Genomic DNA, 143,898 nt, shown 5'->3' on the forward strand with positions numbered 1-143,898 from the left:
GCATAACTAAGGACAATTTCTATGGAGTTAATTAAACCTCGTACTTGTATCTAGCCATGAATGTCTTATATTTTATTGGTGTTTTAGCTTATCTTAAACAATCTACGTAGGTGTATATTACAGACTCCAACTCTTCGATCTCAATTTTTGTCTCTATGTGCACTAAAATGAAGATTTTGACGGTTTGTGCGTTTTGCCATGACAAAACCAATATCCTTTCTCGGGTCTTCGTCCATGTGCAGCATACACAGTGTATCATGTGCAGTGTATTGTATTACATGAAAATTAGTCTTTTACTTTGGGTCTACTTTTAAACTTTTCAATGTAAACCAACAACCAAATGTTCTAATATTAGCGAGTGTTGAATGCTGATTAATGATTATTGTCTTACTTTTAAACTCTTAATAATAATAAATATATTTAGGCAACGTAATGTATGCATTTGACTGTCATGTTAATTTTCTAATGTCCAGACACAGACCAGTAAACCTACCGTCAGTGGCCAAATTATTATACTCACTTTTTAAAAGTTCATTTTTGTGTCTAATACGTCTAATAGGTAACATCTTCAAAAAAGTTAATAATTTTCTGGCGTTATAAAAAGGTGTAGGTGTGTAGAGTCCTGCATAACGCAGGTGACGTCTGGCTACTATTCAGCCATCTGGTGATGAAGAGGAGTTTGCATAATTCGCAGGTATTGGTCATAGTAAAAGGAGGGGAAGTAAGTTATCTTCATACAAAGGCACCGCGCGCGGCTTGTATGTGTGCGCCATAGTATCAATGCGTCGCCACACGGCACACAACAAAATCTCGGACAATATTTCGGCATTACCAGTCGGGGCTAACACTTTACGCTGCACGCTCGCGCCGCGCCGCGCCAAAACTGTCCGATCATAATCGCAGGAGTAATAGATATTGCTGTGTGTTTGGGTGTTTTAATAGTAATGCAACAATTCCAGAATTGTCTTTGTTTAAATTACCTGTTGAACAGGAAAGGTCAGTACTACGCAATTATTCTAGCATGATATAATAATTTTTACTTGATGATCAGATACCTACTTACTTCTTTTTTATTGTATTAGTTTTCTATTACACAAAGGAAGTAGGTAGGTAGGCCTAGTTTCCCACTAGAACATAGTATAGACATTATACTATGTTCTATTGCTATACTGTGGTGTTGTAGACCGTATATTAACTAACTACTTACAGTCAATTACTTATTTTAAATCGTAAGTAAAAATAAGCAATTGACTAATTGTAAATCACAATACCAGTCGGGCTCTTGTCTCCATCAACGTTCCGGCTATTTTAGAGCCGAATGGTATTGCCCGTGATGATGGCAAGAGACCCGACGGCTTAACATTAGTTCCATGGAAAAGTGGGAGGTGCTTGGTGTGAGACGCAACATGTGTCGACACACTGGCGGTCTCCTATTTACATGGAACTTCAGTGACGGCTGGTACGGCGGCGTCCGAAGCACAAACGCGTAAGCGGCGAAAATATGTATCTTTAAGCCGTGACTACATATTTTTGCCGCTTGCGTTTGAAACGTTAGGCCCATGGGGGGATGATATGAAAAAGTTTTTCAATCTTATATCATCCCGCCTCATAGATCGCACAGGTGAACAGAGGGCTGGAGCGTATTTTGGCCAGCGATTAAGCCTGACCTTACAGCGGGGCAATGTGGCTAGTATTCTGGGCACTCTCCCTAAGGGCAGCAGTCTGGATGACAACCTTTTTTATATTTAAACTTTTTTTTTTTTTTTACTTATTATTACGCTAGTTTTTATTGTAATTTAGTTTTATTGTATTAGTTTACGGTTTTAATATAATTTTTTGTTTGTAATAAATAATTTCTAATTCCTTGAAATCTGTATGTTTCACATGTTTCACTATTAATTAATAACTCAGTTTGTTCCTAAGGAATAAGAATTAAAACTCAACACTACCGACGCAACATGTTTTTGCTTGGCAACATTACCAGGAGGGGGGGGTTTGCCCCCCAAGTACCGGCCGGATGCAAAGCCTCCCGCATGTTAATCAAACGACACGCAAAATCTGCATGTTTAGTTTTGGTTAGATTAATTTCACTTTTAATAAATAACTTACTTTGATTCTAAAGAAGCAGAAGTAAAACTCAACACTAACGACGCAACACCATTTAGCTTAGCAACATTACCAGGAGGGGGGGGGGGGGGGGGGGTTTGCCCCAGCCGGTACTTGGGGGGGTTGTGCCCCCCCAAATACCGGCTGGGGCAAAGCCTCCCGCATGTTAATCAAACGACACGCAAAATCTGCATGTTTAGTTTTGGTTAGATTAATTTCACTTTTAATAAATAACTTACTTTGATTCTAAAGAAGGAGAAGTAAAACTCAACACTAACGACGCAACACCATTTTGCTTAGCAACATTACCAGGAGGGGAGGGTTTGGGGGGGCCCAGCCCCCCCAAATAAGGGCAGGGGCAAAGATATTAATCAAACGACACGCAAAATCTGCATGTTTAGTTTTGGTTAGATTAATTTCACTTTTAATAAATAACTTACTTTGATTCTAAAGAAGGAGTAAAACTCAACACTAACGACGCAACACCATTTTGCTTAGCAACATTACCAGGAGGGGGGGGTTTGAGGGGGCGCAGCCCAAGTACCGGCCGGGGGCAAAGCCTCCCGCATGTTAATCAAACGACACTCAAAATCTGTATGTTTAGTTTTGGTTAGATTAATTTCACTTTTAATAAATAACTTTGTTTGATCCTAAAGGAGAATTAAAACTCAACACTAACGACGCAACATGTTTTTGCTTGGCAACATTACCAGGTGGGTGGGGGGGGGGGGGGGGGGGATTGGGGCTGCACAGATGCTAAGTTTGAATAAGGCATATATATCTGCAAAAACCGTATTCAAATCGGATCAGTAGTTTTCGTGTTAAAGAAAAAAGTTTTATACAAAATCTTGCCCCCCTCTTTTGTCCCCTTAGAGGGGTGAGGGGCAAAATTTAATACACCAGATATTAAATTGGAAAATACAGTTTATAATATGATGTAAGTTTATTCAAGAAAAAAGTTTGATACAAAATCTGCCCCCTCTTTGGTCCGTTTGAGGGGTGGGGGGGGGGGGGGGGGGAATTTTATACACCAGATATGAAGTTGGAAGAAGACAAATATATCTGCGAAAACCATATTCAAATCGGATCAGTAGTTTTCATGTTAAAAAAAAAGTTTGATACAAAATCTTACCCCCTCTTTTGACCCCTTGGAGAGGTGGGGGAAAAAATTTTTGTACACCAGATGTTAAGTTGGTAGAAGACAAATATATCTGCGAAAACCGCATTCAAATCGGATCAGTAGTTTTCGTGTGATGCTGGAACAAACATACAGACAGAGAGACAGACAAAAAACTAACCACAGTTTTGGCTTCTATAGCGATGTAGTAACAGCCCCCGCTTATTATTTTTTGGATATCTTTAATGTACAGAATTGTCATTTCTACAGTTTTATTATATGTATAGATTACGTCCACATATTATTAGGGAATGCAATCTTGGACCAAGATTGACTATTCAAGATCTTGGCGTCTTTTTTCTGAACCAAGATTGGTCAGTTCGAGATCTTGTTGAGATTCGGGTCGAGATCTTGGTCGCGAATCAAGATTTTCAGGATTTTCAAGATTGAGCAAAATAATTGAAAAAAATGCGTTTTTTTTGCTGCAAATTGATAGTAACCAATATTTTAATATTAAAACATAAAAAACTCAGTTTTTACAAATTCAAGTTTTTTGAAACATAAAAATCGGCGCAGCGCAGACGACAGACTATCCGTGACGCACTTTTTAGTCCGAGGAAATAGAACCTATCTGCAGTAAGTAACGCACACGACGCGCAGCGCAGACATGTGCGTTACCAACTAATATATATTATGTGGCATTACTGCATATAATTTGGCAATTGCATAGGTTCTATTTCCACGGACTAAAAAGTGCGTCACGGATAGCCCGTCGTCTGCGCTTATCTGTCTACTATATTATATACCCTTAAATATGTGGTTCGAACAGGTATGAACAGTCTGAAAATCTCGAAATCTTGTTACAATCTTGGACTATTTTGTCAAGATCGCGAACAGGATTTCGAAATTCAGGATTGATGACTTTCAATATTGAATCTTGGAAAATCACTCAAGATCTTGGTGGAATCTTGATCTTGCAAGATCAAGATTGCATTCCCTACATATTATACACTTCTTTGCTTTTCTTTTTGCCGACTAGTATAATTTGGCCACCCACTGTATATAGTTATTCGCTGTATACACATTTTTATTAGATAGTATTCTGCGTCTATGGACGTAGGATCGATTCTAGCCAGACATCTCAAGAAAGCATCAGGCAGTGGGCTCCCGGCGTGCTGCATACTTATTGCTCGATTTTCCACTAAGCTGTTTCAATTGTGCTCCACCATTAGCGTCGTTCGATTGCCCATTTCGGATCCGATAAAACTTGATATGAAATTCCCTGTTATTGCCAAGCACACTTTGAATACCTACGTTTGTTTTCAATTTAAATAAATTTTATGTGGCGATTGTTATAGAAAAATTAACGTTTCTCCAGTCAAATGCTAGGATTGTTTCTGCTTGATAACAACGACCGTAAACAGTTTGAGTAGTGTTTCTATGTATGTAACAAAATGCGAAAGGCTGTTTTTTACGCTTAAACTACTAAACCTATTTTGATGAAATATTTTATACTAAGAGTCTCAGAAAATGACAGGATAATAATTTTGATCACTATCCAAAATGTACGGTTCCATCAATATAAACCTATTTTAGCGGGTGCAGACAACGATATTTCTAAAGAAATTAGAAAGTTAAAATAAAATGTAACTGTATCTTTTATGAAATAAAAATATGCCCCTTTATCATTGAAAAACCTCTTTATAATGTTAGCGAAGAAACTTACCAGTCTATAAAGTTTCTGAGTGAATGAGTCGTTCTGAATCGGAGCTTATCAACAACATTATGCACGCCATTTAACATCAACTTACACAACAAAAAACAAAATGAAATGTATTTAAATATTTGCTGCTACAGAGCTCTTTTACATTTCTTTTTGTATCAAATAGTTTTGCGACCAACTATTATCTAGAAGTACTAGTCAATAGTTTGCTTTCGACTTTGTTTGCTTATCTTTGACTCATTTTAAGTTAAAAAATTCTGAAAGTTACAACTAATAATAATGCTTCGGACTGAAACATTATTTTAGTTGTATTCTAAAACTTCAATCGGTAGCAGAGCCTATATTGAAAGGAAAATGTTGGAAAAGCCTTCTTTTCTTTGCGCAGGATCTTAGCAAAGAATGTCCGGATTTATGTTTGTGACGTCGACTTATTGTGTTAACTCCGAGCTCCAAGGAATCTCGTTAAAAAGGACCATCTAATTGACAGCAGGAAGTGTTCGCAAAGGAAATTAGAAACGCAAATATTTATTTCAATTAGCGAACCCTTTGGAATCTGCGATTGACGCGAAAAGAACGGTGACATCTGAGAAAAAGGGCTCCTTAGGTATCTCCATTGAGTGCTTCTCAGCCCTAATTATCCCCGTGAGGCCCTTTGATTGCGTGTTTGTACATTATTATGTTTTCAACGACTTATAAATTATAAACGTGTAAATTGCCACGTTCATTAGCCGATGCAGCTTGCTCGTAATTTAAGGCAGCTTTAACTTTGTAAGATTTACGAAAAAAGAGTTTGGCGGAGAAATTTTGTGGAGTGTAAAAATGTTATTCATTAATTTAAAAATAATTTTATTCATAACAAACAAAACAATATTATACAAATTTAAATACGTTAAAGAAGATCAATTTGAATAAAAACATTTTAACCAAGAAAACACAGGTACAGGGAAAATATTGGTGACGATATTTTTTGATCCCTCGGACACTCGCCGTCCCAATGAAATTGATAAAATGATATAAAGTTATGTTATCTGAGGACCGATGTAGAAGGGAGCAATAAGAGATAGGTAATACATTTTCTTTGTAGATTTTATGCTTGACCGCACATGGAATATTTAAAACTGGTTGGCTTCGGCCCTCTCGCTGGAATTGAATAGGCATCCATGTGAATATGGTTTCGTATATTTTTGTATAAATTTATGACAGGGCCCGAGGAGTATTTATTATTTATTAGAACTGTGCTAGGAACTTTATTATGCTTTCTTTGAAATTGTAAGATATCGTTTATGGATTCGTATATTTTAAGGTTCTGAATTTAGTTTTATACATTTATAGATTTTCGTGATGAGTTTTCTGTTATCTTACTCGAACTTATTTATTTCTAAGTAGAGAATAGCTATGTAGTATCTAATATCTATATTATACAAAAGTTGTCTGAATAAATAGCGAACTTTTGTAGTAGAGTGAACGTCTATGACTCGAAAATATAATTGCAAAAACTGTTATAATTTGAGACCGCAAAACATCTTTGAAGAAGAGACGCTTAAGCATTTGTAATTAGTGGCGTCTTAGCAAAAAGCGGTGACATGACTACTGGCCGTTCAGGGATTATTTTCCCTTCGACTTTCACTGAAAGTCAACCTTAAGCTGTATATGTAAGGGTCATATCAGAGGTAAAAAGGCTGTGAATACAGCCTGAAGGGGTTGCGCCGATTACGGATTCAAGAGGTCCTCTCTCCGCCTAATTAACATGCCACTTCCCTCATTTTCAGCCTGTTTACTCGCACTCAGCGCCGAATTACTTTAAGAATCTCTCAGTTAAAGAAAATTCTTTTAAGGCGGGCCTACACTGGGTTTCGTGAGAGCTTAAAAGCAATTATTTTATACGGATTAATTTTGTTTAAAAATAACATTTGGTATAATTTAATGTGAGAAAATTCAGTTGAGAGTTGAGACTTAGAAAATCGTGTTCATTTTAAAACTAAGGTGAATAAGTATTTTAAGCTATTTCTTGAACCGCGCATTGATTTTACAATATTTTTGAACGTTTTACGAGTAACTACGTGTTTGGATGGTCAGTATTTTAAAATAAATATGTTACAATAAGATTTTATTTATGCGTAGAATGTTTATTTCTATACTAAGTTAATTATTATAAGTTATATGCTTAACTAAGTAAACGATTATAATGATTTTGTACAAATTTGATTTTACACGCAGTCTAAAGTAAGAGTTAAACTTTATGAATAATTATGATATGACTAATTTATTCACAGAATTAAACTAACAATCGTCATATTAATGCAAGTTTAGGACTCGGCGTATAGAGATTGTATCGTTAAGTTGGCGTGATGCCAGGTCGCCTCGCGGTTTACTATTTCAGGAGAATTGGCACCCATTTGTACCGTTCACAATTAATTTACCTATCCCAACACCTCTATGATAGAGCTATAAGGTTTATTTTCCCATAAGTAAAATATCTCTGGTTCTCTGCTCGTAAAGGATTCAGGAGCGCTGTAACGTAATTTCGCGCACGTGCTGGGAATGAAGCTCGATACAATTAATACGAATACCAATCATTTCCGACGCTCATTTGCTTCCGGTGCTAAGAAAAATATCTCACGTACTATTGACAGAAGTAATATATTAACACAATTATTACCGAATGTTGATGCGCTGAACGCAAAAAAAGATAGTTGTAACGTAAAAGGTTTCATTGTAAGTTACAAAATTTTAAATAATGAAGAAAGTAAGTTTTCATCCCTTAGGTGTTTATATTAAGGTAGTAAAAATCGCATGGCCTCCAAATGGAAAATAGCAAACAAAATAGAAGATAATGGAAGTTCTGCCTTTCCAAGATACCCCCCTAAAGATGGACCCCTGGAGATGCGCCAAAGATTTCATTGGCGCATCTCTTCATATTACATTGAAGATTTTTTTAATTTAGTTATTTAACATAATATTATGTATTGTACACAAGCCACTTATTCTAAAACCATTTGTATGATAGTAAGTTACAAAATTTTAATTAGTGAAGAAAGTAAGTTTTCATCCCTTAGGTGTTATTAAGGCAGCAAAAAATCGCATGGCCTCCAAATGGAAAATAGCAAACAAATAAGAAGATAATGGAAGTTCTGCCTTTCCAAGAAAAAAACTCGATCTCGATTTTTCCTCCCCTCATGCGACGCCCTAGCTTTTACCTACTTAGCTGCGGCAAAACTTAAAGGAAACGAACTTTAAAAAAAACTAAACACAAAAACAAAATGCCTTCTAGTTATCACATAATTTGTATTCGTGGCTAAAGTTAATAACAATTTAAAGAATACTAGTAACTACATGGTATAAGCTACAACCAATACAATTGCAGATTCAATACTTAAAGTACAATAGAGACACTACTTAATAACATTCAAAGAATAATGTCATAAGATGGTTCTAAATTGGACATCAAAGCAAATACTCTTCGATGCAGAAGTGTTTTTATTTAGCGTTTTATAGCTTGGATTGGGAGAATCGCTTGGCTGTATGTAGGGATGCGCCCAACAGATAAGATCTTTGAGGGTAATTTTACATAGCCAAGTGACAAGACGATGCAATGCAATGCATTTTTAAATGAGCTATTGAAAACCTAACTTTATTTACTACACAAGCACATTATCAATAGTTTTTAACGGTATTATAGCTGCCTATTAAAATTTGGAATTTCTCATCAAATGCATCGCATCACCTCGTCACGTTGCAATGTGGAATGACCGTAAGATTTCTTTGGCGCATCTCTACATAATATTATTACATTGACGATTTTTTAATTTATTTATTTAACATTTATTGTACACATAAGACACTTATTCTAAAACAATTTACATGGATAGTCGACACAAAGGACGATATACCAACGATCTCCTTGATCGAATCGATTTCCTGAATTTTAGACTGATGCTGATACCATCTTCGATTACTGATCTATATTACGAATTACGATCCATTATGTTATTTAAAATCGCATCTATAACAAACCGATAGCCCATCCCTAGGGTTGTCGATGATTATTGTCCAATATCCTTGCATGTATCGCCGATTTCATTACACGGAATGTCCTTTATTGGAAATTTATATCGCGGGATTTTCTGTTCGCAATATATGGTTCAGTTTAAACTTAAACGATTTCATAACGTCCCGACGAAGTTATTCGATTGCGTTTTATGTTTCCGAGATTATTTTCTGTTGTAGATAACGTTGAAAGTCCTAATCTTCCATTAAATCACACTTTTATCTTTGTAAATTTTAAACGAAGTGTTTAGCCTATCTTTAAAGAAATATAACAGTCACGTGGGCTTCGGCCTGACCGAATATAACACCTCTCTCGTTCGGAAGATCTTCGTTTGCGGCCACCGCATATTTTCCTACAATAATAATTATAAGGTTCCCAAAAGATGCTCTAAAGTATAAAATCTTAACCAAAACCTAAGTTCAGCAATTGAAATACTTTTCTATAAAGCTGAAGCTTCGTAAATAAAGCATTCTTCCGCCATTAAAACAATATTTTTATTCCAACATATATCTGTGTACCTTTACTATATTCCACCTCTATCTCTATGTACACTGTGGACAACGTGCGCTGGGTCCAAATTAATTTTATTGGTACTCTAACAAGAAGGGTAGAGTGACCCTTGCGGCGGTCAAGAGACCTCAAGTCAGTTCCGGGACGTCTTGGGAACAATCGTTCTGCGGTCACCGGACCACCCGATATTAATTAGTTTGCTCTTCATTATTCATTTCCCCGATATAGGGGCTAGTGTGCTTCTGATGAATTTAATTAAGCGCTTATTGAAGCGTCCGATTCTAAGAATTTCATTCGGTTTAAATAACATCTATAGTCCTTAGGAATATAGCTGTCGCCGACATGGTGTGGCATGCCTACGATCTATGATAAATCATAAAAAATAGATATCCAAAGCCGAACCAGAGAATTCTTTATTTTTTTAAAGTTGGTTAAAATGTTGGTGGAATAAACACCAGGAACATTACTGAAGTTTTTAGGGTTCTCTAACCAAAGGGTAAAAACGGGACCTTATTACTGAGTCTTCTATGTATGTCTGTCTCCAGGTTACACTGTATCTATATAAGTATATTAATATGATATATTTCCAATATAAAAATAATATATTATGCTCCTGAGATTTTTCAATAAAATGTTTAGTAGCAATAGCTAGTTAAAATGCGAAATAGTCGAACTTAGCTTTTTGTGAGTTTGACTATCAGCTCCTTAATCAGATTAAAGACATTCAACTGAAACGTTTGCATGTCTTCTGAATTTATAAACGAAGCGCATTTCCTTTTTAATTAATAATTAAAATAAGTTTAATCTAAGTGGAAGCAGATCCATTCATTAGCGCATTTACATAAGCGCCGAGGGCTGATTAAATTTGTACTAATTGTAAAATCGTTGCTCACCTCCCAACAAACAGTAAGAAACATGATTTACATTAATTATAACGCATAAATTAAACTTTATTATTGTTTATTTTCTTTTTATTCTCCTTAGCGTGTTTAATTTATTGCGACTTTGATGTTTAATACAATTTTTGTTTGCTGAACGTTTTTTCTTCACTTTATTAATGTTGACTTCTCAACAACATTAATAAACTGAAAATTGATTTACTGACCATCTAATGGCGTTTTTTGTTTGTTTTCTTCAAAAGTAGTCGATAAGGCTTATAAAATACTAGCTGTCCCGGCAACGCTGTTTTGCCATAAAATGATTTTCCCTTTTTTCCTGCTTTCCTCTTAAAGTTTTTTCTGATTTTTTTCTATAGACCTCACGAAGCCCGAGACCTTTCCAACGAATGCAAAACCGTGGAAATCGGTTCATGCTAGGGTTGTTGAGGAAGTGATTATGAGGAAGAGGAGGAGGAAGAGGAATTTTCACGCGCAAATTTAGAGGATGCGGATGAGGAAGAGGATATTTTTTGAGGAAGAGGATGCGGATGAGGAAGCGGAAGAGGAAGCGGATGAGGAAGAGGATGATAGTAAATTATAAATACTAGCGGACCCAACCCAAAAGTCTTTGTCCTGTCTGTACATAACTAGGTACATACATTACACAAAAAATAATTAAAAGGGCATTTTCCAGTGGACCAAACTATGAATATAAACCATTCTCAAAACACACACAATAATCATCAAAATCGGTCCAGCAATTGAGTATTTCAACAAAAAATTTTTTTTGATAAATGGAAAGATCATAATATTATTATATAAGTTTTATAACAAAACATTTTTGTTTTATTTTTTTTTCGCAATAATTCAAAAGTTATTTATATAAAATAAAAATTGGAAAACAAGGGCGTCGCCAGCCGATGGCGCAGGGAGGGGGGGGCAAGTTGATTTTACCTACTACAATTCATACTTTTCTCATTCTCTACGAATGAGAAAAGTAGGTACCGTATGAATTGTAGGTAAAGTCGACAGCACATGAAGGTTTTCACTTGTACTCCGAGCCTTACATCTACAGCGATTGTAAAAACAGTATCTTAGTACTAGATAAATATTCTGTGACAGTACAGAGTCCAATGTGTAAAGCTACGAGCACGAGCTCGAGACCGAGAGGGTCCGAGACAGGCGAGACGAGGCGAGCGCACCCATTTACACTCTCGCACTCGGGCCGCCTCGCTGTGTCTCGGCGAGAGTGTACAGCCGACATTAGCTTAATGTACTGATTGGTTACGCGACGCGCATGCGCAGTGAAATTCCTCCTAAATTCCTCTTAAATTTTGAGGAAGCGATAGCGGAAGAGGATTTTTTTATTTTTATTTATGAGGATGCGGTAACGGTTGAGGAACCCGAAATATTGCGGAACTTCCTCATTATGAGGAAGCGGAAGAGGAATCCTCAGCAACCCTAGTTCATGCGTTCTGAAGTTATAGCGCCAGGAACTCAGGAAGGAAAACCCGACTTATTTTTATATATTAGATGTATATTTTAAATATGATTTTAAATGTAAGATATTTCAATAATTAAACACCTACTTTTCCTTTATTTAATGAAAAATAAATAAATAACATACAACATACGCTTTCTTAAGTCTGGACAATATTGACCGAATAACCACAAAGCCCCAAACCATTATTATATAGAAAATACATTTATTTACAGTTTATTGTGCACTGCGATACGTAAGAAAACACATAAAACTGTAGTTAACGAAAGTTCGATTGTAAATTAACATTTTACAATGAAAACACTATTAATAGAATATGGTAAACAGTATCGGGCGATCTACTATCGGATAACTTTTTATTAGCCATCTATAAAATGGAAAAGTTGATGCAAGGTAAGCGAAGTATGGAAACTTCACCGTCATAATATCCCGAGGAAACTCGATTTACTTGCAAACTCGTTTTAAATCGTAACTCGCTCGTTCTGTATTCCATTGGTCAGATTGTTATTGTAATTTTTCGATACGGTTGAATAATTATTCGCAAGCAGTTTATTGTTTTAATAAAGGTAAAGTTCTTTGAAGAATAATTTTGTGCACACAACTTAGCTTTGAACCGATACGATGCGAATAATACTGTTTAATTAATGGACCAATCCATACTAATATTATAAATGCGAAAGTATCTCTGTCTGTCTGTCTGTCTGTCTGTCTGTCTGTCTGTCTGTCTTGCTTTCACGCCAAAACTACTGAACCGATTGCAATGAAATTTTGTACACAGTTATTCTAGAGTCTGAGAAAGGACATAGGCTACATTTTGATGTGGGAAAATATCTTATTTCCATGAAAATATCGATGAAAATTTATTCGCATTGCGCAGGCCAGCGCTCATCCCGGGGGTCCTGGGTTCGAGTCCCGCAGGCGGAACAAGTTTTCAATGTTCCTGGGTCTTGGATGTGTATTAAAATAATATTTCAAAAATCTTAAATATATTTTATGTATAATATTATAAAAAATCCAGAAATATATCGATGCAATTTAGTTCTAATACGATTCAACAGATGGCGTTTTATTTTATTTTAGTTCTAATACAATTCAACAGATGGCGTTTTATTTTTTACTTAAATATATTTTATGTATCTATACTTCTATACTAATCCATACTAATATTATAAATGCGAAAGTATCTCTGTCTGTCTGTCTGTCTCACTTTCACGCCAAAAACTAATATTATAAATGCGAAAGTATCTCTGTCTGTCTGTCTGTCTGTCTGTCTTGCTTTCACGCCAAAACTACTGAACCGATTGCAATGAAATTTCGTACACAGTTATTCTAGAGTCTGAGAAAGGACATAGGCTACATTTTGATGTGGGAAAATATCTTATTTCCATGAAAATATCGATGAAAATTTATTCGCATTGCGCAGGCCAGCGCTCATCCCGGGGGTCCTGGGTTCGAGTCCCGCAGGCGGAACAAGTTTTCAATGTTCCTGGGTCTTGGATGTGTATTAAAATAATATTTCAAAAATCTTAAATATATTTTATGTATAATATTATAAAAAATCCAGAAATATATTGATGCAATTTAGTTCTAATACGATTCAACAGATGGCGTTTTATTTTATTTTAGTTCTAATACAATTCAACAGATGGCGTTTTATTTTTTACTTAAATATATTTTATGTATCTATACTTCTATACTAATCCATACTAATATTATAAATGCGAAAGTATCTCTGTCTGTCTGTCTGTCTCACTTTCACGCCAAAAACTAATATTATAAATGCGAAAGTATCTCTGTCTGTCTGTCTGTCTGTCTGTCTTGCTTTCACGCCAAAACTACTGAACCGATTGCAATGAAATTTTGTACACAGTTATTCTAGAGTCTGAGAAAGGACATAGGCTACATTTTGATGTGGGAAAATATCTTATTTCCATGAAAATATCGATGAAAATTTATTCGCATTGCGCAGGCCAGCGCTCATCCCGGGGGTCCTGGGTTCGAGTCCCGCAGGCGGAACAAGTTTTCAATGTTCCTGGGTCTTGGATGTGTATTAAAATAATATTTCAAAAATCTTAAATATATTTTATGTATAATATTATAAAAAATCCAGAAATATATCGATGCAATTTAGTTCTAATACCATTCAACAGATGGCGTTTTATTTTATTTTAGTTCTAATACGATTCAACAGATGGCGTTTTATTTTTTACTTAAATATATTCTATGTATCTATCCTTCTATACTAATCCATACTAATATTATAAATGCGAAAGTATCTCTGTCTGTCTGTCTGTCTGTCTGTCTGTCTGTCTGTCTGTCTCACTTTCACGCCAAAAACTAATATTATAAATGCGAAAGTATCTCTGTCTGTCTGTCTGTCTCACTTTCACGCCAAAAACTAATATTATAAATGCGAAAGTATCTCTGTCTGTCTGTCTGTCTCGCTTTCACGCCAAAGCTACTGAACCGATTGTAATGAAATTTTGTACACAGATAGTCTAAAGCCTGAGAAAGGACATAGGCTACATTTTGATGAGGGAAAATATCTCATTTCCATGAAAATAACGATAAAATGAATTCCTACTGCTGTTTCAAAATATGAAACCAGATGGCGTTCTAAAATAAAGGAGTACGTGTACCATGTTGGCCTATTATTCCATGCAGAAATATAATTTATCGATGCAATGAACATTTTAGTTCTGATATATGACAACAGATGGCGTTTTATGTTTTACTTCATTGTAATATAGAATTAATCATACTTAATGTTTTTTTTTATAATTTTTAATACGTTAGAATATTATGTTTAATAATATTATCACTTGGTATAATCTATCTTATCTATTCCTACTGCATTTCCAGATAACGCGGAGCGTACCGTGTTAGCCTATATTTCATTCAGAAATATCAATGCAATGAACATTTTAGTTCTAATATAGGAAAACAGATGGCGTTTTATATTTCACTTTATTGTAACAGAACTAATCATACTTTATTATAATATGTTTTTATTCATAACTAGCTGTTGCCCGCGACTTCGTTCGCGTGGACTTCAGTTTAATAGCGCGCGGTGTCAACAAAATTGGTGTCAAATTAAAAAAAAATTAAAACCCTGGTGAGTGGTAACCCCTTAATAATTATTCAAAATACCCAAAAATAGCTGTGCAGGGTGCACATAATATTTCATTATTTTAAATTAAACTTTATTTATGCCAAATGAGTAGTGAGTTATTAATAAACGTGTATAACAATCGAAAGAATCGAAAAAAATACATTCAGATGGTACCATCTCATATAGAAACACGCTTGAGTAGCGCTATCTAGCGCGATGTAGGGTCTCTTAGCGCCATCTCATTATGAATTTTTGAAATTTTCGATCGCGGAAAAACGAGACACAATAATAGCTTATCTTCATGAATTAAATAAATGTACGCATAAACAACCCCTTTTTTCAGTTAAAAAGTCTATGTCCTATGTCCTTTCTCAGGCTTTGGACTATCTGTGTACAAAATTTCATTACAATCGGTTCAGTAGTTTTGGCGTGAAAGCGAGACTGACAGACAGACAGAGATACTTTCTATATATTATCCCTTGGTATATTTTGACCCTGGTTATAACGAAATTTTGTCAAAGGTTTTATGAAGCTTTGAAATGGACACCAACTTTGTTTATTTAAATTTTAAAGTTGGTGTCCAATTTTCATTGTTTTAAATTTCACGTAAGTATATATATGTATCATTGTTTTAATTTTAAAACAAACAATTTAGCGTGCCGCGGGATTACCTTCGCTTTTACGCGAAAGCTACCAAACCGAAAATGTTTGGTCTGCGAGTTACGACTTGCGACCTCCTCCGTGGACCGTGAGTAATATTTTGTATTCTGTGGTTGCGAGTTGCGACTCGCCGGCCGCCGCGCCGCGTGCTTTAGGTGGGGGAAACATGTCCAAGTGTGTCTACCCGAACGGGCAGACACGTGAGGGCAGACTATTGTGACACACGTATGCGAAATTGAATTTTTTCCGATAGAAATTCATTGGTATTTGCTTCAAATTGATTACAAAATTGTGCATTAAGTTTTTTTTCGTTTTTGGTTTTCTTTAGTTAGGTCATCGCATTGTATTTTATTCGTCATTGTTATATTTTGTTGGTACATTTATACTATAATTTCTTCGTTTTGTTTCTTTAATTGTTATTATAATACTTAATTTAATTGTTAAGTATTTAAATTAATAATTTTAATATGTTTAAGTTGTATTATTAACATTTAGTTTTTATGAAAAAATAAAGAATTTAATTTTTATTTAATTGTTTTGCGTGTATAATAATGTAAAACAATACGTATTTTTTCGTGTTATTATTGCTCTTAAAAAACCAATTTAAGTTATTTGTAAGTAATTTGAGTATTTAAACGTAAAATATAAGTCGTAATCATAATAGGAAGTTTTTCTTTGTACCTATTTAATTACGTTGTTTTTATTCTAATATGCCTAGGAGACGCAAATCTGATCTAGGGCGAAGTTCTAGCGGAGCTCGCGCTAAGAGAATCGCTAGAAGCCAAGAGTCTGAAGAGCACACTCAAACCCGTTTGACTTTAGATGCCGAGCGCCACGCATCTCATAGAGCTGCTGAGACTGAAGAGCAAAGCCAAGCCCGGCGGTTTTTAGATGCTCAACGTCACGTAGCTCAAAGGGCTGCTGAGACCTTGGTTCAAACTCAAGCACGACGGCTTTTAGATGCTGATCGTCACGCGGTTCTGAGAGATGCTGAGACCTTGGATCAAAGTCAAGTGAGGCGGCTTTTAGATGCTGATCGTCACGCTGCTCTGAGAGATGCTGAGACTTTAGAACAAAGTCAAGCACGCCGACGAATAGATGCTGATCGTCACGCGGCTCTGAGAGATGCTGAGACCTTGGATCAAAGTCAAGTGAGGCGGCTTTTAGATGCTGATCGTCACGCTGCTCTGAGAGATGCTGAGACTTTAGAACAAAGTCAAGCACGCCGACGAATAGATGCTGATCGTCACGCGGCTCTGAGAGATGCTGAGACCTTGGATCAAAGTCAAGTGAGGCGGCTTTTAGATGCTGATCGTCACGCTGCTCTGAGAGATGCTGAGACTTTAGAACAAAGTCAAGCACGCCGACGATTAGATGCTGATCGTCACGCGGCTCTGAGAGATGCTGAGACCTTGGATCAAAGTCAAGTGAGGCGGCTTTTAGATGCTGATCGTCACGCTGCTCTGAGAGATGCTGAGACTTTAGAACAAAGTCAAGCACGCCGACGATTAGATGCTGATCGTCACGCGGCTCTGAGAGATGCTGAGACCTTGGATCAAACTCAAGCCCGGCGACGGTTAGATGCCGATCGTCACGCATCTCAAAGGGCTGCTGAAACATTAGAGCAAACACAGGTGCGAAGGGTTTTAGATGCTGAGCGTCATGCATCATTATTTGCTGTAGAGTCCTTTGAAGAATCGCAAAGACGACGTCTTATAAATGCTGAACGGGTGTCGCAGAGGAGACGCGCTTTTACACGCAATACATGGGATGCGTTTCATGAGGCTGCTTTTTATTATGACCCTTTGATCGATTATATTAATCACCGATTAATTCTTATAGGACGTATGGATAAAAAGTGTACACACTGTCAGGCATTGAAATGGAAAGAGGAAACTCCGGGTATGTGTTGTTCTGGCGGCAAAATATCACTTCCATCCCTTGGTGAGCCAGAGGAACCTCTAAAATCTTTACTTTTGTGCGCCAGCAACGAATCACGCCGTTTTTTGAACGAAATAAGAAAATACAATTGCTGTTTTCAAATGACGTCGTTTGGAGTAGATAATGAAGTTGTTATGCCCGGATTTTCCACTACGTTTACAGTCCAAGGACAGATCTATCATAGGATTGGTTCCTTGCTGCCAACAGGCGAACAGCCTAAATTTTTGCAAATTTACTTCATGGGAGACGAAAATAGTGAAGTTGATCGCAGGTGTCAAACTATCCAAGGAGTTGAAAGAGATATCGTTTTAAAAATTCAAAGAATGTTACATGAGCATAACAGCCTCATTAATACTTTCAAAACTGCGTTGGAAAGAATGCCGGGAGAAGAATACAAGTTGGTCATGCACCCTGACCGTACACCAAGTGGGGAACACGAAAGACGGTACAACGCTCCATTAATCAATGAAGTCGCAGCCGTGATATCTGGCGAACAGTTTGCTTCCCGTGATATTATTTTACACACCCGCAGTGACACATTAACGAGAGTACCTGACACACACAAATTTTACGACGCGCTGCAATATCCGCTTATATTCAGCAAGGGGCAAGAGGGGTATTACTTTCAAATACCTCAAGTAAGTCCTGCGACTGGCTTGCAATTGCCCAATAAAAAAATATCTTGCATGGATTTTTATGCGTATCGTATCATGATTCGAGAAAATGATTTCAATATAGTATCACGATGCAGACAACTGGCTAATCAGTTTTATGTAGACATGTACGTAAAAGTTGAAAGCGAAAGATTACGTTACATATCATTAAATCAAACCAAATTAAGAGCTGAGAACTACATTCATCTTCAAGATGCTGTGGCAAATGACGGTAACGTGAATCCTAATAATTTAGGTAGAATGGTTATCTTACCGTCTTCATTTGTAAATAGCCCCAGGTACTTGCACGAATACACTCAAGATGCTTTTGCTTATGTACGTACTTATGGTCGCCCTGATTTATTTATCACTTTCACCTGTAACCCCAAATGGCCTGAAATAGCTGATGAGTTGCTGCCGGGACAACGTGCGATAGATAGGCATGATATAGTTGCGAGAGTTTTTAGACTGAAAGTTAAAAAGCTAATGACTGTATTTAACAAAGGAAAAATATTCGGAGAAGTATTATGTTTTATGTATTCGATAGAATGGCAAAAGCGCGGCCTACCACACGTGCATATTTTATTGTGGTTAAAAGAGAAGTTAAGGCCTGATCAAATAGATAATATAATCAACGCTGAAATACCGGATCCAAATAATGACAAGTCACTGCATGACATAATTGTTACAAATATGATTCATGGCCCGTGCGGACATGAAAATCCCCAATGTTCTTGCATGAAAGATGGCAGGTGTACCAAAAAATATCCTCGCGAGCTTATTAAAGAGACTGTTCACAATGATAACGGATATCCACTGTATCGTAGAAGGGCGCCAGCAGACGGAGGTCTCACAGCATCTGTAAAACTCAGAAATGGTAGTTATGTTACTGTAGATAACGGTTGGGTGGTTCCTTATACCCCTATATTGTCCAAAATGTTTAACGCCCACATAAATGTCGAAGCTTGCAGTTCAGTTCGCGCTATAAAATATATCTGTAAGTATATTAATAAAGGTAGTGACCAAGCAATTTTTAATTTCAGGAATACAGAGGCCGCTAATCCGATCGACGAAGTACGTACATTTCAGTCTGGGCGTTATATCAGTAGCAACGAATCTGTGTGGCGGCTTTTAGGATTCCCGTTACACGAGAGGCACCCAACCGTCACACACCTCAACGTGCACCTAGAAAATGGTGAACGTATCTACTTTACTGAAAATAATTTTCAAGAACGATTATCTTCACCTCCAAAAACGACACTTACGGCTTTTTTTGACCTCTGTTCCAAAGATGAATTTGCACGGACTCTTCTCTACGTTGAGGTACCGAGATATTACACTTGGAACAGTACAAGGAGAGAATGGAAACGCCGAATTCAGGGGGTACCTGTTCCAAATTGGCCTGGTGTCAAGTCTGGAGATGCCTTAGGTCGTGTATACACTGTCCATGTTAGTAATATGGAATGCTTTTGTTTAAGAATGCTTTTACACCATGTGCGTGGGCCAACATCTTTCAAAGATCTTAAAATGATCAATAATCGAGAACTTCCGAATTTTCGCGCGGCATGTGAGGAAAGAGGTCTATTGGAGAATGACAATCATTGGGATATAACTCTAGAAGAGGCTGTACAATGCAAACTTGCGCCCAAGGTAAGAGAGCTTTTTGCTATATTAATAGCGACATGTGGACTTTCAAATCCTCAAGAATTGTGGGAAAAATATAAAAATTATATGGCAGATGATATTTTACACAGACTGCAAGAACATGATCAAAATGCTGCATACAATGATTTAATTTACAACGATGCCTTAACAAAAGTTGAAGATCGAGTGATGGCAATTACTGGAAAAGATTTATCTGACTTTGGACTGAGCAGACCACACAGAATTGGGGAAGTTAGTAGTGATTTAATGCGAGAACTAGATTATGATACTGATTTATTAATGCAACAAGTAGCAGAAGCCCTTCCTCTTTTAAATTTTGAACAAAAAATTATTTATGACACGATAATGCAAAAAGTTGCCAGTGGCCGTGGTGGTTTGTTCTTTTTGGATGCTCCAGGGGGTACAGGCAAAACGTTTATTTTAAACTTATTATTAGCTCAAATCCGCAAAGAAAAAGGAGTCGCTGTTGCAGTTGCATCATCTGGAATAGCTGCTACACTGCTAAGTGGAGGACGAACAGCGCACTCAGTTCTAAAGTTACCATTGAACTTAGCTCATGAGGAAATGCCGGTATGCAACATAAGTAAAAGCAGTGGGCGTGGAAGAATGTTACAGCAGTGTAAGTTGTTGGTTTGGGATGAGTGTACGATGTCCCATAAAAGGGCAATTGAAGCACTTGATCGCACAATGAGGGATATCAAAGGCAATCAGGATATCATGGGAGGGATGGTCGTACTTTTAGCTGGTGACTTCAGACAGACCCTTCCGGTAATTACTAGGGGTACACCGGCAGACGAAATAAATGCCTGTCTCAAAGCATCTGCATTATGGGTTCACGTGAAAAAGTATTGTCTCACCACGAATATGCGAGTACAACTTCACCATGATTCCCAAGCCGGGCAATATGCTGCTACTCTTCTAAAAATCGGAGAAGATCGTATGCCAACTGACTTTAACGACATGATCACACTGAGTCGTGAGTTCTGTCAAATTGTCGATAGCTCAGATGACCTATTAAATAACGTTTATCCGGATCTTCAAACAAATATGACCAATCGAGAATGGCTATGTGAAAGGGCAATTTTGGCGCCCACTAATGAAATAGTTAATAAAATAAATGAACAAATCATGTTAAACGTTCAAGGAAATGTTGTCGAATACCTATCAGTGGACAATGTTATGGACACTGAACAAGTTACATCATACCCTACAGAATTCCTCAACTCCTTAGAATTATCAGGAGTGCCATCCCATAAGTTGATACTCAAAGTTGGTGTTCCAGTCCTATTAATGAGGAATCTTGACGCTCCAAGGCTGTGTAATGGTACTCGGCTACAAATAACACATCTGGGGCACAATATTATAAAGGCTACAATCATGACTGGAATGGCAAAAGGACAAAATGTCTTGATTCCCCGTATTCCAATCATACCTACTGATTTGCCATTTCAATTTAAAAGAGTACAGTTCCCTCTCAAAGCAGCATTTGCTATAACAATTAACAAAGCCCAAGGTCAGACGCTTAAAGTTGCAGGAATTCATTTAGAAAAAAAATGTTTTTCTCATGGACAACTCTATGTGGCATGCTCACGTGTATCGAATCCAGGAAATCTTTATGTTTTGGCAAAAGATGGCAAAACAAAAAACGTTGTTTATAAAAACGTACTTACTTAAATGTGCTCACTGCTCATATTTTATTAAGCCTAATTATACTATTTCCATAACATCCTAAGCATACCCAAAACACCAACCAATTCAAAATTATTCAAATTATTTTTAAATTAATAAATGTACCACCATACCTGGAGCATCCCAAAAAGAATAAACCACCTCGGCCACTATGGCAACTTTGTTAATTAAAATATAAATTATATAATTAAATGAATATTAAGTATATATATATATATATATATATCACATGTCTGGCGCCCGCATATGAAAAGTCGTAAAAATAGTCTAATAAATCCGAATTGCTTTTCTGTCAAATAGCAGAATCATCAAATGTTACTATAAACGTCATCTTTGATCTTAGAACTATTCTTATGTCGTAATACATTATAGAAATTGTTTAACTAAAGAAATTTAGAATTAAAGTGGGTTTCAAAACTTTGAAGTTTGTATACAAACATGACTAAAGTAAAAAATGTTGCCAACATTTTTTACTTTAGTTGGCAACATTTTTTACTTTAGTCATGTTCGTATACAAACTTCAAAGTTTTGAAACCCACTTTAATTCTAAATTTCTTTAGTTAAACAATTTCTATAATGTATTACGACATAAGAATAGTTCTAAGATCAAAGATGACGAATGTTTGTGAGGATGTTTGTCACGCTAATGTAATCATTGCAATTTTCCATCTTTTTAGTAAAAGATGGCCCCGTGCAAGTTTCTTACGCCGGTTCATCTCACCGTGTTAGTTCCCGAACCGGTGGTAGGCACCGTAGATTATACGTTCTTCTGACTTTCAAAAAGTGTATTCATGATACCTATTTTGAATAAAAAGATATTATTTTATTTTATCCCGGCATTCCCACGGAAACAGGGACCACCGCGCGCTGTAAAATGAAATCCACGCGGACGGAGTCGCGGGCAACAGCTAGTCTCTATAATATTTTCTTATTACAAATTCCCAAAATTCTATTAGTTGAAGTGACGCAAACGGTTAAAGTTTGATTTTACATTGAAAATCATAAGCGATAGCGATGTATTATTAATTTATTATTATTGTAAAATAAATAGTAAAATAGATGGTATTATACCTCCGACTTCAATACAGACCTCGTGAAATGTATATGACTACTGTTTTGAGTTCTTTGCTAGATCTCTATGTAGAAACAATTCATCACAGTATAAAGTAGAATATTAGTATAATGGAGATTTAATTGTTGTTGTATATTGTGATGAATAATTAGTGATTATCGCTAAAAGAGATGATGATGCCTAAAACGCCTCAGTCTATAATTTGAACTACTCACGTGTCAGTAGCAACACTTCTTCCAAAAGGCTCGCCTCGCCCGCGCCGGGGGCGAACTACGTTGTGGTCAGTCCGTGATACGGGGGTGTCACTCTGACTGACAGCCGCACTACTTACTGACCCTCGAGATAAGACCCTCTTAATTAACACCAGCGTATTACTCGAATAGTTTAAGTAGCTTTACAACTTATTATTAATTTCGGTGCGTGGTGGGCTTGACTTTGAGTAGGTGTTTGGTTTTATGCGAATGATGAACAACATGCAATTTATCTTCTGCTTTCATAGAGTTTAGTACCTACTAGTACCTAGTTAACTTATGTGTGTATATAGGTGTTAAGCTCTGCATCTAATACAATTTATAGGGATTGGATAGGGAAAGAACGTTTTTATGTGAATATTATGTTTTAGAACGTTTTTCATTTTTAGTTTCGTAACTCTGTGTAACTATCGGAATTTTGCAAAATACCGAAAGAAATTCCCGCAACGTACGTTTTTCCGAGTCGTGGAAAACGTTATCCGTGGATTTGAGTATATCCGAGTTAATGGTTATCTCGGGCGATAGTTTAAGCTGCATCTTCGGCAAAGCGGATTATTCTAACAAGTAATTATCATAAGTTAGCTCTACACTCTTGATTCCGCATTTCTGCCGGGGTTCTGCATCGCTCGCCCCGAGGACTAAACATTTGCTTTCATGAATACCTTACCATAATAGACGCGAACGTACGCTGTAAAAGCAACAATGTAAATTTAATCTCGATTCGCATTCTAAGTAACGCGACTCTTGCGTTGAAATTTCGTTTTTATTTTCGGACGCGACGAAAATCGAATTAATTACAACTACTGTACTTGAATGGTAAGTAAGGCAGTTCTCAAATGTTGTATCAATACACATAAGCATACAAAATTCTCAAATAATTAATATTATGCTCGTATTTATCCACGTTCTAATCTCAATTTCGGCTGAGAGCGTCGCGCGTCGCATCGAAAAATCTTTAACACAGGTATTCCCATGTAAATTGGATAATTTTGTTTTTGATTAAGGTTCGTGGGGGACAAAAAGTTCATATTGTGTCAATTTAAGTTCTAATCACTTTTTAAATGCGTTAGCAGCGAGACTCGACGCGATCGGCGAATAAATTTGAATTTATTAACGAACTGATTTGCCTCCGCCCAGTTTGCTGACAATCCAAGGGGAACCTAATTGATTTTTTCGTCCTTTTCGGGTCTTAAAGCTATTACGATACATTATATTAAGGATATTTCATTATGCTCCCAAATTACTCCTGTAATTTGTAAAGCTTTGTGTTGCGTATTTTTCTGCTACAAACATCTATTATTGTTTATTTTTGGACGTATTATACTTGATTGAGGAAAACTTTACTGACTTAAATTATTATAAATATCATCAAACGTAAAGAGTTACTTGCAAAAATTGTGTCTATAAATAATACACCTCATTATCTGGAAACAACAACTACGAGATTTCATTGGACTAGTTTTAGGACGAGATTGATGCTCTAGAGTCTAGCTTAAGCTTCAATTATACTCCGAAGAAACACCTTTTTACACAAAATAAAGGTGCAAACGAGCAAACGGGTCACCTGATGGAAAGCAACTACCGTAGCCCATGGACACTCGCAACATTAGAAGAGCTGCAAGTGCGTTGTCGGCCTTTCAAGATACGCTCTCTTCTTGAAAGTTTTCAGGTCGTATTGGTCCGGAAATACTGCTGATTGAGTTCGTTCCAGAGTTTTACAATGCGGCAGAAAGTTACGCGGAAAACGCACGGTGGAAGATTGCCACTCAAGAAGGTGATAAGCATGGTATATTTTTCGCGCGAAGCGACTTTTCCTCGCATCAATACAAGGAGGCAGTCATACGCAACATCCAATTTATAATTTAAACAAAAGTAGCGGCAAATGGAGGAGGTTTGCTCGCATTCCTCCGTTATTAAAGCCGACCCGCCGAACAAAGGACGCAGTGGAGCGTCGATTGATAATTAATATTGTTTTATTATAAGCCGCGTATCTCGACGAGGCACGGAATACGCCGAATTCCCGCGCAGCCATGCAGCATAATACAATAACAGCATTATGTTTAGCTAAATTTTAATTATAATTTCGTTACAATACGTTCACGAGAGTAAATATTTTGGGATTACCCTAGGTAGGATGCATAGTAGCAGAATAAGTGCACATTCCATCTTTTGGAACGATACAAATTACAAATCCATTTATTTCAAATATTAAGTAACGTTCTAATTTCGAATACCTACTCATTGCCAAACAGCATTGCCATTATTGTCATATCAAAATGGACGGCCCAGATGGACTCGCTGTTAGCTCATCTATACAACCTTGAGACGAGCAATACGAGCTAGGATCTAAAAAATATCTGTTCAGTTTCGAATACTAGGCAAAATCACTATTAATTAGCTAAAACGCAGTTCTTAGAGGTTGATTCTTCGGTGTTTATAATGAGTACTATTCAGCTCTACAATATCGTAGTCGAAATAAATATGAAGTCAATAATTACACTGGTTATCTCTTGTGAACTTTGTAAAGGTTTACAGATAGAGTTGTTTTGTACATACAAACATGTTTGAAAAGGTGTAGATGATATCTATACATCCATTAGACTCTCGACATTTCAGACGGGTTCAGATGTAGATGTGCCATTACTAATCCATTATGCGGTGGGGACGACGAACTGTAAAATAAATTTAATATTCTATTCTATAGCGAAAACATCATGAAACCTGAAAGTTTCGTCAAGAGTCATTTAGATATTTCGGCTGTGAAGTTCGAGTACAAAATGTATGAGTAATTTGACATGTTGCTTGTGCCATGCGGACACAAAGGTTCCCGGTTATAATGTACGTGAAAACTGGACCCAAAAAATCAGAGAATATACGATTACGACGGGTAGCTTTTTGCGTTATAACAAAAATAATACACGCAAGTATCTGGTGCGTATATTTTCTTTTATTTGGTCTGACCAGTATAACATGCCTTTAAAGTATCGAAATGAGCAAATTAACATAGAATATTTACGTCAACATAATGGATATAAACAAAGTTATATTGATGTAAATTTACGATACTTAATCGAATTTAGCTAAACTGGAGTGTTAAGATTCATACAATATGAAGCGAAGTGGTCCCCGGGCTGAAGTTTGGGCTCGCTCCGACGCCTTCGGGGTTGGATTGTGGCGAGCGGCGGTCAGACCACATTGTTCTTGTTTAAATCATTAATAATATGTAATTTCTAGTCTAGTTGTAGTCATGACTCATAATTGATATAAAATACATGATTACTAAACTCCGTTGCGTCAAAATCCATTTATCGCGCGAGAATCGCATATTTTCCGGGATAAAAAGTATCCTATTCCTTTCCCGGGACTCAAAGACCAAAGTATCTCCATGCCTTTCAGCAAAATCGTTTCAGTGGTTTGGGCGTGGAGTGGTAACAGACAGACAGACACACTTTCGCATTTATATTATTAGTATGGATAACTAGTTAATATACTTTTTAAAATTTAAACTTAAATATCCTGTGATTAATAAGAATGGAAATAAATGGTAAATAATAATGGACACATTTAGCCGTCGCCACTGTGTGTAAAAAACGGTATTATTGGAGTAACGAATAACGATGCATTGGAGATTTCACATTAAATAATGCGTGTTTTCACCAACGGTCTCCTAACGCTAAGTGTTCCCTAGCGATCTTTGCGGGTCAAATATCTCCTAAAACAAACACATTTAAAAAAAGTAATGTTTTGCAAAAGTTCTTACGCCCTAGGCACGAACGTGACACACAAAAATTCGTGAAATCTTGAAGGATATGTACCCATAATAATTATCCGCTAGGGGACCACTTAGCGTTAGGAGGCGGTTGGTGAAAACAGGCATCAGTCTCGCAAAAGACGTAGGCGGTGGGCCGTAGGACATGTTTTTATCCCGGAAAATGTGCGCAGCTATTGGTAGTAAGTAAGTATATATACAAGGTGTAAAAAAACTAAGTGATAATACTTTAGGGAGTGTATGAGTCCCCTGTATTAGATCACTGTGAAAGTAGCAGCGCTGAAAAAGCATTTTTTTTAAACTTTTGTATGGGAAGATTCCTGGCGCTTGCCCATATAAATCACATAAAAAGCATTGTTCTTTTAAAGCTGCAACTTTCGCTGTGAACTCTATATTATAAAGGCCACATACACAGTACACACCCTAAACTATTATCACTTAGTTTTGTTACACCCTGTTTATGTTGCGGGCTAAATCTAGTAATTCGTTAAGCACATTCGACAAGGGAGACAAAAAGTTAGACAGTTTAAAATAATCGTGGAATTTAACTTCAGTAATCGTTGATCTTATTATAATGAGCCACCACAAACTTTCAATTGCAAATTGCTTTAGCAACATGCAAACTCTACTAGCTGTGTTTTTGTATACAAACACTGTTTTTGTATAACAAACAAAGGAAATTAGCATAGCGATACATTAATGGTTTTCCAAATTGACTACACTGGCGTGATCCAAAACAAATTTAGCGCGTATGTAACTTTAAATACTCGCTTTGAATAGTCGTGCCAGCAACTTGCTAGAGTTAGTAGGGGTGGTACTTGGTAGTTGGTACTTGGTATAAGCTTATCGTTACGCATGAGTTAAGCGTTAAGCGTTTTTAGACGTGGGAGAGCCATGCTTCGGCACGAATGGGCCGGCTCTCACATATAACCGGCGTGAAACAGCGCTTGCGCTGTGTTTCGCAGAGTGAGTGAGTTAACCGGAGGCCCAATCCCCTACCCTATTTCCTTCCCTACCCTCCCCTATTCCCTTCCCTTCTCATCCCTATCCTCCTCTATTACCCTATTCCCCCTTAAAAGGCGGCAACGCACCTGCAGCTCTTCTGATGCTGCGAGTGTCCATGGGCGACGGAAGTTGCTTTCCATCAGGTGACCCGTTTGCTCGTTTGCCCTCTTATTTCATTAAAAAACGCACTACGAAGTAGTCATTGCGCTCGTTACATAGTGTCGCATAAGATTTGTATAAAAAAATAAATTGTAGTGAGACGTGCAAGAGAGAAAATTGTTGTATTAAATTCAATATTAGTTTCCATATAAAGTAACTATACACTGTAGTACGATTTAATTATTTATTTATTCCACAATTGCCTGCATTTTGTAGAGACCAGAAAATGGTGACATTAAATAAATAAAAGTACTTCGATTTTTGTTCGCATTCTTCGATTGTATCTCTTTGAATATAGTTTGCGTAAAATGTAAAGGAATAAACAGGATTTTTCTTAAATATTGTGTTATTATTACATAGGTAATAATAACATAATATGCGTTACGCAAGTTACTAGCACGTTTAATAGCAGCACAACGCTAACGACCAAATGATATAAGTCAAATGTTCCTGATATTTTTTAAAGGGTGAACTACATTAATCTCAAGTACCGGGTGCGTCGACACAATTAGATGAAAAAATTGAATATTAAGCTGCAACCATTAGCAAGATAAATGACCCCAACCCCTTGATGTATCATTCTTCACGTCAAAATATATGAAAATATCGGCATGGCGGCTGCTATCGCTTAGATAAGGCCCGGATAAAAGTAACAAAATGTTTTGCATACCTAAATAATTTCTGGCGAAATATATTTTAGCTTTTTTTTTTAAGAAATAAGGGGGCAAACGAGCAAACGGGTCACCTGATGGAAAGCAACATCCGTCGCCCATGGACACTCGCAGCATCAGAACAGCTGCAAGTGCGTTGCCGGCCCTTTAAGAGGGGAGGGTAGGGAAAGGAAGGGAATAGGGGAAGGTAGGGAAGGGAATAGGGGAAGGCAGGGAAGGGAATAGGGGATTAGGCCTCTGGTAAACTCACTCACTCGGCGAAACACAGCGCAAGCGCTGTTTCACGCCGGTTTTCTGTGAGAACGTGGTATTTCTCCGGTCGAGCCGGCCCATTCGTGCCGAAGCATGGCTCTCCCACGTCTAAAAGGTAAATAAGGGTTTAATTTTGGCATTTTATAAATTATTATTGTTTATGATATTAGTCTACCAAGAAATTAATTTAACTATATTTTAGTCGAGTCGCTTGCCGGGCTTGGGTCTAGCCAACAAATCACTACTATGTCAACATAACCCGACTTTATTAAATAGATTCATAGATGATCAATATGTTAATAATAATAATTCATATCTTATAGGTATCCACCTAACCACTTTCTACCACCGCGAAGTGTAATTTAAAGTAAGGCTTATCTAAGCACGAGCAAGAAAATTTTGCGTAAGTAGAAAAGTCATTACGAGTATAACACGTATCGAATGAATTATAAACTGTAATAAAACAGCAATTTCAGTAAGACAGGTGGCAAATGGCAATGCACTGTTCGCTTACGGATTGTGATCTTCTTTAATTTGTCTGTAATGGGTTTGGAACGATGTGCGCCGATTACGCCAACCCCTTGGGGTGGAACATGTTTCTTAATATCATATTATACATTATAATATAATTAACTATCAATCTCATGTTATAAATTGCTGTTTAATTTCATTGCGGTTTTTGTTTTACTGCCGCAATTTTTTCAATTAGCAAAAACAGATTTTTAAAACGAAAATGGCTAAGCTCATTAAATATTAGAAGTTGCATAATAATTATAATATTGTGTTCCATATAGCATTATTGTGTTTCAATTCAATTAAGATAATAAGGGGCGTAATAGTATTGCGATTTTTTAAAGAAACTCATACTGTAATTTTGCACTGCTCGTTAGCCTTGTTTATAAGCGAAAAATTCTACATTGCGTTTACTTTAAGTACCTGTAAAGTAGTAGTAGCAAAAATATCACATAGATTCTACGTAAAAAGACGTTGGACATTTTACTAGCGTCTAGTATAAAACAGGTAAAGCTAACGAGGTTCCTCGGATCGCTATCACTAGACGTCATCCCGCCCGTATCCCGGGAAGTCGTTGGGAGTCCCGGGGAGTCGCGGGAAGTCGCGGGGAGTCGCGGGAAGTCCCGGGGGTTTCGGAAAACAACGTAAAATGCAAATTCTCATGTATTTGCAATTAGCGCCTCCCGCCCCACCGCCTCGCGCTATATAATAAGGTGTAGTCTAGAAAAGATATTACTTACTTACCTAGCGTTTATACATCTTTTTTTATGAAAGAAGGGGGCAAACGAGCAAAGGGGTCACCTGATGGAAAGCAACTTCTGTCGCCCATGGACACTCGCAGCATCAGAAGAGCCGCAGGTGCGTTGCCGGCCTTTTAAGAGGGAATAGGGTAATAGGGGAGGGTAGGGATGGGAAGGGAAGGGAATAGGGGAGGATAGGGAAGGGAATTGGGCCTCCGGTAAACTCACTCACTCGGCGAAACACAGCGCAAGCGCTGTTTCACGCCGGTTTTCTGTGAGAACGTGGTATTTATCCGGTCGAGCAGGCCCATTCGTGCCGAAGCATGGCTCTCCCACGTATAGAGTCATCTACTGTCACGAGTGCCAAGTGCTAAACATAGTTAATCGTGATATGTTACTTTTATTTAAGAAAATGGTGTTTATATCTCCGATATAAACCGCTGTAATACATAAACGGAAACAGATAATTCTCAAAAAGTTTGAATACAAGAACGACCAACGATTAGGCACTACTCACTAGTCAGTCGTAGCTTAAATCGTGTAACTTAAATGAGTCCTAAATTTTAGCTGCCTATTCCATAAATCATAGAGCAAGGTGAATTTTCATTTTCATCTCAAGATTATAATTTGCCACAATTTTGTACATAAGTAATTAAAGTAGTCATACACTTGTATTACCGACTTTATTTAAAATAAAATCTTGCAGAAAGATTTCATAAAAAATAAAGAGCAAAAGTACGATACTTTCATGATCGCAATAATTGACACAAAGGCTCTACATTCGAATACTAAAATTAATTAACAGTACAAGTACTGAATTAAAGATTTAATTCTATAAAGAGGCTATAGTAGCCTATGTCTCGACTTGTAATGTTTATAAATAATACATTTTGATCCTCTAAGTCTCAGGTTTCTGCAGACGCGGTGCAGCGCGTCTTGATACTTTAATGTCACTTAAAAGCTTCTTAAAACTTAAGCAAGTGTATTTTAATATTCAAATTATTAACGTCGCATTGGATGCTTAGTGCTCTTAAGGTATCGCTTTAACAGCTAGTGTTTTAGTATATAAATAACACCTTTATTTTAAAACTAAAGATATTTTAAGTTTATTATAATATGCTCTACTGGGGCAACAGTATTCAGAATAAAAATAATTTTTGTCACAAATTAAATGGTTTAGTGAAAAAGTTATTCCACTTTAAAGAATAAACATCATGTCGACGGTAATGCAAGTTGTAAATCCACCCGCAGACTCCAAAATGTCTGTTATTTCAACCACTCCGCCACTAAGTTCGGTATAAATCTCGTTTATGTACTGCGAATTGCGATTGACGTATGTTATCGTCGTAAGTACTGGTTATGCGTACCCTTAATATGTCTCATATAGTACATTTTTCGTGAGTAGCTTTATTTTGATAAGACGAACAACAATTATTTCCTCTGCGAAAAATCTCGATAGTATTAGTATTTCCATTTGATGGTCCTAAACTATGGATTGTTTTATTTGTAGAACAATGTTACTCTTAAATTATATAACCTATCAATATACAAAATATTAGCTGGTTAGGGTTCCGTTTTAGGGTTCTGTAATCAACAGGTCCTCGTTGATTAAGTATCGTTAAGTACGTATGCTTCCTTTGTGTCCCAATTTTACCACAACCTCTGCGATATGCAAATACTAGCTTATTATAAAATCTACACGAAGAAAAAATCTCAAATTAGAATTAGACATAAAGGGTCATAGGGACAAGACCATAGCGGAATGTCACTTTTAGGATCAAGTAACACCAAAACGAATTAAGAGGATTCCACACCGCCATTTTTCCCATACAAACGCTGTCCCCTGTTTCCTCCCTGGATAATGCTAGTAGAGTTATAATTTTTTTCCTGAATATCTACGGCCACTAATACAATGTCCCTATGTTTTCCTTTTTTTCATAATTTAATTATTAAATAAGATATGAACGTTCAAAAACCCAAAAAAATGGTCAGATTTTCCACTGTGTTCAAACGTCCAGAAAACAGATTTGGATAGATTATACAAAAAAAGCAAAACATAGGAACACAGCTCAAGCCTTTTTTTAATCTTTAATGAAAAAAGTACTTAAATCGGTTAAGTTTTGGAGAAGGAATCAGGGGACAACGAATCGTTGATTTTCTGGATTTTCTGCAGTTGTCTCTATCGCGTTCTGCGGTATAGGCTTGAGGTAAGGGAGACAGCTATAGATATTACACGTACTTTTTTTTCATTTCTCTAGCTGCTGTGGTATCCTCTTAATTTTTGTATCGATATATTATTAATATGTGCCGCCGCTTCTCTAATCGCGCCTCGTCCTTTGTTTCACTTCGATATTATGAAGTAGGTAATCCTTGGTTTTACAAAGACAGTTTATGCATACAGTTAGTCAGAAGTCCTGACCCACCCTTATTTCCGAAAGCATTATTTGCAGTACATACGTTTGGACGCAAATACGCGACGGACAAAACACTTAACCTGATTGACCCTTGGATGGTATTTTTATTGCTCGTAGTTGCCCGTGGTTCGGCGTCTACGTGCATCGTCTTATTCAAATTAGCGGGGATACTTTTGCAAATAAAAAACAAAAAAGGGGGAGAAAAAATCGACGTGAACAATGATTACGCAATGTTTGGTGTGTTACAGCATATTCTACTTCTTTAAATTGGTATACATTGTTACCTTAAAACTAATGTAAAAATTTAGTGTAATAGCTAACAACTTATAAATATAAGTAAGTACCATTTTAACGGACTTCCAAAAAGGATAAGCTAATAATATGTTCGTCTGTATATATTTTCATGTAAAGTGTTATTTTTTAAGTTATTCTATTTTAAGTTATGCCACTTTAAAATCTTACTCGCAGGTTTCTATCAAATAGTATCTAAGTATTGACATTTGACGTGGACTGATTGTTTAAGTTTGTACAAAGGACGCTCCTGAGGTTGAATTCTATTTTAAGCTGGCAATCTATCACTCGGAAAATCACAATACTCATTCACTTTTATTGCAGACTTCAGCTAAAGAAGTTGTATGGATATTTAACTAAATAAGAAATTTGTTTTAAGGGGGAAAATAAATTGTGTGTACTTTTTCAAAAGAATTAGATATTACCTGCATATTTTACCAATACCTACTTATTATAGTATCTGCCGAAAACAGTGTACTTTTCGGGGAAAACCTATGTGTTAATCCATCACCTAAACAATTATCACTCCAAATATAGACTACATCTGTTTAGGAGTTACCTCCCCAGTTTAGGAATTACCTATGTTACAAACTTTCGCTAACTAAATGTGATCATCACAAGAAGTTTTGATGATTATTGTTACATAATATCACAATTCACAATACAAAGCAATTGCACTCAAAGAAAAATACAGATAACGGTAATATTTATCAAAATAGAAGATGAAAATATTATAACATATTTTGCCCTGTATTATTTTAATTGTTACAAGAACAAACAAGGTAATTACATTGTTTCACAGGCGACATCTTTACATGTGTACACAAACAGTAATTTGAATACGCGTATGTCATTTACGAGACAAATTGTTTTTGTTATTAGGAACAATATTTGCTTAGGCCGTAACGTGTAGCGTGAGATTTGCATATTGGTAGCTGCAAGCTGTCTTAATTTGGCCGTAATGTGACGGGGCGCGATTGCCACAGGGTGTTGCACCCACATGGGATTGTCGTTAGGGTTGCCAAAAACGAGAAAATTAGAGAACTTAAAACAGTCAGGTAAGTTTATGTTTCCGTAAAAGACGATAGAATTATGCTAAAACTTGGTAAAAATCCACTGGCTAATACTTACTCTTTTATTGGTTTGTGTAGCTTTCCTTTTCTTCTACTTTGGTATATTATTTATTGCGTTTTGTTTATAAATATGGCTTCCTTTTTCGTTATATTGATCAATTTATATAGGTAAAAATGTGTACGAATCTTTATTTTGTTCACTTTTCTTTAAATTTGGGCGTCAAATGTGAACATGCATTAAACTTCATCCATATACGCCAGCTCCTATAATACTCCGTATCCCAGAAGTTTCTAGTGTCAACCCTAGCTGACCTAGGCAATTTATTGTCTCAATCTGTGCATATTACAATTTCCAACGCGATGAATATATGAACGAGACTTTATTGATTCTGGGAGTATTGAAAATGTGTGAGGTCGTATCGAAATATTTCAAGAACATAAGTCCCTCTCAACCTCGGGAGACTTAGGTGGCATTACAGGTTCTCTCAGAGTTCTAGTTTTTATCTTTGAAATAAATTTATGTTTTCTTTTAGAATAAATAAGAAATATATAAGTTCTATTTCAAAAGTATCTGAAGTTGCGAACTTTTGTATTTTTATACTCAGCAAAAATTACTTTGAAAATTATTTGAAATTTGAGAAATGTATTAATATGAATACATAATATAATATTGCCTACGTCTACATTACACACAATAGAGGCCTCAATCACTGCGTAGGATGTTACCCCAAAGGAAGCATAATAAATAAGAAAGGATCGAGAACTTTAATGATATCGATTTCTTCGGCAATATCTCGTAAGACCATGTAGTTATTTATTGGGGCCGAGCACACCTACACCCTTTGTTCGAGTATTCCTTTGAATCGCTTCGGCAAAGGCGGTTAGCATTTCCGCAACGCATTTGTTCACTTATCCAAACAAACAATCCCTAAAGTTCCTCTCGGTTTGTGATAAAATATCACAAGGCGTGCATTCTTTCGACTCCCCGTCCGAACCAGCGGCACGGAAAACATCTTTTGTGTTTAACGATACCGCGGTATTTACTCAAAAACAAGTGAAATTGCGTATATATTAAGGATAAGTGCAAGCTCTTTACATAATCTAGGTAGAAGATTATCGAGATAATCTAAAATTATCTAAACTATGTTGGGAAGAACTAGTTTATTTTGCTGATACCCAGTTTTTGAGATATTTGACTGAAGTTTATTTTATACACTTTAATCTTTTGACTCGGCTTTGGCGGTTCTCGAGCGGCTTTCCAGTCACGTGTGGACAGAGGTGTCCATCTCACTAAAGTTGTTTAACTACCTGAAGATTATCATCATTTATTATTGTGTTCCGATCAACGCAGAACGCACTACAGTATCTTGAAGCCGCGGTGTTTTACATAATATTATACTCTTTTGGTTTTTTTTTGCTCGGCGACAAATAACGGAAGTTATTAAAATTTTAAACATAATATGGTGTAAAGTACACTTTCTTAAGCAGTTATACCGCCCCGTACTACCGGCGTAAAGTAGGTACACTTTCATAAGCAGTTATTTCAAAAATGTTAACTAAGCATCCAAGCCAATTTTCTAAGCTCTATCGCACACGAATCGAGGGCCAAGCTTGTTTATGTTTATACTGTCACTACTCACTATACAGTTTTAATAAAAATCAACTCCCCTGCGATTTCCACGTACCGGAGCAATTTCCAATACAGCCATCATGGTCCGTAGTCATCTTACAAGCTGAATTGATACTTCAGACACGCTATTCTCTTGAAAGCTTTTATATTATATTATCTAAGACCTTTCAACACGTGGAGCGTCTGTCGTATGAATCGATTCACTTTCTTGCATCTCCTGGGTAAAGACCAATCGGTGGCGGAATGTCTACATCGTTCGAGGGAAAATAGGAACTTTGACGGCGAAAGTAACTACAAGTTTTTGTGATAATTAAACACAGATATTTTATTAGGGTTTGCTTATTGATAAGTATCTTGTATCTTTAGAGCTTGTTCACATTAAACGTATATGCAGCTAATGTAAGCTAAGTAACCTGTCACTAAAAGGTAAGAACGAATTATAAAAAAAGTGAATACGTAATTATTTTTAACAAAAAATTAAAACCGACTTCCAGGGTAAAAACAATAATAATTTATAATGAACAAAAAAGTATTAAATAATTTAATAATTCTTACTCTTTGAAGTGCCTTAGGCATAATTCTCCTAAACCTCAACTATTTCTGTACACAATCTTCATTATTTTGAAGACGGTACAAGCTAATTTATATTGAGTTCTATGACAAAATATTTTTTATATTCAAAACTGGTACCGACTTCAAAATAATGAAGATATTCAAATCACTATATGTTTCCATATAAATTTTGAGGAGTTCCCTCGATTACTCATGGATGTATGGTGGAATAGTGGTGATGATCATGATGATTAATTGAATTTGCATAGTAGTAAATGCTTTCAGTTCTTAAGACAACGCCGAAACCCCCAAATATGTATCTATAAGTGTTCACCACCTTCGAACCATGGCGTATTCTGGTGCAAAATCTTACTTTTTGGTAACATATGCCTAAAATACTTCATATGAAACCAAAAAAACCATATGTTTCCATTTGAATTCATCATCAGGTCACCACTTTTGTGAGAATGGGACCAAATTGGACTGAAACCTAATATAACAAAACAAAAATCTCCATTTCAAACGAAGTTTTAATGGATACTAACATCGATACTCGATAGCCATCTAGGAACATGGATCAAGATTATCAAACGCTAACTTTAGTTAATCCGTATAACTTATAATTTAAACGACATTTAGTACGACGTGTTTATTATCGCCAGCACATTAAGTTCACTCTAATATGACTGTTATCTGGCTAAATGCTAGACCTAGGCATTATTATCTGACTGTTAGACCTACTTGTTGTATGTACGACGTTATAATGGCTCCGCAAAATACTGATATTTATCTCTTCCATAAATCCTATGTAATGTTCTATAGAGGAATAAACTTTATTATGGGCACCTAAGTAGAATTTACCTTAGCATTTTCTGAACCTCCAACATTCATTAATTTAAACAGGTATTAATCTTTTTAACAGAATCATAAGACAATCTGTACAATTTTAATTAAAATTATTGCTTTAGAGTTTAGTAGATTATTTAATGTTAGTGAAATTACACATAATTCATATACGGTTTTGCTCGATAGTTTTACTCCAAATCGAGTAATAATTACTGTGTGGACCGCAAAACTCACAGCTCGAAGGCTCGCATCGAGCCAGTTTGAAGGCTCGCATCCGCTTGATGGAATTAAATATATCGATTTAGGCGCTTTGCAGACGACGGGGCGGGGCGGGCCGGTCAATTTCGTAGCGAACGATAGCACAAAGGGAATCCTATATGACCAACGCACACAGCGGGCAAAAAGACCGCGCCGCTGGTGCCCGGCGGGCACTGGCAGCGCATGTCCGCGGCTGGCGGCTGCCCGCCGTGGATCACACAAACCAGTTTACATGCAGTAACGCAGACGGCGGCGTGTGCTTTGTGTACGCGGCGCGGGCAGCCGCAGACATCGACGGGCGTACTCGGCGAAATTGACCGGCCCGCCCCGCCCCGTCGTCTGCGGAGCGCCTTAGAGTAAAACTATCGAGCAATGCTGAATGTGTGGACTAAAGCCCGAGCCGCGGGTTTTACTCGACGTTATTGGCTCGATCGAGCAAAACCGTATGTGAGTACTTAGCATAAAATATTACTTAGATCTGTCTGATATAATATACTAACGAGAATGCACTTTCAAGTTTCAACACCTATACCTACGCGATGATTTCTCATTTTTACTCGACTACACCTAAACAAGGATTATGTTCGTAATAAGTACATACACAAATCCGACATAAGCCACAACTAACGCATAATCAAAATCCCTAATATTAATATTGACTTTAAACAGATCTTATTGGTCGATAATCTTAACAGGTCGTTTGAGGTTAGAGTTGATCTTGTGTAAACGGCTCAGGGCTCGGGGCTCAGACGGCGGGGTTCCGCTCCGACGGCCTCGCGCCTCATATAAATCCACATTATGCAAGTTACAACGTTTTGGTTCACTGCCAGTGCTCACTCTGTCTAATACATAGTATTAAGGATGCTTGGGTATTGTTTGAATTCTGTTGTGGCAAGTAGTGTAGAGTACAGAATATAGACTCTACGCTACTTTACATACTAATTACTATGTAATATAAACCACCAGTCACCATATTATAAATAAAATTTGGTCAACACAGAGACAAGTTTTACAAACGTGTTACATGATGATCTGGGTGCACGGTAGTGTCGCCGAGACGAGCCAAGCGAAGCGAAGAAGGGTAAACCTTATGTGGTCATCTCGGCAACATTTTACAAGAAATGATTTTGGTGGGATACAATATTCTGCTGCAAGTAATACCTGAAATCACGTTAATGTGTGCGTTCAAGTCAGGAGATTTCACAAGTGCGTTATCCAAATATTTTACTATATAATAATATGAATGCCTATATCGAATACTATAATAGATTTTTTCGTTTAAAACGGCGCAGATATCGAGCTATAGACATCTAATAGTAGTAACCGGAGAGGATCGTCTGTAAAATTCAGTATAATGAGATCAGAGCTTGATTTACATGAGAAAGCCTTCGGGCGAGTCTAATAAAATTAACAGTTCTTTCTGTCTGACGCAGGTTTGGGCTCGATTGAAATTCAAATTCGAATTCTGTGGCATATCTAATATAATTAAGACGTAATGGAGTAGCTTGGTGTCCACCCCTCGATTCTTTTGCTGATTTCGTCAACAAAAGATTTGAAACTTATCTGTTTATCGTTAGCGGCCATACTCAGAGAGCCATTATAATGACTTATTTTGCCTTAAAGTCCATACATTTTGATCAAACTTTCCATTATATTAAAGTTATTAAATGTCTCTCAGTGCGGGCGTAAGGTAGGTAGGCAGTAGCCAGGATTATACCTAAATATTAATGATAGTAAGTAACATTAATTTCATCATTCTTTTTCAAGTAAGGTTTGTTTGGATGAAAATAAATTGACCTTAAAACAAGAATATTATAAGTGATTTATACATAAAATTAAGATCTATCGCCTTTATAACATAGTAACGGTAGCGTTTCCTTAACTTTCACATATCTTTGTAATTTATTACATACATAAAGCTACCTAAATCTGTCGCATTATCTCTGATCATGTAATGGGTCAAATATTCCACTTAATGATCGTCGGCAGCCTTTAAAGTCTTTGTGACACTACATAGTAGAGTTAAATTCTCTAAAAATAATATAACTATTCTCATAAAAAACACGCTAAAAAATAAAACAAAGGAATTTTAAAGACCTACTGTGTATTGCTTTTTGACAGGAGAGATATTAATCGGTAGCGGTTTCCCTTTGAACGTAATTTATTAACGCTTTGGCAGCCCTACGTCAACGGTGAATGGTCGTCCTCAGTCTTCAGATATTTAATTTTTAGGGTTCCGTACCCAAAGGGTAAAAACGGGACCCTATTCCTGACACTTCGATGTCTGTCCGTCTGTCCGTCTGCCTCCAGGCTGTATCTCAACAACCGCTATAGCTAGACTTCTGAAATTTTCACAGATTGTGTATTTCTGTTGCCGCTATAACAACAAATACTAAAAATAAAATAAAGTTAATATTTAAGGGGGGGGCTCCCATACAACAAACGTGATTTTTTGGCCTTTTTTGCTCGTAATCAATATTTGATAAGAGGTAGGCACTTGAAATTTTCACAAACGCCTTAAATATATGTGTACTTTGATAATTAATAATAATTTTCAAATAAAATAGATAATTAAGGGGGGCTTCCATACAAAAAAAAAACAAATTTTTTGCTAACTTTCGCTCTATAGCGGTACGGAACCCTTCGTGCGCGAGTCCGAATCGCACTTGGCCAATTATTTATGTTCCTCACATGACACATCTTAACTGCCTTTTAATATTTTTAGATGTTTTATGGTTAAAAACTACTGTACTTTTAAACTCCCATAGTTCCGCGTACTTTCATTTAATTTTTCTTTTGAATATACCTAATATCAGAAAGAGACAATGAAAAAAGTGTATTTACTAATATTTGCGCGAGTATTAGGGCCTTTTTCCTCTCATGCGTATTATCGCCCGCGAGCGGATCTAGTCCGCATGCGGGTGACAACTGGCTCCCGGCCGCTTGCGTATTGTCCGCACTCCGCTGGCCGCAGCCCGCATGACAGAAAAAACATATAAGTAGTATGAATAAATTTTGGATGCTTGCACCATGCATGCGGATCCGCACGCGGGCAATAGCACGCATGAGTGGAAAAGGGCCGTCATGGCTCATACTGTATAATAAAGTAAGTACCTACATAATATTATTATGTCTCAAATCTCGGTCGCTTACGGATTTTGTCGCCGAGCACTTTTCTTATTCCCGCCGTTTGGACTGCTTTCCAGCGGCCGTGGTCATGGGTAAAACACAAAAACAGTAGTCTGCCTAACTAAAACGCGACGTTAGGCAATGCCCGGCAACGCACGAGAGGGGGGGGTGTTAGGTTTATTTTCACTAGCACGATACGATGATACCAAGGTCCTAAGTGTCAGAAAACTTTATCTAGTAAGAGTGTTTAGTGTTTGAAGCAGTCCATAAATATATAGTTAAATGTCAACATACTTACGACGAAATGCTTAAAAAAAGATTTTTTAAAGTACCTAATGTCCCTGTATCCACTTCTTTCGCCTCCCACTTTGGATTTTTTCTGTTTCCATATATCTATAATAGACTTGTAAACCTGTTAGATTTGAAACTATACTCTGTACATGAAGGTAAAAAAGTTCTTACCCAATCACTGCTGTCCTGGTCATACGCCGAAGCCGAAAACCTAATAAAAGTGTACAATTAATAACCACTCGCATACACAGTATAAAATAAATGTGTAAAATGTGTGTGTGTGTGTGCGAGTGGATATATATATATATATATATATATATATATATATATATATATATATATATATATATATATATATATATATATATATATATATATATATATATATATATACATATATAATATAAAAAATTTTTAAGAATAAGGATGATTTGTTGTTAAGGCTGTTTTTTTGTTTGTTTTCTAAGACTTTTGTATTTGTATTTTCGTTACGGACGTTATTTCTTGATGCGGTCGCCGCGCTCAAAGCCAGCGATAAGAGAAATGCAATAGCCAATACTTACCTTAAAATTTACTTATTATGGGAGCTGAAACTTACTAAAAATGATTAGCCTAAGACTTACTAAATTCAAGCTTTCATTTATCTTTGCCGTAGTCAGTTACAACTCTTCCCTATCTATCAACTTCAACAAAACTTTATATACTTAATTAAAAGGCAGCAAAACCAATTACAAGTACGTGTAACACAAGTTAATACGTAGATGTAAATTACCAGTTACCCTGCAAACACGGAGCCTACGTCGCGCCCTGGGGGAGACAACTTAAATTGTAACAATATCGGCTTCGCTACCCTTACTTATTTAAATTAAATTACCTCAGTAGGATTTAAATAAGTAATCTGTGTTTAGGCGTATAGCCGTGTCTCAAGCTATAATTATGCAGTTGAGCGTGTGCTTGGTGGGCTGCATTTGCAGAAATAACAATTTTTGACAGATTACACCATGCAAAACAAACTGATCAAACTCGAATCGGACTGAAGGAAAGAAGGGCAACGTACTGTAATCGAGTAAAAATTACCGGGTGCACCAAAAAACTCACAACTCAAGGCTCGATAAATCTTTTCCTTCGAACTTATTCGACGCGAGCCGTCGAGCTTTACTCAAGCCACACTCAAGCGTGTGAGTTTTGCGATCCACACGATGATTTTTACTCGATTTGGAGTACAACTATCGAGTAATACCGATAGTGAGTACTGACCAATAAGTTAGTTTTGAGTATATTTCGTTGTCGTCGTAGATGCTCGATTTCGCGCCTATAATAGCGGCAGAAATACAGCATCAGTGATTTTTTTTTATTCATGAGATGTGAGACTGGTGAATGGTGACACTTATGATTCAGGGTCTCGTTTTTACTCAACGCTGCTTGCAAATGGCGATGGTACGAGGAACTCAAAATTACTTCGTCACCATAATATTAGTATATTATCTACTCCGTTTTAAAATATTTTGATTTCAATATAAACAAAGCTCAGCCTGCCAATTTAAATAACACTTTCAACTAAGTTTCAATTTTTTATTAAATTTAAAAGAAAATCTATATTTCGGAAAATCTATAGTCAAAACCACGAGGCGAGCGAACTGAAATTTTGTGGTTTGGTATCTTGTGGTTTCAACTATAGGGTTTATAATAAAATGAATAAAAAAACAATACAATTATTTATATCAAGATATATTTTGTACTTTTAGACATTATTGAGTATTGTTAGAATAGTGCTTAGCGCTAAATTCTAAACGTAATTGAACATTATCGCGTGTATTACTACAGCTACTTTACAAACATTACAAAATATGTCAGATTTAAATTCTGCGCAATTATTAATTTTATACAATAACGCCTTTAATCCACCGACGCTGCGTACTGCGAAACAGCGGCGAACTGATTTTCTGTCTCATCCGCCACACGACAGTGCGTTATTTTGCATCTCGCTCTATTTCTGTTTCGCAGAGTTTTCGAAGTTCGCAGCGTCGGTGGACTAGAGGCGTAAGAAAACAATAATTTTATTGTCATAAAATTCTGTCAGCTTTAGCCCTAATTTCACCAACGAATTAGTATCACGTTACCTCTTTCATTTTTCTTGTGAATGAAAGAGAAGACATGACATTTTAACAAGCTGTTAACACTAACATACGTTGGTGAAATTGGGGCTTAACAAAACTAAGGCCTAGTTTGTTCTTTGCAATTCTTTATGACTTTATTGGTACTGTTTTAACTTGAATAAATTCTATATTATAAAACAACGTATCTTTTCTTTGTATAAACATTTTATATTCTTATTCTTATATTATGAAAGGCACTAAATATTGTAAGGCGTTGCGTTTTACAGTACACTTACTTGGTGAAAACATTTTGTTATATGGCACAATGTATAGTTATAAATTATAATATTACGAAAATAAATAAAATAATCTATGTATCACTTTCAGCTGAAATAATATAATGCGGTTGTAAACAATATGGAAGCTGCCAATGTTTTAAGTGTAACAATTTTCACAAACAAAATTTATATTTTGTAACATGGACGTAAGTGTAGCTAACAGTTTCATAAAAATATGTTTACTCTCGTAACTTAAATAGACTGTGTCTAAACACACCATGCCGAAGTTCCGCGGCGGAAGTTCGGCATGATTACGTCAGCAATGTCAAATGCATACTTAATATAACGCGACGGAATTTCGTCATAGTGTGTGTGTGGTGATTTTAAATACATTGCAGGCGGAATCATGCCGAACTTCGGCATGTTGTGTTTAGACATAATAAGCTCGGTGAAATAGATATATTTTTGGCGTGATATAAGTTTCTCTGAGATTGAAAGGCACGTCGGTCATAAGCCTCACAAGTCACAAATTTTAGCACCAATAATAAGATTATTATATTATAATGAACTTCGTGCTTAACAAAAACTATTTTAAATACGTTTTCTCTGACACATTAAAATATGCAAGTATTTCATGTATACATGAAATACGTAAGACAATAATATAAATCCAAAAAGAATTACATGTTTTGCTACAATTACTTTAATAAACAATTGACTTGCAAATATATTAACAAGAAATACTTAATAAGAGAACAGTTATTTCTTATATTATAATATTAACAATTATGCTTCATTAAAAAAAAAATAGGAAAGAAATGTCACTGAGATAAATAACTGCTTATAAATTTTAATCGCAAAAAAACCTTTGTTACTAATTATTTGCTTTTTTTGCATGTTATTAATTTGCATGCAGCACGTGAAAAAACATAAATCTACTGAAGACAATGTTTGTTCATTGTCAACGTACACAATAATTAATAATAATTATTAATTGCAATAATTATTTTTCGTTAGATATGCACAAGCGATTATTGCTTAACGAATATAACATATTTACATAAGACTAGTAGTCGTTTACGCTTCGATCATAGATAAGAAAGATTTTGTCCTGAATTTAGCTCACGCGTAGATATAACTTGCTCGAGAAAAATATATCTCGATTTTTGTTGTCGTAAATAATAAGTTCCCACACCGATTTCATCGTTAACAAGCTAGCTTTTTTTTTAATGAAATAAGGGAGCAAGCGAGCAAACGGGTCATCTGATGGAAAGCAACTTCCGTCGCCTATTGACACTCGCAGCATCAGAGGAGCTGCAAGTGCGTTGCCGGCCTTTTAAGAGGGAATAGAGTAATAGGGGAGGGAATAAGGGAGGGTAGGGAAAGGAATAGGGTAGGGAAAGGAATAGGGTAGGGGATTGGGCCTCTTAACTCACTCACTCGGCGAAACACAGCGCAAGCGCTGTTTCACGCCGGTTTTCTGTGAGAACGTGGTATTTCTCCGGTCGAGCCGGCCCATTCATACCGAAGCATGGCTCTTCCACGTATAGCTACATAAAAAATACTTTTAATTGTGCCCAATCGTATGCGCAATACAAAAATATTCTCCTTTGCTCTCATTACGCAATAGGACGGATAAACCGATACGACGAACGACAGATCGAACGCAGAATCCAACTTAAAAAATATAGATCCATGACCTTTTCATTCTAGTCTACGACTGAAGCATACAATTAATATATACAAACATATTAGGGCGGCACACAACTTTAAGTGTTTATGTATAGCGACAAGCTGCTTCAAACATTAATGTGGTTATTTTAATTAGAACTTAATAATTGTTTATTTAGAAATCCAATTCTACAGTAAATTAGAAAGCCAATGATATATTCTATTGCAAATTATTGTTAAGTTTAGGCTTTGTACAGCTTTAGATTGTATTAAGTATGTAGACCGTTATTTATATGCTGCTATTCCAAATCGAACCTTCAAGAACATTTTACACCATGTTTAAAAGAATAACACGAAGACTGCGTTTTGACGAACAATGCATTTTGATTCGATCCAGAAAGTCACACTTCTAATGTATCAGTTTATCGGAATAGCAGCTATATATCTTATATCATTGTAGAGTGCACCACCCGCGCAATAGTCAGAGGTTGACCTCGCTGTCAGTACAATCCCCGTTCGATACCAGCTCGCCCTGCGCCTCATCTCTTATGACTATAGTCGGCTGGGAAGTGGTACGGGACTTGCACTTCTGACATTCCACCACCACCATGGAGTTTGTATCCATGTCGGTCTCTGTGCTACTAGCCCGACGAAGATGGTTCTCATTGGTCTGCATTCGATGCTCTACTATTGCGCGCCACAAGCGAAGCTCTATACCGCCTCTGGAATTGAAATAATGAAATGTAAAACTTTGCGTTAAATAAAATATTACACATTGGGGGTGGAGGCAAATGTGAGCAGTAAGCACGTATTCAACAGACACTTACCATCAGAAAAGTTGATACATAGACAGAGAGCGGACTAAGTAGTTTGGTCGCGTTATGTCAAACCCAGCCAACAGATTTTGACTAGCATTAAATTGACATAATCGGACCAAACGACTATGAATCAACGATGGCACATACACGAGCGCACACAACACGAAGCAGTCCATACTTGAAGTACAGGCGTGCTTATACCATTCAGCGCGTGCGCGAGCAAGCCTATTCGCCCGCAAGCCACGCCTACAGACGAGTTAAACACGCGGACAGAAATATGCATGTAAGTATTTGTAAAGTTACATTGCGCGCACATGCACAAATTTATACTTAATATTATTAAGCCGAAGAGTCTGTTATATTGCAAGGTTCAAACACTTACGGATTCTTTCGCGGAGCACTTTTATTCATCCCGACGTTTCGACTACTTTACAGCGGCCGTGGTCACGGGTAGACTGAGGTGAAAAATTGATGAATCTTCGGGTAGTTGAAGAACTTCAATAAATTGGACGCCTGTCACCTCAGTCCACCCGTGACCACGGCCGCTGTAAAGTAGCCGAAACGTCGGGATGAATTAAAGTGCTCCGCGACAGAATCCGTAAGTGTTTGAACCTTGCAATATAATGAGTGATACTCGCGTAAACCTAAGAAATAATTATCCGAAGAGTCTGTTTGTTTGTACGCCTTTATCTCAGGAACTACTGGTCCGATTTGAAAAATGATTTCAGTGTTAGATAGCTCATTTATCGAGGAAGGCTATAGGCTATATATTATCATGCTAAGCCCCAATTTCACCAACGACTGTTAAAGTTAACGCTCGAATTAGTATCACGTTACCTCTTTCGTTTTTCTTATGAATGAATGAGAAGACTTGACATTTTAACAAGCTGTTAGCACTAACAGACGTTGGTGAAATTGGGGCTAAGACTAGTAGGAGCGAAGAAACAGATGAAAATGTGGAACAAAAGGGGAAAATTATTTGAAAGGGAAAATTACTTATCTCACGAAGTACTGGAGCAATTTATATGTTATTTGGCACATATAAAAAGTAGACGGCGTGATGGATCGTAGGCTATGTTTTGTGGGATAATTTGTCTGTGAAATTCCTTATTTACGCGCGCGAAGCCGCGTGGAACGTCTAATTAAGAAATATTAATTATACAAGATAACAACAATACATACTTGAATTGCAGCCGCGTGATGTCATCTCTCTGCGCGTGCGCGAGTAGATCTGTGAGCGTATACCGCTGCGCTGCGAGCGTGCGGCCCACAGACGGCGGGAGCCCGCGCGCCGCCACCCACGACGTTAACGCGACGTCCTCTTCGCCGTCATCATCTGAATCCACTGATCGAGACCTGGAGAATGTTTGTTGAAATGACAATAAGGGCTCCCACAAAAAACTCATACTAAAAATGACATTGCGATGCGAATTTGCACATATTCGCAGTTGTGTTCCCACCACACATAACTAAATCCCTAATGGATGCTAAAGTGGAGATGGTTTCATGCCATGTATTCTAGATTTTATGTTAATACAGTGTTGATCCGGAGCCGAAATCATATTGCTAATGCGCAAAGTACTGGCGTTTACTAAAGTAATAAAGTTTAGAAAAAATAAATAAATTTGGCGAAACTTAATTTATGAATTTTAAGGTCACAGCACACATTCAACTCGGAAAGAGATCGGCACTCTCGAGCCATTCAATATTGTTTGTATGAAACTCCCTACTGCAACGCACACTAAGCGGAACCGTCGTAATCGCCTCGCCTCGGCACAGGCTCCGAACCGGTAGGCCTACAACGAAACGTGAAATGACGTTGTTAGAGCAGGACGCGGCATTCTCGTCCGATTGTTTGAGTCTCAAAACAGTTTCATGGTACAAGGCCTGGATGCGACGCGTGGTCAACTAGCAGTCCCCGCGCTTACTCAAGCTTACGTTTCTTCGTCCACCTTTGCCCCTTTTCCTCTTCATCACACATCACATTCATCACAAACATAGCACTTCTATGGCTATGATAGCCATCTCACGTATTGTAAACCGTGACATAACCGTGCGCTACATTTAACGTTTGGATTCAAACTGATCTGGGGACAGCGGTCGGCGAGCCGTCGCCTAGCGTAGCCGAGTTGACGTACAGGCGATACTGATACGCTTCGGTTACGTGCACACGTTAGGTTGACGCCTAGTTGACGTCGAGGCGAAAGGCGATACGGTGACGATCCCTTTCCGAGTTGATATGTGTGCCGTTACCCTTAACATGCTATTCGAGTAGTTGTAATAATTTTATGTTAAAAATAGTAAATCATGAACTAACCGTGGTCTCTTTTCCGAAATGATATCTTTCAACAATTGTGTCTGTATCCTTTGTTCTTCCAGCATCAACTTCAACAGCGACTGATATTGATGGTAGCTCTCGATTAGTTCCTGTTGAAGCCTGAAACAAAACCAAGTTACCTATTTTAATTTGATTAGATCAGATCCTATTCTCAGATCCTACTCAATCTTTAACACATTTTTTTGCTATTTTTCAACTGTCACGAGTTCTCCGCCGAGTGCCGACTAAAAGTAATTCTTCATATAATATAAAATATGTGAAAGTTTATGAGGATGGATGGAAAACTGAACGTAACGTAATGCAATTTGGCATGATTTTAGTTGAAGTTTTGTATTGAAAGATATTATGTTCTTTATTTGCCGACGAGCTGTTCCTGTAGAACACTGAACGTATCTTTACTTCCATCCATTTAAAAGTTGTTAGACAGCAGATATTTAAAAAAAAAATCTTGTTGCATTGCTGACACAAGATTGAATGGCTTATGATGCATCATGCAATAGATATTAATTCATGAAGCCCTAAGCGGCCGCATCCGGCCGCGATAACAATAGATAAGCTATTGTGTCTCGTTATTCCACGATCGATGGGTTTTAGTTTGTCTTTTAAATTGATTCTAGGAGGCCTACCACGAAACCGTTTTGAGACTCAAACAATCAAACGAGAATGCCACGTCCTGCTCTAACAAACGTGAAATGGCGCTGTTAGAGTAGGACTCAGCATTATTTTTCGATTGTTTGAATCTCAAAACGGTTTCGTTGTACGACCCCAGTTTCGCCTACGACGCATTATTTACTAACTTGTGATTATCCTGTCGCAGCGAGTGCATCTGCAGCTGGTCGCGGTCCCGCGAGGTGGCGGTGGACAGCGCGGACGGGGACGGATCCGCTGCGCGACGCTCTGGCGCTTCGCCCGCCAGATTCGCACCCAACTCTGACAGAGTATTATAAGAGCGTTAAAAGAATCTTGCGTATTTCATTTTGCGTTTTAAGAGGGTTAAAAGAGTCATGTGAGTTTTTTTGCACATTGACTGAAATGATACGAGATATATTAGATTATATTTTTAAGCTTCGTCCAAAACTACGCGTCAGTGACGCGGGATGTGAGCGGGACGCGGGAGTCTGCAACGCTAAACTAGTGTGCACACCTGCGCGACTACGGTGCGAAAGAGTAGATTATTCCCGCTCTGCCGACGCGAGCGTCCCGCGCGGTAGACGCTCCCGCTTTGCACTCGCTTTGGTCGCGTAGGTTTGGCCGAAGACTTAAGGCCGTGTTCAGACGTGCGCGTCTCCTGCGCGCGAGGTTTCAGCCCGTGTGTGGTTTTAATACGTGGGAGAGCCATGCTTCGGCTCGAATGGGCCGGCTCGACTGGAGAAATACCACGTTCTCACAGAAAACCAGCGTGAAACAGCGCTTGCGCTGTGTTTCGCCGAGTGAGTGAGTTTACCGGAGGCCCAATCCCCTACCCTATTCGTTTCTCTACCCTCCCTTATTCCCTTCCCTTCCCTACCCTCCCCTATTACCCTATTCTCTCTTAAAAGGCCGGCAACGCACCTGCAGCTCTTCTGATACTGCGAGTGTCCATGGGCGACGGAAGTTGCTTTCCATCAGGTAACCCGTTTGTTCGTTTGCCCCCTTATTTTCATTAAAAAAAAAATGTGTTTTTCCAAACACTACAGCAGAAAACGCCCAGAAAACGCGCCTCAACACTAAAAGACCTAAAATTGCATATTATGCAAAACGATGCGTTATCACGTCGCATCCGCATTAAAATTATCTCTTTGTTGAGGCAGTTTGTTCGGAGGACAAGTTAATATACCCATTTTACTGTGCGTTCATATCTCTATTCGATACTGTGGTGTAAAAAACTTACCGGGAGATAATACTGTGATGGCCGCTTGTACGGCGTTCCGAACTAAGTTGTCCAACGCGAACATCCAATGAGGTTTTATGCTGTGCATCCTCAGAACTACATTTACAGCCTCTTGAAACATGTATATCGCTGAGTGCAGTTCGTTTATCGCGATCGAATCAAAGTCTAGTTCTTCCTTTAATGACGTTATAGCTCGCTCTATGACGCTGCGATTTGGATCCATGATGTAGTCTTTCAACGCACATCGGAGAGTTTCTAGGTGATTCTGAAAATCATTTTTAGAATATAAAAAGGTACTTTTTAGAATTTTAAGATAAACAGGTATAAAATAAAAGGCAAGTACCACTAGTAAAATTGATTCTAATATAATCTTAGACGATTATACAAAGTGTTTAATTTTTTATCTGTTTGGGCTCAATTGTTTTTTTTTTTTTTTTATAGTATAGTGCATAACAACAAGTACACTTTATTGCAATTTTAGTTATAGTCTTAGTAAAAGGGGGTAAAAATTAAGTCAACAGCTTACCATAGTCAAGACGGTATTGCCGAAGTCTTGTTGTATACTCAGCATCCATTTTGAGCAAATCTTCTCGCTGTCCTGCTCTAATACTCGAGAGAGAGTGAGACGTCGTTGTGAATCTTTCTTCAGCAAATAGAAACCGTCGTGCTCTATATCTATCGACGATCGTGGTACGTTGATCATATCGACCTGAAAATATTAAAAAATTACAAAATTTCATTTATTAGTTTCTAAATCTAAGTCAATTTAATAATAATTTTACTACGACGTACAGTGCTCCCAAAGTGATAATGCGCATAGAAATTTTCGTAATTTTTAGGCAACGGTCTTCCCGAGCGTCAGAAGACGTGGATGCAAAGCGCTGTTTTTAAATTTAACTTTAAGAAAAACACCGCTTTGCGGCGACGTAGAGGCTTGGACGTTACCATGGTGACGTCACTGGCCACGTCGCGGTGGCTTCCCGGTGAGTTATAGCACTTATTGACAGACCGGTGACGGCGGACAGCCACCAGCAATATGATATTTACTTCTATTTCCTTTAAACAAGGTGCAAAATGCAAGTTCACTGTTTGGTGCTCTTACGTTTCATAGATTCGGGTGTTTTTATGAAATTATTCGGGCGTGATTACGAAAATTAGCGAAGATTTTCATGCGCATTATTTATTTGGAAGTACAGTATTAAGATATTTTTAGTATAGTCCGGTCACAGAAAGAGAAAAGTAGCGATGGCTCAAGGTACGGTATGACCCATCGCTCAGTCACACGGCTCACACCATCATACTTTATGTGACTGAATTTGTAGTCTATATCTCTTATATCTTTGTCATATTGAATACTATTATTCTTACGTACCTCAGGAGAAAGCAAACCGCCGGAAGAGCTTCTCCTATTTAGTATCGTATCAGAATTTTCCATGTCATCTGTAGACGGTGTATTCGGCATTGTACTGAAAAATATAGTTGTAATGTAGTTCTACATCAAACATTTTGATTTGAATATCGCAATGTGCTAAAAGGTCAGTATTTTTTTATTAGTATAAAAAATGTTTACTGAGACAACTGGTTATAAATATCTAATCATCGGGATCAATATTGTGCAGAATGATTTTTGGGAAAGTAATTTATTAGCATTTAATATAATACAATAACAAGTTAGTACATAATTCATAAGTTAGTAGATTAATAGTTAGGAATAAAATAAATTAGTTAATTAATTAACATTAGTAATATGAAGTACGGAAGCATGTGCGAAGTGACGTTGCGTGCCTTTTTCGACGTAGTACAGTGAATATGACTGTGAAATTTTGTGCAAAAAGTTTGTGATACTTTGAACTTTGTAACCAAACATAAAAATATTCGCATTTTCGAAATTAAGTAAATTGAGCAAAATTTAAAACTGTTAAATCTCTCTAAGAGAGTAATATTTATTTCTACTCTAATTATATCTCTAATCTCTACAGAGTCTCTTTGGTGTCCCTCTATAAAAGATGACGTCACATTTTTTTCTTTCTAGCTTTGACGTTGAAGACTGTAGTGAAAGTTAAACATGGTAGTGTCTTTACTAAACAAATGGAGTGCTAAAATCCCCGTATGAAAAAAATATTGAGAAATGTACAAAGCAAACTACCCGATGTAATCGTAGCCTATCTTTACTTTTACCACCTCTAAAAATATTTTTAAATTTGGAAAGGAATTTTGCGAATTTTATGAATGGTCTAACGGTGCAGTGTAATGTGATAATATGTAATGATTACCTGCTGTTGGACAGTTCCGGTGGGTATATCAATATCGGCGATAGCATCGAGGAGGCCGTCCTAGTGATTGTCGGGTTAGACCGGACCGTTTTAACCCTTGAGGGCGAAAACACAAGTCTTAGCAACAACGCAAACGGCAGCAATGATATTGTTATGCTATAAATATATTTGATTGTATGCCAAAGATTATCGATGTTTAATTACCATTGCTATGTTTAGATGTTATATTCTCACTTCGCTATTAATTTCTACTATTAATATATTTTATAATTAAAATAAGCTTCGTTGTTATTATTTTAACGAAATATTTTTTAAATGTTAAGAAGCCAAAATATCTACCAAATCCAAATCTATAGGAACAGTATTGTCTTTTAATACTCGTAAAGAAATGTATCAATCTGATATAGCTCTTATGTAAGCCCGTCCACCGAATATGTTTGATGGTATGACGTGAAACATCACACAAGGCACATAAAACAAAAAGGTTTAACATCCATGTGTTGGCGCAAAAAAGCATGAATACATATAACTCACAATGAAACACTCTCCTAGCTTGTCAAGGCAATAAAACCAAAAATATGACGAGGAAGATGTACATATGGTAAGGTAACACTTAATTCGAAATTTAAAATTAGTGACATTGAAATTACAGTAAGTGCCATATTCAATTGTGGTTATTTTACATACATATTTTGTATTTTGCGACAGTCAGCATCTGTATGGTTTTTATAATAATTATTACTCTTTCAGTTATTGACCAGATTTTTTTGCTGTTTGAACAGTGTTATTAATTATTAATTTAATTTAATTATTAATGTATTTTTTTAAATACAAATCTTTTTTTCGCCACAGCATGGAGTGGATAAAACTACTTATTGAGAGTTCATCATGCATAACTTAAATATAACTTGTAACAGACAGCCAAAAACTACTTGGTAAAGTTCACTAAACAAATTGTATAGGTGTCGTTCTAGTCAATATAATTTTAATAGGTGGCATGCTTTAAATTAATGGAAATTAGACGTAGAAATAGTTTGATCGTTCTCGTAATTCACAAGCGTGTGTATACGTACTTTTGCGTATACGTACGCACGTACGTACTTAGCGTTTACATACGCGCGTACGTACTTTGCGTATACGTACGCAAGTACGTACTTTGCGTATACGTAAGCACGTACGTACTTTTGTGTATACATACGGATTACATACGTAAATACACACTCACGTGAATAGCAAGAGCTAGGTGTAGTTATTACTTACTCAATTTCAGGCGAGCTAGGTAAGTTGCCAGGTAGACTTGGCTCTGAGATTTTCTTCTGAGCTAGAGGCGGTCTGGCTTTATCGGCCGGAACGGATATACTTCGGCTATAGTCCAGACTGTTAGCAAGACGAGTAGTGGACTTCTTTTTTCTGAAATTAAATATAGTACTGTAGAAAACAATAACTCTTACATAAAATACACACTTATAACTTATACAAGTTTGGTCTCTTCATCTCCTAAATAAATTTTCCAACGCAGTGTAATAATTTTATTTAGGAAGTAGTTATATAAGCATTATGGTAATTTGCATAATCACATAGTTTAATTTTGTTACATAGTAAAATTTACCAATTAATTGTAGATAATGAACTTACTCGCATAAGAATGGATCTTCTAATAATTCTGCAGCCGTGGCTCGTTTCTCAGGATCGGGAATAAAGCATCGTAGTATGAAATTCTTTGCTTTAATAGATAGTTCACTTGGCAGCTCAGGGTGCATTTTGTAGTAGCCAACCTACAAATAAACAATTTGTTATCATTTTTGGATCAGAAAAGTAATAAACAAATATCAATATTTAGTAACATTTAAATATATATACCTTGAATAGAGCAGCTTGCGGTGATCCCAGTTCCATGAATGGTGGATTTCCTGTAGCCATTTCTACCACAGTACAACCTAACGACCAAATGTCAGCCTAAAACAATAACATATTCATTAACCTATTTAAAATATAAATACAATAAATTGAATTTTCATATTCTTCTAATTTCATATTTGTTTATAATTTAAAGAACGTCCAGAAGTTTAACAATATGTTTTGATTTATTTCAATACAGTAACACTAAATTTGACGCAGGATAAGCATACATGTAAACATTTTCAATAAAAAGTCTAGTAAAAGTGTCTAACACCTGCAACTGTTCTAATATAAATAAATTTTCAATTTTTGTTTCGGTTTTACAAATTTTAACAATAATAATATGAACTTACAGGCGCCCCATATCCTCTCTGCCCTTTGTCTATAACCTCCGGAGCCATGTACTGTAACGTGCCCGCAAACGTCTCCGTAGACGGACACAAGCCCGCCAGACGCTTGGACGTACCGAAGTCGGATATTTTGACAACACCGCTGTACGTGTTCACTAGCACGTTGTCGCCTTTGATGTCCCGATGAACTATTTTCTGATCGTGAAGGTATTTCAAACCTGGAATATTAAAGCTTTCATGATGATTAAAGTTTAACTTTAGTTTTCTGTTCGTTAGACACTTTCGTTTAAAAAAATCATTTATCGACTATCAGTGCTTGCACGCATAGGAAAAAATATATTTTCTAAATTTAATTGGAAAAGAAATACAAATTTAAGCTCAGCAACCAACAAAATGTTAACATCATACCTTCTAATATTTGTTTTGTGTAATACGATATGGTTGCTTCGTTTTCCTTTAGAGGTCCCCATTTAGATCTGAGCAGAGCGGATAGGGAACCTCCCGGAACTTGCTCCATGAAAATTTTGAAGTAGTTATCTTCGGATATTGAGCCCAAATACTGAAAGGAAGAACAAAAGATGTTTAAATAAAAAATTCGTGCGGCAGCCCGCGGTAAAGTTATTGCATAGTATTTTTATCGACTCCAATGCAATTATAATTCGCTATAGCTTAAAATCACGAATAAGTCTTGACTCTGTCACCAGTCACCACATTATGTCTTGTTATATTTAAATTCACTTATTCCTTCAGACTTCAGACTATTGACTATGTTCCAATATACTGCCACTGTACGGCTCACCTCTTCTGAATAGAGGCTGTGACTCCAAGGCTCCCACACATTGAGCCCCAACTCACACTAACCTGCACAATATTCCTGTGCCGCAGCTGCGAGTGGAGCAATATCTCCTCGTGCAGCGGCTGGACGTCGCCGAGGTTCCGCTCCGGTATCTCCTTGACCGCGATCCGTACTTGCGTGTTGAGGTCGCGCGCCGCGTACACAACGCCGTACGTGCCCTTACCGAGCACAACGCGCTTATTGCAGTCGTCTAACTCGTACTCGAACTGAAAACAGCCCGGAGATTAATGTCTAAAAAGTTGCGTTAATTTAAAATAAAATTAAAGCACATGCATTTGTGAAGATCGCGTCAGATACCGTTTTGGGCAAAAACAAGGCGTTTACGTCTCAAAAATATGTGACAATAATTTATTTGCATAATCGAAATAGTCAGCATTACGGCTGGCCGACGCTTACAAGCATGTAAAAACATCTGATTTTATGACGCCATTACGGAATATGGGGGCAGCGTATCACATAGCTGGGTCTACATATATTTTGACCAAGTCGTACTGCTGAAAGCTCTAAACGTTTAGAACTGATGAATAGTTCGAAAGTTACTCTTTTACATAACGGTGTACCGTCATAAAATTATTTAATTAATAGACCGCAGTTTGGGTACAGGAAATCGAATTTAAAGTGCAATATTGCAGTGAAATTGCAATAACCTACAACTTGCTCTGAATAAACCTCAAACTTCTCTCACCTTGAGTTGATCCTGCATAACACTGGTATCGAGGTCAGCGACCTTCTCGTGATCGGCTGTCAACTCTCCCAGCAAGTCATACAGGTGTTGACGGAACGCGGCCGAGGGAAGAAAAATTTGGAAGTCATCCGAGTTCTCGCTCACGTATAAAAACAGGCATCGCTCGTCGCGCTTGTATAAACTGGAAATAAAGATACGAGCTAATAATATACATAATATTATTTTTATTATATACGCTAGATGGAGGAGACTAGTAGTAGTAAAGTGGAGACCACGCTTAGGCAAACGTAGTGTAGGGCGTCCACGTAGCACGGTGGACCGACGATTTGAAGAAAGTGGCTGGCAGCGGATGGATGAGGGCTGCCCATGATCGGGATGGTTGACGCTCATTGGGGGAGGCCTACATTCAGCAGTGGATGACAATACGCTGATGATGATGAGTGATGAGTAATAATATAAATGCGAAAGTGTCTGTCTGTCCGTCTTTCTGTATATCTGTCTGTATGTTACCTCTTCCCGCCCAAACCGCTGAACCGATTTTGCTGGACATGCGCGCATGGAGATACTTTGAGTCCCGGGAAAGGACATAGGATACTTTTTGTCCTGGAAAAATGTACGGTTCCCGCGAGATAAACTAAGGCGCAACGGAGTTGCGGGCGTCATCTAGTACTACAATAAAGCTGTAAGCTACAATCCATATACAAAACTATCAGTCTGTCTACCGTCTCACGCTTAAGCTTTTGGTGGCATTCAGTGGGGGAGATAAAAATTATATCGAGTGTGGAAACTATACATTTCAAAATGATAGTTAAAGCGGATTGCACTTAGTAAAATATGAAAAACAACTACACCTAAAACAGCAAATAGATCAAAATAATATTATTACTTACCTGTAAGTCCGTATCATGTCAGAGGTGAACAACCATCGGTGCACCTGCCGACATTCCCCGCGCATCGAGTCCAGGCAAAGGTTGAATATCTCTATGGACTTCTGTTCCGCGCCCATGTTCACGTTTAAATACGACGGCACGTACACTTTCGTCGTTTCTAATATTACTACCTAAAAACAAAAATGTATTTATAACTACAATTATAGAAGTGATTATCTCTAAAGTGAGATATTTATAGTATGTACCATCAAAGAAATTGATTCATAGGCAGATGGTGTAGCTATCTAGTTTGGTTGGGTTAAATTTTGTGTAAAACCTGAAAGTTCACGAACGCTACTAATTTGAATAACCAACTAAATAACGTAGGCCCATCATCCACCTACGAATCAACTTACAATTTTATATTATTTGGTCTAATAAATTTAAGTTTTTTTAGTTGTATAATGAGAACAAATTAAATTACTTACAGGAAAGCGTATAATATTTTCACAGGTGCTCTTGGTCGCTTCGACAAAGAATTCCATCCAAAATGAAAACACCTGTTGTTCGGGGGATGTTTCCTCGCTTTTCTTTCGAAATCTGTAAAGTTAACCAAATAAAAATGTCATTATATAAATGCCTCGGACCTCGCCTGCGAGCTTAGTTGTTGATAATTGCCAAACAAACCAGAGGCCGTAGCCAAAGTCCGTTTCGTTAAAAATGATGAGGAAATTCGTTATCAAAATGTATGGGATTTGACATTAGTCTTCGCAAGCGAATTGTCATTTAGCGATGACTTATGTAAAACCGCATACATTTTGATAACGAATTTTGTCATCTTTTTTAACGAAATATACTTTGTCTAAGGGGCCAGGTAGGCTTGTGCCACACAGATTCTCCAATTAATGCAACACATTTCGCTATTTACACTTATGACGTCACTGCATACTTTAATCAAGTGGACTAAAGTAACTAATAATTAAGCATTCTTATGAAGCCTTACCTATCAATCAATTCGATGTTCCCAATCGTAGACTTGAGGTACCAATTCGGCGGTTTCAACTTGAACATACACTCGGCCGCTTGTATCGCCTTGACATAATCTTGAGCTAGCACTGAAATCTCGAAGAATGTCGCCACATCCCAGTAGTCTTTGAGAGACGACAAGCTGCCCTTTTTGCCTATTAGATGATTTAGAACTATACCTGGAATAGAGAAGAGATACACATCTTGTAAATAATATAGAATGGAATAAAGAAAATAACTTAACGGCTAACATAATCTGATGTTAGACGATATTAAAGAAACATTATCGGCCCGATATTAGCCGTCTGATCCGAAAACAATTTCAGTGTAAAATTACTTCACCAAATATCAAGAAATCTTCTATTGATTTTTTAATCTTTAAAATATAACAATGAGATGTGTTAGAATTATGGTATTAAACAAAACATACCTATGTGTTGCAGTTCTTGTGAATCTTTGAAGTCATTGCCAGCAATAACTAACAGTGTTGCCAGATTAATACCCGCATATTCATTTGGTTGTACTTCGAAGCCTTGTCTGTACCTTGAAATACATAAAGCACAAATGGATATTATTTATTAACTAGACGTTCGGAGCGGCTTCGCCCGCGTAAATTAGATATTTCACAGACAAATTAGTCCACAAAAAATCCAAGTGCTCTACTTCTTATCTGTGCCAAATAAACAAACTCTTCCGCTTTAGAATATTAAATATAGATCTTATTTAAAAATGGTTTAACTTACCAGTGTATAGCATTAGTTAAGCTCTCTAAATCAGAGTGTTGAGATTCTACGAATTTGTCTTTGTATATCCGACCGCATAGACACAGCATGTCTGGAAATCTGTTCTCTTTCTTCTCTAGCGCCTTGACGCAGACCCGCAGTGCGTTATCCCTGTCGCCCTCCTTGTTCCTCCTAGAAAATAACATATTAAGGAAATATAAATACAGGTGTAGTAAACATTTCAAATAGTTATTTTGTAAAAAAAAAACTAATCGTTAAGTGCATTTAGCACTTAACGATTACTTAGTTTTTTTTATTGTGCCGTATAATATTTGTTATAATACAATGTAAATCAATTGTTTAGATTATTTTTCGAATTTAAAAGCCCAAATAAAAAAAAATATACTTACATACAAAGAAATAGAGTTTAATTACAGCTCTTTTACCATAAGACATCTAATCTAAGTAGACGTTGGCATAATATTATCCTATCAAATAATAATTCTGAATGAACTGTATATTAAATTCTCACCTGTTCATAGCGAACGCGTACATGAACCTAATAATCGGCATATTGATATAGTTCTTCCTGTTCATTATAGTCTTCAAATCATCAACGACTTGGACTATTGCGTCGTAGTCCTGAATCTCTCGGTACGATATCAGCAAGTTCAATATCGTGTCGCCGGATAATACGGCTGGATCGTCGAGGCGGCGCCGCATTGCGTGCAGTACGCTCGCAAGCTCCGCCCCCGTGTACGTTTCGCGCGCTTTGCGGAGATCCGACAGGAACTTCTCTTGGAGGTGGGCTCTGAAAAGGCGCGACAACGTCATGAGTAAGTTTTCAATGGAAACTATTCTATGTTGATATTTTTAAAACACAGAAATGTGTTTTTAGAATTTCGCGAAAGTCCCACCAACGACGCATATTAAAGTTGTACTCGTAACGATTGACGTCATAACGCACAAGTCACAAGTCATGACTTAGGCTGTTTACACACACGCCGCAGCGGCAGCATCACCACCACCGCGGCGGCGCCGCGGCGGTGCCGCTGCAATACTCATCCTTGTATTTCTATGGGCCCTTACACACGGCGCCACAGCGCTGATGCCGCGCGTGTGTGTTAACAGCCTAAAGAAGCATGAATGTAGGGCCCCGGCCACCGTAAAATATACTATAAATGTTCATATTCACAACACAACCATGACATTTGAAGAAGGAAAAGCTCAACAATACAAATGTGTCAATGTATCTTACGTGCTCCACCGTCCACAACCATTCAATATTTTCAGTAGTAGTAGACGCCTCTGTGGTCTAGTGCCGCTATAGAGCGCGGCTCTTGACTCGGAGGTCGTGGGTTCGATTCCCGCGTTGGAAACATGACTGATTGTCTGACAAGTAAGATGATCCATGCGTGGGATGGGCATGTAAAAAGTCGGTCCTGCGCCTGATCTCTCGCCAGTCGTGTCGGTCTTCCGTCCCACTGGGTTATGAGAGTACTCTTGTGTACTGCGCACACACTTATGCACTATAAAATTACTCCTGCGTACCTGGCCTGGTTTAAATGAAACCGGCCACCGTCACCGAAACCGGTGTGGGGGCTATTATAATGTTGTTCTTATATACTCTTGTTAACTTATAAGCAGTGGCGGCCTTAGAGGGTGAAAAGGGCATTCACTGCTCAGCTTAGCAAAAGGGTAGGGCGCCACTGCTTATAAGTTAAATGATCATTCTATTTTTATTGGGTTTCGCCCTCAGCTAAAGAAGAAAGTAATAAATTAATTAAAAATCAAAAAACCCGACTGCAAAAAATGTTAACTAAAAAGAACGAAACAAGACCTAATTCTGCCGGAGGCATCGAATCCATGTTTTAATTGATACGACTCTTGCGACGAGTTTCATGCCAGGATAAATAGAAGGTTACATAGAAAAATTAAGAAGAAGAAAGTGGATTATAAAATGCAGTCGGAGGCATGTCGCACCAAGTTTAACATTAATTCATAAATCATAAAATATTATGCCTCCGACTGCATTTTATGACAGTAACTGTGACACAACACTAACTGTATCTGATACAGTTAGTGTTGTATGTCGCAGTGAACCTACTGACTTTCAGTGTATTGGAACACAAATATTGGACAACTCGAGGGTAGTCGTAGAACCGACCGCCCGGTGCAAACGAAGACGTCGCGCTCCTGCAGTCCCCTCGTGACCACGGCCGTTGCAACACGGCCGAAACGTTGAGAAAAAGTATGTACTCATAGTAGCAATACTACTTAAATAAGTCGCGTTAAGTCCCGATTAAAAAGTTTAATTTTAATTAATTTATTTTATTTTCGACTTTTTAGTTGTAGCCATATAACCATTTCGATATTCAATCTAATACAAAATTGAAAAACTACAGTGCTGATATTTCTAAGTGTACCTACAATACGTTATAAATTATAATAGGTACATAGGTTTGGTACTGTTTCAATGTATGTTTCTAGTTTTAAGTACCAAATCATTGTTTTTTTTAATACTTTGCCATTGAATTTTCATCTTGTTTCAGTAATGTCAGTTAATTTTTAATTATGTAAATTTATCCATGCAGGCAGAATTTTTTCTTATATTATTTACTAGCGGTAGCCGCGGCTCCGCCCGCGTGGATGTCGGTGAGCGCTGCAAAAAGCATACCCAGGAAAGACTCGGTCAGCAAAGTGATTCCCAGGTCAATTCACAGACTCCAACACTTAAGTCACTAACATCGACGACGCAGGCTGCACCCTGCACAGATTGTTTTCCACCCGCACGCGCACTATCGTAATATTTTAATTTCGCCATAATTTCAAAACCAAATGTCCAATTTTATTTATTCAAAGACCAAATATTATCTACATAAACTGTACTTAGTGATGGAATAATTTATTTTGATAAGAATTAAAAGAATGAGTAAAATAAACGCGTTTAAATGTAGTTCAAAAAAATTCCAGATTTTTAAATAAAAAAATGGTTATTGTGCCTCACTCGACATAGATACGTATAGTGTGTCGCGGACTTTTTTGTAGATATTTATAAGTTCTACAAATACTTAGAACATTTTATGGTTCTATCTTTTATAGTTTAGGCAGCGTACGTAAAATAAGTAACTTTTCTGGTTGATTTTTTACACCTTGCGTCCGAAGAACCCAAATATCTTACGGAACCCTATTTTTTTTAAATAAAATTCAGCCTATGTTCAGCAAAAATAATGTAGAATTCCAATGGTAAAAGAATTTTTCAAATCGGTCCAGTAGTTTCGGAGCCAAACAAAAAAAAATCAAATCTTTCCACTTTATAATATTAGTGTAGATTTATCGTTCCATTTAATATTAAAACTGCAAGTTATATACATATTTAGAATCAGTGTTTAAAATCCTTTATTTTGATACCCCTATTTGATATGCTTGGTAGAATTTTTATTTTTTTTACCTCACAATATGGCGTCAACATCTGCCATTTTGTTTTTTTTTTAAATGTCACCTATCTAAGAACACTTGCGTCATTAAGACAAATCTAAAGATACCTCAATTGTGAAAATCCGTTTAGCGGTTCTGGAGATACAAGGTAATAAAGAATATTACAAACATACAAGATACGCGCCAAACACATAACCCTCCTAGCAGTCGGGTAAAAACTCACTTTGTCTGCACTTCGACATCCTGTAGGATGTTCTTCAGTCGCAGTGTTAGATGTTGTTTAGGATCCGAGGACTCCTCCCCCTTGAATTTAGCTGCGGCCGGATTCGTCGTCACACACGTCCCCAAGTCTGTCAGTTTGTATGACACGAAGAGGAAATTCGGTAGAGATATCTGAAAAAAAAAACTTCTAATTAAAATATATTATGTTGGGACACATCCCGTTTTACTGTGGTATTATTGCACACAATGCCACAGTAAAAGGAGAAATATAGTTTCTCTACGCTTCCACTACATATCTACATCCAATACATGCCTATTGCCTGTACAAAATTCCATCTGAATCGATTGATCTAGCTTGTTAGATTCTACAGTGTCAAAAATTCAATCTAATGGCTTGATGGCAGGGATCGGAACCGGTTTTGCAAAACCTGTTAATTTCGTTCGATAAACCGATATAATTTCGTTCCTCCATAAAACCGGTAAATTGATAGAACAAAATTTTTAAGCTCTCACAAACCGAAATAAACCGGTTTGAGCGGCGTGCGGCTCGCACCTTTGCATCGCCGCGCTGTTGCCGCTCCGCGCTATCTCTCATCTCGTCGCACGCGCACCTTTCTTCTCTATCTCGATTCTCGCATGCGCGGGGTTTGTTTACTATTACTTCGTTCGTCCTTCGCTGCGAGTGTTGGTTTCTTCTTTTTGTAAATTATCAATAATTATGGGAAGAAAAAAGGAAAACAAAATATATTCGATGTTTGCATTTGACGAAAACACAAAAAAGTCCAAATGTTTAGTGGAAGGGTGTAGTCCATATTTAACCATATTTATATAATCTGACAAAAGTTGGTTTAGCTATTCCACCAACAAGTGTCAGCGTCGAGAGGCTTTTTTTCTCATTAAAATTTGTACTCAACAATTTAAGAATGCGTTTGCAAGACTCCATAATAGATGATGTAATTATTGTTAGAAATAATTGTTTGTATTCCAAATAATTTCCTTAAATTTATGCCCCAGTCGGATCATTGTTGCCATTTAATAACGAGTAGTTGGGCTATTAGTCCCCAAAAATTTTGGTCCCAATGGGACGAATGACCTGAGATAATTAAAGTATTTAAACTAACGTTAATAACTGTTAAAGTCTCGTAAAACATTACATATGGTTATAATTTTATAAATAGTTTTAACGAATGTAACTACACTGATTTCAGGCATTTTTAAATTTTAATATTTGATTTATTATATAAAAAATGTAAAATAATATATTTTGATATAAATTATAACCACAGCAATTACTTAATGTAACATAGGATTATTTTTGTTAAAAAATTGTAATATTATTGAAAATAAGAAAAAATAATGTATGAAGAGTATTACTCATACTTCAATAATTATAATAATATTATTTGAGTTACCTACTGGCAATTCTAATATTTTCAAACTGTATTATGAACTATAAGTTCACAATTACAAGGTACACCTAAGATGTTTTATAATAAAACCTGTGAATTTATTTTATAGAAATAATCGGCCAAGTGCGAGTAGGACTCGCGCACGTAGGGTTCCGTACCGTTAAAGAGGAAAAAAATGCCAATTTTTTTTATATGAGAGACCCCCTTAATTTTTTATTTTATTTAAATATTATTATTAATTATTGAAGTACACATAATATAATTAAGGCATTTATGTAAATTTCAAGTTACTAGCTGTTACCATTATTGATTACGAGCAAAAAAGGCAAAAAAAATAACGTTTGTTGTATCCTTAAATATTATTTTTTTTGTTTTTAGTATTTGTTGTTATAGCGGCAATAGAAATACACAATCTGTGAAAATTTCAGAAGTCTAGCTATAGCGGTTCTTGAGATACAGCCTGATGACATACAGACGGACAGACAATGAAGTCTTAGTAATAGGGTCCCGACTCCCGTTTTTACCCTTTAAACTCAAACTCAAACTCAAAATTTTTTATTCAGAATAAATTTTTTCAAATATTCTCTGAACGTCGGGGCTACACAGATGCCTACCACCGGTTCGGGAACTAACCCGGCGAGAAGAACCGGCGTAAGAAACTCGCACGGGGCCATCTTTTTCTAAAAAGATGGAAAATTACAAAAAATATATTATAAAATAACAGTGTCATTATGACTAAATAAAATACAACGAGTGTACAATTATTATACATATTATAATGACACAGCTCTGCAGGGGGCGACCTTATTCCCATGGTGTACTATCATTCATGAAATCAGTAACTTTATAGTACGCTTTGGTACACAAACGTTCTTTAACAACTTTTTTAAATCTATTAATTGAGAGATTTTGAACGATTTCTGGGATCTTATTATAAAGGCGTATACTTACATTGACCTTTAAAAGAATTTTTGACTTTAGTAAGTCTAGTCACCGGAATTTCAAGCTTATGTTTATTACGAGTATTTCTCCCATGGGTATCACACTTTTTCGTGAATTGATATATATTATTTTTAACATATAATACATTTGATAGGACATATTGAGAAGCAACAGTTAAGATTCCAGTTTCCTTAAATTTTTCTCTAAGTGAAGTATTACGGGCCAACTTGTAGATTGCCCGCACAGCTCGCTTCTGCAGCACAAAAATTGTATTTATATCTGCAGCATTGCCCCACAGCAAAATGCCGTAGGACATAATACTATGAAAGTAACTAAAATACACTAGACGTGCTGTTGTTTCATCTGAAAATTGTCTAATCTTACTTACTGCATATGCTGCTGAACTGAGTCTGTCGGCCAACCCAGCAATATGAGGGCCCCACTGAAGCTTGGAGTCTAGTGTAATACCTAAAAATACAGCTGTATCCACTAGCTCCATAACATCACCATTTAAAAGCACATTGGTTTCCGTTTGCCTTACATTGGGCAATTTGAATTTAATACATTTTGTTTTTTTACTATTAAGTAAAAGATTATTAACACTAAACCAATGTACAATCTTTGAGAGAGCATTATTTACTTCGTCATAACACGCATTAAGGCGTTTGATATTGAATGTAAGAGATGTATCATCAGCAAATAATACTATCCCATGTTTATCTTTAATTAAGAATGGCAGGTCATTTATATAAATAAGAAACAGGAAGGGTCCTAATATAGACCCCTGTGGGACCCCCATTTCAATTTTTGCACCAGCAGATTTTTTACCATTTATCTCAACCCTCTGAGTTCTATTTGACAAGTACGATTTTAGGAGGGCGAGTGCTGTGCCTTTTATGCCATAGTGACAGAGTTTCCTGACCAATGTTTTGTGTTGCACGCAATCAAAGGCCTTTGAGAGATCGCAAAAAACTCCTAGAGCATCCTGCGACGTCTCCCAGGCATTAAAAATACTACTGATCAATTCAACGCCTGCGTCTGTAGTAGACCGTCCCTTTGTAAATCCAAATTGTTTATTGTGTAAAATCTTATTTATATTAAAGTGCGTTAGTAATTGATTCAGTATTATCTTTTCATAAATTTTACTCAATGTCGGTAAAATAGATATAGGTCGGAAATTAGACGGGTCCAACTTACTACCAGATTTAAAAAGAGGTAAAACTTTACTGTGTTTCATTAGATCAGGAAATACGCCACTTTTTATACAATCATTAAATATAGTCGCTAAGTAGGGCGCGATAACATCGATTATAGATTTAATAACTTTCATTGATAGGCCCCACAAATCAGTAGTGTTCTTAATATTTAGTAAATTGAAAGTTTTTAAAATGTCTTCAGGACCTACTTCTTTAAATCTGAAGTCGATATCACATTCATTTACATTTTCTTTAAGTAACAATATAGCATCATCAGGAGAGTCCTTTAGGTTACTTGTAATTGAAATTGAAACTGGAATGTCAGCGAAAAATTTCTCAAAAGCAGTCGCAACATCATTGTCGGAAGTTATATTTTTGTTATCTATATTTAATTTGAAATCTGAGTTGTGACTGGCGACTCTTCCAGTTTCACTTGCTATTATTTGCCACGTTGTCTTTACTTTATTTTTTGAATTCTTAATTTTATTTCTAATGTGAATAGATTTCTAATGTGAAAATATTTTTTTTTTTTTTTTTTATGAAATAAGGGGGCAAACGAGCAAACGGGTCACCTGATGGAAAGTAACTTCCGTCGCCCATGGACACTCGCAGCATCAGAAGAGCTGCAAGTGCGTTGCCGGCCTTTTAAGAGGGAACAGGGTAAGGGGAGGGTAAGGATGGGAAGGGAATAGGGGAGAGTAGGGAAGGGAATAGGGGAGAGTAGGGAAGGGAATAGGGTAGGGGATTGGGCCTCCGGTAAACTCACTTACTCGGCGAAACACAGCGCAAGCGCTGTTTCACGCCGGTTTTCTGTGAGAACGTGGTATTTCTCCGGTCGAGCCGGCCCATTCGTGCCGAAGCATGGCTCTCCCACGTAATTTTTTAAGCAGCCAAATTTAAGCAGCCCTGCAGACTTGCTTAAATATTTTTGAATATAATCTTACATAGTTTATAAAGTGTTCACTTTGATTTATAGTTCTTTCATTATAAAGGTCATACAGTTTTAATCTGCTTTTCATAATACCTGGTGTAGCCCATTCACTAAATTTACTCTTATTGTTTTTTCCAACTGTCTTAGAGGTGAAGGTAGTATCAAAATGGTTTTTAATTAATTTGAAAAGATTACCAAATGTCATATCTGGACTACTATGATATTCTAAATTTCCAATCTTAGATATAATTTCACCCCTAAACTTCTCAATACGTTTATCATTAATTGGAATACAAGTACTTTTGTTTTTACATACTTTTTTGAAATTCTTGTTCATGGGGAAAATAGCTCGTTGTCCACAGTGATCAGAGCTTAGTATGTTTAAGACTTCTTTCTTTAAGGAGTCTATATTGGTAAAAATATTATCAATGCATGGAAATTTTAAGGCCAAACTCTACGGATTTAATCTGGTAGCATCACCCATGTGCGAGTGCTCGACCGAAGGCAACATGTTTAAACAAACAGCTCATCATGTTCTCTGGGAGTGCAGTCTCTGGCAGGACGAAAGAACTACAATGCTAAACAACCTACTCTGCACATCTGGTGTCGCATACTACGGTGATATCGTGGACAGCGCTAGGAACTTCCGTGCCTTCAAGCGTTTTTGTCACAATTACTATTGGCAACAGTCTAACACAATAAATTAGTTTAGCTCTAGCATAGTAGTCACTATTATTATTAACGTTAATTCCCGTGGTGCTTCTCCCCTTCAGTTCTTTGACTTTCGGTCACTGCAACTTTGTGCTGTCTCCCGCTTTATATTGGGGAGGGAATCTGGAATTCTTCCTTCTCCTCCTATTTTCTTCTGATTAATTTCGTTGCGGGTCCCAAGACAGCTTTAGCATGTCCCTCGGGCTCCCTGAGATCATATCAAAGGGTTTTCGTGGTTGGATGCCGCTGCCGATCCTGGCGACACAGGAGATACAGTGGTGGGAATGTGTGGTGGGCCAAAGCCCGTTTAAAAAAAAAAAAATCAATGCATGTAGCAGAGTTGCCACTGATCCTTGTGGGTTCATAAAACAAATTTGTCAAATTATATGATCTTAACAAAGAAGTGAATCTAACAGTGGTTGAATTATTGTCTAAAATATTTATATTAAAATCACCACAAAGTAAAATGTGTTTGTTAGATGCACTTATTTTTGTTAATAAAATCTCCATGTCCTTTTCAAATATATCATATAATCCTAGTGGAGGCCTGTATACACATATAATAATAAAGTTTCCCACCTCTACGCAGGCTATTTCAGTTGTTCGTTCTGTAGAGAGGCTCACTAAGTCCTTACGTTCTTTATATTTTAAATTCTTGTTAATTAGTATGAGTGAACCACCTCTTATGGCTTTTTCTCTGCAGAAAGAACTTGCCAGCTGGTGCACACTATAATTTAACATTTTACATTTGGGTACGGAACCCTAAAAATGATCACTTACCTCCGATACACATGAGTTATTATTGCGTGAAATTGAAGAACACAACAACACACATTATTGATTAGGAGTCAACACAACAAAAACAAATCTAGGATTCTATTTGTCAATTGACAGATTTGCATGACGCCTCACGCAATTTAAATCTGTCAAATCCATACAAATTAAGAAATGCATCTACGCGTCGCGTTGCGGTCTGAATTGACCCAAATGGGACGAAACGGCATCGACATTTAAAAAATTCCCGGCTTGTTCTAAATGCGGCGTAATCACGTAGGACGAATCGGGAACGACTCATTTAATTATTTATTTATTTTATTTATTTATTTAGATCAGGCACCATTAAGTACCGTGATAAACTGATCTTATAAGGGTTGAGTTTTACTTTTTTTAAGGTACTTACAGGTAAAGATATACACCCTAAAGATAATAATAATATCATAATATTAATACGCGAACGAAAAACTTTGTAACCCTTTTTACGAAAAATGGGGAAACAAAATTTCATGCACCTAGCATGAAATTTTGCACAGTTATAGTTTATATGGTGAAGGAATGCATCGAGCTAATATTATTTTGAAATTATGCTCTTATCATACATTTTTTTAACAAATAAAACATTACACACACTACAACACACACAGATGAGAAATAACAGATTTTTGAGTGACAAGCCTATACATTCGAATTATAATCTTTTATTTATGGTTGAATTCTGTTGACAATAACTTGACAAATTGAAAATGGATTATAATTTTTATATTGAATCTAAGATACTATTAGACAATGCTTACACGGCCAGTCTGAGATCAGCTAAGTCCCGGAGACAAGAGTTGAAAAAAAATGATAAAGTTAATATTTTTTACAAAATATAAGTAGGTAGTAGTCCTAATGTCGTTGAAACTTAGGTCAAATTTCGACCATAGGGCGATCTCTAGTAAAGATAATTATGTAGACAAAGCTTAGACACAGAGCGTGGACAAAAATTACGATGCGAATTACAAAATAGATAATAATATGACACTTACCTTTCTAATTAACCGGTTAATTTCGTTCTACCAAACCGGTTTTACAGAAAACCGGTTTCATTCGATTGAAACGGTTTTAACCGGTAACCTAAACCTAAAACCGGAATTCAATCGGTTTCGGTCATTGACCCCAAACCGGTTTGAAACATAAACCGGTTTCCGATCCCTGCTTGATGGACCAAAAAAGCTTAAGTTGCAAATATGAAAGTAATAATAATAGTAATAAGTATAACAATACTTACTACTTAGTAAAATATCAAATAAAAAATGTGCCAAAAATTGTAATATGGGCGGAAAGTCACTAATGCTAAGTACTCACATACGGTTTTGCTCGATAGTTTTACCCCAAATCGAGTAATAATTACTGTGTGGACCGCAAAACTGACAGCTCCTGACAGCTCGAAGGCTCGCCTCGAGCCGCTCGAAGGATTGATGGAACCGGATCGAGCCAGATTGATGGAATGAAATATATCGATTTAGAATAAAACTATCGAGCAATGCTGAATGTGTGGACGAAAGCCCGAGCCGCGGGTTTTGCTCGACGTTATTGCTCAATCGAGCAAAACCGTATGTGAGTACTTAGCATATGACTAATAACAATAAGAAAATATCGGTACCTATCCTAAATCCTGATGCTAGCAAGCGATTTTCTATTTGTATAACATTAGTAAATAACATTTTAATAATGTTAACAGCAATTATAATCAACAAAAAATTGGCCAAGTGCGAGTTGGACTCGCGCAGGAAGGGTTCCGTACCAATTTAGAGCGAAAGTAGGCAAACAATTGTATGGGAGCCCTGGGAACCTTAAACTTACTTAGTTTAAATTTTAATTCTAATTATTAAGGTTCAAATAAAATAAAGGATTTTGTGAGTATTTCAAGTGGCAACGGGGAGGCCGTTGCCATTATTGATTACGAACAAAAAAGGTAAAAAAATACTATGTATGGGAGCTACACTTCAATATAAATTTTTTCGGCAATAAAAATACACAATCTGTCAGAAATTCAGAAGTCTAGCCAAAGTAGTTCTTGAGATGTAGCCTGGAAACATACAGATAGACAGAAAGACGTTGAAGTCTTAGTAATAGGGTCCCGTTTGGGTACGGAACCCTAAAAATTATTTCTTCCTATGGGCCTGTTGCATAACTCTGTAGTGGGGCTGCCGAAAACAATGTTGCCTGCCTGAATTTAAAGTTTGCAATTATTATTTCGATGAGTGATAAAAACCTGGAAAGCCCCAATCGACAATGTTTATAAATAAGTTCACTGCAGTTGATAAAATAACTATTGTTTGTGGTCAGTCCAGTATTGAGACTTTACCACAAAACAAATTAATAAATAGCAGTAATAATGCTACTACATTAAATTCAGCATTGTAATGATTTTATGTGGTATAAATAAATGTTAAGCATGATGCAAAGTTATTGAAGTACAAGCTTAGCAAAACTTTGTTTTAAATACATAATATTATTTATTTATTTATTTATATAACATGGAAAACTTACAGCTAATATAATATTATGTTATAATATAATATTACTGTACACTAAACCTTTACTGTATGAGAAACTGAAAATTTTACATAGAAAATATAGGGACAGCATAAAAAGTAATATTTACAATCTTATAAAATACATATTATCATATTTTTTAACAAAACATGTGGAAAAAAACAATTTAATATGTAATTGTCAAGCCCACATCCTGCTTTACTCTCAGAAATACTAAACCAATTGTTAATCTGTGAAGACGACCATTCAATATGAATAAAGATGACCGTTATTTAAGATTAAATTTAATAGAGCCACAGGTACATGCATTTTCACATTGTTTGGATGATCACAACAGACAAATCAAAATGATGTGACGTCTAAGGAGTTTTAAAGTTACCAAACATGTCTCTTTATATTTGAAGTATCTCTAAATCAAAACAATTAAACAACAAATTAAGTTAGCTAACATATTAAAAACAAGTGTTTTCATAAACATTTTAATTTTTACTACAGTACACTTAGTTTTGTTACACCTGTAGATAACAGGTGTAACAAAACTAAGTGATAATACCTTAGGGTGTGTATGTGTTCTTTGTAGAGAGTTCATTGTCAAAGTAGCAGTGCTGAAAGACCAAAATTTTTTTTTCACTTTCGTATGGGCAAGCACCCCAGCATCACAAGTTTCCCCATAGTGAGAAAAAGAATTGGTCTTTCAGCGCTGCTACTTTCACAGTGAACTCTTTACAAGGAATACATACACACTCTAAAGTATTATCACTTAATAGCTCCATAAAAAACAACAACGCTCTACCCAGTCTTTGTGAAACAGGTCTTCATTGTAACATTGTACCCGAGCAATTGTGAAATTGAGAGTAACAACTATTGAGGCACCATTATTCAAGGCCCTGATAACTATGCATATGCTAGCCACACTCAGTGCAACGGAATATGCAAACATATACATTTTGTAATTTGCATTTTAAAAGAAGGTGGATTACAAATTATAATATGTATTATTATAAAAAGATACAGTATCTAATGTTCAGTAAATTCCAGACAATTGATAGAATCAGATAATCTAAATATAATATAACTCAAATGTGACTGACTGACTGACTAACTGACATAGTGATCTATCAACTCACAGCCCACTACAGCCCAAACCACTGGATGGATCGGGCTAAAATTTGGCATGCAGGTAGATGTTATGACATAGGCATCGGCTAAGAAAGGATTTTGGGCAATTGTACCCCCAAGGGGATAAGATAGGGGATGAAAGTTTGTATGAAATTTTGTCAACTTTAAACCGATCGGGCTGAGACTTTGACACCTAATTAATATTAATTTATAATAAATACTTCTTAACATGAGCAAAGCTGCAGGCAAAAGCTAGTTCTCTATAAAAAAAATTAATGCTAAAACTATACTTAAAATTTTGTTTACACTTATAACATGCTTGTTTAAGTTGAAAAGTCAATATTATATTGTAATTTTTTTTAACTCCTTTCCTATAAATAAATTACCTTTAGTCTCAAAGTGGCGTCTGGATCTACATCATTATAAAGCAGCACATTCTCCTTCATGTCAAAGCTCTCCCGCACTCCGAGGTGGTACAGCAGGGATCTCTGCTGAAGCTGAACGCTGAGGTCCACGAGGGCGACGTCTGCATTGTAGAATGTGTCCAACACGCTTGTTTCACCAAAGTCTAACTTCTCAAACTGAAAAATTTATAATGTTAGTATCCTTAGATTAGCAGAAACACAAATTATTATGATTTGTTTTGATTTTACAATATTGATCTAGGTTTCAAAGACATTTGAGAAAAGATTATAAGAAATATGTCCTAGTGGAATTTATTTTAGGATGGACTTAAATTGAACTCCTCACTACCGAGATTGAGATTTCATAATAATATTGAATAATAAAATATCAGTCTCACACTGATATTTAATTTTAATTCACAATTCCATTCAACTTGGAGAAATTTACTGTGTGGTTTTGTGGTCTACACATACTCACAAGTCAATGTTGACTGAACAGTAAGTATTCAAATCAAAGTCAATTGGGAATTGCAAATCAATCAGGAATTAATTTGAAGATGATACATTTTGTCCGCAGCTGAAATAACATTATTATGTCATAAGTAACCAAAATGGTCTCTGTTATCTTGTTGACAAGATTATCATTCATGTTTTATAGCGGGGAATTCGTAAAAACTCCACAAATAATCTCAACAGAGAATATGCAAGACACTTAAATAGTTTATGATGGTATTGTATTTCATGCTCAAAACAATATTGGCCTGTATATTGTTACTTGTTATAATGTGAACCAGAAATTGCTTGCTGCAAAGCAGGTACAATATTTTCAGATCTACTATAAGTATAATTAAAGAAAAAATTAATGAGCAATTTTCATTGAGTTTCGTTGGCTATTTTATATGAAGCTCGAAGGCATGGCGCATGGTTGTTTCGTAATCTTTTAAAGTGATCTTAAAGCACCTTTGGTGCTTGCAAGCCCACATCTAAATGAGTGGGAAGAGTAGTGATTTATTGTATTTATTTAAAAAATACTCACATGGATATGATATAAATTAGCATTAACGAGTTCAGCGGCTAAGCGCACTTCTTCTAATGCTCTTTTTCTGTGAGCAAGATTCTGTGTTTGGTTCACGTCCAGGACGCAGGCGATGTCCATCCGTGGCCTCTGGTTCGAAGACCCGGCCTGCACCGTAGCATTAGATCCATCGCTGCACACACTTTCGCAAATACTTTTTACGTCTCCTAAAAATAAAATCCTAATAAAAACTCTTCACAATGTCGTCAAAGTTCAAACTCACATTTGACCACAATAAAACCGTACCACTTTCCTCCAGCGCCGAAGAAGCATTTGCAGAACTAAAAGTTATCATTTTCCAATCACTAATTTACATATTTGGTGGAAACACACAATATAAATTTTGAAAATAAATATTGAAGAGAACTCATTCACAACAAGTCCTCATGCAGCTTGTTATTTAACCGTAGTGATGTGAGATTCACACACTACCGGAAAGTATCGATAGTATGTCGATAGTCGATATATACTTAAACTGCAAATTTATTTTTCACGTATAAATATAAAAATGTTATACTTAATAGAAATAGTCTATAAATTACCATACCAACGAATACTTATCATGTTCACAACTCACCAAAGAGAATACAACTCACAAGGAGTAGTATGTTACGTAGTATATTATGACATTCTCTTTGGAGTAGTAGCCATACACAATATTTAATAAAAAGAGCTTTTCATAAAATCTGCTGTAGATTTTATGAAAAGCTCTTTTTATTAAATATTGTGTATCCTTTTCTTAAAATTTTTCCTCAATATACAATGTTTGTACTTATGTATGGCTTTATCTGTAAATTGGTTCACAATAATATTTTTTCTTTCTCTCACGGTTAAAAAATAGCAGCCAATTTAGTTTTTTTCGAGCTCTAATTTTAAGCTGACCAATACTTCTCATGTAAATATCTAACGTAATAGGTAACTCTCATTTAATACAAACAGAGTACAGACGCTTCGCGACCCCCTAGGGGCTAGCGATCCACAGATTGAGAAACACTGGGCTACAGTATTTGAAGCCCTCTGATGTTTATAAATAATCGACCAAGTGCGAATTGAACTCGCGCATGAAGGGTTCCGTACCAACTACTATTATAGAACAAAAAAAAAGCAAAAAATTGTGTTTTTAGGGTTCCGTAGCCAAATGGAAAAAACGGAACCCTTATAGATTCGTCATGTCTGTCTGTCTATCTGTCCGTCCGTATGTCACAGCCACTTTTCTCTAAAACTATAGGAGCTATACTATTGAAACTTGGTAAATAGATACAATAGTCTGTGAACCGCATTTAGATTTTAATACAAAAATGGAAAAAATATTAAAAAATTTAGGGGTCCCCATAGGAACAACTGAAACAAAAAAAAATTTTTCATCTAACCTATGCGTGTGACTTGTGAGGTTTCAAAAATCCTAATGAGGTTTCTAACATCATTTTTTTCTAATATGAATAGTTTGCGAGAGCCCTCCTTAATTATTAATTTTATTTTAATTTTACTATCAATTATTGAAGTATAAATTTAATACTTAACGGAGTATTTTGTAAACATTTTAAGTGCCTTCCTGTTTCCACTATTGATATAGAGCAAAAAATAGCAAAAAAATCACTTTTGTTTTATTAGAGCCCCCATTAAATATTAAATTTATTTAGTTTTTAGTAATAATTGTTACAGCGATAACAGATACAGAGAACACAAACTGTAAACATTTCAGAAATCTAGCGATTCTTAAGATCAAGTCTGGACACAGAAATACAGACAGACAGACATCGAATTCTTAGTAATAGGGTCCCGTTTTTACCTTTTCGGTACGGAATACTGAAAAGTTGCAAAAGATAAATGCTACACTATTTAAAGCAACATTTTGCCCATCGTCATTTTATTCATGTTACCTTCCATGCATGACGTATCTCCTCATACTTGTGACTGGCAGGTAGGTAAGATTACTGAAAAGTTTATTAAGGTTGGGTTGCACTTACTAACTTTTAACTATAACTTTAACTACAATGCAAAATGTCAAATCTTTGGTTAAAGTTAAAAATGGACGCCATCAAGACGCCACATTTAACCATAACCATAGAGCTCGACAAGGTTTTAAATGCGCGTGGCGAAAAACGCCGTCATCACACGAAAAAAAAACATTTTTGACAGTTCTCAATCAGATTTTTCATAAGCTAGGTGTTTATAAAGAATAAAAAATTAATAATTTTTAGTTGTAAAAATATTGTATTGCGAACAAATGGCAAAAATTCGTTCTTAATTTTTTATTTTTATAGATAAAAGTACTAGATAATATACTTAGTAGGGACGTCAACATGATCCAGGGGGGGGGGCAGCTGCCCCCCCCCCCTCGGTACGCCCATGTACAAATTAATAATGTATTTTGGTAATAAATGCCGAACTTACGTTCCAAACGTTGATTGATTGACATGTTTAAATAATAAAATCTGGGTTATAATATGAACATATTTAATTATACTTGTATTAAATTCCATATACTTTAATTTAGGTACAAATTTGAAACATTATCATTTTAAATTCATAATAATTCTTGTAAATGAAACAAATTTCAAAGTTATGTTGTAAATATTTAAACGAATCGTAATGGGCAGCTGTCGATAAAGGCAGATAATATTGGACATCACTATGACCTTGACGTTTACAACGTTCAACAAAAATAGAGCGCCATCTATCCGTAAATATTTGAACTAGTCAATGTAGACACTAGACTGTATTTTGTTAGTAGTTGTCAACAACAGATGTCACTAATTTAGAAAAAAATAATTACAAACTCCGTTGCGCCAAAATAAATGCCAAAGTGGAAGTGCCAACGGGTTTTTTCCAATCTAAAAGTTAAATATTAATTTTGAGAACTCATGAAGGGATAATAATATTATGTCCCTTCTGGGGGATTTTATTATTATATAAATTAAACGCCATTTAATTACTACAAAAATTATATTCATTTTTCAGATTGCCTCTTTGGTTTAATAGGGTCTATTTTTCATGATTTTTATAAATGTTTATTTTTAAATTTTAAGTTCTTGCAGCAAGTTTACTGCGACAACAGCGCCACAAGCGGTAATAAAATAAACTATTCATAATATAAAAATTACATGATAAAATAATATAAGTACAATAAACGTTCGATTATTTTTCATTTTTAACATAAAATATAGTTACATTTAACATTACAATAAACTATAACAGTAGTCTATCTTCCGAGTATAATTTTGCGTGACGCGCCGAAGTTCTGTCCGGACTGCGAGGCGAGCTTGTTGGTGCCGGCCTGCAGGCCGATGACGGTCTCGCCGGCTCGGAGCACGTCCTCGCTGAACTCGCGCCGGTTCTCCTCCGCCGGTCGGGGGCCGAGGTGGGGGCCGCGCCACTCGGGATGCTTGTAGGCCTGTGAGGAAAATGGAGATGTTAAGCAGAATCGGGGTGCAATAGTTTTTAGGGCGCTGGCTGCGTTGAGCGTGTGCCCGTGGCGGGCGCGGCGATAGTAATCGTGCGACGGACCACGGCTGACCCGCTCAATCAACGCAGCGCTGCTCTATGGGATGACATAAAACAAGCACGCCTCGCGGTTGGCTGCACCCACATTGTTGATAAAAACGTCGATGAGCGAAGATTTCGCAAAGCTATTACGCTCAATCCGCTCCGTGTCATAATCAACAGGAAGTTTATATCATTGAACGAACATCTCAAAGTGTTATGTAAAAATAGAAGCTATCCACTGACCATGGGCTAGATAATAAATTTTAATACGACCCTGGAGAACATAAATTGATTCACAGGCATGGCAGACATGGCAAACCTAAGTATGTAGCACAAGTAGATGTACGTAGTTTCTAACTACGTACATCTACTACTACTAGTTTGGTCTGGTTATATCAAGCCTAGTGGCTCTACCATGAGTTTAAAGCTATAGTTTTTATCGATACTCGATACCGACTACGTAAATTTTGAGTATGGCAAATTTTACAGCGACTCCAGCGGTCACATGCGGAACTAAAATTTGCCAATATATTTACGTGGTCGGTATCGAGTATCGATAAAAACTATTTTAAACTCACGGTAGAGCAACAGACGACAAACGGACATTGGCAGTAAGTTAATGCCCAAATAAGTGCCACTAACATACACAGATTTTGGTCGCTTTTATAATTTGCCGTACGCTTTTGCTGTGACGGTAAAATAGAAAAGCTTAATGTATGGAAGCGTTGGTAGAAGCTTTTAACGGCAATAGCAAGCCGTGAATAGTAAAATTTGTAAAAGACTATAAAACTTGAGATGTCCACGATAATATTATTAGGGCTGCCTTTTTTCTGCCTCTTTTGACTGCCGGAAAGAGCAGAACTCTACTTATAGAGAGAGTTGATTTTTTGTTAATTCTGTTCATGAGTGTATTTAATAACGAGCTTTTGCCCGCGGCTTCGCTTGCGTTAAGAAGTATCATTTTATACAAACTTTCATCCCCTATTTTAACCCCTTGGAGGTGGAATTTATCAAAATCCTTTCTTAGCGGATGCCTTCGTCATAAACTCTACCTGCATGCAAAATTTCAGCCCGATCGGTCCAGTGGTTTTGGCTGTGCATTGACAGATCACCATGTCAGTCAGTCACCTTTGAGTATTATATATATAGATTAATATGAGTACCGTTCTGCCAATGGCGAAGATGGTCTGTGTGACGAGGGCGATGTTCTTCTGGTCCCACAGGTCTGTGGTCTGGAACAGGTCCGTGTCCGGCACGCCGTACTTCACACACGCCTTCTGGAACCTGGAATTGATCAAAATAATTATTGAATTCATAAAAATAATGGAATTCATAAAAATGTTTGCCATAGGTCTAATTTCTCCAACGTCTGTTAGTATTAAATGGTATTAATGGCTTGTTAAAATGTCATGTCTTCTCTTTCATTCAGATACTAATTCGGACATTAACTTTAACAGACATTGGTGAAATTGTCTCTTATGCTGTATTTACACATGCCGCCGGCTTGCACCGGCGGCACGGTCGGCGGCCTGGCCGCCGGCTAAGCACACATGCTGCCGGCTTCGGTGGCAAGGTAATCTGAAAGCCGTCGGCAAATCCGGCGGTATAAGCCGGCGGCATGTGTGGATGCGCCATTAGGAATAATCGGGCATTTGGTCTAAAGCAGAGGTTCCCAAACTTATTTTGTCTACTGACTGTCCACTTTGAGAAAAATTATGTCTTAGCGCCCCCATTGTCTAAATTAAAAATGCATCCAGATGAAATAAATCACGCCCCAAGCCTTTACACAACGCCCCCATTTTTTCTGGGTCCTTTTAGACCTTCAGCGCCCACAAGGCCACATTATCACCCACTTTGGGAAAGGCTGGTCTAAAGGTACAGTGGAGACCGGTGAGAAAGATATAGGGTAAGTACGTTCGTTGCAGGAAATTCTATGGTTTCTGTGGGATTTTCAAGTCATGGGGTATCTGCTAGCATATTTTCATATGTGATAAGAATACCGTTTCAAATTAAAGATTACCACGACGCATCAAGTCAACTGCAGCAGTCACTTCTTTTACTATATCTGATCTTAAGTAAAAGACTAATACTTAACTATTTTAAAGCTCGACATTTAACTGTGAGGTAAAAACAATTAGAATTTAGATTTCCATTTTAACGACTGCACAAAAATGTTGTTGAGAAACAAGGTTAAACCATACATACTACAGAATAGAACTACGTACTTAGTACGTACATTGTTATACAATACATGGTAACTATAAAACGGCTAAACAATATTATAGTCACATTGTTAGCCTACTTAATAAAGTACAAGTAAGTCTACACTAATAAGTGTAGACTGTAGAGTGTAGAATATTTATAATATAGCCACCTATTGTGCTATTATAATATAGCCACCTATTGTGCTATTAAATTCCGACAAGCTTCGATTTGGTTTTAATCAGTGGCAGATTTATAAATTTGCCGCCTGTAGGCTATTCAATTTTTGCCGCCCCTATAACTTATAATAGTAGACAGACTAGGAACTAGGCCCTTATTTAGTGTAGACTCTACACTGTAGAGTCAAAACTTGAATCGGATGATTACTCGGAACAAATATTAGCTATTTCCTTTCCTTATCTTCTCTTATCTGTTATGTAATAGATAATAATAATTATGTACCTACTTAGGAACACTGTATTTACTATTTACAGAGTACAGAAACCTCTACACATTTTTTTGTCAAATTCTTAATTAAATTAAAGCTATCAATAAACCTCAGGGTGCCGTTAAATTTGTCTTTTTCATTGGAAAAGAACTGAAATTATTAGATTCATCTTGATCAGATATAATTTTATATCTGTGCCAAATTGCCTACTCAGTGCGTTCCATGGAGGATGACAGACAATTTTTATTTCAGAAAAACGTATCTCGTGGAATTTATTTATTATGTTATTACATAGCTAGCTGTTTAACTTTATGAATTAAATATTGATATACAGTGTGTAACAAAAATAAGTCATAATACTTTAGGGTGTGTACGTGTTCCTGTGAAAGGGGCAGCGCTGAAAGAGGAAACATTTTTTTCACTTTTGTATGGGCAAGGGCCCGAGCGTCACGAGTTTCCCCATACAAAAGTGAAAAAAAAATTTGGTCTTTCAGCGTTGCTACTTTCACAGTGAACTCTCTACAAGGAACACGTACACACCCTAAAGTATTATCACTTATTTTTGTTACACCCTGTATAATTGACTGATCTCTATAACAGTTTTATACCATTGAAATTAAAAAGACATAAAACTATATCTATATACTTATAGGAATGATGTTATCGTGCTCAAGTAGTTGGTCAGTTTAGTTAGTGGTAGTAGTATCTAATACATACATACATACACTATAATGTACAGCTACAAAATCATTTAGACCGCCCTTCCTTAGCCAGGAATAAGCCTGGACCAATGATTTCTCATAACTGCATAAACGGTAGTATACAAGCCATGTAGAACTTCAAAACAATACTCACTGACTGATATTGTCCATGAATTTGTAATCACCACCTGACACGTTGACCTTGGTGATGATGCCGGGCTGGAGGCGGTTCATCAGCTTGCAGAGAATGATGCCGTCACGGAGGGCCAGCTCGTACGGCAGGTTGGGGAACTTCTCCCCGATGACAGCTTCTATCCATCTCTGGGCTTCAACCTCCTTCTCTGGCTCGCGTTTGCCCGCGCACTGGAAGTAATGTATGATAAGTAAGTATATGTCTTCGTTGAATAGACGCGATTATGCTTTTTCAATACAACATTAATAATTCAATATCCATATTATCCATATCCATAGTCCATACTAATATAATTATAAATGCGAAAGGTTGTTTGTCGGTTGCCTCTTCACGCTCTATTCGCTGAACCGATTTTACTGAAATTTGGCATGAAGATACTTTGAGTCTCGGGAAAGGACATAGGATAGCTTTTATTCTCTTATCCCTTTTTTTTCACGCAGAGAAATGCATTTACGCATTCGACGCAGGGGAAGGTTACTCCCGCTGCGGATATGTGAGGCTCATCGCGCCGAAGATGGTATGTCCCGCGACCAGGGCTCGGAAACCTGCTCGTGAGAAGCGCCATACATTTTCAAAAGAGCGTTTTCATTTCGATTCCGCTCTGAACGGACCGAAATTATTTCTGGTTTTGTTCTAAGAGCAAAATAAAATCGCTCACTGCTCAAAATACCGGTTAGAACCGTTCGCGATATCGCTCGCCCCGCCCACTCACACACACCACAATCCTCACCCATTCCTTTTAAAAACTAGCTTTTTAGTTGAATTTATTCTTTCCTAACTGCCAAGACCCTACCCACTAAAACTCTGCGACGCTCCTCTCGCCACCCAAGACGAAGCCACTGGCACGACACACCCGTCGCAACTCCGTCAGTGGCCGTCCGACCTTTGTCAGACCACGCTCATTTGGGGGCGCTTCTCGCCACGCAGGCCGACAGAGGCCCCACTTGGGGCTTGCTTGGGCCCGCCTCCTCTGGTGTCACGATGCACGGAGCGTTTTGTGCATCGTGACCCACTCTGGGATTCTCTTATTCCTGAATGTACGGTTCCCACGCGGTTAACGAATTTTGGCGCAACGGAGTTGCGGACGTGATAATATTGATGTGGTCTTGACAAGGTAATGAAACACAATCGTATTCTGAGAATGTCAAACCATCGTCGATGGCATTCTAACACAAACTTTGAGGCTTACTAGATCTTGCAGTTTGATAGGATTGGTCGTTACTGTTGGATCAAAATAGCAAAATCGAGGTATTAATTAAATTATTTCAATAAAAAACATAACCCAGTAGCATTATGCCTAGACGAGATTACTAGCTAGTTTACAAGCATTTTTTACAAGTAAATCCAGTTGGCTATTATATTCTACAAAATATTGCAAAATTCTTAATAAGTACATAATCGTGTATCGTTAAATTGTATACTAACAGGCAAGTCTATTAATATTATCATTATTATTATTATTATAGCTGCGTTTGAAAATATTTGTGGAATATTCAATTTTATCTTTCAACTAGACGTTCCGCACGGCTTCGTCTGAGTAAATCAGGAATTTTATGGAAACCGCACATTTTCCCACAAAAATAGCCAATCCTTTACTTGGTCTTTACTTCAGTAGTTCCTGAGATTAGCGCGTTTAAGCAAACAAATAAATATAGATGACTTATTTTTAACCCCCGACAAAAAAGAGAGGTGTTATAAGTTTGACGTGTCTGCTGTCTGTCTGTCTGTTTGTCTGTGTGTGTATCTGTCCGTGGCATCGTAGCATCCAAACGGGTAAACCGATTTTGATCTAGTTTTTTTAAATTAAAGCTGACATGATCGAGAGTGTTCTTAGCTATAATTCATCATCATCAGCTGTTCAGTGCTGAACAATCAGGGTTTGTCTGGTTCATGAAAAGCCGTTAGCAACTTGTAGTCGTTTGATGGGTTTTATATTTCATTCTAGTTTGTGATATTTGTGAATATACAATATACGTATACACATAATAATGGAAAGTTGACCTGGTGCTGCAGCATCACTTGGTAATCAATAGGATATCCAATTCCTCGCCAACTTAGAGCAGAGGTTTGGTGTTTGGGCTCATTTTAATTGCGACAACCAGTAAGAAGTAGATAAACAGTAAATATGTACATGCTGCTGCTGCAGCATCACCTGGATTCTCTAGGAACCGAGCTTCGTATGAACCCAAAGTGGAGGTTTCATGTTTGGTATCATATTAACGGCCTTATCGAAAAGGAATGGATAGATGGTAATCATGAGAATATGACTCTGTTGATAGGAATTATTCTGCACTATTTAAAGCAATACAAGTTTTAAAAGTATGAAATAAAATAAAATTAAGAAATTTAAAAAAAACCCCGCCAAACAACTTTAAAAAGTAATGAAATAACTGCCTTTAAGTTCAAATAATTCCTAACTTGTGTAAAGTAATATTTTAGTCCATCATTGTTGCCAAGGTGTGTCGGGGGACAGATAATGTAGATGTTTGTGATATCACAAGTTTAGGGATCAATAATTTACAGCGAACTGAATCGAGATAATCAGCGACTTGGCGGTTGTAGGTTGTAGTTTACTTAGCGGTCCCCCGACACACCGTGACAACAATTATGGACTAAAATATTACTTTACACAAGTTAGGAATTATTTGAACTTAAAGGCAGTTATTTAATTACTTTTTACAGTTGTTTTTGAATAAAGAAGTTGACTCCTGACTATATAGGTATTTAGTATTTACCTCAGTCCTAAACGAGGTTCGCACTGCAATCTTCATAAATTAATGTAATAATTATAAATAATTATTTAAATTAAATATAATGACGGTCTTCCAATTCCGATCTTTTGATTAAAATAACTTAAAATTCAAAACGCGCTACTAAGTCATACCTAATACTAAGTAAATTTTAACCGTAGTTTGTATTGTATTGTGTTGTAGAGCACTCCTCAATGTGTCACTCTTAAGTATGTTAATATACTCGTGTATTCTGTTTTACATAATACTAAATACTAGGCCAATAATTTTACTTGTGACTGGGTTATATGTGTACCAAAGTTATTTGTTGTCAAGGCAAGAGACGAGGCAAGAGAAAGTAAGAGATTTTGAATATTTAGCTAGACAGGAAGTTTAGTCACTGTTGCTCTGTAATTGATTTATTACTATACTTAATACGATACATAATTACGTGTTAATAGTTTGCTACTGGTCATTTTGTTCTGTATATTGGATATAGAGGTAAATCCTAGTTTTTCCATTTCTGTGTAAAGTCCTGAATCCTGAAAAGAATGAAAAACTTTTAACAGTACTTACTTACAGATTACTAAATACTAAATAGTTACAGGTGCTACTGCAACTTTATTATTAAATAGAGATTTACATAGTACTAAGAAAAATATAGCTTTTCCAACGTATAAGACCGACGTAGCTTAGTTAGTCCTACCTGACTTAAACATCGTTTAATAAAACGTTCTGCCGCTAAAGTTTTAGACTAATCTTTGGTAGAGTTCTATGCCTCATCAGGAGAAATGTGTTAATTCATAGATCCATACTAATATTATAAATTATGCAAAAGTGTGTCTGTTTGTCTGTTACCTCTTCACGCCCAAACCGCTTTACCAATTTTGCTGAAATTTGGTATAGAAATACTTAGAGTCCCAGGAAAGGACAACCATGTATGATACTTTTTATTCGGGAAAAATGTATGATTCCCGCGCGATAAACGAATTTCAGTGCAATTAACACCTCCATCGTGGGTATCGCAGACACAATAGATTTTCAATTGTTATTTGTTATACGGCAACCAGCTGCCGCTTGGGGATTGATGGGTTAATTTGCGGACGTCATCTAGTAATTATATTTATGAGTATAACGATTAAACGCTGATAGTGATTAACATCAATCTAGTTATGAATAGAGTCCGACGCAAGATGTAAAATACGATGTCTTTAAGTGATTTACGGCTGTTTATTTTCACGGGCATACATCCGGATGGATTTTTGCGTGGTTGTTGTAATCACTATAATTACGTATATTTTGAAACATTAAAACAACTGGCGATGTACGCGCGCCGCCCACGCCTGGTGCTGGGCGGGCGGCGTCCACGCCAGTCCACTTGTTGATATCGCCCAGAAAACTTGTTTCACCAGTGTCCGAGTGATATATCCGACATGGCTGTAAGTGTCTTACAAGACAGAAATTTGGTTCAGTGTTAATTTCAATTCTATTTAGACATTAAACTAATTTCGTCCGATTATAACGAAAATAGCCTCGTTTCGTAACGTTCCGGGAAATCCTTTAATCTCGAAGCTTTTCGTATAAAACGTTATTTCGGGCGGTGATGCTGGAATTGGCACTGGAAGCGGTTTCGTAACTATTTGCGTCTTTACAGCCTAGGAACAAGGAACAGGAGCAGGAGGTCCTGACCTGGATATCTGCCGTGATCGGGGAGCCGCTGCCGAAGGGAGAGTACGAGGATATCCTCAAGGATGGAGTCCTCCTGTGCAAGCTCGCCAACAAACTGTCCCCGGGATCGGTGAAGAAAATCCAGGAGAGGGGCACCAATTTCCAGTTGATGGAGAATATCCAGAGGTAATTGTCCTACTGCGCTATAATAATTGTCCTACCAGTGTATAGGTACTTGTGCTACGAAGCTACAATGTCCTATGAAGATACAACTGTCCTACAATTTTGATGAACTTTTTTTAGATTCCAAGCTGCGATTAAGAAATACGGAGTGCCGGAGGAGGAGATTTTCCAGACTGCTGATTTATTCGAAAGACGCAACATTCCCCAAGTGACCTTATGTTTATACGCTCTAGGCAGAATTGTGAGTACAACATAGTTTTAATCAGACGCTTAGCAGTTTGATCTATTTAATTGGGTTTAAGTGACTGAGTAACGAAGTATTGGTACTTTTGATAATTTCGTTTACAAAATATTTACATTCAGTTTCATAACCTTCACAGAGTTTTAACGAGATTAGTATTTGGCAAGCATTTTTAACGACTTTTTGGCAAACTACTAGTTATTTTTGTCGATTGCCGAGTAGTTGAACTTCCTCAAAAATTAAAATGCAGATTCTGTATGAAGAATTGTTAAATTCTTCTAAGACAAAATTTTCCGCAAATTATTATTTATTTACGTCATATCATTTAAGTTTTTGATAGAATATCAATCCTCAAATTTTGCTGGTTATACTTTGTTGACTTTAATTTTCGTAGGACAAATAATAAAGGCGTCTTTACACTTGTAGACACAAAAGCACCCTGAATGGACCGGTCCACAATTGGGCCCCAAGATGGCGGACAAGAACGAGAGGACGTTCACTGAGGAGCAGCTGAGGGCGCACAATGCCGAGCTGAACCTCCAGATGGGATTCAACAAGGGTGCCTCTCAGTCTGGCCATGGAGGTTTTGGCAACACTCGCCATATGTAAAAAAAAAACTGAAAAAAAGCAACGCGCAAGAAGAAACGCACTCTATCTCTCTCAATATCTAATTTTTTTCTTAAATATAAAATGTTATTATATTAAAGTTTGCATAACCCAGCGCAATTATGTTCAATTTAGATTTAATTTCAAATTGTTAATTCACACATAAAATTTAAACTTAGCATGAGAATTATCTAATTTATTGCAACGTTTTCCGACAGCTATACATTTTATACGAATTATTTTTGTAGAGGATAAAATGTAAAAGTGATTTTATACATATTTTGTAATATAATAAATGTATGATTAAGACATTTCATCTCTTGATTCAGTGATTCCCACAAACAGTTAAAAATAACTTAATGAGGACTTGGCTTTTAGGGGTAATATAAGTACAACAATAACAATATAATTTTCTTGATAAAAAGGAAAATATATAATATTTAATTATATATTTACGGAGTTCCAAGTTTTAACATTTTAAATCGTACTCAAATGAAACTCACTGAAGTTTAGACTCTACCTATTGACTATATCTACAATATGGATATATGGGCAATAAATACTAGGAAAATTAAGCGCATTTTCATTAATCGTTTTACATTAGTAGAAATTTATAAGCTATCTCAATTCAGAAGAAAATCTAGAAACCCTACGTGGGACATCAACATATCTGTTGATGTCTTTATCAAGTAGAAAAATATTTTTCAGAGTGTAAAAATATTGGGTTTAATAGTAGGTGGAAACTGGAAGGTGGGACTTTGCAAAAGACGAATTAAAATAGCAAGGTGCATTGCAAGATGAAATACCCAATAAATATTCGCCTACACATTTGTATGTGTGAAGCGAGCTTAATAAATATATTTATTGCACTATTCATAATTCTGGAACGTCCATACTTTAAAATGGAATATTCCTTGACCTATAACGTGAGGCGTGCGTTTGCCAAGAGTAATAATGCAAGTGTAATAATTCAGGGCTGTAACATTAGTCAATTAATTGATAAATCCGTATTTATTATGTAAATGCGAAAGTCTGTCTTTCTGTCCTCTTGACGCTTCAATATTAGCTGAACCGATAATACGGAGGTAACTACTTTGAATCGCGGGACAGGACCTAAGACACTGTTTATTCCAGAAAAATGTACAGTTCCCATACAAACGAATGTATATAGCAATATCTAGTTTGTAACAAGTCTGTGTAAAATGTAAATTTTTTTTTGTTTCTCGACAACAGCTGTTAGTGCGTCAATAAAATTCATTATTTAGGTTTTGGGGATAAAAAAAGATTTGGTTACTTTTACAAAAATGCGTATTTGTTTAAATTAGGAATATCTACGTAGGGTGTCACAGGTATTGTATAATATGCAGAATTTAAAAAAAGCACCTGCTTACACAGCTATTATTGTAATTTTCCACCTTTTTGGTAAAAGGTGGCCGCGTGCGAGTTTCTTACGCCAGTTCTTCTCGACGGGGTAGTTCCCGAACCGGTGGTAGACCTCATGTAGACGACGTTCCAAAAGTGTTAACTTTGTTAACCTATTTAGAAATACATATTTTCATTTCATTTCATTTCATAGAGTATGCTTGGACCAAGGTACCTATATAATTTCTACGTGTTATAATTATTAGTTTAAATATATTTCTTCTAATATAATATATAAAATTCTCGTGTCACAGTGTGCGTGAACTCCTCCAAAACGGCTCAACCGATTTTAATGAAATTATGTAATAAATTACATTCGTTAGGCCTGAGAATAGGTTTTTATCTACTTTTTGATACTATAAATAATTTAAATGGCAAAACAACGTTTGCCGGGTCAGCTAGTTATGTTATATAAGCACATCGCGAGCTCTATGAAGAAAGTTTAATATTTTTGTCACTTTCGTAACTGGTGCAAGGCTGTATTTGAATTACTCCGCATAACTAGCAAAATAAAACCTAGGTCACTGATTACTGAATGTTTAATATTTCCGTAAATAGCTTCCTATTATAATACAGCTACTCATAAGCGTTCGATAATATTATAATAATATTATGAAATAGACATTGGACTCATGTCATGTCAATTACATACATTTTGATCGGCGTAAAGAAAATGTGTTGGTTAGGGACTCAGGCTCTTAATTTTTTCCGTTAGTTGAGACGATCTAAAACTACAGACGATCATTAGTCAAATACATTTATATGGTTCAGTTTCAAAACTAAAAAAAAGTTAAAGGCACAACCCTAAAGTTTATTTCGTCGAACTTCTCGATATCGGATCAACTATCATCATAAATTAACAGGCGTCTGTTGTGAGTTTGAACCTACATGCTGAATCTGCTTTCAGTACATATTCGATTATTATGGTTTTGATTAACCATCGTAATTCGTGAAAATAAAATATAACTGAGGCTCAGGCAGAGTAGACATTACTTTTTTCCTATTTTTTACTACCTTTGAAGTTTGAGTACCAACCTTTTTGGATGGTTAGAAAATAAAGGCTTAACATTAATCTGGAGAAAACGAGGTGTCTCTACGACTCTACATATCCTTTAAGGAATAGGACAACTCTGACCATACTTAATGAAGAGTGTATTATGGGGTCCTTCAGTGGTCAATAAAAATGTAACACTAGCATTTTACGACTTTACTGATATCAAATTTATTAAAATCAGATCAGAAAATTGAATGCCATTGTGGATAGAGGAGTAAACATTGAAACGGAAAATTACTGTTCTTCTAGGCTTAATACTAAATTTAAGTGTCGACTAAATAATGAGCAAGACGTCGAATCTCGTGTGGTTTCCTAAGAGTGGTATATTTAGAATGTGGAGTGCACGCATCTGTTGACATGATCTGTGGTTTTCCTGTCTCAAATATTTTAACCAGCCGTGACGGTTTTAGTCAATCTTACGCGTAAAAACAAGAAAATATACAAAGATAAATCTACTTTTCACAGCTTTTTCGGACGTTGTTAGATATATCCAAGATTTTACAGTTTGGGCTCTAAAGTCAAAACTGCCTATCGTGGCACTTAGCTTTATGTAAAATCTATATATATAAAACTCAAAGGTGTCTGACTGACTGATTGACATAGTGATCTATCAACGCACAGCCCAAACTACTGGACGGATCAGGCTGAAATTTGGCATGAAGGTAGATGTTATGACGTAGGCATCCGCTAAGAAAGGATTTTGATAAATTCCAACCCCAAGGGGTTCAAATAGGGGATGGAAGTTTGTATATAATGATACTTCTTAACGCGAGCGAAGCCGCGGGCAAAAGCTCGTGTCATTATGAAATTGTATTCCCACTGATCAGTTTCGTCATTTTGAGGTACTGTATATAATTCTAAATATCTATATATATAAAACTCAAAGGTGACTGACTGACTGATTGACATAGTGATCTATCAACGCACAGCCCAAACCACTGGACGGATAGGGCTGAAATTTGGTATGCAGGTAGATGTTATGACGCAGGCATCCGCTAAGAAAGGATTTTGATCAATGCTACCCCCAAGGGAATAAAATAGGGGATGAAAGTTTGTATTATTATAGTTAATAATACTTCTTAACGCGAGCGAAGCCGCGGGCAAAAGCTCGTCTAATATATAAAAATAAGTCGGGTTTTTTTTCCTCACGCTATAACTCCAGAACGCACGAACCGATTTCCACGGTTTTGCATTCGTTGGAAAGGTCTTGGGCTCCGTGAGGTCTATAGAAAAAAAATCAGAAAAAACTTCAAGAGAAAAGCAGGAAAATAGGAAAAGTCATTTTATGGCAAAACCACGTTTGCCGGGACAGCTAGTTTAAAATAATTCTAAAGATAGAAATCCGCAAATTCCGTAGAGTTTTTCCGCGACAAAAAGTTGCATTTTATACATTTTCCGTGGTTCCCTCATCATCAGTACCTATCATAAAAATCGTTAATACTCTTTCAGATCCTTTTCGATGCAAATGAACAAACATTACATCTTTACAGCTTAGCGTTACTCAGGATGGTTTTGTAATAAGAGTTCAAAGTCACAACAACTTCTGTTTACAACCATATAGTTTCTACGTCAGTTTCGTATGTGATTTTTTGCACATACTAACATATTCTGACCCTAAACATTAGGTAAGCATCCTGCACTGCGATTGGCTAGTATCATCGTATGACGCGAGTTGCAAGGAATTGTGTAATTATACATTTCATCAGGCTAAAATTATCCTCGATCAAACGCAACCCAAATAATCTGTTATGACGGACTCCGTAATCGACCGAACGAAAATAAATATTACAGCTTGAATAGCGCTTTATTTATAATTTATAATATTTTATAGCCTAATTAATAATATTTTGTTCCTGTCTGCTGCTTCGTTGGACTAAACATTCCTGTATCGCAGGGACCGTATATTTATCCGGGATAAACATGATCGTAGTTCGTACCTATGTCCGTCTCTGACACAAGGTATTTCAGTTACTGAAATACCAACTGTTGTATTGTGCATTTTACTCGAAAGTATGATACCAATTTGTATGAAAATCAGATGTGGTTAAGCTGTTTAGGCTTTAAGAGAAACAGACACAAAGAGAACGCGACGTACTTTACGAATTTATTTATATGAATTTTTAACCAACTTTATGAAAAAGCAGGCGGTAGAATAGTATGGATTTCCGGGATTCTTTGACAAGTGTGTATATAATTACTAAAATAAGCAAAGAAAATTAAAGTGGCACTCTACGTAGAGAATATACTACTGTATATTCTCTTACGTGCCACTTTAATTTTCTTTGCATTTCCGAAGATTCCGAAAATTCCGAATTTTCGGAAACTTCTCGCACTTTCGATTTCGAACTCGCGTATACACTAACATCGCATGAACTAGTAGGAGTTCCTAATTACTGCCTACAAGGCGATGCAGAGCCGGCGTGGGCAGAATGTTTGTCTTGATCTCTCGCCAAGAGACGGCGATTAGCTTCTTAATTATATTCGTTTATGACAAACCTTGACATAGGCGCGATAATTACAAGGGGATGAGTGATATACTATATACAAGGTTGGACGTAAAATGCTTGTCCGCCTGAATTTGGCTGCAATCAATATTCATAGGTTGTAGAGAATTATGTTAGGTAGAGTAAGGATACATATACTCCTCTATCTTTCCCTGTAGACCTACAGATACAAGAAGTTAGTATTATATAGAGAATACTCTATTCTCTACAATCTACATAATAACTTGTTGTAAGAAATGTGCACTTTCACACACACAGTTGCAACTTACACCTATTTCTTAGTCATTCCTAACATTCATCTCATTTGGTTTCTAGTGAAATTTGTATCAGTCAGACCTAAAATTAGTTGTTGGTCTATTTTATGTGACAACAATGTTCAATGTTCATCCATCCATTTAGTATCGAAAATGTAGAGTACAAGATTTTTTGTAGAGATTAATTTGTTTTGGCACCTTACGAATTTATATCTATACATATATATTTTTTTATGAAATAAGGGGGCAAACGAGCAAACGGGTCACCTGATGGAAAGCAACTTTCGTCACCCATGGACACTCGCAGCATCAGAAGAGCTGCAGGTGCGTTGCCGGCCTTTTAAGAGGGAATATGGTAATAGGGGAGGGTAGGAAAGGGAAAAGGGTAGGGGATTGGCCCTCCGGTAAACTCACTCACTGGGCGAAACACAGCGCAAGCGCTGTTTCACGCTGGTTTTCTGTGAGCCCGTGGTATTTCTCCGGTCGAGTCGGTCAATTCGTGCCGAAGCATGGCTCTCCCACGTCAAGTCTATAATATAATATCTATTTATTCTGAATCATAATTAGTTTGTGTGTACATCAGATATTAAGCATTTGGTCGAAGATTAGCATACACAATTTACGAAATTCGCAGATTCACCTGAATCCACACGGAATGGAAGTCGAGCCGCTTTCTTTACGATGTTTTCCTTCACCGCGATTGTGATTACCAAATTGTCTCAGACTACTGATACGGAACGTTTGTAACACTTCCAAGTGTAATAGTTTCAAGTGTAACAATTATAAAATGTAATAGTACCGAGTGTAATGGCCGTAATTGTAATTGGGTGCGATAATTCTATGACCTTATTTGGCAACTTATCATGAGTAAATTGCGTGGTCGTCTAACCTTTTATTATTCTATTGATCATAAGGTCGATGAACTAAGCAATATTTATAACGATTAGGTCATGTTTATTGATATGTAAGTAATATTATGTAGTATATAATAATTTTTTCTTCGAACGAAAATAATAGGGACTCTACATTGTCGGGGATGGTGACCTATTTGAAGAGTAAGTACTAATAAGATACTGACTAGTGTCATAATATTATTATGCTGCATCTTTTGCTAGCTGTCTATAACAGACCTATTTGACAAAATATTATTTTTCTGTTATGTTAAATGGGATAATAGAGACATATTTCGGTTTTCTAGATAAAGATAAACATCATAATTTGGAATGGTGCTGGCTGGTAAAGACTAGTCGGTAGTAAAATCGGCCAAGTGCGAGTCAAACTCGCACACGAAAGGGTCCGTACCGAATTAATAACACCGAAAGAATTAATCAACGTATACAATCTCTGGCCTATTTAAGCAAACATAGACCAAAAATTGTGTTTTTAGGGTACGCTAAAGGGTAAAAAGTCTGTTCGTCTGTCTGTCTGTCCATCTGTCTGTCTCTAGGCTGTATCATAAGAACGGTGATAGCTAGAGTGTTGAAATTTTCACAGATTATGCGCATTATTATTACGCACTTGTTTTCGGGCGCGGTCGCAGCCTGAAATTTTGGGGGGGTCACTCAATAGTCACTACACAATTTTTTTATCTGCGCCCTCGGACGGTTCTGGGTTGACAGCTGTCTAAGGTCGGACGCAGTGGTTTAGGGGATAGATAGAAATTTCCTTTTATTGGCAAGATTTTGAGATTTTTCAATTTGACCTTAGATTGGGGGGGGGGGGTCATGTTTATTTTGTAAAAATATCAAGTCCCTACTTGTTGCCATTGTTATTGATATCAAGCAAAAAAGACCAAATAATCACGTTTATTTTATTTTATGTATTAAATATTAATTAATGTTATTTTTAGAGATGTGCCGACTAGTCGGTAAAGCCGACTATCCGGCCACTTTTGTAGTCGGCGAATAGTCGGCAAAAAGCGCCGACTAATCGGCTTTTTGTTTTTTGCTATTATTGAAATTATATTAAAGAAAAACCTTGATTATTATTTAAAATGTGTTCAGATCACACTCAATCAGTGTTACACATCTTAAAATTAAATGATGTGTTTCTGAAATTACTTGCTAGTAAAGAAATTATTTTTGTAAATATAATTTTAACAACAAATTAAGTATGTACTTAATATTATTAAATCGAGATTTCATGTACATGAAATATTTACTGAAAACCATCAACTGTATCATACCTAAACAAAATAAGGTAACGTACGCGAAGTACTCGTAAAACTCGTAAACATACTTAAGAGGATTCCACACCGCCATTTTTTCCATACAAACGTTGTCCCCTGTTTCCTCCCTGGATAATGCTAGTAGAGTTATAATTTTTTTCCTGAATATCTACGGCCACTAATACAATGTCCCTATGTTTTCTTTTTTTTCATAATTTAATTATTAAATAAGATATGAACGTTCAAAAACCCAAAAAAATGGCCAGATTTTCCACTGTGTTCAAACGTCCAGAAAACAGATTTGGATAGATTATACAAAAAAAGCAAAACATAGGAACACAGCTCAAGCCTTTTTTTAATCTTTAATGAAAAAAGTACTTAAATCGGTTAAGTTTTGGAGAAGGAATCAGGGGACAACGAATCGTTGATTTTCTGGATTTTCTGCAGTTGTCTCTATCGCGTTCTGCGGTATAGGCTTGAGGTAAGGGAGACAGCTATAGATATTACACGTACTTTTTTTTCATTTCTCTAGCCGCTGTGGTATCCTCTTAACACGATTCGACACGTTTGCAGGCGGCGTGTGCGACGCGAAACAGCAGTAAAAAAGCGTTACGGAAATTTCCGAAACCATGATCGGTTGGCCAAGTCGGCTTCTTTGCAGCCGACTAATCGGCTAGTCGGCTAGTCGGCCAAAGTCATGATCGGCACATCTCTAGTTATTTTGTTATTAGTATATTTTTTTGTTATAGCGGCGGCATCTGTGAAAATTTCAGAGGTCTGGCTATAGCGGTTCTCGAGATACAGCCTGGAGACAGAGAGACAGACAACGAAATGTTAGTAGTAGGGTCCCGTTTTCACCCTTTGAGTACGGAACCCTAAAAAACGACACCATTTATGAAGTCTATGTGTATGTTTTTATAAAAGTTTGCTGTTTGGACTTTAGAGTTTGAACAACTGAATGATAGTAGTAGGGTCCCGTTTTCAGCCTTTGAGTACGGAACCCTAAAAAACGAGAACATTTATGAAGTCTATGTGTGTGTTTTTATAAAAGTTTGCTGTTTGGACTTTAGAGTTTGAACAACAAAATTCGCGAGCGTACCAACGCGGAATTTCGGAGTTTAGCAAGCATCGCGCAATGGCGATTACAAAAATGAATGCGGGGGCTGCAGGCGTGTGCTTGGGAAGGACACAGCTTATTTACCTATTGCGTCGGCCTCCCCTCTACACCAGAGCTGGCCGGCGGCCGGAGCGACTCGGCTTAGTGTGGGACCAGACTTAGTGGACCACCACAGAGGTCCGCGAGCAACAACATGGAGAAATTGTTTATAGTGGGCCTTATCCTACACGGGTGTGTGGCGGACCATTACACTACCAAACGTAAGTACTGACCTAAAATCTTCTTTACGCCATAGAAGTAATGCTATGTATGGAAATAAAATTCGTTCGAGGTAAACTTTAAGTGAACTGGTGTCATTTTGAAACTAAATACTTTAAAGTTTAATTATTTGTGTTCCCTTGCAATAATTCTCGATTGTATTCTTATTCTCAATTACATTCATGTATGCTCTAATACCGCGATACTTAAATGTGAGTTGCATACCTACTCGTCAAATCATAATGGTTACGTTTGAAGTAGTTCGATAACATAAGTTTTTACATTTTTCAATTCTAGTTATAATATTATGTTAGAAATTAAAATGTTTTATTTTTAAATTTGTGAAAAATACCTTTTTCCAAAGGACAGCGGAAAAGAGAGCATTTTTTGTGAATGAATATTGTAAATATAGTTATATAATCTGCTATTGAGTACAGATTACTTTGACTATTCTAGTCTCTTGGTCTGAGACAAATTAAGACTAGGTTAGCCAAGAATGTCGGTATGGCTAGGACTTGTTCTATTTCGTAACACGATTGTTAGGTCTTAAGTGGACACTGCACATAATCTAGATAGAACAATGCAAACATTGAAGTTTGTGACTTGGCTCTTATAATTTTTAACAAATAACAAGTAAGAATTAAATGAAAATACGTAATTATACTTCTAAGTGTCTAAACACACTATGCCGAATTTCCGCGGCGGAAGTTCGGCTTGATTCCGCCTGCAATGTATTTTAAATTACCGATGACACACCATGCCGAAATTCCGTCGCGTTATAATATTATGCGTTTGACATTGCTGATGTAATCATGCGGAGTTTCCGCCGCGGAACTTCGGCATAGTGTATTTAGACACTAACTCATAATACAGCACTTATAAGTTTGCAGATACGTTGAATTGACATTTCTTCAACAATTTCTTCAAAAGTTACATAAGCAGAAATATAGAAATATTTGTAAACATAGAATGTGGTTAACTTATTGGCAAATTACGCAGTTCAGTCGGTCAATGTCAATGGTAAACATAACGTAATTGTTGCAGCCGACTTCATCAAAACCTGTTTAAAGAGTGACCCGAATTTCGACGATTGCTCCAAAGAGTCTGTGCAGCGGCTGTTCAACGCTCTGGGACCAGGTAAATATGCAGCCTGTTCGCGTTGCCCTATGATGGACTATAGTGTAGTGTAGATTGTAGAGTCTATGTAAAATACCATAGAGAAATAGTATAACTGATCTGTGAAACTCATCTATGATTGCCCATTTGTTGATGTCGATTGTGCATGTGTCAGCTTCGTTAATATTGACAATCATTGTTATTCATCAGGACCAAACGTAGAGCCTGAATACAGTCATGCTGAGTCTTTTGTTTAAAGTTTTACTGCCACACTCAGAGGCGAATAGTAATCAAATGGAGTTTTTGACATAAGTCCAATTTTTTGAATGAAATAAGGGGGCACACTAGCAAACGGATCACCTGATGGAAAGCAACTTCCGTCGCCCATGGACACTCGCAGCATCAGAAGAGCTGCAGGTGCGTTGCCGGCCTTTTAAGAGGGAATAAGGTAATCGGGGAAGATAGGGAAGGGAAGGGAAGGAAATATGGGAGGGAAGGGAACAGGATAGGGGATTGGGCCTCCGGTAATTTTTTTAAATTCTTCATCCAATCGCATCATTAAATGATTCTGAGTACGGCCGTTAGAGTTTCGTATTCGGCGTCTTCTTCAGTAAAATAACTCCGACCAGCCTGTCGAAGTGTTTACCAGGTTTACATAACGCGAATGTAATGGGTGTACAGAATTATGGTAATCCAAACGAGTAATTCGCAGTAACCATATCGGTGCGCCATTGCCTACCAGTTATTACTCAACGCTGCAACTTGCACCGGTACTCTTTAACTGTGCTGCACTCCTGTTACTTATTGCTTCACAGCTGTTTCATTAAATAACTAAGCTTAGTTAAACCATTTGTTAACTATACCATCGAACATACTTCTCGATGGTAGAGTTTTTATCTCTCGGTGGTAGAGACTAGAGACGATCTCAAAACACAGTCTTTGATATAAATTATTGAATATAGAGGATATTTACTTTTTGACCGACCTCCAAAACTTAGAAGCCCTCAAATTACCCAATTCGAGGGTTTGATAAACACTTCGCCTTGAATCATGCTTCTCGTACTTCAGGCTACATCGCAGGCCCCTAACTGCATGGCGGAAGAGCAGGAACACTGTTGGAGTTTTAGTGGGTATGCCCCGGGCGCGGCATTTCGCCCCCAGGAAGTCCCTTGTAGCCCTTATCAGACTGCCAGGGATGCGTAAACGCTTTCCCCCAACGCAAAAAATGGCCCCTAACTGCAGGAAATTTAGTACTTCTAGATATCTGTTGCTAGATCAGCTCTGTATTCAAATAAAAATAGTATGTGCAGCACTTCTGAATTTAACAAGTTTCAATATTGTCCATCATAGATTTTTTTATGAAATAAGGGGGCAAACGAGCAAACGGGTCACCTGATGGAAAGCAACTTCCGTCGCCCATGGACACTCGCAGCATCATAAGAGCTGCAGGTGCGTTGCCGGCGTTTTAAGAGAGAATAGAGAAGGGTAGGGATGGGAAGGGAAGGGAATAGGAGAGGGTAGGGAAGGGAATAAGGTAGGGGATTGGGTCTCCGGTAAACTCACTCACTCGGCGAAATACAGCGCAAGCGCTGTTTTCTGTGAGAACGTGGTATTTCTCCGGTCGAGCCGGCCCATTCGTGCCGAAGCATGGCTCTCCCACGTATAGATGCTCCTGTATCAATGTGTCAAGAGATAAATGTGAGGTTGTATGTTACGACAGTACGGTACACCGTCATAGCCTCAATTACGACACGCGTATGTTCATAACTCGTGGAAAGCGAAAGTGCTATTTCTTCACGATGCGCCTCTCCTACTTTATAAAGCCATATATCGATTTTGCAACTGCAATTATTATTTTCACGCTATTTAACGCGATATTTATTGGAAACGCCAGAAAACAATAGCGTTTTGCTGCAAAAACTCTCGTTTTTATCCCGTCTGACGAAAACCAAAGACATTTTTCACTACGCATCAAAAATATAACACCCCCTGTTATATTTTTGGCCTGTCCGTGTGTCTGCGGTGAAGCTGCGGCTTGAAGAAAAACCGCAAAACTAACAAAGTGCTTAAATTTACAGGTCTTCCGGATATCAATTTGCCCCCAATAGACCCGTTGAATATCCCCAAAATCAGAATACTACAGGGCGAGGGTCCCGTCAACGTGAATGCGGCTCTCGAGAACGTCGTTGTGACCGGATTCGGCAAAACAGAAGTTATCTCCAGCCAGTGAGTTCATGTTCTCCTAGTACATTAACTCAGAAACATCCAGTTAGCTAAGTTCAGTTTAACTGTAGTAGTTAAACACACAGAGTACTTTATTATAATATACGGAAACTTAAACGAGTTAACGCTCAGAGTTAGCGTAATTTTGCCTATAATATGACAGGCGTGTTCACTGTTCTGAAAAAATCATAAAAAAAAAATGTTTCAATTTGTGTTCTTAAAAAATCATAGAAAATAGTTTCAATTAAAAGTTTGTTAATAAAATTACTTTTCTTCGTTAAAATTATTCGTAAATCGTAATTATACAGTGTGTAACAAAAATAAGTGATAATACTTTAAGGTGTGTACGCCTTAAAGTATTATCACTTTTGTATGGGCAAGGACCCGAGCGTCACAAGTTTCCCCATACAAAAGTGAAAAAAAATTTTGGTCTTTTAGCCCTGCTACTTTCACAGAGAACTCTCTACAAGGAACACGTACACACCCTAAAGTATTATCACTTATTTTTGTTACACCCTGTATTTTAGTAGTAGTTATTAAAGTAAAACGCATTTATTTACTTGTTTATTTCAGAGTGGACTCAAAAAATTATGCCTTCTTCACTAGAGTGAGAGTGCCGAAAATGAGAATTGAAGGAACTTACGATTTGAAGGGACGAATTTTACTTATACCTCTAGTGGGGAACGGTCTGTGTTGGTTTGAACCTAGTAAGTACTTTGTCTTGCTTTTTTATCCTAAAAACTGATTGATGATTGAATTTGAACTGATCTAAAATCTATACATATGAATAAAATTGGAGTGTCTGTTTGTAATATTGAAAGAACCGTTTTTTACTAAATACATATGAATGTATATAGGGTACATATACCCAAATAGCAATTTTTACAATTTTTGTCTGTCTGTATGTCTGTCTGTTTGTTCCGGCTAATCTTTGAAATGGCTGGAGCGCTTTCGACGGGACTTTTTTAGGCAGATAGCTGATGTAGTAAGCAATAACTTAGGCTACTTTTTAACCGACTTCCGAAAAGGAGGAGGATATATTTCACTTTTTTTATAAAGGAACCTTAAAAAGGGGTTTTTTTCTCTCTTTTATTATCTTTGTTATCACAATTTGCTGACGCGGACGAAGTCGCGGGCAACAGCTAGTTTAAAATAATTTTACTCAATACAGTTTAGTCAAAAGTTATTTGAATTGACTCATGATCCGGGAGGATCAAATTTTAAACCAAATGAAGTGGACGATGTGCTTAAAAGAAGTTTTATTTCGTTAAGAAACTATTAAATTGATAACAATATTCATTTAAAAAGAAGATTTTATTAAAAGTTAAACGAAAAATACAGATATAATATATATACGATTTTGGAGATAATATTTTTTTTAAATACTTACATAAAGTTTTAAGTTATAAAGTTTTGCAGAAATCTTTTTTTTTTCGCCGTTATGAAGAGCCACGATAGATGATTATTTTGTCGATTCTACTAATTTAGTTTACTGATAAGAACTTTAATTTATAAAGTAATAATTCCTTTTTTTATTAAAGTTAATGTTGTTTTCATTGTATAATGTTGTTTTTTTCCAACAGGTAACATGTCGATTGATATCATAAGCGACGTGAAGTTATATGAGAAAGATGGATTTTCGTTCTTCAACGTTACTAAGGTCCATGTTAAGTATAATATTGGTGGAATGAAGTTACATATGAGTAATTTGTTTGATGGTATTTCGTCATTGGGTAAGATATTATTTAAAAATTATTTCAAAAAGTATTGGTAAATTTTAAAGCGCCATCTTGCGTTGAGTGGCAAAACTTCGTAGCTAAGTTGGTGTCTACGTTGACATGTAGTTTGAGAATTCGCTAAGAGATGTCGCACATACTATAGTCAGAATGACTTCTGTTAGTTCATGATACCCTGGTACACTTTAAGCACAAATTGCAACGTTGAAAAGATCGTGATCCAACTTCTTCTTTTTATTAAATTTTTGCAATGTTTTTGACAGCTTTGATTTTTAGTGGCCTTCTAAATTATTAAAGTAGTGACAAGACATCGTTTATTGTAAGTTGTAACTACAGACTGTAAGCGTTAATATAATGATATTTTTTTGTTCCATTAACGTATGTATTTACCATATTTATTGTAATTGCTAATTTTTTATTCATTTTTCAGAGGATGGCACTAATGCATATTTAAATTCAAATTGGCGGCCAGTGTCTGAATCACTTCGACCAATATTGTCAAAAACTATAGAAGATATTTTACTTGATTTTATGCAGCAAATATTCCACAACCTGCCAGCAAATTTCATGATCGAAGACTTGAAAACGCATTTTACTAATAATAAAAAGCCAAGGAAGGGGAGTGATTAGTATTACAGTTATGAATTAAGACTATTTAATAATTTAAGGTGTATATAAAATATTATTATTTAATCTTCTTATTATGTGATACTGATAACTTTAAGTGTTTATTATTTTTTCGAAAATTTACTGATTAATAATATTTTGTATCTAGCTGTTGCCAAAATAATATTTTGTAATTCTTAAGCGATAAAGATAACATAAAATTAACGTGTTTGTTTAATTTTTCTGATATCATAAGATAATAATATTATTACTAAACTTATCACTACACCTACCAAAGATAGAACACATTTTTTTGTTATCCAGGTGACTCTAAATAATACTCAAAAACAAACATTATGAGTCTGAAGATTTGCAAAATACAATAGAAACATTTAAAAACTTCTACAGAAGCTGTTGGTATTCTCGTACCTGTTATTTTCAGGTGAATAATATGTCAAGGCTATTCTTACAATATGTGATTTTCGTTTTCTTTCTTAAATTTAGGACGATATTAAACAATAATATACAATAACTTATTAATGTTATCGTAAATATTTTACTTTCTATCATCTGAAATTCCAATTTCTTTTCCTTCTTAGACAACAAAAATATGCAGTTTCTAATTTATTTTTAATAAGTTATTTTTGTTATACTACAATTTTCAGTGACATGGTTGATTTTTAGTTCCGTAGGTAAAGCAAGCCTTAGTTTCTCCCTTAATTTATGCAATAAACAATACTACATAGAAAATATTAATAGTAAATCTATCTTTAAGCTATTTTTTGTAGAAATTAATATTGTAAATAAAAATTAAATCATATGTTTACATTACCTGCCAAATTGGACGTCCAGGCATTTTTCTTTATAAAAAATCAATATCAAATCACTAAAAACACTGAGCACTGGGCTTGTTTCGCACGAGTGTCACTAGATGGCTCTCTCGCAAAAGCGCACAACTAAATAAGCTTTACTGAGTCATCGGTCGTGTTATATACGGGGCAAAAGCTGTAGGTTAAAATATCAGTGAGGAGTTGTGAACGAACACTACGCAGAACATCCGATGTACGAAAATATCTCTTACCATAGACAATACTAATAATTAAGATACTTTATGATGAAAAATATAAATCAGTCATCACTATGTAGGTTTTTTATTACCTATAGTCATCTATGATCTATAGTCTAGCCTCTACATAAAGAAAATATTACAGCAAAAAGATTAGCATTATTTGATGAACACAATAATAAACTAAATAAGCAATGCTAATGAAGTGTCCATGTAGTCTTAAATAAACAAATTAACAATAAATATAAACTTACTTATATAATATAATAATTATATTTTTACATGTATATCAAAGGTATTTAAGAATATTGCCAGAAAATATTAATGTGCCTGAAAATTTATACAATGTGTCCCGACACCGGTGTCCGATCCTTTAATGCCATAGAGTATGGCCTATTTTATCGACAAATTGGCTCTCAAATTTTTTCTCTCTCTCACGGTTGTAAAATGGCAGCCATTTTAGTTTTTCTCGGGCTTTCACGATAATCTGACCAATACTTCTCATGTAAAATATTATATCCTATGAAGATAAAAAGATCACATTTGTTAGCTAAGCTTGTGGACTACGCTTTAAACAGGGACGATATTATATGTTATGAATTTCGTGAAATAAAACATAGAAAAACCAAAGTAAAAGGAAGAAAGTTGTGTATTTTTTAATTAATGGCTTTTTGTAAAAAATCTAGCGCATTAAGCTGGTTCTTTTTTAATTTAAAAAGAATATAGAGGAGGTTTTTACCTTAAATGAATTTATTTACTTCTTAGTTTAAAGGGCCCATTCACGGCAGGCCGCCTTGCCGTTCGCCGGCTTATGCAGGATAGTGAATGGTGTCGCAGGCCTGCATGGCCGGCCGGCAACACCGAGCAGGATGCGACCTGAGTCCTGCACAAAGTGTGCAAGCTCCGCCCACCGCTTGCAGTCTGCCGCAAAGGACCGTCAGTGGCTCGGCGTCCTGCGTGGCGGACTGCCGTGTAGAGAGCAGGAGCATGAATGTTGTTGCAGGACTGCATTGTGACATTTTGTTGACACTTGACAGCAAAGAGAATAATATTATTAATTTACTAGCGACCCGCCCTGGCTTCGCACGGGTATAAAATATATAGCTACTGAAAAAATAATTAAAATCAATTTAGCAGTTTTAATTTAAGTTTATATTGATTATTACTACCCGTGGCCCGCATTGGTCAGTACCACCGCAAAAGCTACGTCTCGCAATTTTTAATTACAGTTCAACAAGGCTTTATATGAACGTGGCGAGAAAAGGAACTAAACGCCTCTATCATACAAAAACCTTGCAACGTGCGGATGACACGGCAGCCGTGTCATAATATATGTTTTTAACGTGTGGCGTATGACAAGTAAGCCGTGTTATTTAAAAAAAACTATTTTATCCCTCAAATTACACTTTAGAAGGTTCTACTCTGAACAAAACCATCTTAATTTTCCACGTAGAGCATGCCTATATGCTTCGTTTTGTTACGTATTCGAACTTAGAAGCCCTTATATTGAATTTTGCAAGTATATCACATGCCTAGATGGACGGTAAAGCAGGATAATGTGTGAGCTATGTCCATTTTGCGGTCCTTCACGGCGGACTGCAATGCAGGATAGTGAATGGGCTACTTTAGAAGTTGTAACAAATGTTTTTTTTTTTCAAAATCTAGAGAAAAAAGAGCGTGTGTACCGAGCACATGTATCAGAAGTGAAAATTAGTCAAAATCGTTGCCTTAGTCCGTGACGGTATCGCCTTGACGCGATCTTGAAATTTTACTCTCAACTCGCCTAAAGAAGTTTCACTTCAAAAAATTGAGAGCCAATTTGTCAATAAAATATACCATACTTTATGACATTAAAGGATCGGACACCGGTGTTGGGACACATTGTATATCAATTTCCTTAAGATATTATGTTTTCAAACTGTAATAAATGCTGACAGTCATAACCTAAATATTTTACACGGTCCATAATTTTCCAGACTCTCTTTGGAAAAGAGGCTAAGGTTGCATACGACACGTGTAAACACCGCATAAAGATATTTCGGTGTACTGCTGATGTACAGTATGAGTACATTTCATGACGTGATGATGTTAAGCAATAATAATTTACGGGCTATAAATATATTTGGCAAGTATTTTAACAATGCTTTCATCAAAATATTTCTATACCTAACTGAATCTACTTTAGGCATATCGTTCAACCAGATTAACATATCTAATATATAAAAATAAGTCGGGTTTTCCTTCCTGACGCTATAACTCCAGAACGCACGAACCGATTTCCGTGGTTTTGCTTTCGTTGGAAAGATCTCGGACTCCGTGAGGTTTATAGAAAAAAAAAATCAGAAAAAACTTCAAGAGAAAAGCAGGAAAACAGGGAAAATCATTTTAAGCCAAGACAACATTGCCGGGACAGCCAGTATTTTTTAATTTTTTAAACCTGTTTTATTTTTTACTATAATTTAGAAACTTATTTCATCTCAGGTGTGCTCTTATTACTTCTGAAAACCTTATAATGTAAGATCCTGGTGAGAATAAAAATGTATTTTGTTGGTTTGCTCATCGTACGTCACCAGCTAGTAAAAAGATATTTAGGTAAAACGACTATTATAATTATCAAACAAAAGGAAATGTGATATTGTTATTATAGCTGATCAACTAAGAAAAATATTTGAATGTATAGATTAATCTTATCTAAACATTATTATTGGATAAAAAAACATATCTCAAAGTTTTAATATGCGCCACTGAGCAACTGAGCTTGAAATTCGCACAGAGACAATGCTAGTAAATGATGCTGAATAACATTTAATTAAAATAAATTATGTATCATAATCATGCAAAATATTAGTACATTTGTTGCCAAGTGAGTCAATGTTAACATTAATAAAATAATAAGCTCCGGTCACTGACCTTCGAAGCCCGAGTGACGAGCGATGACCCAGAGAAGGGTGCCCAAAGGGGATAGGGCCCCTTTGGTGTCTCTTACAAAAGGAACGATAACTAGGACGGCATAAACGCGCAGAGATTAAGGTGCATACATGCACTTTGCACCGAATGCATTTGACGTAATTTATTCGTATTGCATTGTGTACGTTGCGCTAATAATAAACACAATTCAAATTAACGCGATTTCATTTGATCGGGTGACGGTTGCGTTATGCGTATTGTTCAGTACAATTAAGATGATTATATCAATTCCAAAATACAAATATTATTAGAAACAGATTTAGAAACAGATAGTTAATAATAATAAAAATATGATGTTTCATTTCAGAAGGAAAATCTAAAAACAACCACTCTTAGTTTCGAATGAAATGTCCTTTGCGTCATAAAAAGTAAATACAAGAGATTTGCAACAAAAATCAACAATTATAGCAAACTTACATAAATTGTCCTGGATAAACAATTAAATCAATTAAAATTTACACCGAAACATCATAATTTCACTTTTGCACGTGTATTCAGATTTGAGATGAGAAATTTGTAGACAACTACACTCTAAATATTACCTAGGCCCTTTTTTACATGGGGGAAATGCTTTGCGTAGGGATCGAAAAATATAATGAAAAAAAAACATTATAAAAATATTTTGAACTATTTTGGACTTAATAAAAACAGTAACTTCGTACAGGTTGGTACAAGTTATAGCTTAACTCTTTTATAATATAATAACATAATTCCAATTATTACGAAATACGAATCACTGTATTTTTAATCGTAAAATGAAACCGGTTAAGTTATTTCAATTTCATATCAGTTATTAAGAGGATACACCAGGGGCTAGAGAAATGAAAAAAAGTACGTGTAATATCTATAGCTGTCTCCCTTACCTCAAGCCTATACCGCAGAACGCGATAGAGACAACTGCAGAAAATCCAGAAAATCAACGATTCGTTGTCCCCTGATTCCTTTTCCAAAACTTAACCGATTTAAGTACTTTTTTCATTAAAGATTAAAAAAGGGCTTGGGCTGTGTTCCTATGTTTTGCTTTTTTTTGTATAATCTATTCAAATCTGTTTTCTGGACGTTTGAACACAGCGGAAAATCTGGCCATTTTTTTGGGTTTTTGAATGTTCATATCTTATTTAATAATTAAATTATGAAAAAAAGAAAACATAGGGACATTGTATTAGTGGGCGTAGATATTCAGGAAAAAAATTATAACTCTACTAGCATTATCCAGGGAGGAAACAGGGGACAACGTTTGTATGAAAAAAAGGGCGGTGTGGAATCCTCTTAAAGTTATTTCATAACTAAAAACTTCCAATTCAACTTTAAAAAACGTCACTGCATTGGAATAGTACAATTAATACCACATTTTTAATATTTCAAGAACGAAAATAGATAATACTAATTGAAATACTATATAATTGAAATACTATATTGCAATATAATAAATAGATAATACTGATTAAAAATACAACATTTTGGGCAAATTTTTCGTTCTTTAAATAAATAGATACATTTTTACTTTTAAAAACATTATTGTCACATATTCTTGATTTTGTTTACTCGAAATACTGAAATGAAATGAAAAATATTTATTTCCAAGTAAGTTAACAAAATTAACACTTTTAGAACGTCACGTCTACATGAGGCCTACCACCGGTTCGGGAACTAACCCGGCGAGAAGAACCGGCGTAAGAAACTTCTTGCATATAATAATAAGCAAGAAGTATTTTGAGTTAACAACTCAGTACTTCTATCTATACTCCATTAAACTATCTATACTCCATTAAACTATCTATACTCCATTAAACTATCTATACTCCACTTAAGTCTTGAAAAATTCTGATTTCATCTGTGATATTTTTTTATTATTAAAATACACAAATAACATTTAAAGTAGAAGCAAGAATAATCGAGACGGTAGGTAAGTTTAAAAATATTTGTGATCTGTGACTAAGACAGAAGGCGTTAGGCGAAATAGCTTAGACACCTACGAGTTCTTAATCCAGCCCGAGACTGGCACTGATCCTAATGATTCAGCGCAGGTTTTTAAATTTTTAATAATAATATTTTCTTTGTTCCAGAAAATTCGTCATCGAACTTAAATAGGTTGTTTGATGCCGGTTCAAGGCAGAACCGTTCCATTAATAGCTGAGTGAGTGAGAAGCTAGAAATAGCACCGCGTGCCCCATGTTTATTCCGCTAATGTTGCGTTGGAGGAGAAATACCTGATGTTTTTTGTGTTTTTAGTTACGAAAGCTCTAATGCCAATATATTTTTTTTTATATAAAAAGTTTTCCATCGGTTTTAGTTAAAATGCTATTGCAACTAAAAACTGCAAAAGGCAATCATAAATTAAACGTTTTGGAGTAATTAATTATATAATAAAATATATTATATAACTGAATTCATGTTACAATAATCAGGGCGAGCAAAGCGAGCCCCTAGTATATCCCACAATGTTAACATATTTTTGTAATACACTTTACGGAAAAACTATCACTATTGCTTTTTGCTTTTGATTTTTGTTTTAATATAGTAATTTTTATTTATAGGTATAGAGATGTGTTATCAATTATCATCAGTCAGTCAAGGTGTGACGACGCGAGCCCTCACAAAGCTCGGCTTTTAGCTAGTGATAATATTAATTAGCTTTACTATAACAATATCAATGATGTCGTAAGATTCTACTAATAATATTATTATTATATTGCTCATAAATATTGTTCCTTAAATTGAGTCAAGGCAAAAACTACGATTTGTTTTTACTATGCAGCATTATAATTAAATTCACCGAGTCACCATACTTTGACGAAAAACAGTCATGATATTGTAAACGTAAAAAGGTAAAAAAAAAAAATAATAATAATAACGTCTTCTTTTTTAGAGCAGCCTGTGCGGAAGTTTGGACATTGCGTTCTGTACTTTCTCTACTTTTAAATATCAGTTAACTAATTATGTAAATGTTTTAAGCTATAAAAAAGAGGATAACAATAATTAAATATTTAAAATATAAAATCAGGTTTAAGCTCCTGTCAAGTAACTTCACGAAACAAAGATCTTATGATTCCACAAGGATTCCACGCAAAAATTTCTCTCGTGGCTATTCGCCGCGCGCCGCTGTACTTTGAGGCAGTTCACGTATGTCAGTGGAACGCTAGGAACGTTTGTGTCCGCTCGTGGAGAATCTGGAGCAGGCACCTACAATCGCCAAGTACCAGGAGAACATATTACATGCAGAGTAGATTGATTTATAAAGCGCCATCTAGTGATAGGAGTGCGTACAAAGTATGTTGGAGTTGTTTTGGTATTGCTACTAAGCAAAAGATGGCGCTAATATTGGCCTTGATTTCATTGTGATTTGGTTGATATAAAATAACATACTGATCAATAGATGGCACTGTGCACATTAAATTCTGTTTAAAAATTACTTTTTACTTTGATAATAAAATCTGTGTGCACGGTAGTGCCAAGACGAGTTATTCTTTATTTTTTTAGAACAAAGCAGTATTCGTTTCATAGTGTTATTTGGCATAATATGTTATATGGCCATTGGTAGAACTTATTAATACCAATCCATGTAATGATAAGATGTAATTTTATATATTGTACACTTTGATTATATACTATTGTACACATAAAAGCGACAATATAAAGCATAAAAATATATTTTTCAGACTATGTATTTTTAATGATAATAATTAAACATATTGATGACACTGGTAAAAAAAAAGTCTTGGATTTAGTTTGTAACCAAATCTTAGTAACCAAATCCAAGATAATAATTTAAAAAAATATGATAAATATTTGATGTCCACTACCTACTTCTTCACAACTTCAGCGATAATCTTTTCTGGTCTCTACCTTTCTTTAACGAAATAAGGGCAATAGAGATAACTTCCACCCATGGACATCCGCGACATCAGACTAGTCGTAATCGGTTTACAGGCTTTTTAAAAAAGATGAGTTTTGAAGCTAAGCTATAATATATCTGACTATAGGATCAGGAACACAAAAATAAAACTATATAATAATTTATATGAATAATTGGTTTATTTCTACTCTTCGATGAAATATTTACAGACACAAATAGTATGGTTTAAGATAAAATTGTACAATGTACGCTCATCAAAAATTATGTTCAAGTGAAAATTTCAAACCATTCATAATAGTAAATATTATGTCTGAAACAAAATATTTTTGGAAAACATTTGATTTGACAAATAAAAGCGTAAAATCTTACACTTCTAAAAGTTTTAAACAATAAAATGCAATATTCATAATACATAATAGTATTAAACAGACATTAAAAGAAAATGACTAGCATAACTTTAACAATACCTACCTAATATACATACTTAATTTTAGTCATTATTTTAATATTTACAGGTGCACTGCCCTGTTACGCACAAGTATGCTATTTTAAAGTAGACGAGTTACGCCTAACCACTGCAAAATAGTCTTAATCAGTACAGTCTATATGGCACTATAGACAATTTCAAAAAATTATTTATCAGTGAGTCAGAATCTCTTATGACAAATTCGTTTAACTTTATTTTTTATTGTATCAGTTAGGCATTACTCATTCAATTTAAGTTAATACAGATGGGCAGAATGTATCAATAAATTCTGTAACTCAAACTAAGTCTGTTATCTTATAGTTGAAATAGTTACGCGTGGCCACTCGCTGAAACAGTGAGCGCGGCCGGCCGGGCCGCACCGACGTGAAGACACCTTTGCAGTGTAATGGCGGCCATTGGGCGCTGTCGGAAAAGTATGGCAAGGTGATTTTCGTGAATGGCTACTCGACGATGATTAGCTATGCAAAAATTAGCCTGGTACAAAAATTTTTTGCCTTTACGTAATTATACCCCTGTAAAACCGCTATACTGGTACAAATGACCAAGAATTTTGTGTCAGTATCTCCAGGCCTAATTGGCTCGAATGATGTTCTCTATAATTTCATAATTATTCAGCATAGATCATCTATCTGTCGCTCTGTCGCGGCGACACTTAACCGATTCAGTGCGGATGACACGGGAGCCGTGTCATACATATTTCTAACGTGTGGCGTATGACACGTGAGCCGTGTCATTTAAAAAACGCTTGTATCTCCCTCAAATTTCACTTTAGAAGGTTCTACTCTGAACAAAAACATTTTCATTTTCCACGTAGAACAAGCCTATAGGCTTCGCCTCTGAATATTCTGTGAATTGAAAAAAAATAGGGGCCGTCAACATTTTTTAAAAGCTGCATTCATTGTGGATTACATGGCAGCCGCGTCTAATGGGTTTTTAACGTGTGGCGTATGACACGTGAGCCGTGTCATTTAGAAAGCGATTGTATCTCCCTCAAATTACACTTTAGAAGGTTCTACTCCGAACAAAACCGTTTTAATTTTCCACGTAAAACAAGCCTATAGGGTTTGTTTCTGAATATTCTGTGAATTGAAAAAAGTGGGGGCTGTCTTCTTTTTTAGCCCCGTCATACGCCCGCCGGACCCCCGCCGGAACGCACTCTGTTCATACATTTTGTTGTGGACCCCGCATGTTATCAGAATTCTGACGTGTCAAAATGTATTTTTTGATCATAAATTCGGATAATTTGCGGCCGGGCTTTTTAGTAGTAAACTTTTAGGATTTTTTTTTATCTCCTTTATGTCCTGCGATCTGTCTTTATGACATTGAGCTGGATTTTATGTGTTTCATTCTTGGCGTGTATGGACCATATCCAGTGATATGTCCATTTCGGTGCTAGCTCTGTTTATATTAACATGTCTTGAGGAGCTCGTCTTTTGAGCCTTTTGAATGTTGCATTAGGCTCTTCGCTCATTAGGTTTTTAGCCAGGAGGTTGGGATGATTTTGCATTCTTTTGGAGTATTTTTGTAGGGCGCTTTTTATTTCCTCTTTAATAGTTTCTACCTTCAGGTCCTTGTGGAGGTGAGTGTTTGAGATGTACCAGGGGGCACCAGTTATCATACGCAGCGTTTTTGACTGGAACCTCTGCAGGATGGCAATGTTCGATGGTGATGCTGTACCCCACAGCTGGATGCCGTAGGTCCAGATAGGTTTTAAGATACTATTAAAGAGTAGAAGTTTATTTTCAAGACGGAGTTGTGACTTTTTGCCCATTAACCATTGAAGTTTTAGCAGTTGGAGGTCGAGTGCCTTTCTTTTTGTTTGGATGTGCTTTTTCCACGTCAGTCTACGGTCTAGATATACGCCCAGGTATCGAACGTCATCGGATTGTGGGATTTTGATTTCATTTAGCTCAACTTCGGGACATGTTTCGTGTCGTAGGCTAAATGTAACATGGACCGATTTTGTTTCGTTGGCCTTTATTTTCCAGTATTTTAACCAGCGAGATAGTTCGTCTAAATTTTTTTGAAGTTTGGCAGAAGCTCCAGCAGCTGTACCGTCTGTTGCTACAATTGCGGACCTGCTTTAGGAATATAAAGAAGTAATATTGGTAGCCCATATTATTCTATATTATTTTAGACTTTCAAGTTCTCGCAATTTTTTTAAACAATAATGTAGAAAAATACTTGCGTTGTCATCAAAGTATTACTAATCCACTAACGATTTTTGTTTTAATCTAAGTTGTTTCTTTCGAAAATATTTCTAACTAGCTGTTTTCGCAAACTTCCTTATCCATAGGAATAAAACGTTTCCCTGCAGTTAAAAGTAGTCCTATAAGCTTTATAACTGAAACCCAATTATCGTGCTTTTCAGCTTTCGTTCAACCCAATTTATCGAAAATCTATATAATATTATATCGAGAAAACTTAGTTTTTATGTATGGAATTGGCTAGTTCATATATTTTTTTTATTTCCTCATGGTTCCCATCATCAGACCACCACTTTTGTGAACATGGTACCAACTCGGAACCGGATTAATCGGAACAAATACCCCATACAACAAAAGAAAAATTTTGGAAATCGGTTCACAAACAGCGGAGTAATCGTTGAACACACATAAAAAATATCCACAGCCGAACGTATAACCTCCTCCTTTTTGAAGTTAAAAAAACTTAACAACGAACTTCTTTAAATTTATCTACGAGCGTATAATTTACATCGGAAACCCAGATCTAGTTAATATACTCATTTTTCTAACTTTGAAACCTACAAAAGGTTTGCAACACCTGAATAAAAAAATCGCTTACCTTCCATTTTCAGGTTAAAACTTACTCGAAATCAACTCAAAACAACGTAGCCTTCCGTTAACATCAATGGTTTGGGTTCAATTAAATAAATTAAGCTAATAAACACGTAAAAACCAAGAAAAACAATAAACCTTTTTGAACGTGGCGGGTGACACGGTAGCCGTGTCATCTACTTCTATGGCGTCTGACACGGCTCACGTGTCACGAGAAAATTGTATGCCGCCATGACTGAAAGTCTTCAAAAACGTGCGCCGCATTGAATCGGTTGCGGTGTCACTGACGCTTTATAGTCTCAGATCGAAAGCCTAACTTTCGAACTGAGCGTCTGTGACATTTGTAAGGGTCAATTCAGACCGCAACGCGACGCATAGATGCATTTCTAAATTTATACTGATTTGACAGACCTCAATTACGTGAGACGTCTTTGAAATTGTCAAATCCATACAAATTTGACAAAGACGCTCACATCTGGCGACATAACGCCGCGTCGAACTGCAGAGGTTTTTACCACCTTTCGGTAGCACTCGTCAAACACATCTAATACAACTATTAGATAACATAGATAAGTTTTCCACCCATCGCATGCTGCTGATTGCACGCAACTCTTCTAACTTAAATTATCACACGACGCGTAACCACGTTTGTATGAAGTGATGGTTATTCATAACTCGTTTAACTCTATTTAAATATTAAGTATTACAGATATTTAAAAAATATATATGACAATATGTTCTAGAAACATTCAACAAAGTCAATCAAACAGTTTTAAGTTTATAGCACATTTTTATTAATACAATACAAGCAAATGTTTGTTTAAAACTTTAGAGCCGTTTTTCTCAAATTCGAGTTTTTTGAGATAGCATACTTGTGCGTAACAGGGCAGCGCAATACTTTGGCAACATAATAATAACATTAATCCAATTTAAAACATTAATTAACAGATTAAATGCGGGGTAATCATTACAAAGTTATCATTCATAAACAAAATTAGAGATAATGTTAATATAATAATAGATATAAATTTTGTTTTAAATATCAATAATAATATACATAATTATTTAATGTACTTATTGCTTGGGACACGTAATCATTCATCCATTTACATTCACCTTGTATTATACAGTGTATAACAAAAATAAGTGATAATACTTTAGGGTGTGTACGTGTTCCTTGTAGAGAGTTCACTGTGAAAGTAGCAGCGCTGAAAGACGAAATTTTTTTTTCACTTTTGTATGGGCAAGGGCCCGAGCGTCACGATTTTCCCCATACAAAAGTGAAAAAAAAAGCTGGTCGTTCAGGGCTGCTACTTTCACAGTGAACTCTCTACAAGGAACACGTACACATCCTAAAGTATTATCACTTATTTTTGTTACACCCTGTAGATACCTAATTAAAATAATACAACATTGAAGAAGAAATTTATTTCTTATGCCTAGTTCTTAAAAATTACTATGCTATTTATAATATATTTGATTATTTATTAATACATATAATTTGGCAATGTTTGTTAAAGATCTTGTAACCACAAAACATTCAAACTTCATTTAGATTAACAGTCTAAACCAGGCCATCAAAGGTTTCGTCAAAGTTGCCCAAATCGTCACTGTCATAGGATGGCGTCTCCTTCTGCGTGGCGGGTTCCTTCTGCGCGAGCAGGCGGTCGCAGTCGTTGAGGCGGCCGTGCAGCACCTCGTACACCCTGGTCATGGAGACCACCTTCTCCTTGCAGGAGGGATCCCTCTCTATAGCGAAGAGCCGCGAGTCGAGCAGCTTGATGGCCGCCACCACGTAGTTCCGGAGCGTCTTCGTTTTGTGCTCGCTTCTGATCCGCTCCAGGAACGCGCACACCTGCTTCTCCCCGCACAGCAAGACGTCCACATCGTAAGCTAGAGGCGAGTGCTGTCGATGCAGGAACGCGATCAGGCGCTTCGCGTATCTCCGGTAGGTTCGGTACGCTTTCCGCTTCCTCGCGCCGATGGTGCGACCCATCGTCATAGATTTCTTCATGTCGTCGATGACGGCCTTGTAGCCAGCGTCGATTTTGGAATCGAATATGTTCTGGAGGCGTGTTTCGACCGGCTGCAGCTCGTAGGGCGCCGGAGAAGGCGGGAGAGACGGCGAGGACGGTGGGGGAGACAGAGGCAAAGAGCTCTGGCCGTTCTCCTCGCTTTCGCTGGACTCGCTCGCTCTGCTTTCGGTGGAGCTTCTTTCGGGGATGGAGTAGGGTCGCGAGCGGGTCTTGGGTCTCTGGACTCGAGCTGATCTGGGCGCGGTTCTCGCGTTGTACGCCGTGAGCACGTTCGCGTCCTGCTCGGTCAGCGGTCTAGCTCTTTGAGTAGCCGCTATCGGTATTATTCTGATCTTCACGAGTGAGAAGCTCTGATGGATCTTGGCTTTTATCCTTGGGTTGTCGTAGTCGGAACCCCAGAGGTCACGGATGGCGGTCTCCTTCAAGTACCGAACTTGACACAGCTCGCCGTTGAAGAATCGCTTTCTCTGTTGCTCGTTGAGGGCGTCTCTCTCTGCCCCGGTCAGTCCGTGTATCTTGGTGAGGTGGTCGGGTAGTTTGCCGTATGTGAATCTCGCGCAATCTTCTATTGGGCACGGGATGTTGGCATGATTCTGTTTCTTGGTGCGGGCTACGGCTGTTGCAGGCCGAGCGCTCATCTTGGTATCTCTGTAAAAGTAGAAACAATAATATTATAATCATTGCATTGTGGTCTGGAAATATTACATACATACGGGTCGAATAGATAACCTCCTTTTTTTTAAGGTTGGTTAAAAATAAAAAAGAGAAGAGATCTAAGTACAAATTGTCGGTTGCCTGCATCTCCTATTGCCAATGCACCAATGACAATAACTTATATTTCTGTTTTTGCCCAATCGAAGCGGGAGTCCGGTTAATTTATTTAGAGCATGTTTATCGAGGGGTGGCTGTCCGAGTATAATAATTGTGTTGACTGAGCCCGCCGGCTGTTTGTGGAGCTGTCCTCTGCTTAATTTATTGAAAACAATAACGTTCCTTCCACGGACTGACTGACGCGTCTTATTGAGTTACGAATAGGTATCTACTACTAATGATATTGGAATTGTTTGCGATTTTCGTTGGGCTAATTCTTTAGAAACTCTCGCTGCGTTGCGTTTAATTGGTAGTTACAATTTGTATGTAGTAGGTAAATAACTGTTAAAAATGTATATTAAAAATCCCTTACTCAGTAGGGTCGTTGTGAGCCAATGTATGATAGCTCGTATTTAAATAAAATCTGCCAAGTGCGAGTCGGGACCCGCGCACGAAGGGTTCCGTACCGTTATAGAACAAACATAGGTCAAAAATTGTGTTTTTTTATGGGAGCCCCCCTTAAATTTTATTTTTATTTTATAACTATTATTATGAAATATTAAAGTACACATATAATAACGGAAAATTCAAGTGCCTACCTGTTGCCATTATTGATAAAGAGCAAAAACGGCCAAAAATCACGTTTGTTGTATAGCCCCCCATTTTATTTAATTTTTAATATTTATTGTTATAGCCGCAACAGAAATACACAATCTGTGAAAATTTTAGAAGTCTAGCTATAGCGGTTCTTGAGGTACAGCCTGGAGACATACATACGGACAGACGGACAGACAACGAAGTCTTAGTAATAAGGTCCCGTTTTTACCCCTTGGGTACGGAACCCTAAAAACGAGCCCAACCAATTTTGCAGTTATTTCAAATACCACGTAATTTTCCGTAAATTTTTCGCATAATCCCTCATCATTGGTTGGTATTATTTCACAAGGGCAATAGCGAAACTCTCTTGTTTAATTTTTAATACCAAATAACAGAAACATCACACAGGGCCAGCGGGCGAGGACTGATTGAACTAATATTTATTCTGTAAATTAGTCAGCGTCTTGGTCGGTTCGTTCGCCGCGAAATTATAAATAATCAAAATTAAACGATCCCCCACGGACCCCCATATCGCTATTGTTTAATATTCTTCAATTAATAATTTTAATTAGCTCTCCTCGGCATCGGCAACGGGATTAAGAATAAAATATTCAATGATTTCAAACTTTCGATATCTGTTTGAACTTTTGATGAATTTCTTTTGTTAAAAGTAATCGACAAAAATTATTGAGAAGTTATGGCCGTCAATCCATACTTCCATTGCATACTAATATTATATTAATGTGAAAGTGTGTCTGTCTTTCTGTTAGTCTGTCTGACTGTCTGTCTGTCTGTCTGTCAGTTACTTCTTCACGCTCAAATGGCTGAACCGAGTTTGCTGAAATTTGACATGAAGATTCTGTGAGTCCCGGGAAAAGACCTGTTCACATCGGAAATATGTACGGTTCCATGCGATAAAGGAATTTTTGCGCCACGGAGTTACCGGCGTCGTCTGATAATAAATAAGGCCGTCAATGTAGATCTGCGAGACAGTTTGGCGCTTGGTCAAATTTTATCAGAACTAACGTCAGCCGGCACATTTTGAATATTTGAATTGATACAGTCACGAAGCTTAAACCAACTTCATGGATACAGTCAATATGTAACGAAAAATTGAGTGTCCTACCGTTATTTAACGTGATGAATCGGGGGGGCATGTCAAGAGGTCACATAAAAATTAAAAAGGTCGCGCTAATTGCCGGTTTTGAGAAATCCAAAAAATGAATAAAAAATTTTTGAAATGCTTTTTTCTCGGAAACTATTATAAATGTAGAGGGCATTGCGAACTACATTTTTTGTCATTGGAGTGACGTCATCCGATTTAAAATACAAAAAGTAGAGGGCGCTAATGGATCAAAAAATGTTGTCGAATTCAATTTATATTTTGTGCTAAAGTGACTGAAAATTGTGTTACTTATTATATTTCTTCGATATAAAAATGTTATATGCGAAATTTCAAAATGTCAAGTCCCAAAACCACTTGACTGGTTCTTCTTAATTACCACAGAATTCACCTAAGTTCTTGCTCAACAAAAGTCATCAAAATCAAGTCATGTTCAGCTCGAAAACGGTAAGTTTTATAAAAATTTTGTGTGAATAATAGTTTCACGTACTCATAGCTAATTTTGTGACGAACAACTTTCTTATTTACATTATTATGAAAAAAACATTTTTTCCTATTGAAAATACCGTTGTAATACTTTTTTGATCCATTAGCGCCCTCTACTTTTTAGGGTTCCGTAGCCAAATGGCAAAAAACGGAACCCTTATAGATTCGTCATGTCTGTCTGTCCGTCCGTATGTCACAGCCACTTTTCTCCGAAACTATAAGAGCTATACTATTGAAACTTGGTAAGTAGATGTAGTCTGTGAACCGCTTTAAGATTTTGATAGAAAAATGGAAAAATTATTAAAAATTTTAGGGGTCACCATAGATACAACTGAAACACAAAAAATTTTTTTTTCATCTAACCTATGTGTGTGGGATATCTATGGATAGGTCTTCAAAAATCATATTGAGGTTTTTACTATCATTTTTTTCTAACCTGAATAGTTTGCGAGAGAGACTCTTCCAAAGTGGTAAAATGTGTGTCCCCCCCCGTCTAACTTCGAAAGTACACAACTTTTTGCATGATGATTCTTTAGAATCATCATGCAAAAATATGTACACCATATTTTTTTTTTAAATATGGTGTACAGTATTATAAAAACTACCAACAAAAATTGGTTTGAACGAGATCTAGCAAGTAGTTTTTTTATACGTCATAAATGGTAAACCTCAATTTAACTTTGATTATATCAACTGAAATGTAATAAAAATAAACCAAAAACCTTTTAATTTCATAGAAATAAACCTTATTGCTGCTGCGGAACCCCTCATGGGCGAGTCCAACTCGCACTTGGCTGTTTTTTTTTGTATTTTAAGTCGCATGAAGTCACTCTAAATGACAAAAAATGTAGTTCACAATGCCCTCTACATTTTTATTTAAAAAAAAATTCCTAAAACCAATAGTTTCCGAGAAAAAAGCATTTCAAATTTTTTTTATGAATTTTTGGATTTCTCAAAAACAGCAATTAGCGCGACCTTTTTAATTTTTCTGTGACCTCTTGACATGCCCACCTAACGGTTCATCACGTGAAATAACGGTAGGTCCGAATAAAGATTCGGAGGGCAAATTACATATTGATTGTACCTCGGTCACCGGTGACCGTATGGGGCTTGATGAATTAAATTAGGAATTTAAAAACAACCTCCGTTTCAAAACTCTTATAAGTGTCAGTAATCAGAATACAAAATATTAAACCGGTTACATTATTTTGAAAGTTGCTCACAACCTTTCATTGAATAGACAAAAAATACATTTTTAGGGTTCCGTACCCAAAGGGTAAAAATGGGACCCTTTTACTGAGACTTCGATATCTGTCTGTCCGTCTGTCTGTCTCCCGGCTGTATCTGAAGAACGACCATAACTAGATTTCTGAAATTTTCACAGATTGTGTATATCTGTTGCCGCTATAACAACAAATACTAAAACAAAATAAATTAAATAATATGTATGGGGTGCTCCCATACAACAAACGTATTTTTTTTGCTATTTTTTGCTCGATATCAATAATGGCAAGAGGTAGGTACTTGTAATGTGGTAATGTTCACCAAATACTCAATTGCATTTATAATTTAATAAAATTAATAATAATATTTAAATAAAATAAATAATTAAGGGGGGCTTCCGCACAAAAAAAATATCTTATTTTTTACCTACTTTTGCTCTTTATTTGTACGGAACCCTTCGTGCGCAAGTCCAACTCACACTTAGCTTTTTAATTTTTTTTGTTATTGGAACTGTTGAGGGTGGGTTGCACGACAGGCGTTGTTACAGTTACAGTTATGGTCAAAGTTAAGGTTATAGTTAAGGTTCACTTTTACACAATAACTATAACAATGACCACAGAATTTGACAGATGTCTCTTGCACTTGATTTTTTTTCTTACAGCTAAAGTAAATGGGGTTGAGAGGATAAAAAATGAATTATCCATACAAATTGACAGCAAAAAAATTTGTTATGACAACACTGTGAGCCTTATAAATTATGTCAAATTTACCATCTTTAACCGAGCGAAACTGAGCGGTTACGGTTATCGTCAAATATGGCCATATATCCATCCATATCCATTATTAACTTTAACCAGAGATTTGACAGTTCATTTGACATTTGTTATAGTTAAAGTTAAAGTTAGTTGGTGCAACCCACTCTTAGAGTGTTCTACAAGCACGTTAACTCAAAAGGCTCTACAGAATCTAATTAAAAATATTTGCGTACAACTCAGGTCTAATTAAAGAAAAGCCGCTCTGAATATTTGATTAGCCGCCAGAGGGTAATAAGCTAACCGCGGCTGGATTAATAATTCACAGATTTAACAATTGGAGCTGCGATACCTGTATTAGATATGTAAATCAGTTATTTATACAGCGGCACTTCGGCTCACAAAGGGGGGCTCTTTATGAAAACTTCACGCTTTGACGACCTTATCGCGACAGTTTCTTTGAGCAATATTAGCCCGGGCGCGCTTTAGCGGCCAGGCCGCTGCGGCCAGGCCGCTGCGGCCATCGAGATAGATACCTTAGTATGAAACCGCCATGGACCACGCGCACCTGGCCGCACGCTGTCAAGCGGCCACACCATACTTTCGACGGCCCCCGCGGCCTGGCCGCTAGTGCGCGCCCGGGCTTAGTTTCTTGTGGTTTCTTCCTTGTCCAAATTTTCGCAAGAAAGTTAGGTATATAACTTTAGCCGTACTGCCAGTGCTGAATTTATATTCTTATGAGTGTAGGCCAAATCTGTCGGTCCTTTATAGACGCTACCGCCTCTAGGCCGTGGCCTATGCGGCCAATTTATAAATCTGGGACTGCGTACTACTAATATTATAAATGTAAGAGTGTCTGTTTGTCCGTCGGTTACCTTTTTACGTTTAAGCCGCTAAATCATTTTGAACTTGGTTTATACATCCTTTGAATACCGGCAGGACGGATATAGTAAAGTAGAATTTATTTAAAAATTACGTTCACTTTACTATAACTGATTTCTACGCAAATTTTTAAGTTCTTTAAAGTTTCATAGAATTTTCAATAATTATCAAAAGAAAGTTTAGTTATCTAAATCACTGTAGTTTACGGCAAGTATCACTACCGAATCCTTTCCGTCAATACAAAAAGAATTTCCGAAAAACAAAAACGTTAAAGTTGAACGAAATACATTCGAGAATACTTTACAGCATTCCGTTCGGTGTATGCAAATGCATCTAGGTGTTGTCTGCGGGGCCCGAGGGCACCCTCCCCCATCGATAAATAGTAAACAGGGGCACACTCGTAAACAAACGGGGCATACACAGTTATTATAGATTTTTACTGTGACGTCAATATTCTATGAGTAATTTATACATCCGTTTTTAATGCTTTTTACGCTGAATCCTCTTTTTATTTTTATGGTAATGTTATCTTTATTATGAATTAATTAGTAATAACTAATTATAAAAGTAATATAAGAATTTTATTTGGTAAGTTATTAAGCATTAAAAATATCATATTAAAAGTACTTAAGTCATGCTAACTTTTAATGGCGCTCTTCATAATAATTTGTAAAATAAAAGAGTAGTCGTGTGTATAGGCTTGTCAATCAAAATCTCCTAGTGTGTGTGTTGTAGTGTGTGTAATGTTTTATTTGTTAAAACAATATACGATAAAAGCATAATTTCAAAACAATATTAGCTCGATGCACTCCTTCACCATATAAACTATAACTGTCCAAAATTTCATTCACCTACGTTTCCGCATTTTTCGTCAAAACTCAAAAGGGATCCAAAGTTTTTCGTTCGCATTAATACGCGAACGAAAAACTTTGGATCCCTTTTGGAACTACAATAATTTGTAAGATTAATGTTATACTTATAAATACACGTCACTTTGATATTTCGAATGACATAAATAACATACATTTATTACATTTTTTAACAAGAGTTTGATGCTCGTAACTTTTACGCCGATATCCGTTTATATCCGTCGCGTGGAAACCGTAAAATCTACATCTACACTACTATCGAGGAAATTTGAATTTTCGTGTGTATGTGAATGAATAAACTCAAAAATTACCGTGCCAATTTCAAAAATTATTTTATCATTGGAAAGCTTCATTCACCCTGAGTAACATCATCTATATTTATTGCTAGAAAAGATTAGGGATCCTTACTAAAACTTAACAAACGTAATCCTAGGTGTAAAAAAGTGCCCTAAAACGTCTTTCGTCTCATGCGCTGCGGAAACTATTAATGATAGAATAAAATTAATTAAATATTAAAGAACATATCAATATTTACAAAAAATCTTCGCGATACATAGCTGGAATGGGTCGCTAGCATAGGTAATGTAATTTACCATTTCTGACTAATACTATCGAATTTCCTTTTCCCAACATACGACGCGACGTTCATAATATCTCCAAACCAAATTTTAACCGAACCCAAGTTAGCGGTTTTAGCGTAAAGAGACATTCACACTAAATTCTCACATCCATACTTTCCGATGGACAGTCCACCCGTGACCACGGTCGCTGGAAAACAGCCAAAACGTCCGGAATATTTTTAATACACGAGACTGCATTTTACTTTAGAAAACGATTAGCCAAGATGGTTACCGTTGAATTTTGATTTGACATGATTAGTTTTTTTTTGCTTACTAGTTATTAATTAGTTAAAGTTACCAAGAAGAATCAACCAGACGGCTGGATGGTTTGACTAAACTTTAAAACTTAAAACTTAATTTCTCTACTCTACCTTAAAAACATTACAAAATTAAGTAATAAGCATCTTTCTAGCCAATTATTTATTTAAGTATGTGAGATTTTTTCAAGATAAACTTTGGCAAAGTAAAAAGCTGATTTATAAGTTAAAATCGAAATTAAATTTAAATATACCTACATTAAATACATTTTCTTGTTAAATAGATATCATCGACCTGTAAAGTTTAAAAGTAGTACTTTCCTGCTTTTTAGGGTTCCGTAGTCAAAGAGGAACCCTTATAGATTCGTTCTGTCCGTCTGTCTTTCCGCGGTACCTACAAAGCTGTACGTACTTTGGCATGAATGCACATATTAATGATGCCGACAAAATGGCACATAAAATCTTTCAAGAATTATTTTATTTTAAGTTTAATTATAATACAATTAACTGTAAATTTATTAAAACCGCATATCATACAATATTACTATTTAATAACAATAATAAAACAAACATCTCACCTGTATCCCACGCGGTTGAGAAATTCCAAAGTTGTTTACTGTTTACGTTGTTGTTGTTTATTGTGTACAATTTTGCGATCTCTGAGCGTGCACTCAGTGACGCCACCGAAACCGAACTGAAGTTACATAACACATCCTGGTTCCTTCATCCCTTAATTTCCATGCATTTTCCACTGACGCACGACCAATCTGCGCTGAGCTCCCATACCCCGTGTATTAGAAGAAAACAAGGCGAGGAAAACGAAGAGCGTGAAACTAGAAGGGTCAGCGTAAAGTGGTCACGTCTAGAGTCGTCGGGTCTGTTCGGAAAATCTCGTGAGACTTCGCTAGTCCCGCCCTCCGAGATTTCAGTTTATTCAGTGACGGATTTTTAATTCATTTTTACCATTGTTGGTAGTTGGTAGACCTCTGGACTAGAATTTAGAAGACTATTGAATAGCCTCTGCAAAAAAGCATTATACTAGAAAAGGAAGGTATGTAAGTTATTAAAAAGTTAATTTTTAATAGTTGAAAAACCTTTTATAAGAATTAAGATCAAAATCAAGTGTAGAATATTAATTATTATAAAATTACTCTATTCTGATACAGCAGGCATAACATGTCAATCGTAAATTCTACTTTCGATAGGACCTAGGTTCTAAATTGAATTAAGATTTTTCATTCATAGATTGAAAAGTGTATTGGGTAGAATAAAAAGGTTTTAAGCCGGATAATAATAAACTAAATAAAACTAAAATAAAATGGTATTGCATGTCTACTTTTCATTTCAAATTATAAAATTTAATTGCAAAACTCTTCCATATTTTAGTGACTATTCACACAATTTCTAACAATGGGACCCGCATATTCATTTTATATTATTTATAAATATTTGTACTTAGTACGCCCACCGAGTGGGCGTGGCGAAAACGACACGCCTACCGCCTCTTAGCTTGAGGCATGATTTCTCTTTCAGGAGACGTTTCACTGTAACACTTCTAAATTCAGAATACCGTCTTGCGAGAGAAAATTCATAGAGTATTCAATGCTTTTCCCTCGGTCGGATTTTACAGGATATGGCGATTCGCATATTGATCGGTCCAACTTTCTAGACGATTGATTAATATCAATAGCGACTAGTCTATATTTTTTCTGTATCTCTCTGGAATACAGTATTAAATGATTTACAGTAAAAAATGTTTACATTGTATGCACTGATATGATCATGTAAATGGCGACATAATAATAATATCTTTTCAAGAGGAACACTTGCGTTTTTGTATCAAGCAAAGGAAATCGAATATATTTTAATATATTATTTACTTTCGTAAAATATAATATGTTTTAATTTTAAAAGAGACATTCTAAATGATTAGTATCGCTATAGCGACGAGCTCACAAACCCAAAGTGTATAACGCAAGCAAGATTAGTTTTATAAATTGTAAGCAGCTTTTAAAGTTTAGGGCAGGGCAACACGATTTTTGACAGACAAAATCTTCATTCGAGAAAAAATAAATTTTAAGTTAAAGAAAAACAATGAAAATGCCTAAAATGCCATACATTTTTGGCATTTTCTTGCTTTAATGTGCCTATTCCTGATAGGTAACGTTTTAGCAATTAAGTTTTTAATTAATGCTCATAATAAATGAAAAATACACCATTGTTCATTGTAAAACATTAAACTCTGAAAAAATAAAACATTTATTACAATCTATTAAAAATTATTATGTTATATAATATTATAATCATATTAGGTTGGGGAAAACGTTTCATCGCATTTTATGTAAAAATTCAAAAGGTTTTTCTATAAAGTTTATTTACAATAATTGACTAAAGTATATAGGTGCCATTTTGTTCGATAACTTTTTGCCATCTTGTTGGTAGAGAGTAGGGACATGATCCCATTATTGCTATAAACATTTTGGGGCTTCTGATGAAAAAACTGCTACAAGTGGTTTTGGCAGTCCTCTTGTGATGTCAACCTGACACTGTCTAAAGAATTCTGCAGCGACCGAAACTGGTGAAAATCTGAATGTGCAAAGTCAGGACCATACGGCGGATGCCAGCCAAACTCCCGTAATTTTTGCTGAGTGGCTAAAGATGTGTGAGGTCTAGGTTATCATGGTGAAAAACCACACCCCTTCTGTTGATTCATTCCGGCCACTTTCTCTCAACTTCTTGCTTTAATCTCATCAGTTGTTCGCAGTACAGTTCAGAATCGATGGCCCTGCCTGGAAGTAACAGCTGATAATGAATGATGCCCTTCCAATCCCACCACACACACAGCATCACCTTGTTGCGAGTTAGCCCGGGTTTTGCCACAGTCTGTGAAGCCTGACCGGCCTTTGACCACAATATTTTTCACACGTTCTTGTCGTACGTGATCCACTTTTCATCACCAGTTATCAGCTTCTTCAAAAATGGTTCGGTTTGAAAGAAAGAAACTTTATTTGGTAAAACAATAAAATATGTACAATACAGATAATCAATAACATTTCAAATACAAGTCTTACCAAATCGGCGCCTACTCAGCAAATGTTGCAAAACACAGTTCGCAACGCTGGTTATCAGTAATAAAGCAAAACTGTAACATAAAACTATTTTAAAAATAAATAGAGTATATTTCAGTGTGTAGCTCATACGCAGATAGCTACATATTGTATGCCTATACTCTACCCGCTTTTGTAATAACAAACAAACAACAACATTTTGTAGGTACCTATTAAAAGACTAAAAAAAATGTGTTAAATTTTATAATTAGAAGTAAGTATATTATATTTTGTTACATATGACATTAGGTACATTATAATGTGGAATATTTTTGTTCGTTTAGGAGGTAATCGCGCAGTTTTTGAACGTGATAATTGACACTATGTCGTAATAAAATATAGGTTTCATTATGTCGTAATAAATAATCATAAATGAGTACACGGTTCATTAGGTTTATTACAGTGAGCTCATGAGGCATCCAAATATTGAGCTGGGTACACAAAAAATTGTGTACCCAGCATTTTTCAAATGCGCCAAAACCGCTGTGTGGTCAAATCCCCAGTGCTTCAGCCAACGATATCAAAATACTTAGATACGACGTATGCCGTCAAAACTGTAGCAATGTTTTTGCAAGCAAAATGTGCAACGAGAAAATATTGCCGTCCTTTTTTGTCTTACAGTAATAGCATATACTACTTTCTCTTTCGCTCATTTTACGCTTTAATTGAATCGAGAAAATATTGTCGTCCTTTTTTGTCTTACAGTAATATCATATACTACTTTCTCTTTCGCTCATTTTACGCTTGGCTTTGATTTTTCTCTTAAAATGGAAGACAATAATATAAATATTAATAAAATTTTAGTAATTACGTGTAAAATATTACACCTTTGGCTTTATTTGTACCTATTCCTCGTTTTGTTACCGTACTGTCGAAAGGCACATGACGGCATTCTGGAGCGAAATGTAGCGAAAAATATCGCGGTAATTAATGAATTAAACACGTCCGGCTGTTACCGCGTCCTAAGGCACACTACTCTCAGATGAGTGAGCTCACTCATTTCGAGGGTGACACATTTTCGCGCTGACGATTGTATGGAATGCCTTTTCTAACGTTCTAATTCTATGGCTTCAGCTACATCCTAACTATTAATATGCCGATGTTGCTCAACTTTTTCAAAAATGGCTTTAGTTTTATCCGTAACAGGGCGTCCAGAGTAAAGTACATCTCTGATATCAAAATTTCCGGATTAAAAACGCTTAAACCAAGGTCCATAAACATCACAATTTTATTTTCGCGGCTTGTGTTTTTGTAATAAAATTTTAAAATGTATCGAATTTCTTCATTAGAATCACTCATTTTAACAATAAGAAAAACAAAATATGAAAATCTCACACTTCCCTAATTTGAATTTGGAATTGTCTTCGGTAAAATTATTTTTGATGATACCAAAATCAGCCAGATACAATTGGTAAAGCCCAAGAGATTTTACGACAAATATGTTTATACTTACATACTATAAATGCGAAAAGACTTTTTCCCCAACCTACTAAATTATTATTTATTGATATCGTTAAACTTGAAATTAATCTGCGGGGCTAAAATGGTCGCTTTGGAGAATCATAATATGAATCATGATATGATTCATTTTTTTTAAATCGCAAAATGCAATTCTGCTTGCAGTTCATGTCTAGAATTCGAACTAATTTGACATTTGTCAGTTTGACAGTTTTGACAATTCATTTGCTGAATTGATTGAGAGGAAATGCTAAATGTGACCATTTTAGCCCCGCTGAATAAATCTAATAACTCGAGCAGCATAAAATCTAAGGAAATAGGAAAATGTCGGATCTACTGGCCGCCACACCGACTGGGACCTCACCGTTCAATAAAAATAAAATAAAATCTAAACATTGCCCATCATTTTTTGTTAAATTGTATTTTGTCCTGCAAATTTTTTTATTTGAGTGGGCCTTTACTTTTTTTTTTTTTTTAATTTTTTTTTTAATATTTAGATTTTAATATTTTTTATAAAATATTTAGGTGAATAATTACTAATTTAACTCTACCAAACAATTACTAGAAAAAACTTTTGATGTCATACTGCCGCATAGTCAAATTGGAGTTTAATCATATAGTACGGGAGCCCTAGAACAATATTTTTTAAATTATTTTGAAGCTAATTTTTTGTGAGTAGCTTTATTTTGATAAGACGAATAACCGTTTTAATTGCGAAAAATCTTGAAAGTGGTACCTAACAGAGATAGAAAGGATTTCATACTTTGAATTGATGGACCTAAAATTTGGACAGTTTTATTTGTAGGACAATATTACTCTTAAATTATATTATGACTAGCTCGTTAGGGTCCCGTTATAGGGTTCTCTAATCAACAAAACTTGGTTGACTACTGAACCCTAGAATCTAAACGATGACCACAACTCCGATGCGCCAAAATATTTTTATCGAGCGGGAACCGTACATTTTTATTTTTTCCGGATCACAGGATAAAAAGTATCCTATGTATTTTCCCGGGACTCAAAATTTCAGCAAAATTGGTTCAGCGGTTTGGGCGTGAAGACTGAAGAGGTAACAGATAGACAGACAGACAGACAGACATACACACTTTCGCATTTATAACATTAGTATGAAATTATGGATAAGTACACTCAAAAACATTCCCCGTCTTTTGGCGCTGTTGGGCGAAAATAATGTTCTCCTTATGAAAATATCGTTTTAAGTAAAAAAGTGTAAAATGGTTAGGATGCAACCATTAATCAGCCAATAAGAGCCAGGTCCCTGTTAAAAACACCGCGGAGCATCAAAACACGTCGCGATGACGATAACATGGATATGGTCGTACAATTTGTGGATATTTTACAGATTTGCCGTTTAATTTACAAGGAAAAAAGTCAATACGGTATCCAATTTGGGCTATATAGTATTATCAAATATTATGTCATTTATGTTACTAGGTTAGTAAATATAATTTTTTTCTCATTTGTTGGAATTTAATTACCTCCTAATTATATCTTACCTTGATCTATTTTATATATTTATTTATTTTATTTATTTATTCTATTTATTTTCATAAATCATACAAGATGTTTGAGATATACTCTCCATAAACCACGAAGGTTTGTCCGGAGTGTATTACAATAATAATAAGAATTAAGTACATTGTCATTACAATTATTTTATACTCATTAAAGAAATTAATATTTTTTATCAAACTTAACAAAACAACATAATAAACTTATTAATTATACTTACTTAAATATTCAACAAAAAATTGGTAGAATTGCAATTACTTACTTATTAACAAGAAAATAAATCTTGATGTCAGTCCTATTCATTTAGGAATTTGTTTAAATATAATGTTTTTAGCTTGTATTTAAATTTTTTTTTCTGTGATTTTGCTTACAATTATTGGGTCCAGAGTGTTAATTAAGCGCGGTACTATATATTAGGTTGTTCTCTCTGAATAAACATTATTTGCCCTTGATATGTTCAGTTGGTTTTTTTGTCTTGTCTGGAAATTGTGTGTAATGTTATGTTTCTAATATCTACTCTTTGTCTTTATTTTAAAGCTGTATTTTTACTCTGTTACTGAAAACTACTTTTTTTGGCTTCTCATTCTTACATTCTAAGTGACGAATGCCTATCATAACACGCTCATTATTTATTTATTTAGAAAACGTACACATGTACGCTATAAGAACAACATTTACATAATAATATGCTCACATAAAGCTTATTACATATTTGTGCCTAACAAGTAACAAGTGAGACAAGTTTTCATAATATAAAATCGGCATCATGATGAAAAATGTTATGACGTATATAATGTTGAGACTAAACATTTTTTTTTTCCTAAAACCTGTCACATCCACGCAAAGCTAGCTCGTATTTTTTGACATAATGATGATAAAAATATGATGTTGAGCTCCCCTCCGGATATCCGATGGATATTGTGTTATCCGCCGTCACAATAAGAACCTCTTGATGAATTTGTAGAGGAAATGCTCTTTGATTGATAACGCGGCCGGGAAAAACAATCCGTATGTAGATGAGGCGACGTTTGCTTAAAAAAAACGTTTATGCTATGTGTAGCTAATGGATGATAAATTATTTTTGCATAATATCTCAATAAAACAAGTAAATAAATCGCTAAGACTTGTGACAGATAAACGTACTGCCGCATCTTATAAAACCTTACAACTTAACTTAAAACCTTAATTAGGCAGCGGTCGGCAACCTTTTGGCAGGCAAGGGCCACAAGGTGGCAAAACAAACTAAAGGCGGGCCGCAGGCCTCATACTCGTATAAACCCTAGAAGCCCAGTATACCTACACTGTACACATAATGAAGGGAAATAAGTTTAGTGGTTGTTATAAAATAACACAAACAGCTACGTTCTTAAGAGGCAAAACTACTGGCAATATTAGAAAACACTGTTTTTGATACGTCATATAACTTATTCATAACACATTCACGGCCGCAAGTAAGACGTTCGTGGGCCGCATGCGGCTCGCGGGCCGCGTGTTGCCGACCGCTGCCTTAAGGGATCAAGAACCGTGTTAGCGGGATTGATGTCATTTTTACAAAATGTATTGGTACTATTTGTGTTGCCCTCTAAAAGGCAACCAAAATATAAAAGTATGGAATCCCCCTCGGATTGCTCGAAAGTAATAAACGTGACATTTGTCTTTATCTGCACGATATCAATAACGAAAAAGGGTAAATAAAATATTCACAAAGTGTCCAGTTATTAGCTTTATAAGAAACCCGTCTTGGACGAGTCCGTCGCACATGGCTGATTGTTTAAATATACACTTACAAATGAAATAACTTTGCTTTATAATTTAACTAGGATCTACATGCAGTAAGTATATAAAACATTATATCGGTAATACATCGAACAAGTGAACTGTGCTCCATAGATTTTTCCTCCGTAAATCATAGGGCGGCGTGCATAATAACATAATAAAATAGGGCCCCGATACTTTGTTTATTGTTTTGATGAGTTCGCAGATTCTCCCCCTGCAGAACGGGTGCACCGCCCGCATATGCTGAAGGAAAACATCAAGATATCTTACCGGCCGATCCTTAATGGAATCATGTAATAGCCTATATGACCACAACAAATGGGTACCTATTAAGATGAAGCAATGGTGTTTATTGGTCATCGATTTTATGCAAATAAATAATAATGATTGCTGAAAGAAATTCACAGTCACACTGTAATAAAAACTGAGGATGAATTCGAATGATGATGATTATATTGTGTGTGTACTTTAAAATATTCGAATGATGATCGTTTGGTGTGGTGCTTAAAAAAATCCGTGATCAACTCATATTAATTTCGAGAATTCGTACTTCTTAATTGTAACTTTTAACATTCGTTGTAGCTCTGTAACGTAACAATTAAAGTTAAAAAAAAAGGAAAAAAGAAAAAGCTTAATGGGAACAAAACACGTTAAAGAAGCACAATCAAATGTAATTTGTGCATCGTTTTTGCAAATAAGTGGGATGAATCGGCAAATATGGGCCTATTTGGCCTGGTCTGTCATGTCCGGCCTATTTGGCCCGGCCTGTTTGGCCTGTCCGGCGATTAAGTCAGTGAATTTTTTATGCCGATCGTCGAGGAACAACAGGCGAATGTTTTTCACTTCGTTTTTCAGAATTTCACGTGATTGTCATGTGAATAATAGATGGCGCTGAATGTAGTTTTCACTGATTTTTCCAATTACAACACAATGCTACTGTTTACGTTCCATTACGAAAATTCAATTTTTCTTTAAAGGATTCGTTCGATTTCCTTTTTAAAAGCTTTTATTTAACTTGCTCTGTATGTATGTAAGTATGTATGTTCGGGTGAAATTTTGGAACTCAATTTTGAAGTAGATATATTTAACCGATCGAGCTGAAATTTTGCATGCACGTTTAGTTTGGATGACAATGCATGATATTGTATATGACATCACTCTAAATCCAATATGGCCGACCATCCAATATGGCGAAATAGTTATTTTCTATGCAGTTCTACAATATGGATATTAAATGAAAGGGCTTTTTGAGAGTAACTCGAAAACGAAACTCGAAAACGAATGTAATGTCATACTACATCCAATATGGCGTTTCATCCATGATAGAGGTTTAGTTATTTTTAATGCACTTCTGCAATATGGGTATCAAATGAAAGGGCTCATTGAGAGTAACTCTGAAACGAATGTAATGTCATTTTACATCCAATATGGCGTCTCATTCAAGATAGGGGAATATAGAACTATTTTTAATGCACTTCTGCAATATAGGTATCAAATGAAAGGGCTCATTGAGAGTAACTCGAAACGAATGTAATGTCATTCTACATCCAATATGGCGGCTCATCCAAGATAGGGCAATATAGTTATTTTTAAATCGCTTCACGTGTCGTGTCGTGTCGTGTCTTGTTATGTCAAGTCAAAACCAGCCGGGCATTAGAAAATGCCTGGTAGAATCCGGCCATTTTTGTAAAGTGATATTAAATTTTTTAGTCGTAAAATTAAATTATACGATTTCTTAAGCACTTAAATTAAGTTAATCAGATTTTAACAAATTCTTGAAACAAAACAAACTACAATCAAGCAGACTTAAGAAATCTAGTCAGAGATTTAACTAAAAAACAAAAAATAAATTATAAGCAAAAAACTTTTTGAAAAAAAGCTTGTATTTAAATAATCTTAAAAGAAGAAAATAAACCCCTTAAAAATTCTAACTATTAAGTTAGAACCTCAATATATTATACAATTTGCATTATTATAAAAGCTTGTCGCGAAACTTAACAATCTGTTAATATTTAATCACTTTAATAAAATAAAAAATATAATATCAGTTTACTCAGTTAAATTGGCACTTACTAGTTTATTATTTACAGATCACGCGACAAGCATTTATTATCATGCTAATTGTATAATATATTGAGATTATAACTTAATAGTTAGAATTTTTAAGGGGTTTATTTTCTTCTTTTTAGATTATTTAAATAAAAGCTTTTTTTTTAAGTTTTTTGCTTATAATTTATTTGATTCGATTCCATTTTTTATTTGCATACCTTATTTGTCATAGTAAATTATCAGTTTTACCCGTAGGTACTTATTATTTTTAATTCACTGCCAATTAATAATAATTATTGATTTCATATGGACTGAATGTGTATGATAAAAGCGAAACAGTGAGGCATAAATCATAATATTTTGAGAGTACAAGTTTAAGAGAATATTGTTTTACACAATAAAATTTCTCAGTATTTCGTGTGTGCAGTGGCTGCGCATGATTACTAAGTATATGGCTTGACTATATTCTTAGTAAGTATAATACCATCGACTTTTTCGTTCTACTTCGTACTATTCCGCACACAAGCGTATCACCTAAATAATTTAGTAACAGCAATCAATAGGGGTGGCAACTGTCACCGCGGAGTGGCGGGATAAATGAGCGGTCGTTTTTTGTGGAACTAGCGCCTGCGATAATATCGACCACGACGTAACGGCCGCGCGGATTATTGCGATATAAATTGTTCACTTGCCCAATGCCCATTCGATTCCGCAGGGCTGGCACTTGTGGGAGTCATATTATAGACTAGATGACGCCTGCAACTTCGTTGCGCCAAAATTCGTTTAACGCGGGAACCGTATATGTTTTATGTCCTCCCGTTTCCCGGAACTTAAAGTATCTCCATGTCGAATTTAAGCAAAATCGGTTCAGCGGTTTGGGCGTGAAGATTTAACAGACAGATAGACACACTTTTGTACAATGTGTATTAGTATGGATGTTTTATGTGGTAAGTGCAAAATCTTAACGGCGAACTTAGTGCTTTTCCTCATTATAATAAAACGAAATCGCTAAGAGTGGTTGGCAAGTCAAGGACGAAAATTAAATATTGTTATTGTTGGTTATAAGTCATCACTGCAGTTTATTATTACACTTTGTTCGTATCAGGTAATCTCTACCTAACATTTTATCATAATTTCCAGACAAACGTCAATAATAATTATAATTTCAATAAGTATCTGATGGCAAAGATTTCTAGTACAAGGCTGTAAAGTAAGTAAATTATTTTGGAAGCTTCTAAAATAAAAATACAAAAAAAAAACCTATCGCAGATCATGTAGAGGCAGCCCTAAACGCTCGAATTTTCCACATTTGTCCAGTCACTCCCCAAAGGAACGTTTAACGTTATTAGGGCTTTATTTTTTATAGTTTGGGACAAAGAACTGGCCGTTCATGAATGATAGTGGCTATTTCCACTTACTTTTTTCATATTCACTTCTTGCAACGTGGGCTGCATTATGATAGCAATTTAAATCATTTTACATTATTATTTTTATCTAAGCAATATAATGTTGAAGTGTAACTGATGTGCATTCTTTGAGAAGTAAAAAAATTACCTGTGCAGGTCAGCCCCGGATCCTTGACCGATACCCTGATCGCGGACTGCGGAGTGAGACGTGCTGCACGAACATTTTTTTCGGTTTTTGCCCCGCCTGAAAAAAATTGAAGATCCGGGGCTGGTGCAGGTTTAATAGCCTTGTAATTAAATATATCTGATAAGTGTGATATTATGAAAGAATAATCTATATATTTTTAATGCGTCATATCAAAATTGAGTTTTCTTACATTACCCACTCTTATAAAAATTCAATTAAACATGAATAGTTTTCCAAGTTTTATAAATTTTTTATCATTATGTAAATGTGCATAATACCAAGGGCCAAATACTTAATTTATAGTCCACTATACCGTTCTATATACACCATAAGCCGTAATTATTGCGCTAAGCAGATAAAAATTCTGCGCCCGGTCAGGTGATATCAAAAGTTGCAACAAAGGGCCTGAAAAATCCCATTGTTATCGAGGGTATAATTTATTAGGGCTCCCGGCTCACGGGGACCTTTTTTTATATATCATCGCATTATCCCCACTTCGGAAGTTACAACTTCTTAAAGAAAATCGAGGGAAATTAATTTTAGCATTTAAAACTGTCCTAAGCACCGTGGACTTTGTGCTCACTTTGATAAATGTTGCCCGACGTTGACTTATGAAGGTTTGTTTAGTTTTTAATTTTTGTTGTTAAAATTGTGATAAAATACATTTTAGTGATTGTAAACAAGTCAAATAAACTATACCAGGGGTCACCAATTAGTTTTGCTCGGGGTCCGTTTTAAGACATGAAATTACCTTCGCGGTCCACACATTTTATAAGTATAAAAAAATAAATAAACAAAGGTAATTACGGAAATTACAAAGATATTTTTAGATATCAATGAGAAAAGTAACGAAGATTATCTTCAAACATCCTTGGTCCGCACACAATGGATGCGGACCGCCTTCCGCCATTTGGTGACCCCTGGACATATATATATACATAAGTAGTTTAAAGGACCGGACGCGGTAGGATTGGCTTTATTAAAAAACTTATGGACTACAAAATAATAATAAAAATGTCTATATCACTTATTTAAAGTAGGTTTTAAAACTCACAATATATATTTCTAATTATATTTCCAATAAAAGCATTCCTAAAACTTTAGACACAGCCCGCTGTCGCGCTACTTGTTGATAAAATTTAAATTAAAACGGCCCACAATTCAAGGGTGTCGCGTTCATCCGTTCGCGATTAAACGTGTCCCTAATATTTTTATCTCCTCACATAAATACGGCGTAATGAGAGGCCGAAATTCTCGGCCGAAATAAATTTATTCAAGTCTACGCACTCGAGTGTGCATATTTGATACAAAAATAATCTACGGCTAATATTAAAACCCATATCAATTATTCCTCCGCATAACGACCCGAAAGGGGCTGCGTATGAAACATTAGAAACTGATGCAAATAAAAGACATTTTGGATATTAAATATTACTTCTATAATATGTGGGAATTGAAAGCTCAAATCTCTCTACTGCGGTAGAAGAAAGTCGATTTTAGATAAAGCAGGTTTCGTGTAAGGAAAATAGATATCAAACTATTTCTTTAAATCCTCAGCGCATAAATCAAGTACCGAAATGGATGCGGTGCGAACGGTTTAGTTGTGAAATATATGTACCGGGATAATAGCGCCTCGCGTGTTCTCCCAGGAAATGGATAGTTCTCCGGTGCGGCTTCCTATTGCACGGGGGATGTTTGTACAACTCGATATCCGATAAACATGTTTGCAACTCTTCCTACCGCACTCAGAGACTTTCAGTACAATGAAGAGTTTGACAGGTAATGTATGAAATCAATGTCGAAATCTGCGTTGAATTAAAGTAGCGTGTGTGTAGTAAGTGCAGCCGTCAGGAAAGCGTTAAATTCAATCGAAAAAAATATTCGTTCTGTTGACAAAAATTCAATTTTTCCGGGTCATTCGCTAAAATCGACTTTTGAATGACGAAAATTGTTTGTTCAATTTTTTAGCAAAATGTCAACAGAATATTTTTCCAAAACACTATTCAATATCCGCCGAAAACAAACCGCGCTGCATTGTTCACACATTCGGCAATTGTCGTCCAACTTAAACATCGCCAATTGTTTACGTCCGTGCCAATCAACAGGCTCGCTAACAAAACCAATCAACTTCGTCTCGCCTCTATTTGCTTAAAAGAACGCTTTTTCCTTTTAGTTTTTCACTGTCGCTGTGACCCTTTTGTCCATCACCCGTGCCGGATATATTTGATTAAAAAATAACGTCGTCAGAAAGCGATGGCGCAATGTGTGCGGATCGTGGACGCAAAAGGAGTAAAAGTCTTCCGCAGAGGCTTAGCTGTCAATTGTCACGTTCATGCCGCACGTACAGTCGACGACACTTTGCATGGTATCATGCACGTATGATTCTATTATTTGTAATTTCGAGAAGTTATAATCGATGTTTCATATACCTTATTTAGGGTACGAACGCCTCCGTGGTCTAATCGTATAGAGCGCGGCTCTTGACTCGGAGGTAGTGGTTTCGATTCCCGCGTTGGAAACATGTTATTTCCAAGTTTGGTGAGGACAATGCAGGCTGATCACCTGATTGTCTGACAAGTAAGATGATCCATGCGTCGGATGGGCATGTAAAAAGTCGGTCCTGCGCCTGGTCGTGTCGGTCCTCCGTCCCACTGGGTTATGAGGGTAAAGGAATAGAGAGTGCTCTTGTGTACTGCGCACACACTTGGGCACTATAAAAATCACTCCTGCGTAGCTGGCCTGATTTCAATGAAACCGGCCACCGTCACCGAAATGGGTGTGGGAGCTATTATTATTATTAGGGTACGAAAATTAGACGTTGGCCGATTCTTAGATCTACCTTCCGGCCGATTCTTAGAGGTTACTTATAAGCACACAAAATTTTAACAAAATCAGTGCAGCCGTTTCGGAGGAGTATGGTAAGAAATATCGCAATACGGTTTAAGTGATCTATAATATTAGCTTATTGATTGTATTGGGGATTCCCCTTGAAATGGATTTGCTTTAAAATATAATAAAGTACAGTCGATTCAAAAACTTTACAGCGACTTTCTACCATCTTTATATTGTTACAACTAATCTAATTCTGAAATACGACAGTAAATTACTGATAAGTACTCAAATACGGTCGACTGTACAAACGTGTGCGTTTTCCACTATCTGCGGGAAAGGAGGTTCATTGTGAGCTGAAAATACGCGGGAAAGATAGAATAGACAGTAGACGCGGTCCGAGCACCGACCTCATAGAAATTATCTAGACAATAAAACGACAGAGGAATGTCTGAGTGCTGGCCCGAGCTGATACTTACTATTACCTTTTTCAAATCAAATCCCCATAGAAGTGTCCGTCAATTTATATCGTTCCAGCGCACATTATTCGCTGTTATTTCACCTGAGTGAGATTTTCATTCAGTTTTTGAATTGTATTCTTCTGGAATTTACATTTTATAATTTTAAAATTATGTCTTTACTCCTATAATATTTTGTAGTTCAAATTCCGTACAAGTTGAAAGTTTTTACGTCTGGAACTTTTTCCTGAAAGTAGAAAGTAGAAAATAAAGCAAAATATTTTTATTCAGAGTAATTTTTTTTACAAAAACTTTTCCGAACGTCGATACTAAGGTGCCTACCACCGGTTCAGGAACTAACCCGGCGAGAAGAACTGGCGTAAGAAACTCGCACGGGGCCATCTTTTACTAAAAAGATGGAAAATCACAATTTAAAACATATATAGTGCACCAAGGCTTTAAATGAATACTGGTAAATTAAAAAGATAATAATAATATTGCGTTAGCTACAAAAACAAATAATTTTGAAGTAAATATATTTAATTTTCTTTCAAAATTAATATCATCTATGCTGTTTTCCTGAATTTTTCGTGATTTTCATCAGAGTTCTGTTTGTGATTTAACAATTGGTCAGTTTTAGTGTCCAGGTTGAATTTAGTCGTACAGGCCCGTAACAAAAGGCTTAGTTAGAACAATAGGCCCGTTTGTCCGACCCGGAACGCTTTGCTATTCTTTTGATTGGTTTCCGATTCAATGAATGTAATTGATTTGTATCTTATTTAAAATGTATGGAGTTTTTGCAATCGAGTTTTCTATCGCAATTTTTATATTTTTCCATTAATGGAGTTCTTAATGGTATCATATTACAATACTATATGAAGTGGGATGGGAATTTTGAAATTGGAATAAAATAATCCAACTGCATTTAAAATAAATGTTTTCAGAATGTCCTACATGATGCCTACCACCGGTTCGGGAACTAACCCGGCGAGAAGAACCGGCGTAAGAAACTCCCATCGAAACGACTTATACATACAATTGGGATTCTGTTGTGTAGTGGCCAAGACGCTCTGTCGCGCGGACGCAAATAAATCGAGCCTAAAGTGGTATATTATGAATTATCTAGGTGTCTAATGTCCATCGACGTCAGCGTTGCCAGATTTTTTTTGTGCCAAGTCGGGACTTTGGAACTTTTTGAGTGAAAAAGCGGGATTTTTCAGTCAAAAGCGGGACAAAGTAAAAAAAAAGGTATAAAATCAAAAGTTTTTTGGATTTTTATCTTTTTATTTGCGTTAAAATAACGTTTACGAGACAATAGATAGGTATAGAAAATCCACCTCCCACACTGTTATCGCACCTTTCTTAGCACGCTGCATGTACGTTCGAGCTTTCCCCGAAAAGCGGGACTGAGCCTGTCCCGCGCGGGACATTTATTTTGATGAAAAAATCGGGACGTCCCGCCAAAATCGGGACGTCTGGCAACGCTGATCGACGTTGAGTCATGAGTGTACAGCTTGCGCAATAATATCGGCAATGAAGTTTACCCATCATGACCTAATGTGGCCTTTAAGGCTGCGTTTCCACCAGAGATGTGTTGCGAGGGATGTGTTTTTGAGAACCAATAGAATCGCTTCATTGACATGGCCTTGTCATGACGTCACTCAGCGCGGCGATGCTATGGGATCTTAAAAACACATCCCTCGCAACACAATATCTCTGGTGGAAAAGCAAAAAAAAAGTGGCAACACTAAACAGCAATCAGCAATAACAAACACATTAAGACATCGCAAGGCGTTGAATGTAAACACATAAATAACAGCCCAACTCTTACTAATTGCTAACTCTCTCTCACCTAGCTATTAATCTTGTAATTTATTTGTTATCTCACTAACAATCGTTTACAAATAACAACCCTTATTTTTGCAGAAAGCAAAAAAGTTGTATCAATAACATATCTTAATTTTTTTAATATTAAAAAATTGTATATATATATATACTTACCTGACAGATCTTTTTGTTTTTCAATGATTTTTATAAGGTATAAAATTATAGTTAGACGTTGTGATTGTAACATTTAACAAAATATCACAATATTATTGTAACCAATAGTTTACAGCACTATAAAGTTAAATCCAGAGTTTGTTTTATTTGATTTGGCAATTATAACAAATTGCATAATTAAATTTGTTGTATTTGTAGTTGAATATTATTGAAAGTCCGTAACGGGTGGGGAGAGAACGGCGAAGTTTTAAACATCGCGGATCCGGAGCTTTACGATAACGATCCTAATAAAATATGGAACTTTGTTGTTACACGATTACACTAAATGTTTTAATATGGCGCCGTCGGTTATTGATTTGGAATTGCAGGTTATTAAAAAGGTTTCTTTTTTGTAGTGAAAAAGGCTTTGCAAGTTTTCTATACAAATAGTTGCTAATTGCAGTTATGTTTTTACCCACTTGCACTTGCAAGTGCAAGCTTCTGCACAAAACTGAAGAGAAGCTACTTAAATAACTAACCTAAAAATATTATTTTAGGATGACATCACCTAGAGAAAGTGACGTAACCCTTACAGCTACGAATAATAAAAAATAAGGAAAAGTAACTCCGTCAAAAACATGTTCTACAATTATACTTGTTGTCAAAAATGCGTACACATTTTCAATACATTTGCAATATTTAGGTGGCCTTCAGCGGTATCAGCCATCAATCAGGCTGACGGTACAGGACAGTTCGAAAGGAACCAAATTTAAAACGGTAATAATATAGGAGTTACGTTGCCTTAGTTTTTATTATTCGTAGCCAGGTAATGATCGTTTTATTGATTCGAGCAACGTGGTGTGTAGTGGTGGTAAAAATATGTTGTAAGCTTTTAGTTTGCAGCTCAGAAAATTTTCCTTGCTCAGAATATAAACCTACAAGTAAAATAATATTATCACCGAGCGATTACACGTCACATTACGCTGGTAGGAGCAATGAAAATTTTGTTATCGCCAAAACAGCGCGGGCGGTTTTCTTAAACTGTAATAGAGAAAGTTGATGCCAGTTTTATCTGGGAATCGCCCTCGAGGATCAATTAAAAGTCGGCTGAGCGGGCGCCTGACAATTATTGTCGTAATAAGACCGAAGAACATTCGCGCAAGAACCTGCAAAGTCGCGTAAACGTTTAAGTGCGTAAGTTTCGCTGCGGCTGTAAAAATTATGCATCTTCTTGCTATTACATGGGTAAAAACGTGTAGAATATTTGCCTATATTATGTAAAACCTTCGGTTTTAATGTCTTAAAATAATATGACAAATTGGTATAAAACATATGGAAAATCGAGTTAAATAGATGCATCTGGGAGTAACAGAAATCTTAAAAGTGTCATAGCTAATCTGAGAATTTTCTTCCCAATTTTTCGGTATCTTATTTTTAATACAAGAAATGTTTCTTCTCTTTTTGACTACTTTTACAGATACAGCGTGGAAAGTAAAGAGCACATCAACTGTTATTTAAATGTTTGTAAGGGTTGTTTGTGATTCAAGCTAACTTCTTTATAGTATCTTTAAGTTATCGTTTATGGTACGGTAACAGCCAGTAAAACACTAATGTCCCCTTGGAGATCGAATGATGGCACTTATAATGGCACTTTTAATTATTTTAATCGTTGTTGAAGAACAAAAGACATTCATTCATTATAAAGAACGCGATCATCCCCTCTACAATGAAGAAATTTTTTTTTTCATACTTGTTATAATATTATATTTCTAAAATAAGTATGATATGTTACCCAGTTCACAATGCCTTAAATTACAGATTAGTAGATAAAAGTATATAGATAATAGTAAATAAAAGGATTATTAACATTTTTTAATCAGTATTTGCAACAAAATGTAAATGATAAACACGTAACTCTTCTGTTTTCTTGCAGTCGGTTAAAATATACACAACACCATTATGTGGTTAGAATAAAATTCCTCAATAGCTATGTCCACACTGTGCACTTTCATCTTCAATTTTCGTCATCAACTTTCATATTGGCGTATTCAATAATTGAATGCGTCAAGGAACGCAACGCCAATATTGTCATTTTTGAAGTTTTGGATACGGTCAGAGGGCATGCGTCGCTGGCGTGCCTTACGTTCGCTATTGACTGCGCTATAACGCATGCCCTTGACGAACAGAAAAAGGCACAGTGTGTGGAATGGTATAATGTGTATTTCCTACGTAGCGATTGTCATCATTCGTAACATGTGACTGGAAGTGACAACAATCAGGTAGAATAACTTCAAGCAAATCCAACTAGCACCGATAGCCAAACTTAATCTCGAGTACACTCAAGGTTTAAGTTTGGCTATCCCGTAACCGTATCAATTCTCTGGCTCGTTAAGTTGTGCAGACGTGTCACGATGTCACGGTACGTGCTAATGTGCTGTCTCTCCCACCTACTTTGTTACTTTTACATGTTTAATCGCTCCCTAGAGTCCACTGAAACGCATTATCTGTGCACTGAATAAAAGTCGCCTCTTATTTGAAAAATACTAACAATTGCACGTTCTTTTTTTTCGTAGTGTGAAAATTGGGTAACTAGTAAATGCAACTTTATCTGTAAAATGTTTAAAAAATGCTGTTTCACATATTCTGTTATTAGCAAATAGGATAGAATCTAATTTTGTTAATTATTTTTAAGAGTAAATGTAAATTCCTACAAGCTGTTGATGTGCCGAAATAAATAAATAAATAAAAAGTATTCACTGAGATAGTCCGAAAATAAGATAGGTACACTTATAAATAAATAGACGTTGGCAAAGTGGAGACCGTGCATTTTTGTGGATTAAAATTATCCTATATCTGTCCTCGAAATTAAAAGTATCTCCATATTAAATTATATCAATATAAGTTCATTGTCATACTAAATATATGCTACGAGTATGCTACGAGGGTCGACCTTACAGCGGTCAATCTGTACACATACTTTTTTGCAAAAATATCATGTTATCTTACGGAAATATTAAGTTGTATATTCTGTTAAGAATTCCAAACAACAAACTTTAAAGCCGCAATCGGTGATAATTGCGAGTAATAAAATCATTAATTCCGAAGCGAAGGCACATTAAAAGTAACAGCTGCCGAGCGCGGTTCTGTACACCAATCCGCAATGCTATCAAATCGTATTGCTTCTTAAAGTTTATATTATTCGAAATCACCATTTCAGTAAACAAAACATACTTAAGATATTCAATAAAAACACGAATATAAGTAGATCGTATTTCGATGGTAGCCAGATATTAAAATGCACACTTTTGTGAGGCGGCGAGTAGGTAGAAACCAAAATAAAATAGATACAAAACTCAAAGTAAACATTAATTCTAAGATTCCAACATGTCCCTTGACTCCCGGTCGTAATCATTGTAATTAACTGGCAGTGACTATACAGTCACTGCCAGTTAATTACAATGATTACTTATATTTTATACATACTCAGTTTCAAAGTATTTTGAAAATTAATATATAATTTAACTAAACTAAGTTATACCTGACTTTAGTCTTCCCCCAGATACTACTAATTACAATAAGAAGTAGGGAACTTAAATATAAATACTACAAAATTACAATAAAATACAAAAGACATTTCATTTTCATCATAAATAGCGATACGAAGTGGTATTTGCGGACCCTAATAAAGCCAAGTACTTCCCATAGCACTCCTTACAGCTATTCTCTTATAAATTAATTACTTGTAATCTTCCCATGAAACGAGACTTACAGAAATGAAGTTACAACACCGAGTAATACCTGTAGAAACGCAGATGTAGGAATTTTGGATATTCCGTATTGTTTGAAAGTTTTTTTTTATTACGTTTCGTAGGTTTTTACATACATTATAATAATATTAATATGTATTTAATTGTACTAGAGATCGCCCTATGGTCGAAATTCGATCTTAGTTTCAACGACATTAGGACTACTATCTATATTTTGTAAAAAAAAAACCGGCCAAGTGCGAGTCGGACTCGCGCACCGAGGGTTCCGTACAAACCTGCAAGGTTTACAAAGTTCGTTCATTACGACAATCGAGTCATAACTATGGTATTTTTATTGCAAAATGAAATTCATAACATTACAATGGGGAAAGATGGAGGAGCATAAAGAGTAATAAGTTTATATTTATATAAAAAAAAGTAATAAGTTTATATTTATTAAAAAATATATATTTTGTAATGTAACTAAAAATTTAAGGTTTTCGGAATTTTTCCTTTATGTGTGCTATAAAACGTTGCTTCATGCCAAATTTCAAGATTCTAGGTCGACTGGAAGTACCCTTTAGGTTTTGATTCCCTTGCGAGTACTTGCGAGTTTCAAAATATGCAGCTTAAATTGCTGTTTCTTTTGATTGCGTTGACATAGAAGTTTGATTTTGTTACAGCTTAAAGGTATTATAGACCTGAGTATTTGGTATGAATTTCAATTTAATACCTCTACGCGTTTATGAGGAAATGGGTAGTAAGTTTAAAATTATTAAAAAAATATATATTATGTGATGTAACTAAAAATTTATGGTTTTCGTAATTTTTCCTTTATCTATGCTATAAGACGTTGCTTCGTACCAAATTTCAAGATTCTGAGTTCACGGGAAGCACCCTGTAGGTTTTGATTCCCTTGCAAGTGTCGAAAATTTGCGGCATAAACGGCTGTATCTTTTGATTGCGTTGGCTTAGAAGTTTGATTTTTTCACAGCTTCAAGGGACAGTAGACCTGAGTAATTGATATAAATTTCAGCTTCATACCTCCACGCGTTCCTGAGAAAAAGGGTCTTGACAGACGGACGGACGGACAGACGGACAACAAAGTGATCCTATAAGGGTTCCGTTTTTTCCTTTTGAGGTACGGAACCCTAAATATCGCCTTTATCATAATTATTTTTTTCAACTCTTGTCTCTGGGACTCAACTTACTGATCTCAGACTGGCCGTGTAAGCATTGTCTAATAGTATCTCAGATTCAATAAAAAAACTATAATCCATTTTCAATTTGTCACCTTGTTGTCAACAGACTTCAAACATAAATAAAAGAGTTTAATTCGTATGTATAGGCTTGTCACTTAAAAATCTGTCATTTTTCCTAGTGTTTGTGTTGTAGTGTGTCTAATGTTTTATTTGTTATTTTTTTTATGTTAAAAGCATAATTTCAAAATAATATTAGCTCGATGCACTCCTTCACCATATAAACTATAATTGTGCAAAATTTCATTCACCTACGTTTCCCCATTTTTCGTCAAAAGAGATACAAAGTTTTTGGCTCACGTATTAATATATAGATTATATTGTACTATATTGTGTCTATTGGCAATGATATAATTCTATACATTTTGTCGATTCTATCTGAGTGCTACAACCTCTAGGCATTCGTAGAAGGTGCTACGAGAAATTGTAGTAAATTCCATAAAAGATTTTTTAAAATAATTTTATACAGGGTGTAATAAGACCACTTCCGATAACTTTGGGGTATGATTATACTACATTTTCTGATTACGAATATGTATTTTTTTTTAATTTTTTTTTTAATTTTTTTAATTTTTTATTCTTTATTTTTTTTAAATTAAAACCCTTTAAACATGATAATAAACCACATAGAAAAATATTTTAAAATATTTTTTTAAATTTTATTATTTTTACCCCAATAAGCATTTGCAAGCGCGCGGTCAACGTTCTCGTGTTCCGAGTAGGTACAAACCCGAGAACGTTGACCGCGTTAATCAGCTGTTAGCTCCGCCCTACGCACGCTAAGTCGAAAGGTCGTATGCGACGAATGACGATACACTACGAGTTACGACTTACGACAGAACACACAGAAACCCTAATTTATGTCTTTTCAATTTCAAACCCATGAAGGTCACCATGACGTGGAACTTAGAACTCTGACCTCTGACCTCTCATCTAAGCTACTTGCAGTGTTAAGAGTTTAATGGTAGCTCATGTAGAAAACTGTAAGTAACTGTCTGTGCATGTGTAACAACTTACGACAGTATGGCAAACTTCTAAGATTATTAGACTAGTTAAAAAGTTCATCGTAAGCAACGAAACCTATGCGGATGAACTGTTTATCCGCAATCGTCACTTATCAATCGAAATAACAGATGATACACGAAAAAACCTCATACATAAAACTGGCAATTAACTTACGTGAAAAATGTTGAGTTCAAGTGTTCTTACTTCTTTATGCATTTTTAAAATAGTCCTTAACACCAAGCAATAAGACCAGTCACCACCAAGAACGTCAAAAAAACTTCTCGTTAACGAAATGTATCACACCACAAAGTATTTTATTACAACTG

General features: G+C 36.2%; 6 protein-coding genes across 8 annotated transcripts; 3 read left to right on the plus strand and 3 right to left on the minus strand.

Annotated features, from left to right (window-relative positions):
- Positions 1–16,365: 16,365 nt before the first annotated feature.
- Positions 16,366–19,310, plus strand: LOC121736783. The gene is made up of 2 exons (XM_042128169.1): positions 16,366–17,334; positions 19,293–19,310. The coding sequence occupies exons 1-2, from the start codon at positions 16,366–16,368 to the stop codon at positions 19,308–19,310; spliced, it is 987 nt and encodes a 328-aa protein (XP_041984103.1).
- A 25,268-nt stretch (positions 19,311–44,578) lies between these two features.
- LOC121738314 (mitogen-activated protein kinase kinase kinase 15) lies at positions 44,579–73,430 on the minus strand. Of its 2 annotated transcripts, XM_042130292.1 has the most exons (25): positions 73,282–73,430; positions 72,997–73,202; positions 71,943–72,137; positions 61,932–62,101; positions 58,803–59,081; positions 58,292–58,462; positions 57,979–58,091; positions 57,526–57,727; positions 57,011–57,122; positions 56,544–56,713; positions 55,654–55,834; positions 54,974–55,174; positions 54,521–54,671; positions 54,116–54,330; positions 53,724–53,819; positions 53,499–53,638; positions 53,124–53,273; positions 51,864–51,959; positions 50,963–51,056; positions 50,117–50,299; positions 49,591–49,855; positions 48,518–48,650; positions 47,700–47,819; positions 46,565–46,738; positions 44,579–45,286 (listed from the first exon to the last, which is right to left on the minus strand). In XM_042130292.1, the coding sequence occupies exons 1-25, from the start codon at positions 73,328–73,330 to the stop codon at positions 45,046–45,048; spliced, it is 4,107 nt and encodes a 1,368-aa protein (XP_041986226.1). In that variant the 5' UTR covers positions 73,331–73,430; the 3' UTR covers positions 44,579–45,045. The 2 variants fall into 2 exon arrangements, with proteins under 2 accessions (XP_041986226.1, XP_041986234.1); XM_042130300.1 differs by lacking the exon at positions 51,864–51,959.
- A 2,739-nt stretch (positions 73,431–76,169) lies between these two features.
- LOC121739586 (muscle-specific protein 20-like) lies at positions 76,170–100,922 on the minus strand. Its single transcript, XM_042132079.1, has 4 exons — positions 100,782–100,922; positions 80,027–80,235; positions 77,685–77,805; positions 76,170–76,429 (listed from the first exon to the last, which is right to left on the minus strand). The coding sequence occupies exons 1-4, from the start codon at positions 100,803–100,805 to the stop codon at positions 76,238–76,240; spliced, it is 546 nt and encodes a 181-aa protein (XP_041988013.1). The 5' UTR covers positions 100,806–100,922; the 3' UTR covers positions 76,170–76,237.
- On the plus strand, positions 84,123–85,803 carry LOC121739587 (myophilin). The gene is made up of 4 exons (XM_042132080.1): positions 84,123–84,233; positions 84,449–84,648; positions 84,766–84,886; positions 85,313–85,803. The coding sequence occupies exons 1-4, from the start codon at positions 84,228–84,230 to the stop codon at positions 85,493–85,495; spliced, it is 510 nt and encodes a 169-aa protein (XP_041988014.1). The 5' UTR covers positions 84,123–84,227; the 3' UTR covers positions 85,496–85,803.
- LOC121739585 lies at positions 94,114–100,006 on the plus strand. Of its 2 annotated transcripts, none has more exons than XM_042132077.1 (6): positions 94,114–94,270; positions 95,313–95,405; positions 97,463–97,610; positions 98,181–98,314; positions 99,191–99,340; positions 99,774–100,006. In XM_042132077.1, the coding sequence occupies exons 1-6, from the start codon at positions 94,204–94,206 to the stop codon at positions 99,971–99,973; spliced, it is 792 nt and encodes a 263-aa protein (XP_041988011.1). In that variant the 5' UTR covers positions 94,114–94,203; the 3' UTR covers positions 99,974–100,006. The 2 variants fall into 2 exon arrangements, with proteins under 2 accessions (XP_041988011.1, XP_041988012.1); XM_042132078.1 differs by having other exon boundaries at positions 98,181–98,293.
- An 11,733-nt stretch (positions 100,923–112,655) lies between the features above and the next one.
- On the minus strand, positions 112,656–121,462 carry LOC121739602. The gene is made up of 2 exons (XM_042132091.1): positions 121,358–121,462; positions 112,656–113,807 (listed from the first exon to the last, which is right to left on the minus strand). Exon 2 carries the CDS (start codon positions 113,795–113,797, stop codon positions 112,688–112,690), a length of 1,110 nt encoding a protein of 369 aa, XP_041988025.1. The 5' UTR covers positions 113,798–113,807; positions 121,358–121,462; the 3' UTR covers positions 112,656–112,687.
- Between the last annotated feature and the right edge of the window lie 22,436 nt (positions 121,463–143,898).

The sequence above is a fragment of the Aricia agestis genome, chromosome 2 (genome assembly GCF_905147365.1).
Source record: "Aricia agestis chromosome 2, ilAriAges1.1, whole genome shotgun sequence".
Lineage (NCBI taxonomy): Eukaryota > Metazoa > Arthropoda > Insecta > Lepidoptera > Lycaenidae > Aricia > Aricia agestis.

Excerpts from the sequence above, each read along its gene's own strand:
- LOC121739602 (XM_042132091.1), bottom strand. The coding sequence starts at position 113,797 with ATGAGCGCTCGGCCTGCAACAGCCGTAGCCCGCACCAAGAAACAGAAT.
- LOC121739586 (XM_042132079.1), bottom strand. The coding sequence starts at position 100,805 with ATGCCTGGACGTCCAATTTGGCAG. Across the intron at positions 80,236-100,781 it reads CTGGACGTCCAATTTGGCAG|TGCGCGGGCAAACGCGAGCC; the intron begins GTAATGTAAACA and ends CATTACTTCCAG. Across the intron at positions 77,806-80,026 it reads TTCATGGACAATATCAGTCA|GTTCCAGAAGGCGTGTGTGA; the intron begins GTGAGTATTGTT and ends GATCAATTCCAG.
- LOC121739585 (XM_042132077.1), top strand. The coding sequence starts at position 94,204 with ATGGAGAAATTGTTTATAGTGGGCCTTATCCTACACGGGTGTGTGGCG. Across the intron at positions 98,315-99,190 it reads TCTGTGTTGGTTTGAACCTA|GTAACATGTCGATTGATATC; the intron begins GTAAGTACTTTG and ends TTTTTCCAACAG. Across the intron at positions 99,341-99,773 it reads TGATGGTATTTCGTCATTGG|AGGATGGCACTAATGCATAT; the intron begins GTAAGATATTAT and ends TTCATTTTTCAG.
- LOC121739587 (XM_042132080.1), top strand. Across the intron at positions 84,649-84,765 it reads TTGATGGAGAATATCCAGAG|ATTCCAAGCTGCGATTAAGA; the intron begins GTAATTGTCCTA and ends AACTTTTTTTAG. Across the intron at positions 84,887-85,312 it reads TATACGCTCTAGGCAGAATT|ACACAAAAGCACCCTGAATG; the intron begins GTGAGTACAACA and ends TTACACTTGTAG.
- LOC121736783 (XM_042128169.1), top strand. The coding sequence starts at position 16,366 with ATGCCTAGGAGACGCAAATCTGATCTAGGGCGAAGTTCTAGCGGAGCT.
- LOC121738314 (XM_042130292.1), bottom strand. The coding sequence starts at position 73,330 with ATGATAACTTTTAGTTCTGCAAATGCTTCTTCGGCGCTGGAGGAAAGT. Across the intron at positions 54,672-54,973 it reads GGCACAGGAATATTGTGCAG|TATTTGGGCTCAATATCCGA; the intron begins GTTAGTGTGAGT and ends TCTTCCTTTCAG. Across the intron at positions 53,639-53,723 it reads CGCAAGCTGCTCTATTCAAG|GTTGGCTACTACAAAATGCA; the intron begins GTATATATATTT and ends GTTTATTTGTAG.